This window comes from Geotrypetes seraphini, chromosome 7 (genome assembly GCF_902459505.1).
Source record: "Geotrypetes seraphini chromosome 7, aGeoSer1.1, whole genome shotgun sequence".
NCBI classification, from domain to species: Eukaryota; Metazoa; Chordata; class Amphibia; order Gymnophiona; family Dermophiidae; genus Geotrypetes; species Geotrypetes seraphini.
In genome coordinates this window covers 109391155-109499328 of record NC_047090.1, presented here as the reverse complement: position 1 = coordinate 109499328, position 108174 = coordinate 109391155, and the positions used below count along the sequence as shown (strand labels likewise).

The 108174-nt window shown below is 43.7% G+C and overlaps 1 protein-coding gene across 2 annotated transcripts; it reads left to right on the top strand.

Moving 5' to 3' along the window:
• Window positions 1–30292: 30292 nt before the first annotated feature.
• On the top strand, window positions 30293–107036 carry MAP3K9 (mitogen-activated protein kinase kinase kinase 9). Of its 2 annotated transcripts, none has more exons than XM_033953508.1 (11): window positions 30293–30704; window positions 44286–44699; window positions 69774–69954; window positions 72384–72532; window positions 74538–74713; window positions 76360–76600; window positions 83005–83127; window positions 85023–85173; window positions 87751–87863; window positions 99088–99879; window positions 106360–107036. In XM_033953508.1, the coding sequence occupies exons 2-11, from the start codon at window positions 44468–44470 to the stop codon at window positions 106806–106808; spliced, it is 2607 nt and encodes an 868-aa protein (XP_033809399.1). In that variant the 5' UTR covers window positions 30293–30704; window positions 44286–44467; the 3' UTR covers window positions 106809–107036. The 2 variants fall into 2 exon arrangements, with proteins under 2 accessions (XP_033809399.1, XP_033809398.1); XM_033953507.1 differs by having other exon boundaries at window positions 30295–31764.
• The last annotated feature ends 1138 nt before the right edge of the window (window positions 107037–108174 follow it).

Genomic DNA, 108174 nt, shown 5'->3' with positions numbered 1-108174 from the left:
TCCACATAAGCTAAGATCCCTGCCCCCTAAGATCCACAAAAGCTGTAAAACTTTGGTCTGATGTGCCATGTGGCATATACACCACATGCTATTTCAACAAGGTAGGGAAAAACTACTATGGCTTAGAGTGCAAAAGGACCTCTCTTCTTAACAAGTTTCCCCACCAGTTGGGTATTCAAATCCCAGTTACATAGTTCTCTGTTTCTCCCTGCAAGTTCATAGGTGCTGTGTAACCATGAAGTCACAGAGAAGCCTCAATCATTCAAGTTTATTTAAAATTTGATTTGATTGCAATATTGTGATCCAATGCGATTTGCAAATATAAAAAAAGGGTTTTAGTGTAAAAAAAAAGCATAAAGCATACTTTAAGACTCTGACAATACATGAAACAAGAGGGAAACAGTTTGAACTACAATGTTTAGGAGAAAAAGAGAACATATAGGGTTAGGTCCTTAGGATAGGGAATTGTTACCCATTAATTTTCTTTTAAAGGGATAATAGCTCTCTGAGGAATATTTGAGTTCAAAAGAATCCAAAAAACTCATTTGAAAGCATCCTTGAAGAGCCAGCTTTTTAAAAGTCCTTTAAATTTGTTAAGCAACTTTTCTTCCCTGATATATATTGGCAGTGAATTCCATGTTTGCAGTGCCGTAACAGAGAAGATTGTGTCCCTCCAAGAGTAAATGAATCTTAGGGAAGGGACTAAAAGGAGGGATGTCTCCTTAGATCTTAAGGATCTAGTTGGAGCATATGAAATAGGGTGTCTTTCTAAGAAAGCAGGAGTTTTGTTCATTAATGTTTTATGCATCAATAATGCTAATTTATAGATAATTCTATGGTTTATGGGTAACCAATGAGCTTTCTGTAAAAGGGGAGTAACATGATCAAATTTTTTTCTTTTTGGTTGTTATTTTTATTGTAGTGTGTTGTATTATTTGTAACCTGCATAGTTGAACTATAGGTGCAAATACCTTAACCACAAACTCACAGTGTGCCTGAATCCTCTGAGGGAAGCAAACCCGTGCAGCTAAGTAGAGAATGACACGGTGACAAAATTCATCACCATCCCCGTGGATAACCGCGGGAAATAATCCCATGTCATTTTCTAGTGTCTATTTCAACCTCATTCCTTCTACACCAGCATTCTTCAAAGCAAAGCTTGTGGGTCAGTGGTTGTGGCCATTCATACTCTGATTCTTCCCTCTCTCCTTAAAGAATGACATGAAGATGGTTTCCCGCGGTTATCCGCGGGGACGGGAACGGTGATGAATTTTGTCACCATGTCATTCTCTACAGCTAAGGATTCCAAGGACAGAAAGCAGTACTCGCAAGTAAAGCAGGTAGGAAACCTCTGGAATGAGGGTTTTGATAATTCTTCTGATGGTAATTTTATGAGGATATTGAAATGCCAGAAGAATTGTTTTTGAATTATATAGAAAGGAAACTTGAAGAGTTGAGTGATTTTGAAGAAATGGACACATAAGAAACCTGTGGCCTGTAAGAGTGTTGTTTCCAGTAAAGTGGTGCTGCCTCACCAAAATCTAGTGAACAGAAAAGTTAAGACTCAACGTGGTGGTTTTGAATAATTGCATCGAGACTGTGTGCAACCTGACCAAGTAGTGCAAGTAGGTTGCAAAGTTCTGAAAATACCATTTTTGTGTTCTGGAAGCTGGCAGAACACAGCCTGGAAAAGTTGCCTTTGAAACTTTTGTATTACTAACTAGTTTGAGATTAGTTGGGCAGGGGATCTGAAAATATCCAGATCTGATAAGGGTGGAAGAATCCCATGCTCAGGGTGGAAGTTTGTTTCACCCTGGGAAGTGCTTCAAAGGCAAAATTATAGAAGTCTGCCAGATTGTTATAATCCTTATACAGAATAAGCACGGTGAGCCAACAGGCTGATTGGCCACCCAGAAGTGTTTTTCTTGAGATTTGGATTTTTGGAAATTATTGAGTATTGAGGGAGATTTAGGTGTCACCTCAAGAAGATTTGCACTGGAATATAAAGTGATAAATAGAAAATTAACACTGAATAGTTTGTGCAGTAACATTTATTTTTGTTTGCATACTCCTCTACCTTCCATTCCTTGCCTTACCGCTTGGCTGAGGTTTGGATGACCCATGTCAGGGCTCTGGTCTAATCCAGTCCAGGCCTTACCCGGTCACAATGTGCACACATCCTTACTAGGAATTTTCATGCACATACTAACAAAGAATCTGTGGTTTTTTTTTTTGCAGAAATGCCACCCAAAAGCAGGAAGAGAAGATTCTCTTCTGCAGACCTGCGGCTCCTGGCTAAACTGGTAGCTAGGCACCAAGCCATCCTCTTCCCTGGCTCCTCAATAGCATATGATGTTGAGGAGTACCAGAGGAGGTGGGTGCGCATTTGTGAATGCTACAACAGAGAGGTGCCATATCCCAGAGAGGTAGGTTTATCTGTCCACATCTCTTTCAAAAGACTCATATTGTTCATCAGAGAGCAATGCCATATATGCTGTAACAGTCACTCATAACATCACCTCCACCTGAAACTTGGCAAATAGCCTTATTCATATTTATTGGTTACACATGCCCGTGCCAAAGGACTGAAATAAAATTTCTGCACTGCTTGAACCACACCTTCCTTACAATGAAATCAAAAGTGAAATGATCTAAAAATATTTCCAGAATATGCAGGCAAAGTGCACTCATGCATCTTTGGTCTTGTAAAACAACATTTGTGAGCTGATGTTATGAGCATGTTGTATTATCATATAGCTCCAGTTCATTCAGGATGGGTTCCATATCGGGCTTTTATTTCTATTCCTTGCAATGGACGTAAAACCTGCATTTCTGCATTGAGGGAAGTTAGACAACAGCTTTTTAGAGTTAGACATCCACAATATATTGCTACATATCTCTCTGTATATATACTATATATACTCAAATATAAACTGAGATTTTTACCACAAAAATGGGGGTGTCTGGTGTCTGTTTATATTTGGGTCAGTGCTGGCCCACACCCCAGCCGAAGCTGTGCAGGCATGAGCTGGTAGTCCAGCAGCAGCCAGTTAGTTCATTAGCTAGTGGCCCTGCAGGAGCGAAGGAAGGTCACTCCTGCGGTTCAATTCTAGACCACCAGGGACTTGACAGTTATGCAGAGGTGGTGGGAAGGAGATAAAATTGGTTTAAAGTTGGCTGGGCCAGGATATGGATGAGATTCCTCGTGTCCTGGGCCACAGGACTTTTGGCAGAGTGGGTGGAGGCCTGTAACCCATTAGGAGGGAGGGAGGGGACAGTGTAGAGAACCTGCCAGGGCATGAAGGAGGGGGATGGGTACAGAGACTGGCAGGGGGGGGGAGGAATGCAGATCCAGGGAGGGAGGGCAAACGGGGCACAGCACTGCATTTGAAAATTAACCCCCCCCCCCACACACACACACACACTTTATAAATGAGTCAACCTTTTTTCCTCCTTTTTTTGTGGGGAAAAAAGTTTGCCTCTGTGTATATATACAGTATGCTGCTACTTAATTATTTGGCAGGGAGGATAGAATGACTTGCCAACAATCACAATGAGTGGCCATGGAATTTGATCCCACAAACTCTAGGTACAGAGGCTGTAGTTTTGACACAAGGTCACTGCTCTTTTCACACATAACCACATGCTAGCCCTAGGTACAGGTCAGAGCATAGTGTAAGTGAATAGGGAAAAAGTGGATAGCGTAGCTCGTTTTAAGAAAGGTTTGGCCAAATTCCTGGAGGAAAAGTCCATAGTCTGTTGTTAAGACATGGGGGAAGCCTCTGCTTGCCCTGAATGGGTAGCATGGAATGTAAGTTGGGTTTTGACCAGGTACCAGTGACTTGGATTGACCACCATGAGAATGGGCTACTGGCCTTGATGGACCATTGGACTGACCCAGTAAGGCTGTTATGTTCCAAAATCTCCAGCCTGGAACAGGGTCACTTATCATATACGCTCTTCTGAGCAGGAACCCTCTATGAAATGTCAATCTATAGTGCTGCTTAAGCCTTTCAGTCCTACAGTAGTGGTAGTTTTTCCTGAAGGAAAAGGCCATAGTCTGTTTTTAAGACATGGGAGAAGCTTCTGCTTGCCCTGGATGGGTAGCATGGAATAAGAACATAAGAACATAAGAAGTTGCCTCCGCTGAGGCAGACCATAGGTCCATCCTGCCCAGCGGTCCGCTCCCGCGGCGGCCCATCAGGCCCATCGCCTGAGTAGTGGTCTATATCTATCTATACCCTTCAATCCCTTTTTCTTCTAGGAATCTATCCAAACTTTCTTTGAAACCATTTAATGTTTTCTTGTCTACAACAGCCTCTGGAAGCACGTTCCATGTATCCACCACCCTCTGAGTGAAAAAGAACTTCCTAGCGTTTGTTCTAAACCTGTCCCCTTTCAATTTCTCCGAGTGCCCCCTTGTACTTGTGGTGGTCCTTAATTTGAAAAATCTGTCCCTGTATGTAGCTACTCTTTGGGTTTTGCCCACCAATTCTGGTGTTGTGGCCTCAACCTTCACACACATAGACACCACACAACCAGAGTTGGGGTGACATATGTTTCAATAAAAAGGAGGACGCATTGAGATAGGAGGAGAGATTGATACATTCACGTTTTACTATACAGTACATCTATTTCTGGAGACATATGCTAACCTGACACCACATCTGCGGTAGGGAGGGAGACAGAAGCACATAGGATGCAAAGTGAGACTAAGGGGTGAAAAGTGTGTGTGTGGGAGGGGTTATGGTGGGTCAGGTCAGGGCCTGGGTGGGGTGAGGGCAGGGTGGGGTAATGTCTCTACCTTTTTTGCCCTTCATAAATATGGTAACCCTACTTATAACTATTTATAAGGAGCAAACACATAAATTCACTTAGAGCTGTAATAAGATATCTAGAAATTGCTAATGTTGTTTCCTGGCCTGCCATATGCCAGCTTGTCCCATATAGTATCAGAAGAATAGAAATGTAGCTCTTAATGAAACTTATGGCTTACTACTTCAAGACTTGGGAGAGAGGTCTCAGGTGAAGGTGCAATAGCCTTGCATTCCATCTCACTACACTGAACTAGGCCAACTGGCTGTGCATGGAGGATAATGATGGCCATGAGATCCACAACACAATCAGGTTCTCAAGATTTCCACAATGAATATGTACAAGATTAATTTGCATAGACTGCTTCCATTGTATGCAAATCAATCTCGAGCATATTCATTGTGGAAATCTTGAGAACCTGCCTACCCTTGGCCTAGGTTATTGTGAGATAAGTCATCTCTTGTGCAGTGCCTTAACAAAGACCTGGGAATAAAAGAATGATATACTGTATATATTCAAATAATGGATGATATTTTTGGGCCAAAATATAAGATGAGATTTTTGGGCCCAAAAAAGGTCCAAAAATGGGGGTCTCGTCCTATATTTGGGTCATCGCCCAGTGACCACCCGACACTCTCCCGGACTTGCTGCAGGCCTGCTATTAGACCGAGACAAGAGGGATCCTTCCTGTCCTGGCTGATAACTAACAATTTTTACCCCCTCCTGCGTACCTTTTCCCTGATGGTCCAGCGGTGTATCTTAAGCTGAGACCCTCCTGCTGATCTTGCAACCAGCGGCACACCCAGGCTGGCATGCAGGAGTGAGCTTTTCGAGCTCCCGCCTGGGCCTGCGCCACTCCTTGAAAGGCTGCCGCTGGTCCTTGCGGCAGCCATTCAGGGAGCGGTGTAGGGCCAGACGGGAGCTCGAAAAGCTCGCTCCTGCATGCCGGCCCAGGTGTGTCGCTGTCTGCTGGCCGTGAAATCGGCAGGAGGGGCTCAGCACGGGTTACACCGCTGGACCACCAGGGAAAAGGTACGCGGGGGAGGAGGGGTGTATAAAATTGTTAGTATTGGCCGGGAGATGGGAAAGATCCCTCCTGTCCCGGCCTACCACTAGACAGCTAGAGTGGGAAGAGGGTACATGGTGCAGAGCCTGGCAGGGAGGGGAGGAGGGCTGAGTGCAGAGCCTTGCAGGGGAAGAGGGCTGAGTGCAGAACCTGTCAGGGGAGGGCGTGAGGGAGGGGACACTGGGTGCAGGGCATGGCACTGGAATATTAAGTCCCCGTCTTAAATTCGAGTCAACCATTTTTCCTCCTTTTTTGGGGGAAAAATGTGGGTCTTGATTTATATTTGGATTGACTTATATTCAAGTATATACGTTTTGAGCCATGATAGGACAATGAGGAGGAATAGTATTATGCTGGTCACATTCTACATCTTTTACTTACACTTACCATGTGTGCAAAGCTAATTTCTATTCTCTGTATGGCAGCTGGAAGACCTGAAAAAGAAGGCCCGTGAACTGCGCCAGAAACAGCCCCAATTCCTTGCTGAGGCTCTTGCTGAGCTGGAGGGTGAGAGAGGTAAGGATGCAAGTATTGATAAAGTTAGAAAGTCATGGGGCCCTTCACCCCTTCAGTGCTCTGTCCAGGGTCTATGCCACGTTTTTGGGTACTTTTGCCATGGAGGAGGATGGCACACAACATTGGCTACATCACATTTGCCAATGTGGCCACATAGAAACATAGAAGATGACGGCAGAAAAGGGCTACAGCCCATCAAGTCTGCCCACTCTGCTTACCCACCCCCTTTCTATGTCCTAATGACCCAATTTCCTTATCTTTACCCTCGTAGGGATCCCACATGGGTATCCCATTTATTCTTAAAGTCTGGCACGCTGTCTGCCTCGATCACCTGCACTGGAAGCTTGTTCCAATGATCAACCACTCTCTCTGTGAAGAAATACTTTCTGGTGTCGCCATGAAATTTTCCGCCCCTGAGTTTGAGCGGGTACCCTCTTGTGGCCGAGGGTCCCTTGAGAAAGAAAATATCATCTTCCACTTCGACACGTCCTGTGAGGTACTTAAATGTTTCGATCATGTCTCCCCTCTCCCTACGTTCCTCAAGAGTGTAGAGCTGCAATTTGTTCAGTCTCTCTTCGTACGAGAGACCCTTGAGCCCCGAGATCATCCTGGTGGCCGTCCGCTGAACCGATTCAATTCTGCGCACATCTTTATTGTAATGTGGCCTCCAGAATTGCACACAGTACTCCAGATGAGGTCTCACCATGGCCCTGTACAACGGCATTATGACTTCAGGCTTTCAGCTGACGAAACTTCTATTGATACAACCCAATATCTGCCTTGCCTTAGATGAAGCCTTCTCCACTTGAATGGCAGTTTTCATGTCTGCACTGATGATTACTCCTAAATCTCGTTCTGCTGAAGTCCTAGTTAAAGTTTCTCCGTTCAAGAAGTACGTCCTGCATGGATTTCCGCTTCCGAGGTGCATGACCTTACATTTCTTAGCATTGAAGCCTAGCTGCCAGGTTGAGGACCAACTTTCCAATGTAAGCAGGTCCTGCGCCATATAATTCTGTAAACTGCATTCACTTACTATATTACATAGTTTGGCGTCATCGGCGAATAGTGTTATTTTACCTTGAAGCCCTTGAGTCAGATCCCCTATGAATATGTTGAAAAGGAGTGGACCCAGGACCGAGCCCTGCGGCACTCCACTGGTCACCTCCAATGTTTTAGAGAGGGTACCATTAACCACCACCCTCTGAAGTCTGCCACTCAGCCAATCATTGACCCATGCAGTTAGTGTCTCTCCTAACCCCATCGATTCCATCTTGCTTAGCAGCCTGCGGTGTGGGACACTGTCAAAAGCTTTACTGAAGTCCAGTACACGACGTCCAAAGACTCTCCCAAGTCCAACTTTCTTGTTACCCAGTCAAAGAAGCTGATGAGATTGGATTGGCAGGACCTACCCTTGGTGAATCCATGCTAACTGGGATTCCGAAGATTCCCTTCATTCAAGATCGTGTCCAATTTGCTTTTAATTAGTGTTTCCATGAGTTTGCACACTATTGATGTGAGACTCACCGGTCTATAATTCGCAGCCTCTGCCCTGCAACCCTTTTTATGCAGAGGAACGACATTAGCTAATTTCCAGTCTAGGGGAACTTTCCCCTTACTTAGGGAGAGATTGAATAGCTCAGCCAACGGTTTCGCCAGGACATCGCTCAATTCTCTGAGCACTCTTGGGTGCAAATTGTCTGGTCCCATGGCTTTGTTCACCTTGAGTCTTGCCAGTTCACTGTAAACTTCACCTGGTGTGAACTCAAAATTCTGAAACGGGTCTTCTGTGCTTTGTGTTGCCTTCAACTGTGGACCGTGTCCCGGTGCCTCACAGGTGAAGACTGAGCAGAAGTATTCATTCAGTAGTTCGGCTTTATCGGAATCTGCTTCCACGTAACTTCCGTCCGGTCTTCTAAGGCGTACTATCCCGCCTGTGTTCCTTTTTCTGTCACTAATATACCTGAAGAAGGATTTGTCCCCCTTTTTAATGTTTTTTGCCAGAATTTCTTCCACTCGAAGTTTTGCCTCCCTAACTGCCATTTTGACCGCTGTAGACCTGGTCCTATATTCTACTTTTGCCTCTCTTTTCTCCGTGCGCTTGTAGGAGAGAAACGCTTTTTTCTTCTCCTTAATGAGGTGCGAGATCTCCGCAGTGAACCATTGGGGTTTATTGTTTCTTTGTCATTTATTTACTGATTTTATGAAGCGGCTAGTTGCTTCATGTATGGTTGATTTCAGTGTTAACCACTTAGCTTCTACATCATCGGTCTCCGCTTGGTCCTGCAGCGTCTGATGGACGAAATCTCCCATGCGTGCGAAGTCTGTGCCCCGGAAATTGAGTTAAAATTCTATAAATGATGCCTAAAAGATCCCCGTCGTATAGATGTCCAGTAGCACAACACTGAGCGCAATTCTATTAAGCATAGATGCACAATAGAGAAGCACGCTCAGCAAATTTAAGCGCATCTATATAGTTAGGCATCCTTTACAGAATATGCCCCCGAGTTGCATGTGTACCTTTCTTGTGTGACTGTTGTGTTGGTGCTAGGGTCTCTGCAGGGGTCTCCTGTCCTTCACCCATTTTTTCTACTTGTCCCTCCATTCACATTTCCTGTTTGTCTATACTTCTCACCATCATCAGTCTTCAACATTTCTAGAGGAAACGTCCCACCCCCCTTTCACTTCAGGTCCACCATCTACCAGTACTCCTTAATAGTTTCTATAGCACTACCACACACCATTTCACATCAAAGACATAGCAGATGGTCCCCACTCCAAAGAGCTTACTATCTATACATGGAAAAAGGTGAATAAAGTAGGGCGTAGAGAGAGAATGGCAACAGACATGGGTACTTACAGGTTGCAAAGGTTAGCCTTAAGTCCAGCCTTGTGGCCTGGACTTTAATAACACCAATGTGAGGGCCTGATGTACTGATTCTGGCAGGTTGTTACAGGAATAGGGTACAGGATCTGTCCTTAACATCTCCTCAGGACCTTTCCTTTACTCAGCAGGTGCTGTGGCAGCAGCTTACTTCCAGGCCACCCCATGTTATAAGTGGCCTTTGTCCACCAAACCCTTTCTTCAGCTGAATGGCCTCCCATAAGATCATTGTGGCACACCCCAGCAAAGAAATATATATAGGCCACTTTTAACACACTGTCTGGTGAATCACAGCCAGTGGCTAATATGAAACTAGTCCCCTCTGAGGCTCACAAAAACTGTGATGTATGAATGAATGGATAGGTGTAACTTTGCTGTTCATAACTACATGTTTGAGCACAACCAAAACTTTCGTTTTACTACCTTGCCTTGAGTTGTTGTACTTCTGACAAAAAGTATGAGTAACTGCACTATAACATCACTAAGGAATATATCTGGGAGGGGGGGAAGGAAGCACATTTGGAGTGTATTCTACTGTTCAGGAGGTTCACTTGTCTGTGGATTGTGCTATATGTCAGACTATATGGTGCATAATATAGGCCAATTAAATATATATCAGGAGGAATAATTAGTTTAACTCTGTGATGAAGATCAGTAAATATTTTCAATGATCACAGCTTTTATAAACAATAAATCATGAATAATATTCTAAATGAAATGTGAAGTGCTCAGACCTTATAACCTGTGTTTTTTAGTGTAATCACCAAAACGAGGTTAACAAGGGGACCATCATAGCCTTCACAGTCCCCTAACCACCTGTAATTTGTAAAAGAAAGAAGATGTACTTATCTTAGCCAGGTGGTCGTTGGTAATGTTAATCCTCATTCAAACCAACTTAAACCATGTGACGTGACCTTGAAATTTTTCTCAGCTTGTACTGTTCAGCCTATGGTCCCAGTCCCCCCGACCTAGGTTTCGTCTCTTCGTCAGGGAGGGACATTAGTGCTAGAGAAAATGCCATAAAAACATTAAACTCCTTTATTCAGCATACTAAAAATTAAAAAACTTTCTAAATGATAACGTTAAGGTTATCATTTAGAAAGTTTTTTAATTTTTAGTATGCTGAATAAAGGAGTTTAATGTTTTTATGGCATTTTCTCTAGCACTAATGTCCCTCCCTGACGAAGAGACGAAACCTAGGTCGGGGGGACTGGGACCATAGGCTGAACAGTACAAGCTGAGAAAAATTTCAAGGTCACATCACATGGTTTAAGTTGGTTTGAATGAGGATTAACATTACCAACGACCACCTGGCTAAGATAAGTACATCTTCTTTCTTTTACAAATTACAGGTGGTTAGGGGACTGTGAAGGCTATGATGGTCCCCTTGTTAACCTCGTTTTGGTGATTACACTAAAAAACACAGGTTATAAGGTCTGAGCACTTCACATTTCATTTAGAATATTATTCATGATTTATTGTTTATAAAAGCTGTGATCATTGCATAATATAGGCCACCATATTTTGCTATAAAAAGTCATGCCAGACAAGGTGAGCTGCTCACATAGAAAGTGATCTTGGGAAGGCAATTAAGGTTGTGAGCCATATAGGGCACAATGTTTGGCATATGTGGTACACAAGCATTACAACTCCTACTACTATGTATCATTTCTAAAGTGCTGAGGAGTATGTGGAGTCTTGTGCATATAATAGAGAATGACATGGGGACAAATTTGTCCCCATCCCCGCAGGAACTCAATTTCCCCATCCCCATGAGTTTTATCGCTGCCCCTGCCCCAATCCTGTAAGCTCTGCCTTAACCACACAAGCCTCGAAGACTTATGATTTTAAAGTGTTTGAGGCTTGTGCAGATGAGGGCGGAGCTTGCAGGGATGGGGGCAGGATGGGAAAATGAGTTCCCACGGGGACGGGGAAAAATTTGTCCCCGTGTCATTCTCTAACATATAACATTGAAAAGGTGGTCCCTGCTCAGAAGAGCTTACACTGTAATTTGGACACACAGACAGGACATCTCTGATATCATATTGAAGGGTGTGATATCAAGCGAGAAGTGCAAAAAGTCTTACATAGGTCCCCTCCCCTTGAGCATGCATACAGAAAATACATTAATGGGATGAACAGATGCACAGGGTTGTGTTAGCAAACAAATCCCCTCTTTTATGAATGCATGGCAGGGGCTTTAGTTCCGGCAGGAATTCTATGAGCATCAGTGCAGTTACCGCCACTGCTGGCACTAAAACCCACGCTATGCATTAGTAAAAGAGGAGGAATGTGTCTGTCGGTGTCAGCAACACATTTGTAAGCAGGGTGTGTTGTACAAGCACTCCCATCACCAATTATGATATCTTGCAGGCTGTCTCATATATATACATTAATACCAGACACTCTACTTTTCTGTTGTGAACTTACAGCCAGCAGTAGACAGCAGCCTCAGCAAGGAGAAGCAAGTGGAGCAAAAGCAGCAGCAGGGCCTTCAACATTGGCCACCATGAAGGAGGAAGCTGCTACAGAACCCACCACCACTGTTTCAGCAGCTGCCCGCCCAGCTACTACCACCATCATTGCTGCTGTAGTGGCAGAGGCAGCAGGCAGCCCCATCTGTATTTCTGCACTCAGCCCCCCTCTACAGGAGTAGCACCCCCATGTGAAGGGGGACCGCCATCCTGCCTCTCCTGTGCAGCATGCCTCCCCTGAGGCCACTCAAGAGACCGCCTCCTCTTGGGAGACCTCAGAGGAAGACTCTGATGCTGCACGGGAGGAGGTCGGTGGGATGGAGGGCTGGTTCTCTAGGTTACAGGCCCAGATTTGTGGCCTCACGGCAACCCTCCTGGCCAAACAAGCAGAAGACCACGCTGCCCTCATGGCCCGGCAAGATGAGCACCACGCTGCCCTCATGGCTCGGCAAGATGAGCACCACGCTGCCCTTATGGCCAGCATAAATGCCCACCGCTCTGCGGTTGAGGGTCGCTTGGTGTGCCTAGAGGGTCGCCTAGTCTCAGCAGAGGGGAGGCTGCTTATGATGAATAATGCTCTAGAGCAACTCCTGGGGCACCGGGAGTTTGCTCTAGAGCGTGGTCCTATTTTTCAGCCTCTCTCTCACCGGTAATCCTAGTGAACTAGCCATGCTCCCCCTGTACATGGCAGGTGCTCCTCTTTGCAGGGGGTGTTGTTTATCCTACTCCCACCCCTCCCCTTGCCTTTCCTTTCCTCCCCTCCCCTGTTTGAAAAGTGTTTTACATTTTCTTTGGACATTTTTAAATTGTTTTATTTTGTTAATATAGTTTACTTTTTACATTTTCTAAATACAATGTGTTTTATATTATTTTCCAAGACAAAATTTATTCCTCTGAGTGCAGCTGGTTTGCACACAGTTGCTACACACAAACACTTGTCCATGTACAATAGCTTAACCACAATGCAGTCATGCGTTATTGAATATGTGGCCTGAAGAGAAAGGAGTGAGACTCTGCAAATGTCACCTACCATCTGGAAAGGCAGGTTTCCAGCTCCCTATAGATTGATCAGGGGAAAAATGCACTACAAGTATGACCTCACCCTTTAAACCCCCACCTACAAAAGGTAATAGCATCTTTAAATGGCTTCTTAAACTCCTCATTGGGTAGAATCAACTTACAATGCGAGGAATATCAGCCAAGTTGTAGAAATTAGTAAGACTATGGCCCACATTCACTAAAGTCAGCCATTGTCGCTCAAATAAATGGCCAATCAGGGACTTCCTAAGGCTCCTTCCTAAGGAAGTCCCTGATTGGCTTGGATATCTCAAGCCCCTCCCAAGGAAGGAGCCTGAGGCATCTGAGGCAATCAGGGCCTTAGGCCCCCTCCCCATGCATCACATGATGCATCAGGGAGGGCCTAAGGCACAGTGATGTCACGGAGGGGCTGGAGCAGGAGGTGTTTTGAGTACCTCCTGCTCCCAATGTCAAAGATATGAGGGAGGGGGGCCTGGAGAGGGAGGTATTTGTGGTCAGGAGAGAGTGGCCATACCTCTTGCTGTTCTTTTGGGGGTTTGGGGAGATGGTGGCTCAGGGGTTCTAGTGGAGGGTGTGTGCCTTTTTTTTGTATGGGACAGATGGTGCATGTTTTATTTGCACAGAACATCTGTTCCATTAAAAAAAAAGCCTGATAAGGTCATCCATAAAAATTGTTACATTTAATAGCTCTACACGTGGTATGGGGGGGGGGGGTTAATTGGTTTGAGTTGCAATTAGTATTGTAAAACTGATGATGGTTGCTTTATTAGACTTGGACTGGTGTTCTTAAGTTTGTGAACTTTTATGAACAATTGTGAATGGATTGTATTTCATTTATCAAGAAAAATTGTTTGAACATTAAAAAAAAGCAGAAACCCCGACAGTAGTGACAGGAGGCTGCTTCCCCTGTCACTACCGTTAGGGCTCTGCGCATGTCTCAGTTGCTCACTGAGCATTTGAGTCAATGGGTTTGCACCTCCATGTAAATCATTTGCATGCAAACTTAATAGTGCATCAATTACTGTTGGAAAATCAGACAGAGAATTGGCCAACAGCGATTGAGTCCCTATTGTTAGTGAATCTAGCCCAAGGGCCGCCACGTGAGAGGACTGCTGGGCACGATGGACCACAGGTCTGACCCAACAGCGGCAATTCTTATGTGCCTGTGTACTCAGCGATACATCAAGGGTGAGCAGCGCCCTCCCCCTTCCCCATCTCTTTTGAACTTCAGTGCATACAGTCACCTAAACTTACTGCCTGTGTCAGCTATGGGACTTTCTCTGACATCACTTCCTTCCTGCAAGTGACATCAGAGAGCATTGAAGACAACACAGGCAGTAAGTTGGTGGCTGTTTGCAAATAAGTTAAAAAGCGATGGAGGAAGGGACATGTGCACTGCTGGGGGAAGGTTTGAGAATGGGGGGCCAGAGAGGAGGAGAGGTGCCAGTAACTCGAGGAAGATGACACTTAGGGCAGACTGCCTTCCTGGGTGAGTGTGCACTTCCTTCCCTTTTATTGGCTGAAAGTTCTGTATGAGGTGATATTAAAGTGCGCGCTAACGCGTGTTAGTTACCATGTGTAGCAAGCGTTGTAAATAAACACATTAACTACACCTTTTTTGGGTCACTAAATCATGACGCGCTACTCACACGTTACTAGCACCCTCGGAGGCGTGCTAACATTCTTTCTTGCACATGCCTACGCCACGCCCCTATCTCCGCCTATGTACACGTTAGGCATTAGCGCGTGAATCAACGTGCGCTAACACATGCTTATAGCGCATAAATCTCCTAGCGCGCCTCTACACGGCCATCTACATGCACTAAGCCACACGTTAATGGCCTAACACATCTTAGGAAAAGGAGCCCATTGTGACTTGCAACCTCACTCCTGCGGTTAACTATCTCATTTTTAATAAACTTTTTATATTTTTACTACATACTCCTGGGTCATCCTTATACTGAATGTCTTCTTCCACTCTTATTTTGACATTTTTCTTTGTGGTTGCTTTTACCCCTTTGTTGGTTTTTGCGTTGTTTGATTTATTTGGGGGATTCAGGATGTCCAGGGGCCTTTCAGTAGCAATTTTTTTTATGTCTGTTGACTTGGATATGTCATTATATTTTTGCTAGCACCCCAAACAGGGGTAAATCAACCCCTTATTTGGGAAATCCTTGCTCACCACCTCTGTCATTAAGTTAGGAGATGAGTAGAGAGCCTATAAGGATGCCTATAGGATGAGGAAAAGGTCTATGTGTAAGTATGATGAAAGCGTTGCTGGGAAGTACTGAATGATGTAAGATAAGCTAGTAAATGACCTAAAGTTCTGTCAGATAGCTTTCTTCTTACCAAATCTACTTAATGACAGGAAGGCCTAGATTAGAACAAAAGGTAAGAGAGCTTGGGGTAAGGATAGCAGTTGCATGTCCCTTTGGCACCCTCTGCTGTTCACTACTGATTTTTGGAAGAGAATGTTCTGCATTCTGTTCTTATCCAAAAATTACATACAGTTTCATGCAGACTCAGGCCTTCTCAGATGACCCTGAATAATCCGGTTTCTTCCCTTGAAACTTTGAAAGCACCTAAGCATAATAAAATAACAAATCATGACCAAAGTGAGACATAATTTTAATATTTTTTCTTGTAACAAATGCTTTTCTTGCCTTCTTTGTGCAAACGGATAATTAAAAACAAATAAGTACTTTATGTTAAACCTACTTTAGATAAATATAAAAGTCTCCTTTTCATGATATTGACAGGAATAGGGGTTCAACTGATTACTCATAATTGGAAAAGCCATGATAGGATTAATTTTACTTTTTGGTGGGTAACTGTGTGTATTACTTATAAATATGAAAGGATGATGGCGGAACGTTGGGGGAATAAGTCCATTGACTAATTTTATTACATTATAATTAGGGTTATGTTTCTTTCTTTTTTTCATTAGAGTCCTTGCACATCCAGGGAGGGGAGGGGTGGGGGTGGGGGGAAATGTATTTTAAGGAGACAAATTATTTCATTATAATAGTGAAATCATATCATATGTATTATTGCTTTATTAATTAAGATAAGGGGAGAAAATGATTGTTTAGTCTATCAATTGTATAGTTAATAGTGTGATTTCATGTAGTTTGTATGACTTATCATTAGTATTGCACTATCAAAGTTTAAAAATAATAAAGAATAAAAAAAACCCCCAAACCCCAAATAAGCATCTAACTGAGGCCTCAATAGAGCTTCAGGCAAGAACCAAATGGTCCTCCTGATTTCTCTTTTTAACCCCCCACCCCTTTTCCCTCTCCTAATTGGTCCTGCATGCTCTTCTAGTCTGAGGAATAAGAAATAAAAAAAGGAATATTCCAATGTTTTATTTGTGTCAAGATTATATACATTCAGTTAAAAGATAATTTTCCAGTGCAATAGGTGTGTCATTCTGGACAAGCAGGTAATCTCCTCTTGGCCATGAGCCTTTGCAGAAAGAATCCACTCCAGATTTTTTCTATTACCCTCCTACTTCACAGACAGTTCTACTGCAGCCTACAGTTGCGGTGGGGGAGGGGGGTAACCTGTTACCATCAGCTGTTCTAATGCTGCTTTCGGGCAAAGGAGCTCAGCAGGCAGAACTGGCAGCTGCAATGTTTGGAGGGGGAGAGAGAAAGGAACATGGAAGGGTGGTGGAGGGAGAGAAAGGGGGCAGGGTGGTATTGAAGGGTTCTGAGAAGGATGGTATGGAAGGGTGGTGGAGGAAGAGAAAGGGGCTGATGGAATTGGTGTGCAGAGGAAGGGGAGAGATATAAGGGGAAGGATACTGGATGGAATTGGGTTGAAGAGAAAGAAAGGGGGCAGATGCTGATGGAATTGGGGTGCAAAGAAGGGAGAGAGACATAAGGCGGAAGGATCCTGGATGGAATTGGGTTGGAGGTAGAGAAAGGGGCAGATGCTGATGGAAGTTGGAGGAAGGGAGAGGAGAGAGTGAAATGCCCGACCATGGGGGTATGGGAGAGGGAAGGGGAGGAGATAAGAGGAGAGAGATGATAGACCATTGGAGGAGGGAAGGGAAGATGATGGATGCTACACCAATGAGGGGGAAGAAGAGATGGAAGGGGGAGGGGGAAAAAGAGATGGAAGGGAGAGGCAGACAATTTCTGGAAGAGGCACAGAAAGACAGAATATGAAAGGAAGAGAGTGACAAGAAAATGAGGAGAGCAGAAACCAGAGAAGACAAAGGTTGTTTCTGTGGTGTTGCATTGTATGCAGAGTCCAGCTTCTCGGTGGTTTTATTTAACCTTTGTATATGTATTTCTATTTTATCCCCCTTTTATAAAACTGTAGAGCATTTTTTAGCGCTGGCTATGGCTAAAAACCATACTACAGTTTTGTAAAAGGAGGAGAGGTTAGTTTGTGATTACATATTCCATACTAGGCAAAGGTGTTTTCTGTGTTCTGTTTGTATGAAAGACATGGTTTTTTGTTAGCGTTGACTAGCCTTGTTTGGTGAAATGCATTAGGCATGGTTCATGGGAGCACCTTGAATTAACCTGATTTGAATCTCCTTATTTTCTGCCAATCTTCTTTTGTTTCATGTTGGATTCTTTGGTGGACTGCTTGCCTTTTTGTTTCGCTGCAAGTTAACATACATGGAGTGGAACGTACTAGAGGAGTTACAGATTTGGTTGTTTATACATATGGGTTATAGTTGGTTGATGTAGGCAGTTGAGAGGTGTTGTAAACTTGGTTATTAATATAGACTTATATTTTGGATAGTATTACTGCTTTACAAATATTTGAACACTTTTATATATGCATGGAAAGGGTTCAGAGTTAAAGTCCTGGGTAAGTAGGTGGGAAGGGAAGGAAGGGGTTTCAGAGATGTTTGGGGGTTAAAAAAAAAAAAAAAAAAGAAATACAAGTGGAAATAAAGAAGTAAATAAAAAAACAGATAAATGAGGGCAGGACATGGGCAGGGTATGGGCGGGGCATGGGTGGGGCAGTGCAGGGCCAGGAGGGCCCACTGTACTTGGGTGCCTAGGGGCCTTCAAAGAATTAATCCTGCCCTACGAATCTGGTGCATCTTTGGACAGATGCATCTGGACCTCCTATCTCAGAATCCAGTGTGCATGGAAGATCCAGATCGCTTTGTTCTTATGGTATGGCTCTTGAACATGCAGCTTAGAGCAGAAAGGGTACTAAGAAGTGATCATTAGTCTGATGTAAGCCAAGTTTCTGTGAGGAAAAGGCAGTCTAGATTCTCGTTTTCTATCCAGTCTTTTATGTGTTCTATCTTTGGGCCTAGAGCTCTGATGTTTATGTATGCACATGTTAGTGTGGAGTAGTCTGATTGTGACTTGTTAGTCGTTTTTGGGTAGATGAGTGATCTTGGGTGAAAGTGTGGCTTGGTCTTGGGAGGATTTGTTGGTGGTCTTCCCCATGTTGGTGTGATGTTGTGGTATATGCAGGTCTGGCAGTTTATGTCTATGTCCAATGTGGTTCTCCTGGCTGGTTGATGAATTCTGTAAGTAGTTGAAATAATTGGTATTGGGGAGATGTTGTTTGCTGCCGCCTTCCACTTGGTTAGGAGCAGGATGATCAGTAAGATAGTTTGTGTTTGTTGTTGTGGTATTATGGTTTGTTATTGTGGTATTGTGGCTTCTGCCCTGTGTTCAGGGCTAACAGACCACCATTCCTGCTCTTCAGCAGGCAGAGGAAGGAGGAAGAAGGCTTCCATTTTGTTCCTCCTTCCTCAGCCCGACTCTGCAGCACAGTGACGCCGATGGGCCAGACTCCACCCACCCAGCTCACTCTTCTTCTGCCCTGTGTTTAGGGCCAACGACCACTGCCACTGATATTTAAGGCAGAGGAAGGAGGAAGCCCCCTGTCATTTCTGCCAACCTTCTTCTTCTGCCGTCACCGCTTGTGCAGGAATGACTGATCTCGGTGCTAAGTTTTGCCTTAATCTCGATGTTAGGTTCTACCTCTATCCAAGTCCTTATATGACACCAATAGCTGCTTAAGTTCTACCCTGCTTATGTCTTACCAGAAACAACTAGGTGCTGAATCTGACTTAAGTTTCTCCTCCATTCTGTCTTACCAGAAGCAATAAGATGCTAAGTCTTCTTTAAGTGTTATCTTACCAGTTTCAATGTCTTATCAGAAGTGATTGTCTTATAGGTCAATACGCTCTTACTAGTTTTCATCTGTTTTAGTTTCTAACTCCGTTCATCCTACTAGATGTAATTAGATGCAAAGCTACTAGAAGCTATCAGCTGCTAAATTTTTCCTCCGCCTACATCTTACGTCCTACCAGAAACAATTGGGTGCTAAGTTTTTCATTCTGTTTTAAGTTTTTACCTCCGCTCTGTCTCTCTAGAAGCAATAAGGTGCTAATCTTTCTTCTACTTTAAGCCACTGTGCCAAGTTCTTTATCTGTTTAAAGCCACTTTTCAGAAAGTCAGACAAGTCCTAAGATGCCTTCTATCAAATACCCAACAAGAACCTAACCTCTAATTTCAGATCCCCATGTTAAACAAACAGGTTCTGCCTTTAGTCCTCTCACTGGTTCTCCTAGATCTCACCATGAAGCCACCTTCTTGGTTTCTTCTTCTCTTACTTTGCTCACTTACCAACACTATTCACTGCCTGAAACCTCTCCCCCCAATCTACTCGACTCCACAAACGTCAATAATATTTGCCCTGGCCTCAGAATCCCCGCGCTAGTGCGCACCAGAAATCACCCCTTCATTAAAAAAAACCCCTTTAAAGCCCGTTCCTCCTGCCAACCTACCCAACCTCACCTCTGACTCTCTCACCCCAGTCCCAACACTAGATCTGCTTGCAACAAGACCCAAATATTAAAGAACCTACTTACAGACTTCAATCCTGGATTCCTGTGCATCATAGAAACATGGATTGAAAAAGACGATATATTCACGCAAAACGAACTCTGCTCCTATGGTTACCATGGTCTCTTCTCTCCCAGAATAAACCGGAAAGGAAGAGGTCTGGCACTCCTCTACAAATCATTCTTCGACGTTCAGCTCCTCGAAAAGGGTAGCTACACTTCACTAGAATATATGCTAGCTTCAATCAAGGACGAACTTCACCCCTACCCATTAGGAATCTTGTTACTATACCGGCCACCAACCCCCTGGAATAAATCCTCTGATCTCATCCTCGAGACCATAACAAGCGCCTTCCTAAAATTTCAGAGACTATTGATCATTGGTGATATTAATCTCCATCTAGACGACAACACCAGCAAAAATGCAACCGAATTCAACAATTTCCTCTCTCCTCTAGGTTTCCTTTCTCCCACATCCTCCCCAACCCACGAAGAGGGGCACACAATAGACATCATCAGCTTCCTCGACCTGACCGAACACAAAACTTCTGCCGAAGATGCTCGTTGGGAAAATGTCCCATGGTCCGATCACTTTTTAGGCTCTTTCTGCCTCCCCATTTTCATGTCCCATCTTGGATCTCCACCCCGTGCCACAAATCCTATCAACTTCTGCAAAAAAATTGTGAGCGAACTGTTCTGGTCCCAATTTCTCAACCAACTTTCCTCTTGTTCCAAGCCTGCTGACCCAGAATCCAACTGGCACAACTGGATAAATCTCTCCAAGACTACCTATTGTGCTCTTGCCCCTTTATCTACCAAATCTATCTCCTACTCCGTAAGGCCCCTTGGTATCTTGCGTACCACAGAGAACTGAAGCAGAAATGCCGAGTGCAAATGGAAAAAATCCAAATCCCCTTCAAACAGACAATCCTGGAGGGACCATATCAAGTTTTATAACTCAGTACTAAAAAAAGCAAGTAAGAACTTCTATGGTGATAAAATTTCCAGATCCAACAACCAGAGCAGCACACTGTTTAACATATGGGACACCTTAACTTCTAAAAACGTCTCCACCTTTCCCCCCTCCTCCCCATCAGCAGACAACCTAGCAAAATTCTTCAACAAAAAGATCTCTACCATAAGGAGCTCCTTCCCTCCATCAGTCTCCTACAACTCTCTGGCCCCCAACGACTCTAACCCTATCCCAGCAGACAGATCCTGGATTATTTTCGAACTCGTATCTGAACCCCAGATCTCTAAACTCTGCCTCAAACTGAAATCCTGCAAATGTACCCTGGATCCATTCCCTTCCTACCTGTATGAGAATATTCCCACGCAGGCCATCTCATCCCTCACCAGACTTATAAACTCTGCTTTACTATCGGGCCTGTTCTCCGCAGAAATGAAACATATTGCCTTGTCCCCATTACTGAAAAAAGCTGATCTTGACCCTTCCTCTCCTTCTAACTACCATCCCATAGCAAACATCCCTCTCCTGACTAAAATGCTAGAGGCCATTATTTCCACTCAACTCTCTTCCTACCTAGAGAGATTCTCCATTCTCTTACCAATACAGCTTCAGACCCAACTTCAGCACTGAATCCCTCCTGGTCTCCTTAATTTCAAAGGTGCAACAATTACACTCTCACAATAAGTTACTGTCCTATTACAATTCGATCTCTCTGCAGCTTTTGATGTCATCCACCACAATATTCTAATTCATCAACTTTCCGAGATAGGCATCGACTCCACAATCTTAGAGTGGTTCTCGAACTTCTTACGCTCCCGCTCCTACACTGTCAACACAAATGGCACCACGTCCGCTCCTTGGAAACCGACTTGTGGAATCCCGCAGGGATCACCCCTATCTCCTATTCTCTTCAACATCTACATGTCTTCCCTGAAAATCTTCCATCTATCTTCCTTTGAAACAATCTATACTTATGCTGACGACATCCTTGTCCTTCTCGAGACAGAATCGAACCTTACCAACCTCTCTGAGAACATAACAGCCTGCATAACGAAACTCCAATCCTGGTCCCTCTCTGTTCAAATGAAACTGAACGAGTCCAAAATGAAACTTCTCTGGCTCGGTCCAAAATTAGAACAGCTGCCCACCCTCTTCACACTACCCTCTAGTGCCACGCTGCAGCTTGAGTTCTCAAGCAAAGTTCTAGGCATCATCATCGACTCTTCTCTGTCCTTCAACAACCACCTCAACTCCCTGGCAAAATCATGCTTTTTCAGCCTCCACATGCTGAGGAAAGTGAGATCCTGCTTCCGCCAACAACATTTTGCCGTCCTTGTTCAATCCATCATCCTTTCCAAACTAGATTACTGTAATTCCATCTACCTAAGTCTAACTAAAAAGAGTCTTCAAAGACTTCAACTAATTCAGAACACTGCGGCCAAGTTGATCTTCGCAAAATGTAAATTTGACCATGTTTCCCCACTTTTGTCCAAACTCCACTGGCTCCCAATAATCGCCAGGGTTCACTTTAAATGTTCCTGTCTAGCTTTTAATATCCTACACGGCATCCTCCCTCCCCTAATCCCTCTATCTTGGAACTCCCCGAATCCCAACAACACCAGACCCACCCAAAAACTTAAACTATCCTTCCCCTCATTAAAAGGCATCCTCCATGCTGGAAAATTGGGACAATCTCTCTTCTTCAGAATCTCAGGGTTTTGAATCAGGTCTCCTTCCAACTATTCCACAAGCATCTGAAAACTTGTCTTTTCACAAAAACGTAATGCTCTCCTCCCCCCCCCCCCTTTACACTACCTCCAAACTCAACGTGTTTTACTTTCCTTTATTAAGCTCTTGTAAACCGTACTGAGCTCTATATTCATGGAGAGGATGCGGTATAGAAACTTAAGGTTTAATTTAGTTTAGTTTTCATTGTGAAAGATAGGCAGTAGGAGCTGTTGGGTTTGCGGTTATAGGTGATTTTCTGGGGGTTAGGGAGTTGCTTTTTCTTTTAGAGGGGTGAGGACACTAACTTGATGGCAGTTAACCGATAAGGTTGTTAGGTAAAGGGATTTTGCTTGTGGGGACAAAGGTGCGGATGTTCTGGACATGCAAAGATGGCGGGAGTGACCGAATAATAAAGTAGGCAATAGTTACTCTGTTGGCCAATATGTCTTTATGGCTAGGATTGAGCGGTTGACCATCTTCCGCTTTAGCTGGGTGAGTGTTATTTGGAGAGTCAGTAGCAGAGGAGAGCGAGATTTGGTGAATTGCTTCTCAGCCGCTTCGCAAAAGCACACGCAAAAGCACCTTAGACAGCGTGCTGAACAGCTGAGCGCCGTTTGGCACTGTGCCTTTTGAGTGGTTCGGCAGTTGTAGCGTCGGGGAGGGGCGGAATGCTCTCCCGAACCCGAGGAGATCTTCCTGACTGCTCCCAGTCTGGTGAGTGGATGAGTGGCAGGGCCAAATTAAAAAAAAAAAAAAAAAGAAACTTTAAAGAAACATTCAAACTTTCCCGCTGAGCCTTCCAACTGGCTCAGTGGTTGTAGCGTCGGGGAGGGGCTGAGAGTTCTCTCCTACATCCGAGGAGATCCTCCTGACTGCTCCCGGTCCATAAAACTAAACAAGCCAGTCTAGTACAGATTGATCCTGCACAGTCAATGCTAACAGAGAATCATGTCTTTTGTATACAAAGAACACAAAAAATACCTTTGCTCAGTATGGAATATGTAATCACAAATTAACCCACCCCCCTTTTTTTTTTTTTTTTACAGAACCGTAGCATGTTTTGTAGCACTGGCCATGGAGGTAATTGCTCCGACGCTCATAGTATTCCTATGAGCATTGGAGCTGTTACCACTGCGATCGGCGCTAAGAACCGTGCTATAGTTTTTTTTGGTTTTTAAAAAAAATATCTTTATTCATTTTGAAGCCAAAAAACAAGTGCAACATATTATACTATAATAGCACTTAAATTCAATCAAAATTGTAATCTATGACAAATATATATATCACCCCCCCCATCTTCATATTCAAAAATTGCACTCAAATTAAAGATTAAAAATATTTTCCATACCCCCTCCCACTCTCCCACCCTGGACGTGCATGATCAAGGGGCAAAACCAATAATCACTCTTTGCAATATTTTGTCAATGGCTCCCAAATATCCAGAAACTTCTTATAATGTTCTTGTTGTTGTTATAATGTACACGCTATAGTTTTGTAAAAGGGAGGTAAAATAGAAATATGTAGACAAAAGTTAAACTGAGCCATCATGCATTGCAATACCACAGAAACAGTAATGCATGTCCCCTAACATTGTGAAAAATATAAAGATAGCAGATGTAAATTTGAAAAAAACCAGAGAAATAGCAATCATCACTTTACAAATTAACAAATATTCCCCCGCCCCTTTTATGAAGCTGCATTAGGGTTTTTTATTACAGGCCACGGTAGTAAAAGCTTCAACGCTCATATGAATTCTATGAGCATTGGAACATTTACCGCCACGGCCAGCGATGAAAAACTCCCCTAACATGGATTCATAAACCCCCACCTTTTTATGAAGCTGTGTAAGCCTTTTTTATCGCCAGCCTTGGCAGTAAAAGCTTCAGAGCTCACAGAATTCCTATGTGTGTCGGAGCTAATATTGCCACGGCTTCATAAAAGGAGGCCAAAAAAGGGGGGGCAGGGAATAAAACAAAAATGAAAAATCTCATTGACCCATGTTCCCTCAACCCCTGAAAGGGGTTCTGCCACTCTTTCTAGCCAGGGGCACCCTATAAAGTTGAAAGTGGGCCCTGCCCTTACGGCCCCAGTAAAACACAGCTGCGATTCGTCATACAAAGCTCACAAGTCCTCCAAAAGTTCTAAGAAGGATGCACAAGAGCCAGATGATGGGTTTTCCCACAGAATTTATTAATAAGATGTATCAGGCTTATTTGGCAAAGAAAAAGGCGCCTTCTGCATCTCCTCAGGCATCCACACTGGCTATGGGGATCCCCGCTTCCCAGGACATGGGTATTAAGCCCAATCTCTCTGAGGTGTCCCAAGCTGTGGCACTGGAGGATAATGAGGATGACCTGGACAGGGGTAAATTAATTTGATCTCTGGTTCTTTCAAGGAGTTGAAATTGGAGATTGATCAGTTTGCTTCTGCAGAATGCTCTCTTACGAGTAACAAAAACCTGCAGTTTACCACCTTCCTTGATCATTCAGACATGGTCAAGATGCTCATGGACTTTTGAGAGGTGTCTGAGGGTCCCTTGAAATGCACGAGAACCATGCCCAGGCTCTACCCAATGGCAGATGCCTTTAACCAGCGCTTTGCTTCCCTGAAAGTCAATTCCTCGTTGGCACAGGCTAGTATGTGCACTTCTTTCCCCAGCGATGGTGGAGTAATGCTGAAGGATGCTTAGGACTGCAGAGTCGACTTTGTCTTAAAGCGCCTATTTGACTCAGCGGCTGCCAGGCTGAAGTCAGCAATGGCTGCTTCTTTTGTGGCTAGAGCTTGTCATTTGAAGCTCTGCCATGATCCTGACACTATCGTCATCCAGGATCCCGCCTTTCTGGTTTCAGGGGTAGATTACATGGCAGATGCCTTGAACAACATTTTCAAAGTGTTTAGCAAACTGTCAGCCTATTCTGTTTTTGCACCTAGGATGTTGTGGATCTGTCAGTGGTCCAGTGACTCCTCTAACGCAATCCTGAGTAGATTGCATGATATACTTTCCAATATTGGTGCCACAAGAAACAGCTGGACCCTGCCCTGTCCTTTCTTCAAGAAGATCTGGATATGGGGCTGGTAGTTTCTTTTCTGAAGTTTCAAGTAGCTGGAGTTTCCTGTTTCTGGTCCCAAGGTGCCAAATATTCTCTATCCTCTCATCTGGATGTTGTCAGATCCTTCAAGGATGCTCTGAGGCTGCAGCCCCTGGTTCACCAGCTCTGTCCATCCTGTAGCCTGAACATCATGTTGAACGAGCTCTTGAAGTTTCAGTTTGAGCCCATACAGGATACCATCCTCATGGACCTGCCTATCAAGACGGTGTTTCTGGTAGCCATCACTTTGGCGAGGCGTGTTTCTGAACTGTAAGCTTTGTCATGCAGTGAGTATCACAGAGGTCGAGGTCTCCTTGAGGACCGTTCCCTCTTTCTTACCACAGGTGGTTTTGGCATTTCATATCAACTAGGAAGTTCAACTTCCAGTTTTCCAGCCTTTGGGATCTAAGAAGAAAGACAATGTCTTAAAGGTGTTGGATGTCCCGAGGGTTATCTTGTGTGTTGACTAATCCAGCTAAGAAGGGGAGGCCCGTTTCTAAAGCCACCATTTCAAGATGGATCAGGTCAGCTATTCATCCTGCGGTAAACAGCCTCCTTTCGCTCTTCGAGTGTATTCGATGAGAGGGATTGCCTCTTCCTGGGCTGAAGCCAGGACAATCCTGCTGGATGAGATTTGCTAGGTGATGATTTGGTCATCCCATCACACGTTCACCAAATTTTATAGGGTGGATGTAGCAGCTCAGGAGGAATCCTCATTTGGAGCCTCAGTTTTGAGAGCAGGCTTATCTTTCCCACCTGGGTTTTCTGGGACTGCTTAGGTACGTCCCTTGGTTCAGCATACCATCCCTATTGCACTGTAAAAAGAGATTAGGTTATTACCTTGATAATATCTTTTCCAGTAGATAGGGATGGTATGCTGAACCCCCACCCATCATTGTTGATGCACCTGCCTGGATCTTCTGCTGCTTTAAGGCTGTGTCTCTGACCTTTCTGCCAGCTATCATAAATTGGAAGATATTATATATTGCATGTATATACAGTAGTTATTTGAGGTTTCCCCAGAGTTCCACAGTTTTTTATGGCCTTTTGATAATAAAGATTATTTGTTTCAGTCCTCTCCTTGGGCATGTTTATGAGCTATGTGTTTTTATTTATGAGCAGATCAAAATCTTGTTGGGAGGGTTTCCCCATTCTTCTCCTGTTCTCTCCTGTAGGGCTGTTGCCGACTTTAAAACTAACTGACTGGGCAGGGAGAAGGAAGAGGTGCTACAATGGACTCGCAGGAGCAAGATCCTTGGTTCAGCATACCATCCCTATCTACTGGAAAAGATATTATCTACCATCCTTCTCTACTGGAAAAGATATAATCTCTTTTTCTGCTATCTTAATCCATTGTTTATATTATATTATGCAAATAAACATGGTATTCCACAAGGTTCTGTACTGTCACCACTCCTTTTTAATATCTTTCAATCGCCCCTTTTGAGTCTCTGCCAATCAATTGGCTTCTCTGCATATGCTTATGCAGATGATATTCAACTCATGCACCCATTGAATCCTAATGATACCAATAAAATGTTAAAGATCAACCAAAAGCTAGAACAAGTAAGAGACTGCTAGATGAAAACTTGTTGGCACTAAATGTATCAAAAACCAAGGTAATGCGCCTATTACCCTTGACAACTCACAGTTAGAAATTGTCTCAATCATCAAAATCCTAGGAGTAACCTTTGACCATAAACTATCCTATCATAACCACATAGCAGTGCTGTAAAATCCTGTATTTATACGCTACGTTTGATCCGTTCATTGTCAAAATGCCTCAAAGCAAAATCATTAAAAATCTTGAACCATTCTTTAATCATTTCCAAACTTAATTACTGTAATTCCCTATTCATGGAGATCTCTCAAAAAGAAAAAAGACGACTTCAGATAATTCAAAATACAGCCGTAAAACTCATCTTCAATGCCAAAATGTTTGACCATGTATCACTCCTCCTAGAAAAAGCTCATTGGTTACCAGTTACACATACAATCTCTTACAAAATAATGCTGTTGTCTTTTAAACCACTATCAACTAAATCACCTCAATTTATTGCAAAACTACTTATTCCATATACGCCTTTTTGTTCCCAACAGTTACATACAGTCTCATCACTGAGGATAATTAGTACAAGACGTCATGAAATTTTTTCTATTATTGGCCCACAACTTTGGAATGCTCTACCGTTATACATAAGAGAGGAACAAAACTTAGGGCCTGTTTTACAAAGCCGTGCAGCAACAGCCCCAAAGCCCTTTAAATATCTATTCTATGGGCTTCGGGGCCGTTATCACGCAGCAGCCGCTAGCACAGCTTTGTAAAACAGGCCCTTAGATAGATTTAAGAGCAACCTGAAAAGTTTCCTTTTCAAGGATGCCTTCAGCTTATAATGTGCCAATTAGACATTCCTTCACGATATTCTCCCTGCTCTTATCCAGACCCTTAACAATTTGTGTTTACCTTATATGTTCCCTTTTCTATAAAGATTGTATTTCTACCCCCTTTTCCTTCAGTTCTAGTTGGTCTGATTAATGTTGCACCCTGTAAAGATGTCCTTTTAATTTTTAATAATTGGTATTTGTTTTTATTTTTTGTAACTCACTTAGTAAAATTGTGATAAGCGAATTAATCAAATTTTTAATAAAACTTGAAAAATTTGAAATAAACAGGCTTTCCAGGTCAGATAATTATCCTCTCCCCCTGGTTTTGTCCAGCGCCTCTCTAGCTGACTGTATTTACGCTTTGAGTGGACTAAGGCCCAGATGCACTAAAGAGGATTGGTAAGACCATGTGGGTCTTCTCCGATTTGATTTTTTGCCAATTCCAAAAGAGCTATTCATGCACTAAAAAGTTTGCATGCAAATGATTTGCACGGAGGTTTGTCATAATCCCCGATTCTCCCGCCTGATTCATCACTGTGAGAGCAACTCTCACACATATGCAGAGCCGGCAGAGGAAGCCCGAACAGGAGAGAGGAAGGGGAAAGCCTCCTGCCACTCCGCTGTTCGGGGCAGGAAATCTTTTTTTATCTTTTATTTTAATGCACAGATGGTGTGTGTTACACATGCACAATATCTACTCCATTAAAAAAAAAAAGTTCCCCACCCTGCAGATGACTGCCCTCCCCGATGAGAAATGATGAACGCGGCACCAGGAATCCCCCCACTCCTGTGGCAGGTGCCCCACCCCCGAACCATCCCCTATCCTCCCCCCCCAAAAAAAAGGCAGGAGGGATGCCTACTCCCCAAACCCCCCAATCCCTCTGTACCTTTTTATCAAAGATGGAAGCAGGAGGGAAGCATGGTCCCTCCACCTTCATGGCCCACCGATCCAAAATGGTGGACCTTCCCTCCTTGGTGCATCATGTAGGGCAGTGGTCTCAAACTTGTGGCCCGGGGACCACATGCTGCTCACCAGGTACTATTTTGAGGCCCTAGGTGTGTTTATCATAATCACAAAAGTAAAATAAAACAGGTTCTTAATTATATGTTTCTTTAGCTATAAATGACAATATTATTATTAAGACAACCAAAAGGAAAGATTTATAGACTATAAAGAGTTTTATCTCATGCAAAATTCTTTAATAAGATATTAACTATTTTTTTTCTGAGGCCCTCGAAGAACCTACAAATCCAAAATGTGACCCTGCAAAGGGTTTGCATTTGAGATCACTGATGTAGGGAAAGTACCCAAGGCCCTGATTGGCTCAGATGCCTGAACCAATCAGGGTCTCGGGTTCCTCACTCTGTATTCTGTGTGATGCATGGGAAGGGAACTAAAGCCGTGATTGGCTCAGACACCTTTGGCCCCTCCCCATGCATCAAACGGGGTACAGAGGGACGAGCCTGAGGCCCTGATTGGCTCAGACGCCTAAGGCCCCTCCGAAGTCTGGGGTATATACCATGATTCTCTTCTTTTGCTCACCTTTCTAATTTAATACGCATTGGGACAATCACATCCCACACATTTTTTATAGTCTTACCCCAAGACTGAAATTTTTGATCTGGCAGGTTCAAGTCTAGTAAGGTTTGAGATAACTGAAGACCAATCGCATTCCAAAAGTAATCCACATCAATGCAGTCCCTTGTAGCAACCATCCTATCCAGTCTTACTATCTGTTGAAATTCTAAGATCAATCTGATACAAAATTTGTGTAAAGTATGATCTGACCAGGGTACTATTTGGTATTTCCAATCTGCTATTACCTGCCCAGTCCTAAAATGTGCTGAGGTAATTGCATCTAAAATGTGACCTGCCAAGTAAGTACTACTCTGGTTAACAATAATCAGTCCCAGTTCATTAAATAAATGGCATAGCAAAAAAGGACATAATTATTTAAGTCTGTTTACAGATGTAAATTTTAATCCCGAACCAGTAAATCATGAAGGGAGAAGTCAGGTTATGCAGTACATATCTAGTATTAATTGGTTCTTCATAACTCTGTTGCCTGAGGTAATGGGGACTGGGGTGGGTTGTCCTCAAAGCCCTAGATGGAGAGCATGGGAGGGATATGTTAGAAAATTGAGAGGTGTCTGGGACAACGTATGAGAAAATGGGATGGATATCCTGCATATGGCAGGAAATACATGTGGGGTATATGGAGTTTTTTTTCCCTGTGGGGGACTAAGAGCTTGTTTATGGCAGGATGCAACATAAATGTGGTATATGGGTTGTGGTGAATGTCAGCTGTATCCACAACAAGGTTTAATTGTTTGTATTGTAACAAGCAAGTAAATATTGCTTGTCAGAGCAGTAAAAAAATTATGCCTGGTGAAAGATTACCCTATCTCAGCCCTTTAAAAGAGGAGTTTATTTCTGAGTGAACTACATGTCCCAGAAAGCACTAGGCTCCTTAGCTCAGAACAGAGATGCTGAGGCGGCTTAAGGGAGAGATTGAGTAGTCAGCAGGATTCCCCAGCTATTGGCAATTAGCAGAAGTGCAAGATGCTAGGGAAGAGCAGTTAAAGCCAATTGCTGCGAGGACAGAGGGGAGTAGGAAGGCTTCGGCACTCCCAAAGAGGCTAGCAGGGAGAGGTGCTTCCTGTTTAAGCCAAAGAAACCTGCAGAAGGGGAAGGTTTCCCTGAGGGTAGTTGTGCTATTGAAACGGTATGATGAGTGTTTCTCAAATGCCCGGAAAGCTGACACTGAAAGAAGGATCTGTCCCTTTAAAGGCTGGGGGAGGGGACCTTGCAACTCGGAAAGGAGACAGTCTTCCATGCCCAGACTGGACAGCTTAATATTAATAGTGTGGCTGAGATGGAAGCATGCCTCGGATGAAACAGAGGTACGGACAAATGTATTTGTAAGACTCCTCTGTTTATGAAAGAAGCATTCGGGCATTTGCAGCAGTGGGAAGCCCACAGTTGTTACAAGCTGTGGAAAAGGAGGTGGGCTGCAGGCCCCATTCCCTTAGGTGCCCGGTCAGAAGACAAGGTACTGGATACTAATCTGCATTTTGGAATGAGGACCTCTGACATACGGACTGATACACAAGCTGTCTCTAAAGAAGCCTGACTGAAAACCCCTTAAAAGAAGCCTATCGTGATCCCAGGCTTGAAAGGATAAGGGAGTCTTGGGGATGCAGGTGGACTTTATTTTCCAGGACTCCTATAAGGTGATTGGGGTTTGCCGCATGGAGGAGGTTTTCCCTTGAAGATAATAAATTAACCTGGACTCTGGTCTAAGTTTGTTGCTGTTTGTGTGACGTGAAGGAAACGGGGGGAAAACCCAGAGTGGATTAGTTTCCGGACATGAACTGAACGCCTAGAGGTTAAAACGTCTCTTCTGGAGCGGAGGGCGTTCCTAACCCTAGTGAGGGCTGCCAGGATCATTACAGTATCCATCAATTCCTAACTCCTTTTCTGTGTCTGTACTACTTCTGTATGTCTTTTGGACTCCTTAGTCCTTATCTCTTATTTATTGGTTTTTAATGGAACTAAGTGCTTTCAGAAAGAGAGAGGGCTGGCTGTTGAGACTTTGTTTAACAAAGGAGGGCTGCTTTTCACATCTGCAATATGTTCCTGTGAGATTTCAGTGGAGCCAGTCAGATCTAAAGTGCATGTTTTGTCAATATCGAAATAATTCTTTTTCCTGGAAGACTCTCTACCCAAGATGATAACAGGACTAAGTTTGAAGTGATTTTTGGAAAGATGTGCCAATATTTTAATGAGTGGAAACCTCACTAAGCATGCTTTCATGCTTTGGACCAAGCTCTGCATATATTTTGTTATGAGAGTGGAGAAAATCACAAATTCAGATTTTTGTTTCCTGCTAGGTAGACAGAATTCTAGTGCTTAGAGAAGCTGGCGACCTCAAGCAAGTCATGTCGCTCTCCGTTGCCTCAGGTAAACCCATTTTGGCAGGAAAACCCAATTCAGATAGAAAAATTAGCTGCCAGATTTGGAAACATGAGCAATTGTATGTTCAAAGTTAATTCAGCCCTATGACAGGGGATCTGGCTTCGCTTTCACAGTTCTTTGAGACTGGTTGGCCCTTAGAAACACCAAAGAGGTGGCGTGTTGAAACCATTTTAGGGAGGGAAGGCAGTTGCCACTGAACACTCAGTACATCACATTAGTCTGCATGAGGGAGGACTTGTAGGCTAAAAGAAAATCTACAGCCCGATTAGCAGTCACCCAGGTTTGGAAGTTTGCTATTATAAAACTCCAAACTTAAGGACCCCACCCATTCATCCACTGAGAATCTGTTGTTCATGCACAGCTCCAGGGTTTTCTTACTAAAACTCATGCTCTACATCTGAACCAAACAGGCCAATCATAGCCCTGAACAGCCCTAAGAAGCACCACAACTTACTTAAATACATCAGCATCTGGACCAGTCAAAACCAGTTTTTCTCCTCTACTTAGATTTACCAGCCACCTTTGATGTGATCGCATAGAAGACCTGAATGACCAAATTGCAAGAACTCGAATTAGAGATACTAGCCCTGATAGTCAGACTACAGGAAGCAGCCCGGCTATCTCCTGCAGTCTGTGGTAATCCTGAATATTCAATACAGGAGCTGTATCCAGCCACTGGCATGGAATATTCAGGTCAAAGTTCACCAATATTTAGTGGCTAGCTGGCTAAGGCAAAACAGTGAAAGATAGACCTGCTTAAAAAGCAGGTCTTTCTAGCCGCTAGCCTTAGCCAGTCAGCTGCTGAATATTGGTGGTGACTAGCTATAGCCAATCTAGTAAGCTGGATATTCAGCAGAAGATAGCTGGCTATCTCCCACTGAATATCGACAGGTAGCATGCTGTATGATGTTGAGATGACCAGAAGCTGCTCCCAGCTGGCTAAGTATTGCTGAATATCGGGGGGGGGGGGGGGGGGGGGGGGGGACGACTATCTTTACATGGTTCTCATCCTAACTTTCCCTATCATAGGTATATAGTGCTTGTCCAATATGTTTACGACATACACTCATATCCAATTCATTAATTAAATATCTTCATGGCATGCATAGTTGAGACAGAAAGACAACAACAGAGAGACCCAGTTCTTCCTCTGTGTCTGAAAAGAAATGTGATTCTGTAGGAGTATCTCTTGTAGGAATCCAAATGCTCTGTAGTAGTTCCCTTGTGAACTCTGACCAGGGTTGGAAACAAAAACCAGGGGAAATCCAGGCTTGGCAAGATTATCCTCATTAAAGAATTCCAGATTGGTGCAAAAAAACTTTGTTTAGGCATCCACCATTATTTTAGTTTGAGCAGGCAATATTTGAAAAATAACAGAGCTTTGTCCTATAGTTCAGGTTAAATGCACCAGGGCCGATTAGGACACCAGCCTTGCTGCAGGGGGTTCCAAGGGGACTATTCTGGTAGGCATTCCTCCCCTTAGCCTGTAACTTTGCCTTCTTGGTCATATTGTAATCAATTTGAGTACCTATGCAGAATTATATGAGGCAGTCCTTACCACTGATAATCTTGTAACAGTTCAGGGCAGTGCTCTTTTCAAAATCTGTATCCTATAGGAAGTGACTGGCAGGCAACTGAACCTTTGCAAAGGTTACACCTGACAGAATTCTGCACAAAATTTGCAAATTCTACAAGCTTATTTTCATTAAATTATACTAGAGAAAACAGAGAGCCAGAATCTCTCACCTCTGCCCCTCAGCCAGAATCTCTCTCACCCTATCCTCTTTAGCCAACATCTTTCTCACCCCCGTCCCTGCCCCCCCCCCCGCCAACATCTTTCACTTTCTTCCCATTGTCCCCAATCCAGCATTCCTGTCCACTACCCCTGCTATGCTGAGTCTAGTTAATGGCAACCTACTGCCAGCTGTGTAGGCTTCCCTCTACCGCGGTTCCACTGAAAAAGAAGAAGTGACATCGAGTGTGGGACTGCAGTAGAGAGCAGCCTACAGAGCCCACATAAGCTGTCCAAAGATGTTGCTGGCAGCAATTTGGGCTGCTGCGAGGGATTACCAACCCACTACCAAAATCTGCATAGACCTCAGCTATTTCCCCCAGCCAGCATCTTTTACACTCCCCATTGTCCCAAATCCAACATTCCTGTCCACTACCTCTGTGGAAGCAATTCCAGTTAGTGGCAACCTGCTGACGGCTCTGCAGGCTTCCGTCTACCACGGTCCCACCGAATAAAGAGGAAATGACATCATCGAGGGTGGGACCTCGGTAGAGGGAAGCCTGCAGAGCCCACACAGGCTGCCCGAAGATGTTGCTGGCAGTGATTGGGGCTGCAGTGATGGAATGCCTGACACTAAAATCTGCGCAGACCTTGGGTAATTCTGCACAAATTCTGCATTGCGCAGTAGCACAGAATTCCACCAGGAATAAGGGAAGAAAAGAAAGAATTAACTCACTGTCAAATAAACAGGAGACACTAGCAAGAATTAGAAGATTAAAGAGAGAAGAGACCTGAGATTGGAACCAATACAATTAAAAAAAAATAGAATGATGAGACAACCAAGGTAGAAAAATAATTTCATTTTCTATTTATTGATTAGATTTGTCAGGTTTTGGAATATTTATTTATTTAAAAAACTTCTAGCCCACTTAAATCCTAGCAGGTTGCAAAATCACATACACAAAATACAGATAACATACACAATACATAATAAAACAGTAATATATTACTTATACATTTTCCTCCAAACTTTAAACAAAAGTGAACATCTGTCACCCTTCAATAACTCCCCCCCTTTTTTTTACATATGAGTGTCGGAGCTGTTGCCGCCATGGCCGATGCTGAAAACAGCGCTGCAGTTTTGTAAAAAAAAAAAAAGGGAGAGGGTCAAGTTCACTAATCGCATGATTATAAAACTGCACCAAAGGCTGAACCCCCAACCTAGATGCAGGAAACGGCTTCAAGAATAACAAGGTTTTCAAGAACTTTTTAAATTGTTGTAAGTTAGTTGTCATCCTTAACTGCCCTGTCAACTTATTCCATAGTTTCAAACCAGCCACAGAGACAGCTTTCGCTCTTGTGTCGGTATATTTTACTTTCTGTAAACCATCTAATGAAAGGTACGTTGCTACCTCAGACCTCAAGGAGTGCTGTGGATGATAAGTGTCATGTTTTGTGACAGATACCAAGGTATCCCCAAATGGATAATGGACTGGCCAACCAGACATGGCAACAGTCTAGGTTGGCCCTTATCCTGCCCTAACCACTCTCCCAAAACGCCCCTTTCAGCTGTGGGCACACAGCAGGATTCAAAGGCCTAAAAAGTCGTTGCATACATCTAAAAAGCCATTTTGATTATCAGCCCTTGGACAACTTGTCAAGTGCCGACTTGGATGGGTTTTTAGACTTATCTCAGTTTTGATTATGAGGCCCATAGGTTTTAACCTACTCACAAGATGTAAAGAGGTCCCAACTATTATTAATACTTGTTCCTTCATTGATAGAGTGGAGTAGAGCAAAACTCCCAAAATCTTAATCTTCTATTTAACAAGAATTTTCCAAGGCGGTTTCATTCAAATTCTCCCTTTCCAGTATTGGTTTACAGTTGCAATTTTTAATAATTCAGGCATTTTAGTAGTACTCAAAGATTTATTAACAATAGTCATCAAATAATGTATTATCCTACCACTCATCTTATTTATTTATTCATTTATTTAGCCCGTCCTCCCAAAAGAGCCCAGAACGGGTTACATTATCAAAGATAAGGAGTAAGGAGCAAGGATCAACCATCGAACGAGTAGGACGCAAATTATCCAGCAAGATCAATATGTGATCTTCTTTCACCCTATCAAATTCAGACCAATGCAATAGCACCATATTAGATTTGTCACCTTCAGAAGGTACGACACTTGGACATATTCCCTGCAGGGCGTCAGCCTTAGTAATTAAATACTGCAAAACATTCTAAGCAACTGGTCCTAATTTATTTGTCCAATCAACTGGACCTTTAATCAAAAATTGTATAGTTTCAAAGAGCTCTCTTGGTCCATTTATAGCCTGTTTCACTAGATCACTATAGAATCTGTCCCTTTCCATCTCACAAAATATTTGATACGTAATCACAATGGATAATTATCACAATCATCCACATCCTTGGTCTTCCTTCAGATACCTCAGTTCTCTTCTCAAAATCGGTTCAGTTAGCCATTCACAATATTTCACTTTTGAATTGACCTCAACTATTTTTGATGTAGCAAGCTCATCCAAACATTTTTCTAAAGTTGAATACCGCTCATTCATTATCTCTTCTACATCATCCTTTTCCTCCAGCTGATATGCAGCTGCCAGAGCTGGTATTAGACATGGATGGAGTTTGGTGTACTACCAAGCTGAGCCTTTTTTCAGGTTCAGGCAGATTTGGGGCTCCCTAGTTGCACACATCTGCTAACACTATCTCTAACATCAGCTATCTTTTTATTTTGCATGGCACAAAAGGAAATGCATCTTTTTCTATTTCTCTGGTGTTGTGCTACATGCAGGATCTGGTTTCTTGGGATTTCTGCTTAATTTCTGTCTACATGTTTCTACTGTATTTTCTAGTTTGTAATCAGTTATTTTTTATTTGGTATCTGTATTATGTGTGCTTGTCCAAGATCAAATACTCTATTATTAAGATGTAAATTTTCTGTTTAGCTAACTGTAGTAATTTGGTTTACTCAGTTTTCTCCAATAGATTACTGAAGTTCTGTGGTCCACTGAAATATTTAAGTCGCCGCCTTGTTATGGTAGGGTATGTTTTTGGGGAAGTTAGTGCTGGCATGATTGTTTTCCCCTAGATCCTGAATGACTAAACTAAACTAAACTAAAACTTAAGTTTGTATACCGCATCATCTCCACGGAAGTAGAGCTCGACACGGTTTACAGGAATTACTAAAGAAAGGAACTCCAATGGGAGGAAGGAGGGCTTGGTAAAAAGGAAGGAAGGATGGGGACTAAGTAGAGTGGAGAGGGAGGGAGTGGTTACATTTTAGAGAAAAGCCAAGTTTTCAAATGTTTTCTGAAATGTTGGAGTGAGGGCGAACTTCGAAGAGGGGCAGATAAGCTGTTCCATAGCTCGGTGATCCTGAAGAGGAGGGATGTTCCAAGTCTTCCTGTATGGGAGATGCCCTTCAAAGAGGGGAATGACAGTATGAGTTTTTGAGTGGATCTGGTAGAGTTAGGATTCGGGGAGAGCCAAGATAGTGGAAACAGGGGAAGAAGGATGCTGTGTAGAGACTTGAAGGCTAGGCAGGTGCATTTGTAGTGAACCCTGAGGAGCACTGGGAGCCAGTGAAGCTTAGACAGAAGCGGGGAGACGTGGTCGAATTTGCTTTTTGCGAAGATTAATTTAGCCGCGGTGTTCTGAATCCGCTGAAGCCTGAGAAGACTTTTCTTTGTTAGGCTTAAGTAAATGGAGTTGCAGTAGTCCAGTCTAGAAAGAATAATGGATTGAACGAGGATAGCAAAGTGTTGTTGGTGGAAGCAGGATCTGACTTTCCTTAGCATGTGAAGGTTGAAAAAGCATTTTTTTACTAAGGAGTTAAGGTGATCGTTGAAGGACAGTGTAGAGTCGATGATGATTCCCAGAACTTTGCTTGAGTGCTCAAGCTGCAGTTTGGTGCCAGAGGATAATGGGATGACGGTGGGCAGCTGATCCAATTTTGGGCCTAGCCAGAGTAGTTTAGTTTTGGTTTCATTAAGTTTCATTTGAATGGTGAGAGCCCAGGATTGGAGATTCATTATACAAGAGGAGATGTTGTCAGAGAGGTTGGTGAGGTTGGGATCAGTCTCAAGGAGGACAAGGATGTCGTCGGCGTAAGTGTAAAGTGTCTCAGAGGGGGATAGTTGGAGGAGTTTCAGGGAAGACATATAAACATTGAAAAGAATCGGGGATAGAGGTGAACCCTGAGGAACTCCACAAATCGGTTTCCAAGGGGAAGATGAGGTACCGTTCATGTTAACGAAGTAGGAGCACGAACGTAGGAACTTCGAGAACCAGTCTAAGACTGTGGAGTGTATGCCAATTTCCGAAAGTTGGAGGATAAGAATGTCATGATGGACAATGTCGAAGGCTGCAGAAAGATCAAATTGAAGAAGGACAGCGAACTTGTTGCAAGAGTGAAGATGTTGGACTTTAGAAATTAAAGAGGCCAGAAGGGATTCAGTGCTAAAGTTGGGTCTGAAGCCATGTTGGTAGGGTAGAAGAATGGAAAATCTCTCAAGATAGGATGAGAGTTGGGTAGCTATGATGGACTCCAGCATCTTGGTCAGAAGAGGAATGTTAGCTATTGGGCGGTAGCTGGACGGTGTGGAGGGGTTTAGATCAGCTTTTTTCAGTAGGGGGGATAATGCAATGTGTCCCATTTCTACAGAAAAAAGGCCTGAGAGTAGGGCGGAATTTATAAGTTTGGTGAGAGATGAGATGGCTTGTGTGGAAATATTTTCGTATAAGTAGGAGGGGAAGGGATCCAAGGTACAGTTGCAGGATTTTAATTTGAGGCAGAGTTTGGAAACTTGGGAGTCGGAGGCGGGATCGAAGGCGGTCCAGGATCTATCGGCTGGGATATGGTTGGCTTCGGATGGATTAGTGTTGGAGGCGGCGAGCACCAGAGAGTTGTAGGAGGGTGTTGGAGGGAAGGAGCATCTTAAGGTGGTGACTTTCTCATTGAAAAATTTAGCTAGTTCATCGGCAGATGGGGAGGAGGGGGGTGTGGCGGGATCGTGTTTGGAGGATATGGAACGCCAAATGTTGAACAGTGTATTGCTTTGGTTGTTGGATCTGGAGATTTTGTTGCCGTAGTAGTTCTTCCTTGATTTTTTTAATTCAGTGTTGTAGAATTTAATATTCACCCTCCAGGTCTGTCTGTCGGAGGGGGATTTAGATTTTTTCCATTTGCGTTCCAGTATTCGACATTTTTGTTTTAGTTGTCTGTGGTATGGAAGGTACCAGGGGGCCTTGCGGGGGTAGGAGACAGTTTTGGTGGATAGAGGAGCAAGGGAGTGGTAGGTGGTTTCCGAGAGGGTGATCCAATTAAGCCAGTTGGATTCAGGGCTTGGAGGATTGGGAGTGGTGGAAAGTAGGTTGAGGAGTTTGTTCCAGAACAGGTCGCTCGCAATTTTTTTGCGGAAGGTAATGGGATTGGGGAGCGCGGTGGTGGTTCGAGGTGGGACATGAAAATGGGGAGGCAGAAAGCCCCTAGGAAGTGGTTGGACCAGGGACAGGTTCCCAGCGAGTGTCGTCAACCGAAGTTTTGTAGTCGGTGAGGTCGAGGAAGCTGATGATGTCTAAAGTATGCCCCTTTTCATGGGTTGGGGAGAGAGCCAGGGGTGGGAATCCTAAAGAGGTGAGGAAGTTGTTGAGATCAATAGCATACTTGTTGGTGGTGTCGTTTATGTGAAGATTAATATCTCCAATGATTAGTAGTCTTTGAAATTTAAGGAAGGCGTTGGTGATAGTCTCAAGGACGAGGTCAGAGGATTTGTTCCAGGGGGATGGTGGACGATATAAAAGCAGGATACCCAGTGGGTGAGGATGGAGTTCGTCATTGACGGAGGTTAACATGTATTCTAGGGAGGCATGGCTACCCTTTTCTAAAAGTTGGACGTCGAAGAATGATTTGTGGAGGAGTGCCAGGCCACCACCTTTACGATTAATTCTGGGGGAGAAGAGGCCTTGGTAACCGTGGGAACAGAGTTCGTTTTGAGAGATTAGGTCGTCTTTTGTGATCCATGATTCAGTGATGAATAGGAATCCGGGATTGAGATCTTCGAGAAGGTCCTTCAGAATTTGGGTTTTGTTGCAAGCAGATCTGGCATTGCAGTAGAGAGACGGGACTGGGGTGAGAGAGTCTGAGGCGTGGTTGGGAGGTATGGCAGGGGAGATGGGCTTTAAGGAGGCGTGATTGATTCTTCGGGGGATTTTTTGGGGGGGATGACTTCTGGTGCGCAAAAGCGTGTGGATTATGGCACCAGGGCAGGTGGGATTGACAATAGTGGGGTTCAGTGAGTTAGGAGGGGGAGGTTTCAGGCAGAAGGAGATATTGGAGGATGAGCAGAGAAGGAGGAGAAGGATCCATGGGTGTGGTTTCATGGTGGGGTTTGGTAGAGCCTTGTTGGGCAGAGCCGGACAATTGAGGAGAATTAAAACAATTAAATATAATCTGGTGAATCTGGTGAACAGTTGAATAAAATATGGAGGTCTTTAACACACTTAAAAACAGGAGGAGGGATCGGTGGTCTTAAGCAGGACTTAAACAATAGAATAGCAGAGCAATTATACAGTTGAATAGAAACTGAAGAACTTTGGCAATTTTAACACTAACTAGAATCTAGAGGGTCTTAGTCGGACTCAAAAACAGTTAAGTAGGAATTGTCGGGATGGAGCTTGTCAATGAAGTCAGGATTGGTGGTTGAAACGGCAAGAACCTAGCCGGGCAGAGGAAGTAGGGACAGGATGGAGAGAGGCTTCCTCCTTTCTCTGTCTGAAAGAGACGCAGGGGATAAGAAAAACCCTGACAGCAGGGGGAGCGGAGATGCCGGGGTTTCGGGGGCGGAGCAGGGCTCCCACGCGGCCCGAGATCGCCGGTTCAGCAAAGGCAGCTCCCGGTGGCAGAGGAGCTGCTTTTAAGAGGAGAGCAGAGTCGCTGGGGTTTCAGGGGCGGAGCAGGGCTCCCACGCGGCCCGAGATTGCCGGTTCAGCAAAGGCAGCTCCCGGTGGCAGAGGAGCTGCTTTTAAGAGGAGAGCAGAGTCGCTGGGGTTTCGGGGGCGGAGTAGGGCTCCCACGCGGCCCGAGATCGCCGGTTCAGCATAGGCAGCTCCCGGTGGCAGAGGAGCTGCTTTTAAGAGGAGAGCAGAGTTGCTGGGGTTTCGGGGGTGGAGCAGGGCTCCCACGCGGCCCGAGATCGCCAGTTCAGCAAAGGCAGCTCCCGGTGGCAGAGGAGCTGCTTTTAAGAGGAGAGCAGAGTTGCTGGGGTTTCGGGGGCGGAGCAGGGCTCCCACGCGGCCCGAGATCGCCGGTTCAGCAAAGGCAGCTCCCGGTGGCAGAGGAGCTGCTTTTAAGAGGAGAGCAGAGTCGCTGGGGTTTCGGGGGCGGAGCAGGGCTCCCACGCGGCCCGAGATCGCCGGTTCAGCAAAGGCAGCTCCCGGTGGCAGAGGAGCTGCTTTTAAGAGGATAGCAGAGTCGCTGGGGTTTCGGGGGTGGAGCAGGGCTCCCACGCGGCCCGAGATCGCCGGTTCAGCAAAGGCATTTTGTAGAGTCATATTACTTCTTAATATTGATGCCTGATACTGAAGGATTTATGTTGCTGTTAGTGAGATTACATTAGAATCGGAAATGTTTTTGCATGGTGAGTTTTATAGGGAAATGCTTTAGCTATGTTCTGTATTCATTTTGGGGTGGGGGTGGGGAGGGCCGGAGTGGTCTGTGGATTCTGAATTTATTTGTTTTTAATACCATATAGAGCAAGCATATAGGATTTGGGAGAAAGTGGTTGAATAGATACTGAAGAATACAATTTTTTGTACTCCCCCTCTCTGCCTGAATCCTGTATTTCTGCACTAAGCTGCATTTATTTTTTAGGGCAGGGTAGGGGATAGAATGGGGGATGGGGTTAGGGATAGAGCACAGGTATGACAGGTGTGTGTGTGTGGGGGGGGTTGTCTTTCAAAACATTGGATACCTTAAGCAACCTGAATACCGAAAAGCAGCAGGAAGCAGCATTTCCCTTATAGCTTTATGTTAACTCCGGTGTCAGGTCAAAAGCGCGCCGGGACTGTCGGCGCGCACCTTTGTCTTTCGCGGGGTTGTCTATGAACCGTTAACTCCACCTTCTTCTCCCACCTCAGCGTTACAGCTACAATTTCTCCACAGGTCAATGAGGGAAGAAAGAGGTTAAGTCATCGTTGTCTTGGAAGTAGGAGGCGAATGGCCCTTCTAAGCTTAATGTCTTATTTTAGTCTGGTTAGGTGTGATGGAAAGAGGAGTGTTTATGGAGCAAGAGTGGAATGAGAGAAAGGAGGCAATGGGGCACAAAGAGGTGAGTGCAGGTTTGAGTTGGTTCTTGGAATGGTTAAAGAAAAGGAATGTGAACAATAAAGAGGTACAGAGGGGATGGGTTAGGAGGTTCAGAATTTAGAGTGGCAAGAGAGGGGAAAAGAAATGGGTTAGGGCTGGGGCAAGATGGAAAAAAGGGAGGTGGGGTAAAAGAAGGGGTGTTGGGCTGAATGAGGGAAATTCAGGGCACAAGGAGGGAAAAGTAAAGGGATAAGGGTAGAGGAGAGTATAGGGTGCGGGTAAGATAGAAAGAAGGAGATATGGCAACAGGAGGGGAGGAGAAAGTAGAAGGGATGAGAGGATGTGAAAATAGAGGAGGTAAGTAGTTAGCAGGAGAATGTGTGTGAAGGAATGGGAGACAAGGTCAAGGGGAAGTGCAAGAGATAAAAGAGGGAGAGGAATAAGCTGTTGGGTACAGTTTACATCAGAAAAGAGGATTGGGAAGTAATACGGGTGGTGTTTTGTTGGGGTCACTGAGTCCCACTATCTCCAATGGTGATGGGAACTCTTATTTTGGGGCTACCAAGCCCCTCTTTGTGTTCTTGTTGAAATGCCAGGATTGCTAGTAGGAAGTACTATATAGAGGCTGCTGAGTACCTCTTGTTTTTGTGATAATGGAAAAGTACTGCATAGGGGTGCCAAGCCCTTCTTATTGTTTGGCATGTTCATTGAATCTCCTGTTGTACATGTCACCACAAGCCACTGATTACTTGACCATTCTCTTTGTTTTACGCAGCAGATAGGAGGAGTGATAAAGAAATCCTTTTATAAGCTCAGGTTAATTCATGCCATCAAATTATTACACCCACCGGCCTTGAATATTTTAGTTCTTTCATTGGTTATTAGTCAATTAGGCTATTGCAACACTCTTTACAACAGATTTATGTAAATTTTGAAATTAATACAAAATATCAGCATTCAATTAATTGTAGGCACAAGAAAATACAACCATGTAAACCCTGTCTTGAAAGCTGCCCATTGGATGCCATTAAATCATTGTATTAGGTACAAAACCTTTAAAGTTCTCCATACCTGTGATCCACTCACTCTCTTGCACCTCTCCCTTATTATTGTCCATGCTGTCTCCGATCATCCCAGCAGAATTGTTTCCTAACTCCTTTATTTAGGGAGATTGTTCATGATCATACGAGATATTCTATATTTTTGGTCCAAAGCCCGGAATATTGGAGCATGATACTTCATCACCTAAGATTATAAACTTCTCAACTACAGTTTTAAAATGAATCTTAAGACATCTCTCTTTACTGATGCATTTGTGTAGACTGATATTCTGTTTTCCCTTCATTGGTGCTGGTCTGAAAGATATAGCTAACCCTAATGTATTAATCCTTCCCCTCTAGTCTATCAAATATTGTAGTTCACTCCCAATTACCCTTGTTATTCTGTCTTGTCTTAATTGCCTTGCTCTAGTCTACCACACTTTGAGGGGCATTTTCAAAACATGCGTCTAAGTCCAATTTAGAGGTATGGCACTAGACGTCCAAAGTCAAAAGGCAAACCACCATATGTCTAGAAATATATATATATATATATATTTTAAATCCTCTATCTGGATGTCCAGGCCATTGGGACACCCAAACCATCAGGACATCTATCTTTATATCACATTTTCAAACAAAATTTCATCCAATTCCCAAACGCCCAGAACAAGGCCATTTGGACATGGAAGGGACTAGTCCTGTAATGGACTGGCCACCCAGAAATGGCAACAGAGCAGTGGGGCACCTTAGAGGGCACTGCTGTGAATTTCACATAAAGGGTGCCAGATAAATATCTCACCAGAAGACTATTATAGGTTATGGTGAACCCCGCAAAACACCCCCCAAACCCACTATACCCACCTGTCTACAACCTCAATAGCCCTTATAGCTACAGGTAGCACCTATATGGCAGTAGAGTAAGGTTTTGGGGGCAAACATTTTCCACCATAAATGTAGGGGCTTATAGGCCTGGGTCCCCCTCTCTATGGTTCACTAGCCCAGAACAGAGAAAATCACTAGCCCACCCACCAAGCTACTTAAGACACCTGTGTGCAGCTCTACTGGGCTTCCCCATACCAGATGCTGCTGTTTTAGAGACAGGTTTGTACCTTTTCGTTCAAATTTTTGTGTGGTGGAAGGGGGGCAGTGAGCACGGAGGGGGGTGGTTCTTACCTTGATACATGCAGTAAAATCTGGTAACCCTATGATAAAGGAATAGGGTATGTTATGTATAATACCAATCTAATATATGCTGCAAATTTTTAAGTTAAATCTGAAAATTATCACAAGTGCAAAATGATTCTGTTAAAGTATTTGTGACATATTAGGCAGCCCTATCAGAAACAATCTTTAATTTAATTTTTTTGTTTGTTTGTTTCTTTTCCCATCTGACTATTTCAGTGATAGAAATAGATTTCACAGAGCTGACTCTGGAAGAAATTATTGGCATTGGAGGCTTTGGAAAGGTCTATCGTGCTACCTGGAGAGGAGATGAGGTGGCTGTGAAGGCAGTCCGACATGATCCTGAGGAAGACATTGGTCAAACCATAGAGAATGTCAGGCAAGAGGCCAAAGTGTTTGCCATGCTGAGGCATCCAAACATCATTGCCCTGAGGGGGGTATGCCTCAAGGAACCTAACCTGTGCTTGATCATGGAGTTTGCCCGTGGAGGAACTTTGAATGGGGTACTTTATGGAAAGCATATTCCCCCAGATATATTGGTGAACTGGGCTGTGCAGATTGCCAAGGGAATGCATTACTTACACGATGAAGTGGTAGTGCCAGTCATCCATCGTGATCTGAAGTCCAGCAATAGTAAGTACCAAATGAGAACTAAAAGTAAATAAAAATCCTTTTATTTTTAGTTATTTAGGTAAGAGGTTTTTGGACAGTCTCAATGTAATGATGTTTTCTAGTACGACATATCCATTATTCCTGAAACTTCAGGTAGTCGACCCCCTTCTCACGAGAATTCTTGTAGAGAGCCTCATTAGCATTCTTTTGCTCCGCCTCCCATCTCTCTGGACTGTCCTCTAATTCCTACAAGCGAGATGGTAGGAGACTGTCTTTTCTGCTCGTGTTTATTTTTCTTTTAAATTCAATTTTTGCTTACCGTTTTGGAGGCTTTTTGGTGCTGCAGAGGATCCCTGACTTAGGACATCTTTAGCTATGAGAGAGTGCAGACTCTCTGGTCAGAGGTCTGCATCCAAGGGGCAGACTGCCTTGCAGTGCACCCACTTGGATAGCCTGCACTAACAGTCCAGGAACTCAGGGACCGGTCTCTTGGGAGCAAGGCTCGCCCAAAGTTCTGTCTGCATTGGGCTTGAGCGCAGGCCGTATGGTTCCGTGGCAGTTTTTCCAAGATCAGATCAGACTGTATTTCTTCCCCTTGACTGTGCACACGAAGTTCTGGTGGTGGTTGAGGTCTCCAGCCGGTCTTTGGGCCCAAGAGGCAGTCGGAAGAGACAAGCAGTCCAGATTCCAGGCTTGAGGCAGGAGTTCTCCCCTTAAGCTGTCTGCAGCTTCAGCACTTGCAGCTCCCAGCATACAGCCTGGCATAGTGAGTAACAGGCCGACAGCATGAAAAAAACAAAATTGGTGTAAGTGTGTTTAAAAACAGATATTTTGGGGGTTCTGGGGTTAGAGTCAAGGTCTCCCACCTCTAAAAATACCAAAATTTCTAGTTTTTGGAACCCCAGTATATCTCCCCTGGGCCGTTTGTGGTGCTAAAATCGCTACTACGGCAGGCATTTTAAATTTCCCAGTTTGAAAATAAAAGCCTCTATCTGTCTGAAAACGCCTCCAATTTTGCTTAAAAACAGGTGTGCTGGACTCCTCAGACCAGGATACTTTGGAGTCATGCCAGATTTGCACTGGATGGCCGTTTGAGGATTGTCTATGTCCCACGTGCCATGGGACCTGTGAGGGGGGCGGTAGCTGCTGGCTTAGCCTCCTCTAGTCTCTTGAGGGGTTTTAGTGCTCAGATGATGCAAGGGCCAGGAAAAGAGTTCAGGTTCGAGCCAGAGAGCAAGTGCTTCCCTGGCAAAGTGTAGCCATTCTGCTGCTGCAAAACCCCAGAAAGGAGCTCATGAGCGTCTGTAGGGGCCATCTGGATGACCTGAACAGAGGTTTCCCCTTGAATTCATTAATATTATGTTTGAAGCTTACATGATTAATAAGGGTCGCATGGAACCCTTAGAGATTGTGGCCAAGCTGGCGCCGGGATCCCCCCTCCCCCGAAGAGCGCAATTCCTCAGCAACAATGCTGTGTACAAGATGATGAGCACCAGTCTGAGGAAGAGTGGGACAAAAAGGGATCTATATCAATGCCTTTACTGTCCCAGTCAGGGTCCTCTGTAGCACCAGATGTGGCTTCATCTCTAGGTGGGCTGGATCCAGATTTGGTGGAGGCCTTTGATCTCGGAGAGGACCCGACTCTGCACATGCAGTTTAAGCCCTTAGTGCTAGTGCTGCCCGATTCACAATTCAAATCGGTTCACCGATTCACTTCGGGTGAATTGATTCGAATCGATTCAAAACAAAAAAAATCGGCTTCCCGATTTGGCTGACCCTCCCCCCTTGCCCCCTAAAGCAGGAGCGGCAGCACTGCTCTTGCTGGCCAGCCACTGCCGCACCTGCTTTAGAGGGCGAGGGAGGAGGGTCAGTCGGGAAGTGCTGCTGTTGGCTTCCCCCCCTGGCGTCCGGCTTCTTCCCTCTGGCCTCCCCGCACCGTTTACCGTTGAGCAGCCTGCAGATAAGATCGTGGTGCTAGCGATCTTTGCACTGCTTCTGAGCTGTTTCCTCCGTCGCGATCCTGCCTCTGATGTCAGAGGAGGGGCGGGACCGCGGCAGAAGAAACAACTCCGAAGCAGTGCAAAAATCGCTAGCACCGTAATCTTATCTGCAGGCTGCTCCTCAATGGTAAATGGTGCGGGGAGGCCAGGGGGGAAGCCGGACACCAGTGGGAGGCCAGGGGGAACACGCAGGCCTTCTGGGGGGGGGGACAGGCAGGCAGGCAGGCCTTCGGGGGAGATGCAGGCCTTCACGGGGGAGGGACAAGGAGGCCTTCAGTGGGGACAGGCAGATCTTCAGGGCTGGGATGCAGACCTTTAAGGGGGGGGACAAGCCTTTAGGGGTGGGGTGCAGGCCTTCAGGGGGGGACAGACCTTCAGGAGAGGGGGGCCCTGATGTAGAAGTACACGGAGGGATGGAAGCGGGGTTCAAAGAGACGTGCATATGCTGGACTTTGGGGGGGGGGAAGAAATAATGGGTCTGAAAATAGAGGAGAAGGAGAGAGATGATGGATAATGGGATTTAGGGAGATAAGGAACAGAAAGGGAGAGAAGTTGGACACAAGGGATGGTGTGGAGGGGGGGAATAGAGATACTGGATAGGAGGGTAGTTGGGAAAAGAAAGGGAGAGATGGTGGACCCTGGGGTAGTGGGGAAGGAGGAAGAGATGCTGGATGAAAGGGTAGTTAAGAAAAGGTGGATCTATGGAGGGAGACGAAAAAAAGGAAAAATGCCAGACCTCCTGGGGAGGGAAGGGAAATGGAAGGGGAGGACAGAGATGGCAGATGGATGCTTAGCATGGAGAAAGAAGGAGACCCTGGCAAGCAAGTTATCAGAAGACAACCAGAACCTGGGACCAACAAAATTTGAATAATGATCAGACAAAAAAAGGTAGAAAAACTAATTATATTTTCTGTTTTGTGATTACAATATGTCAGATTTGAAATGTGTATCTTGCCAGAGCTGGTGTTAGACCACAAACATGAGCTAGGATTTAACAGAGAGAGGAAAAGTCTTTTTTGTTTGTTTATTTTGTTTACACCACAGCGCCAGTATGGTTAGGAGAAGACAAAGGGGGCGAAGAGGCTATAAAATAAACCCACTATGCAGGGCCGGATTTAGATGAAAAGAGGCCCTAGGCTATTCCACTTATGAGGCCCTTTCACCTCCCATTTTTAAGTTTGTAAATTACATGAGAGATAATAAAATACATCATTACTGTGATATATATCAATATGTTAAATGAAAATGTTGTTATTGGTACTAACCTTTATAAAAAATGTGACACGGATAATGAATAAAAAAAAGTCGAGAACACTTATTTGGACATTTATTCTCAGCACCATATATAGTACTTGTAACAATAACTAATCAAACATAACACACAACATTGCCCCTTCCTATGTCCATAGTGCCCCCAGTGCGTCCTTCCTCACCTCACCCCCCTCCGATGCCCGCCTGCCTCCCATCCTCCTTCCACTGAAACCCCCCACCCCACCCCCCCCACTTCGATGCCAGTCTGGGCCGCCCTGTCCTGACGGATCCACGTTTTGCCTCTCTTCCCGCGGGGCTGGGTTTTGCCCAACTGTTTCCGGACTGACGTCTTTCCCTCCCCGATCCTAATTCCAGGGCGAGAAAAAGAAAGGGAGAAGCCGAATCGGCGCCCCTTTGCGGCCGGAGCCGGTTCTGATCCCGAAGCATAACATAGAAACATAGAAACATAGAAATAGATGGCAGATAAGGGCCACGGCCCATCAAGTCTGCCCACTCCAATGACCCTCCCTATCTATCTTTGCGGATAGATCCCACATGTCTGTCCCATCTGGCCTTAAAATCTGGCACGCTGCTGGCCTCAATAACCTGAAGTGGAAGACTATTCCAGCGATCAACCACCCTTTTAGTGAAGAAGAACTTCCTAGTGTCACCGTGCAATTTCCCGCCCCTGATTTTCCACTGATGCCCCCTTGTTGCCGCGGGACCCTTGAAACAGAAGATATCTTCTTCCACCTCGATGAGGCCCGTGAGATACTTGAATGTCTCGATCATATCTCCCCTCTCTCTCTGTTCCTCGAGTGAGTAGAGTTGCAGCTTCCCTAACCGCTCCTCGTATGGGAGCTCCTTGAGTCCCGAGACCATCCTGGTGGCAATTCTCTGTACCGATTCCAGTCTCAGCACATCCTTGCTGTAATGCGGCCTCCAGAATTGCACACAGTACTCCAGGTGCGGTCTCACCATGGATCTATACAGTGGCATAATGACTTCAGGTTTACGGCTGACGAAACTCCTGCATATGCAACCTATGATTTGCCTTGCTTTGGATGAAACTTGCTCCACTTGATTTGCAGACTTCATGTCTTCCCTGACAATCACCCCTAAGTCTCTTTCTGCTTCAGTTCTTGTCAGGATCTCGCCTTTCAGGATGTAAATCCTTCATGGATTTTGGCTTCCCAGGTGCATGACTTTGCATTTTTTGGCATTGAAACTGAGTTGCCAGGACCTAAACCAGCGCTCCAGTAGAAGTAGGTCATGCATCATATCGTCTGCCATTGAATTTTTGTCTGTTGTGCTTTTGCTCACTACATTGCTTAGTTTGGCATCATCGGCGAATAATGTTATTCTACCTCGGAGCCCTTCTGTCAAGTCTCTTATATAGATGTTGAACAGTGTTTTAGTGTTCACTGTTTTGAGAATAGTGTAATTTTAATTTTGCTAACAATTTGAATGTAGGCCCCTCTTGATCTTGAGGCCCTAGACTGAAGCCTAGTTAGCTTATAGGAAAATCCGGCCCTGCCACCAGGATGTTTGAAAAAAAAAACCAAAACCAAACAAAAAACACCCAATTGGGCAGGAAAATTGAATCGAAAAACTAATTCAATAGGCTGAATCGAATCAAATTTTTTTTTTCCTGAATCAGGCAACACTACTTGGTGCTTTTGGAGGTGATCATGGAATCCCTCCAGGAATTAAAGATAGAGAGACTGCAATCCTCTGCTACACAGTGCTCACTTATGAGCACAAACCTTGTTTTCCCTCTCAAAACATTATAAAGATACTAATAGACCATTGAGAGGTCCTAGAAGGGCTCCTTCGGGTAGCCAAAGCTATGGCAAAACTATCCGATGGTTGCTGAATTTACCCAGCTCTTTGTTCCACCGAAAATGAATTCCCTGGTGACGCAGGTTACCAAGTAAGGAGGTGTGGTATCAAAGGATGCCTAAGACTACAGGCTGGACTTTGTTCATAAGAGAATCTTTGAAGCCGCTGCCTCAGGTTTAAAAACAGCTGCAGCGGCTTCTTTTGTCGCCTGGGCTTGCCACTCCAAGTTGCGTTGGAGTGACAAGGAGGGATCACCAGTTTCTAATGTCTGGAGTAGATTATGTAGCTGATGTTCTGTATTATCTGTTCAGCGTTGTGAGCTAAATGTCTGCTTATTCCATTTCTACCCACAGGATTTTATGGATCAAACAGTAGTTGGGGGATTCCTCCTCAAAGGTGACCTTGAGTAAATTATCCTTTAAAGGACAGTTACTCTTTGGGAAAGGTCTGGATGATCTTAGGGCCAGTGTGCAGGATCACAAGCCAAAGTCTGTACCAGACAGCAGATCCCTAGGGGTTGAGGGTGCAGTATTTTTTTGAACATTCAGAAGATATATTCGATATATTAAAGGGAAGCAACCGGCAAGGGAGGAAGTGGGACCGTTGGACGATGGAGACATAAAAGGAGCGATAAGGGGGGAAAAGGAGGTGGCTGACAGACTAAACATGTTCTTCTCGTCAGTCTTCACAAGCGAGGACACATCCAATATACTGGAATCCGAAGAAATCTTTAACGGAGACTCAGAAGAAAAACTATTGACATTAGAGGTAAGCCTCCAAAATGTCCTCTGACAGATAGACAGATTGAAAACCGACAAATCCCCGGGCTCGGACGGGATCCACCCAAGGGTATTAAAGGAACTGAAAGCCAAAATAGCGGAAATACTCCAGAAAGTTTGCAACCTGTCCTTGAAAACAGGGGTGATCCCGGAGGATTGGAAAATAGCAAATGTCACACCTATCTTCAAAAAGGGATCGAGAGGTGATCCAGGAAACTATAGACTGGTGAGTTTGACTTAAGTGTCGGGCAAGATGGTAGAAGCACTGATAAAAGACAGTATCTGTGAGCATATTGAAAGGAATAAGCTGATGAAAACGAGCCAACATGGCTTCTGCAAAGGAAGATCATGCCAAATGAACTTACTACACTTCTTTGAAGGGATAAATAGCCAGATGGACAAAGGGGACCCCCATAGACATCATATATCTCGACTTCCAAAAAGCCTTTGACAAGGTACCTCATGAGTGGCTACTTGGGAAACTGTGGAACCACGGGGTGGAAGGGGACGTACATAGATGGGTTAAACACTGGTTGGCAGACAGAAAACAGAGGGTTGCAGTGAAGGGCCACTACTCGGGCTGGAGAAGGGTAACGAGCGGTGTCCCACAGGAGTCTATACTCGGACCGCTGCTGTTCAATGTATTTATAAATGACCTGGAAGCAGGGACAAAGTGCGAAGTTATAAAGTTTGCAGACGACACAAAACTCTGTAGCAGGGTTAAAACTATAGGGGAATGTGAAGAACTGCAAAGAGACCTGACAACATTGGAGGAGTGGGCAAATAAATGCAGATGAACTTCAATATAGAGAAATGCAAGGTCATGCATATAAGGAAAAAGAAGCCGATGTTCAGCTACAAAATGGGGGAGTTTGTACTGGGGGAAAGTAACCTTGAAAAGGACTTGGGAGTGTTGGTGGATACAACAATGAACCAACGGCGCAATGCGCAGTGGCCTCAAAGAAAGCAAACAGAATGTTGGGTATTATCAAGAAGGGTATTACAACAAGACCGTTGTTGTTTTTTCTCAGTTTTTCCAATTCTGAATTGTGTATAAGGGAGACTTTTTAAGATTCAATTTTTGTAAAGCAGTAGGTTTCACTGTTTTCTTTTATGTGAAGAGGCAATGTTCCTAGAGATCATTTTGGGCTTCTAGCATTTCTGTTTGAAGGACTCAAGGCCAGATTCTCTAATATCGCTAGTAAAATCCATTGGGTTTCTGTAGTGCCGGCAACTGATGTTGAAACAATTTTGCATGCAATTGAATTTCACGGAGATCCGCCATATCGCATCTGATCATGCGCAAAGCCAGAAGCCTGAGCAGCTGAGTGACAGGGGATGCCCCAAAGCAGCCTCCTACTGCTCAGCTGTTTGAGACAGGAAGACTATCTTTTCTTCTTTTTTTTTTGTGCATAGATGTGCATGTATTATACACACATAATAATCTGTCCCTATTTAAAAAAAAAGGTCATGCCAGCTTCCCCCGATGACGGCCCCTGAGCAAAAAAAAAAAAAAAAAAATTGGTTAAGGACTTAGGAGATTCAGAGACTCAGCGACTACCCAAGGACAAATCTAGAGGATCCTTTTGATCCTCCCAAATAAATCAGAAAACATTAGAAGAAATAGGTCTGGGAAGGCTTCTTCTTTTCAAAGATTGCATTTTCAACAGAAACAGTCCTTTCATTTGGATAAGAGGGCTTCAGTCCTGCCTTCTAGATTCTCCCCAGATTCTTTCTCCTTCCAATGATGAGGTTCTGGTCCACTCTTTGCATGCCACCATCAGAAGTAGTCTCTCAACTTTGATCCACTCCTTGTAAAAGTTTATGTCAGTTCTGATATCCAATCACAGGATTTATTTTTCTTGGAATCCCTGTTCAATGCCTTACAAAATCAAAGGATGGTACTGTCCACTCTGGAAAGTTTTCTGTTCCCTTGCAGCAGAGGTGGTGCTTAAGAAAGGAGGCTCCTTTTCCCTGGTGGTCAGCCTCAAGTAGGTAAACAAGTCTCTGAGGGTCCCTCCTATCTGTGCCCTTCTCTTCAACTACCAACTCCAGACTCTGTCCCTTCTACCTTGCTGTGCCATATGCTGGAACAAGCTGCCTGAATCCCTATGGCAGGCTTAGTCTCTGGCAGTGTTCAAGGCCCAGTTTAAAGCCCACCTCTTCGAGAGTGCTTTCAACTCTAACTCCACACACCTTGGATTCTGCATCCCCAACCCTATATGTCATGTCTGTCCAATTTAGATTGTAAGCTCTTCCGAGCAGGGACCATCTATAAATGTCAACTTTTACAGCACTGCATACGCCTTTCAGTGCTATATAAGTGATTAGTAGTAGTAGTAGTCAGACTTTTCCTCATAGAAAACTTGCACTCTGTAATAGCGGTGGTAATTCTGGGAGAATTCCTTACTTCACTGGATCTCAAAGAAACCTACTTTCATATTCCCATTTGGCCAGCTCACCAGTGATTCTTATGATTTGCAGTGCTCAGACAGCATTTGCATTTTCAATTGGTCTAGCTACGGCTGCATGGACTTTCTCCAAAGCCATGATAGTTGTGGAAGGAGGATATCAATGTGCATCCCTATCTGGACAACTGGCTTATCAGGGTCACTTCCCATGTGATAGATCTTCAGTCCCTGAGTTGAGTGATCAATTTTTCTGAGAGTCAATAACATCCCTCCCAGATGTTGGCATATCTGGGGATTTAGTTCTGGGCTAAAGAAGGACCAAATTTCAAGATCAGCTTTGTCTCTTGCTTCAGCTTTCCAGTCCTCACTATGTACAAGTCCTGGAGTCCATGGCAGCAACCCTAGATGTGAGTCCATGGGCCAGGGCTTGCATGTGCCCCCATCAGCACTCTCCCACTGTTTGTCTGGTTTGGACATTGCAGTCAAAGCTCAGCATGTCATGGTGGCTTCAGACTAAGACTCTACAGAAAGGAAATCCATTGACACAAACCTAATGGAAGGTGGTGTTCATGGGTGTAAGCCTAAAGGGTTGGGGAGCACATTGCCTCCATCATCAAGGCAGAAGTTCCCTGGTCCATAAATTTCCTGGAACTCATGGCAGCCTGAAGAACCTTACAGGCATTTCAGTCCCTTCTATAAGGTAATTTGATCAAGAATCTGTTGGACAGTGTCATGGCAGCAGTGTACATAGACAAGGTGGCACTTGAAAAGCTCACCTGGTAGCAGAAGCTCAGCTGTTGTTTCAATAGCCAGAGAATTATGTTCTCACAGTTTCAGTGGCTTACATAGCAGGGTACCCAAATGTTTTAAGTGGATTTTTTTAGTTGTCATTCCCTTGACCCAGGAGAATAGGAGCTGTCAGCCAAGGTCTTCCAGATGAATACACAAAGATGAGGGATGTCAGCAATCTGAAGGTACCATGCTTTTTCACAAGAAGAGTTCGATTCTAAGGGGATCAATGCCTTACTTCTAGCCATGGCCGCAGACGAAGTTACTGTACGTCTTTTCCCCCTTGCCAATGATAGGGAGGTTGACTCATCAAATTTTGGTTCATTTGGGCAAGGTCATTCTAATAGCTCTAAATTGGCCCAAATGTCATTATGTACTGTAGATCTCATTCAACTCATTCAACTCCTTCCAGACTTTCTCTTTCAGGGAACTATACCTATGGAGGATCATCTAGTTTGGTTTTACGGCTTCACTCTTAAGAGGTTGAGTTTGATGAGTAAGAGTTATTCTGATGTGTTTACTACTACTCTCCTTCATGCTAGGAAGCATTCAGCTTTATCTGCTTATGCAAGGATTTAGAGCAGTGGTTCTCAACCTGTGGGTCGTGACCCCTTTGGGGGTCGAACAACCCTTTCACAGGGGTCGCCTAAGACCATCGGAAAACACATATTTCCGATGGTCTTAGGCAGTGTTCTTCAACCGCCGGTCCATGAACTGGTGCCGGTCCGCACGGCTGGCACGTCCATTGGGCCCCGGACAGCATTCTTCAGCTGCCGGTCCATGGTGCGATCAACACAACGTTTTCGGGCTGGCTCCCTGAGTGCTGCAGTGCACAAAGCCATGAGAAAAGGCTCCTACGCGCGGCCTGTGCGTGAATCAGAAGCTTTCTCTCAGAGGGAAGGCTTCCAGATGAGGCGTGGGATGCGCGCAAGGAGCCGCTGCCCACAGCTTTGTGCAATGCAGCACTCAGGGAGCCGGCCTGAAGACGCTGCATTGATCGCACAGTGGATCGGCCCAAAGAAAACACCAGGGGGGGGAGGGGCAGGCCAGAAGGCAAGGCACATGGAGGGAGAGAGACAACAATGGTAGGGGAAATGCTTTTATTTTTTTTATTTAGTGATTGATTTGTCTGTTCAGGAAGAAATGCATTTGTTTCTTTTCCTCTGGAGTTGTACTGCTTGCAGAGTCTTGCATCTTAGGGTTTGTTTGTAAATATTAGTACTTTTAGTTTTTGGTCCTGCATTTGCATGGGGCTATCTGTTTTCTGGTAGGAATGAATGTTAAAAAACATACAGTGTGCTTTGTGTATTTTAATTTTGTGGTTAACCATTATGTGTTGTTAATACAATTATATTGTGTGCATATATGAAAAATGAATGGAAAAAAATGGTATTACAAATATGGGGGCGGGGTCTGGGTGGAGATTGAGTGGAGATGGGCATGACTTAGCCCAGTGTTCTTCAACTGCCGGTCCGCGGACTGATGCCAGTCCACAAAATAATTATTTTATTTCCGCCAGTCCATAGGTGTCAAAGGGTTGAAGAACACTGATCTTAGGAACCGAGACACCGCTCCTCTATCCATCTCGAGGTGGGTCCGCCCACATGCAGATATGCCCACATACATTTATTTGTAATTAGAAATAAATCCCGGGAACTACAGGCCGGTGAGCCTGACTTCAATTATAGGGAAGATGGTGGAAGCTATGATCAAGGATGGCATTTGCGAGCACATCGAGAGGAATGGCCTACTGAGAACAAGCCAGCACGGATTCTGTAAGGGAAGGTCGTGCATAACGAACCTTCTGCACTTCTTTGAGGGAATAAGCAGTCGGGTGGACAATGGGGAACCCATAGACATCATTTACCTCGATTTTCAAAAGGCTTTCGACAAGGTGCCACATGAAAGGCTGCTTAGGAAGCTGTGGAACCACGGGGTGGGAGGGGATGTGCACAGATGGATCAAGCACTGGTTGTCAGGTAGACTGCAGAGGGTCAGAGTGAAGGGCCAATATTCTGACTGGCGGGGAGTCACAAGCGGTGTGCCACAGGGATCAGTGCTGGGGCCGTTACTCTTCAACATATTTATCAATGACCTGGAAAAGGAGGCAAAGTGCGAGGTTATAAAATTTGCAGACGATACCAAACTGTGCGGCAGAGTTAGGTCCAGGGAGGAGTGTGAGGACCTGCAAAGGGACCTGGACAAGCTGGAAGACTGGGCAAACAAATGGCAAATGCGCTTTAACTTGGAAAAATGCAAGGTCATGCATATAGGGAAAAAGAACCCGTTGTTCAACTACAAATTGGGGGGGGGGGCATTGTTGGGAGACAGCAGACTTGAGAGAGACTTGGGTGTGCTGGTGGATGCATCACTGAAGCCATCTGCACAGTGCGCAGCAGCCTCGAAAAAAGCCAACAGGATGCTGCATCATAAAGAGGGGCATAACAACCAGGACGCGGGAAGTCATCATGCCATTGTATCGAGCGATGGTGCGTCCACATCTGGAATACTGCATTCAGTATTGGTCGCCGCACCTCAAGAAGGACATGGCGGTACTTGAGAGAGTCCAAAGGAGAGCAATGAAACTGGTAAAAGGGCTGGAACACTGCCCATACGCCGAGAGGTTGGATAGGCTGGGGCTCTTCTCTCTGGGAAAAAGGAGGCTCAGGGGAGATATGATAGAGACTTTCAAGATCATGAGGGGCATAGAGAGGGTGGATAGGGACAGATTCTTCAGACTGAAGGGGACAACAAGTACGAGGGGGCATTCGGAGAAACTGAAGGGAGATAGGTTCAAGACAAATGCAAGGAAGTTTTTTTTCTCCCAAAGGGTCGTGGACACTTGGAATGCGCTACCGGAGGAAGTGATCAGGCAGAGTACGGTACAGGGATTCAAACAGGGATTGGACGGATTCCTGAGGGATAAAGGGATCGTGGGATACTGAGGGAGGAGCTGGGATGTAACACAAGTATAGAAAGCTAACCAAGTAATAAGTATAGAAACCCAACCAGGTCGTGCATTTGCAAGACAAGAGGGTTAGGACTTCGATGGGAAGATAGGACTTCAATGAGAAACCAAGGTGGCAAGGGAGCCCCTTCTGGTGATTCAGACAGGTCGTGACCTGTTTGGGCCGCCGTGGGAGCGGACTGCCGGGCAGGATGGACCTATGGTCTGACCCGGCGGAGGCACTGCTTATGTTCTTATGTTCTTATATTTCACAATATATAATTACATATTGTTTTGTGATTAATCACTATGCTTTAATTATGCTCAATTTGTAACAATGAAAATACATCCTGCATATCAGATATTTACATTACGATTCATAACAGTAGCAAAATTACAGTTATGAAGTAGCAACAAAAATAATTTTATGGTTGGGGGTCACCACAGCATGAGGAACTGTATTAAAGGGTTGCGGCATTAGGAAGGTTGAGAACCACTGATTTAGAGGGTGTTTGAAGCTTGGTATTCAGATCAATCTCTCTCTTCTTTTCAGTCTTCTTCCTCAGATTTTGGCCTTTTTTACAGGAGGGTGTGTTGTTATAAAGGGCCTAGCATATAACAAGAGTTCAAGTGACAGCCTTGGCTCATTTTTAAGGATGTTTTAGAGGAATTGCCACTTGAGGTGACATCAAGGAAATATTTCTGGAGATACTCAGGTCAACAGGTCAGAACAAGCAGTAGAGAGAACATCTCATCTCCAAAGATAAGACCTCCGACTGAATAGTATAAAGGAGGTGTCTCTGGAGATCTTGAAACACAGAAACATGATGGCAGATAAAGGCGCTGAATTCTGCATGTAGTGTGTCAGAGGGAAAGTCTGCCACTGAAAAGGATCGCCCACGCCCCACTTCCATATCAAATATTTGTTCTCTTCCACCCCCATCCCTCACCCCCCTTGTACATTCCATGTTGGTCTTAGAAAGCAGCAGCAAAGTCTACAGCCTGCCTGCTTTAGAGGCTCCCTCTAACCTGCCCATTCCCCCCTTTTTCTGCAGGGGCGGAATGGGTCAGAGGGAGCCTCCAGGGCAGGCATCCTGTAAATATTTCTGTGCTGCCATTCACAGAAGAAAGTGTTTATGAACAATTTGCAAAACCAAACATGGATGAAGCCACCCCTTCACCTTGTGAATTTGTGGAAATGTCTGAAATTTTGTAAGGAGCTGTCCAAGGTTCTGAAATAAGGTTGCTGTTTGTTCTCCCACGGGAACTCATTTTCCCGTCCTGGCAAGTTCTTTTCCTGTCCCTGCCCTATTTCTGAAAGCTATGTCCTCATCTGCACAAGCCTCAAACACTTTAAAATCATAAGTGTTTGAGGCTTGTACGGTTAAGGCAGAGCTTACAAGAATGAGATAGTGACAGGGACAACAACAAAACTCACGGGGATGGGATGGAGAAATTGAGTTCCTGCGGGGATGGGAGAAAAATGTGTCCCCGTGCCATTCTCTAGTGTTGGGGGTTTGCTAGATTACATATTAGTGGGACAAGGGCCTTCATGAGAAAGTAGAGGGAATGTATATTAGCCATCTTCAGTTGTTAGAACTACCCATTTGTTGTACTTTATCTAAACTGGTGCTAATGTTAATTTGGCTTCTACTGTTGTAAAAGTTGATGGCTTAAAATATTTAAAAAACTAAAAACAAAACTGCAGGAAAATGTATAAGGTGCAGGAATTTATTCAATAAAAGTCATAAAAACAGATATAAACAGCATACATAAAATAAATATATCCAAACACTGGTTCTTGTTTTCATGTATACTGGGTCCGGTATACATGAAAACAAGAACCAGTGTTTGGATATATTTATTTTATGTATGCTGTTTATATCTGTTTTTATGACTTTTTTTGAATAAATTCCTGCATCTTGTACATTTTCCTGCAGTTTTGTTTTTGTTTTTTTGCTTCGTATCTTCACTGTAGTTCCTGTTTGGTTTTTTTGCTTTGACTTAAAATATTTACACACATTCACAAAATTTAAAGGTGTCGTATGAGTTAATGTTGTGAAAACTAAAATTGAAAACATTGCTGCCTTTATGTGTTTGAAAGCTGCTAAGTTATGAGAGAAAATTCATTTTTTGACCAATGTGTGGGAGAGGGAAGAGGGATAAATTTCTACTCTTATGTAATGATTTGTACGCAGAAGGAAATAGGATGAAATAAACTTCTGTCTCTTTATAAATAAGTGGGGGTGGGGAAGGATCACACTTGTGTTTGTGTCTTATCTTGGAGAGGAGAAAAAGTGGGTAAGTTTGAATGAAAAAAAGTTCCCAAACTTTCTGTTGGAAAGATTAAAAAAAATGAAATAGTGTGATAATATAAGCAAGCAATTAGATATTGCATCCTCTGAAATCAGTTGATAGTATTGTGTGTTTATAGCACCGGGTGCCATTGTCCTGAGACAATAGGTAATACTGTGGTTTTTCCTTCCACATGGATACACTAGTGGGCTCACTGAGGAAAGCTTGCAGCTGTTCACAGATCAAATGTCTTACTAACAATATGCAGTGTAACATTTTCACAGGATAGTGAAGGCTGAATCTTGCCCCTAGTGACTTCAGTTGATTTGCATTACCAGACATTGTTTCTGACAGGCTGTTTATAGCTTTAGCTAAATCTGGTACGAAAAGTATTTTCTTCCTATTATAAGATACATTTTTGTTACATCTGGCCACTGAGGATTTGCAACATGTACAAATTGAAATTTCAAGGCTATCACCCAAAGGATAGACTCGTGGAGGGATGAGATGGCATTTTATGTACCCTTTCGATTTCCAGGTCTTTATGGAACATGATATCTAGACTCAGTTTTTCTAAGAAGAAAATCATATTGGGGCCTTTCATGCCCTCTAAGGCCTAAAATTTTCCAAATTGCTATAACAATTCCTGTTTGTGAGGTCTTCCGTTTCTCTTTCATTCCATTCAGCCTTGGTTACCGTAATTTTGTTTGCATGTGGCTAGAAAGATCATTTCCCCTCTTTGCAAATGCTGCTGAAAGTTGGTAAGCAAGGCATTGAGCTTCATTAGCTCTGATTTAATTTTGCAGGTTTTTTAAAGTAAGTCTTAATTACTTCTTCAGTACTTTGACCTCTGCATTTAGGGAATCAGTGTCTGTGAGACCTGTTTTCTTACCCATCATTTTCTCTGGCTTTAGGGAGAATAATGATTGGATGTTTTAATGTCCGATGCATTTGAAATGGTGATTCATTTTTGTTAGGCTTTGTGTGTACCATCCTCTTTGCCAAGTTAAGGAAGTAAAGACTTAAAGTAACTGAAAGGATGCTAAGATATCAAAGCTCATCATTGGGGGAAATCAGGAGCTACCTTAATCTAGGTCCATGCAGTGCAGCAGCTGCACCCCTCCATCTTTGCTTTCCTCCCTGTGGTTCAGCATTTCAGCAGTATGATTGCTATCGGAAAGAGGTGAGCTATAGAAAGGAGGAGTAACCACAATTATAGGCAAATTTCAAATTTATGTCTACCAGCAAAACTGGTGGAGAAAATTGCGCTTCACGAGTTAACTGATTTCATTGAAAAGATGAATGTGATTCATCCCAGACAATCTGGTTTCTAATCTGGAAAGGGCATAGCGCAGACACGATTTTGACTTCAGTCCTCAGTAGTGATATATGGGAAACTTTGGATAAAGGTCAGTTAGTACTAGCAGTTTCTCTGGATCTAACGACAGCTTTTAATCATGTAGATCAGTGTTTTTCAACCTTTTTACACCTGTGGACTGGCAGAAATAAAATAATTATTCTGTGGACCGGAAAACTACTAGGACTAAAATTTTAAAACCCCGCTTCCACCCCATCTCCGCGAGCTCGGTCACCTCAGTAACTATAGGAAAATAGACAAATATAGTGCAAAATATAGACAGCAGATATAAATTCTCAAAACTGACACGTTTTGATCACTAAATTGAAAATAAAATCATTTTTCCTACCTTTGCTGTCTGATGATTTCATGAGTCTCTGGTTGCGTTTCCTTCTGTCTGTGTATCCTTTCTTTCTTTCTGCACTCAGGCCCAACAATTGTCCCTTTCTATTCCCTCCCTCTTTCCTTCCTATGTCCTTAGTGTCCCGGTGCCTCCTTCCCATGTCATTAGTGCCCCGGTGCCTCCTTCCCATGTCCTTAGTGCCCCCGGTGCCTCCTTCCCATGTCTTTAGTGCCCCCAGTGCCTCCTTCCATTGTCCTTAGTGCCCCTTCCTGTATTTAGTGCCCCCAGAGCCTCCTTCATATCTCTTTAGTGCCCCCAGTGCCTCCTTCCCATGTCCTTAGTGGCCCTACTTGTATTTAGTGCCCCCAGTGCCTCCTTCATATCTCTTTAGTGCCCGCAGTGTCTCCTTCCTATGTAACTCTCACTACCTTCCACACTTTGTCCCACCCCCACCCCCGAAGCCAGCCTGCCTGCCTGTCTACCTCTTTCCCTACCTCCCTGGCCAAAGCCAGCCTGCTTGCCTGCCTACCTCCTTCCCTCCCTGCCCCACAAAAAAAAAAAAGCTTCCCTCCTTCCTTTCCCCTGCTTTTACTACCCTGCCGCTGCTGCTAAAGCCAACAGGAAGTCTTCTTTCCGGAGAGGACATTCTGGGCCAGCGAGGCATCAATTGGCTGGCCCAGAACGTCCTCTCAAACGTCAGAATTGACGTTGGAAAGAAGGCTTCCTGTCAGCTTTAGCAGCAGTGGCAGGGCGGTAAGAGAAGGGGACCCGGAGAAAGGAAGGTGAGAGGGACAGGAAATGATCGCCTGTCCCATTGTCCCCAAGCACAGCTTCGGGATGCTGTCCTGATTTGAAGCTGTGTGTGGGAATAACGGGACAGGAGGTCTGAAAACGGATCTATGGTTACTTTAATCTTGCCGGCCCTGTGCGGACCGGCAGAAATTTCCTGTGGACCGGCGGTTGAAGAACTGTGATGTAGATCACCATTTATTATTACAAAGACTGCAGACTTTCAGAGTCAATGGAGTTGCTTTATTATGATTCAAATCCTTTTTGATAGGTAAGACCATCAAGAGTCGGATATCTCACAATAGAAACCAATGATTTTTGGAGTCCGTCAGGGCTCTGCATTGTCTCCTTTATTGTGTAACATCTTAAGTCCCCTTATAGCATTGATCCAGGAACATGGTCTAAAGGCTCCTTTTACAAAGCCGCATTAGCAGCTTTATCACACGCACCTTTTTAGCGCATGCTAACCCCTGTGCTAGCTGAAAAACTACCGCCTGCTCAAGAGGAGGCACTAGTGGCTAGCGTGGCCAGCAAATTAGCGCGCGCTATTACACACATTAAACTGCTAATGCGGCTTCGTAAAAAGAGCCCTAAATGTCTATTGTTTTGCAGATTATATTTTTGCCATTAGCTCAAATATCACCCATTTCTTTGGACTTATTGGTACTCCAAACAGGACGTGGATAGAAACCTATAAATTAGTTCTAAATGCATCCAAGGCTCTAGTTTGGTGGTTTAAAGGTACAAAGTAATGTCCTACATTAGCTCCTGTACTGGATGGAAGGCATCTTCAATTGATTCTTTGTTTTAAATGCCTAGGAATTATCCTTTAGTCCAAATACCAGTGTATATCAAAAGTATATTATCAACCCTCTCAAAATAGAGTATCGTGAAACAGAAGTAACAAGGTTGATATAGTTAGAATACAAAGGTCTTAACCGTAATACCTCAGCCCCACCACTCCACCGCTATGTAAAATCTCTAAAGCAGGAAGATATTGTGGTGCTTCATCATTGGTAATTCGGTATAAATCGCCGTAAGTGTATTCATATAGAAATATTTTATGTTTTTGTTGTGTTTTTTTCAATAAATAAGCTATATAAAAGTGTATAGGTGTATATATTTAACTTCTACACACAGCCGAACCTGGGAGCCTGACCCGACATGTTTCACACAATACGTGCTGTTTCAAGCACTGCTCTCAGATTTAAGAATCAGGTAAATGCAAGAAACGATTTTACATTTTGAGACGGGTTAAAAAAAAAAGTTCTTTAAACAGAAGGCATTACAAACTTCATTGTATGCTTTGTTCATCTCACAAGTTGATTATGGAAATGTGGTCTACTTAGGTTCGCCATATACTCTCTCTAAAAGATTACAAACCTTAGAAAACGCAGGTATTAGGCTATTGGGAAATTTGATCATGTTACTCCTTTGAACAAAAAGTATCATTGGCTTCCTCTGCCCATTAGAAGTAAATTTAAATCACTCTGTTTTTCTCACAAGGCTCTTTGGAATCAAGAACCAGCTTATTTGAACAGATGGATGATTCTGTATACACCTTCCAGATGTCTTAAGATCCCTCCAAGACTTTTGATTAGCATCAGCTCACTTCAAAATGGCTCATTGGGCCATTACTTGAGAGAGAGCATTTTTCTGACTTGTTGTGACTGGAATAATCTCCCAAAATAAATTAGGTCAGAAATTAACTACAAAAATATTCCAAATTTTGTTGAAAACACATTATTTTAGGCAGACCTTAGAGGATTGAACATGATGGTTAAATATGATTTAGGCATACTGATTTTCTTTTAGGTTGAATATCTATGGGTGTCTTGCTTTTATGTAAATCTTATACGAAAGTGTGGGTTAGGCTTTCCTGTCTAATTATTGGAGGTTTTTTTCAAACAAATATAATATGTGTTTGTTGTAAACCACCCTAATCCAATGAGGTTGAGCTGTAAGTACATATATGTGTATGTGTATATATGTATATGTATATGTGTATGTGTATGTGTATGTGTGTGTATATATATATATATATATATATATATATATATATATATATATATATATATATTTAAAGACTGATATTAAACTTTGGAAATTTAAAAATAAAATCTATAATAATAAAACCCTAGAGCGCACATGCGCTCTTGAAAATTCGTGATTCCTGGCGCCGTGAGGTATGCTTCTGTGGCAGTATTCTATTTCACACCTCACGGCGCTTACAGGGGCTGGAGGCGCGCGACTGTGCTCTCTCCAAACCTCCCGGCTCCAGCGGCGTAGGCAGCACCAGTGGCAGCAACTGAGTGGTGGACAGCAGACCCGCTCCGGCCGTTGACCCTCCACAAACCTCCCGGCTCCAGTGGCGTAGGCAGCACTATAAACACGCTGCTTCGTGCCCTTCTTCTGCTGATTTCCTCTGCCGCGTCTCTGATGACATCATCGGAGACAGATGCAGGAGAGGAAATCGGCAGTAGAAGGCCGCGAAGCAGCGTATTTAAAGTGCTGCCTACACGGCTGGAGCCCGGAGGTTTGTCGGCGGTGGGAGGGTCAGGAGCAGGTCAGATCGAGCAGGACAACAGCAGTAAAAGAAGGGGGAGGGGCCGAACGGAGCAGGGAAGGGTAAGGGAAGAGAGGGGAAAGGAGGGTGGGGGAAAATGCTGCTACTGCTACACAGGGACTTGGAGGGGAAGGGAAATACCGCTGCTGCTTCTGCACAGGAAAGGGGGGGATAGGAGGGAAATGCTGTTGCTGCTGCATAGGGAAGTGGGATGGAAATGCTGCTCCACAGGGAAATGGGGAAAAATGACAGAAAGACAGCGGGAGGGAGGGAGACAGAAAGAAAGAAAGGGGCAGGGAGAGGGACAGAAAGACAGACAGACAGAGAAAGGGGGCCAGAGAGAGAGAGTCAGCAAGAGAGGGAAAGGGGGCTGCTTTGGGGGGAGGGGTGTGCTTGGGGCAAACAGCTTTGCTCTGGGGGGGAAGACAGAAGGGGCCATGGAGAGATAGGGAGAGGGAAAGGGGGCTGCTTTGGGGGGAGGTGTGCTGGGGACAGACACTTTGCTCTGGGGGGGAAAACAGAAGAGGGCCATGGAGAGACATTTGGGGGGAGGTGTGTGCTGGGGGCAGACAGAAGGATACAGACAGCGGCCAAGGAGAGAGAGATAAAGAAACACAGACAGACACATCTATTCTAGCACCCGTTAATGTAATGGACTTAAAGACTAGTTCTAAATAAAAGTATAGGCAAGTGTGGATATTTTGTCACATTACTGTAGCCAGTAAAATGTCATTAAGGGGTCTTTTTTAAGGGAGATCAAGTAGACTGAAAATTGGCCTCTTGTGGGATAACTTTTCATGATGGTCATAGTGCTTGAAGCACATTTTCTTTGTAACCCAGCCTAAGGCTCTGCAGTATTTTCCTCATTTGAAAATTCAGCAGTGAATGCAATCACAAATGTACCTGCAGGGTTAAAAAGTGTACATTCCATGCTGCTCAGTATGTGAAAGGAAAGTGAAAATACTTGTGTATATCTTGCTGATTAGCCCAAGCCCCACCCTTTCGCCCTGTGGGAGAAAGAATGTATTCTATGGACAATGCAAAGTATGTATTCTATGGACAATAATAATAATAATAATTTATTGTTTATATACCGCCAAAGCCAAGGTAGTTCGAGGCGGTTTACAATAAAGAAGAGCTGGACATACAGCGAAAAAAACAATGAAGTCTTTGAGCACAATACAATACAATGTAATATAGAAGGCTGGACATACAGCGAGGAAAAATCTAATCTAATCTAAACCTTAGGTTTGTATACCGCATCATCTCTACATTCGTAAAGCTCGACACAAAACAAAAGACACGCAGTCTTTGAGTACATGACTGTTTGTACATAGTACGGTAACATTGTAGGGACGGGTTTACAATAAGAGTAAGTCAAAAGGAAGAGAAGGTCGTACAGTGTGGGGTAAGCAGTGAAGGCTTTGGGAATTCTTGGTCAATAGGAAGTAGATCGAGGCGATTTGCAAAGAATGGAATGTCATACAGTGTGGGATAAGCAGTGAAGACTTTAGGAATTCTTGGTCACAAATCGGTTGAACAGTTTGGGGATATGTTATGTGAAATAGTGTTTCTGTAGGTAAATATTAATTTAGTCATATAAATTCCTTTGAATTTTCCCTCTAAATAAACAATTTATAAAAATTATATTATAGCTTTCTTGGTCCGGGAGTCAAATTTTTAAAATTCCTTAACTGAGAACCTCCTGAAGGTGATCTATATTTAGAAATTCAGTTGTGTTTCTCTTTTTCTGTAGATGTAGCTTAAATGCTTGCATAAGCTGAGTTCTGCAGTAAGTCCCAACCAGTCCTTCTTAAGTGGCTGATCAGCACTTATGCTCCACAATACAACAATGTACATCTCTAGTCAGTCAAATTCAGGCAAGGAATTTTACAGGCAAGCTGATAATTGGTAGGCAAATTAAGATTTTGGAGCAGGGTATGAAATCCCCTTTCCAAGTAGGGGAGGGAGGGAGAAGAGCTGACAAGGAGAAAAAGTTGATCAGTGCTGCCTTTTTAAAACTGAATTTGGCAGCTTTGGTATCTGTAGTGTTTGTGAAAGCAAGTGACTGTGCAGTGTAACCAACCAACTTCATTCTGCTGTCTTTCCCTTGAGAGAGATTCACACCCATCGCATTGGTACACGGAGTTCTGCAATTGAACACTGGAACTGTTCTTAAGCAATAAAATTCTTGTTTTAACTCTCTTCATTCTTCGGGCTGTGGACAGGGTAAAGTTCTGTCACAAGCCAGCAGAGGGAGCCTGAGCAATTGTTATGTAAAGCTCATTTGCATAAGATCTTGCAAAGGCTGCTGGGAGCTGTCCATTTATCCTGTTGAGTTAGGGTGCTGAAAAGGAGAGCTCCATCACAGTGAGCTGGGAAGAACAGAAGCTCCCTTGGGAGCCAAGCAACCCTCGAGGGGAGGAATGCTGGCTTAGAGAATGACACGGTGGATGTATTAAATCACTTTCCTTACAAATATATGTGAGGGTTTTTTTATTGGACACATTTTTTAAAACATTCAAGAAGATTTTATGTGCAAACACAAAATCATATAGTGGAAACTTCCATTACATGCGAACAAGGAGCAATACAACTTTCACTGGTTAAGAACTATGCCACCTGTCATATAAAAATGAAAAACCACTAGACATATTATAAAATTCATCCATTTTATACATATATTTGTCATAACCTTTTTCTGTATTGTACTCATAACCAATAAAAACCTGATCATAACATTCACAGCTAAGCATTATGTGAGAGAAAAAGACTTGCAGACATTTACAAGTTTTTCCCAGTTTATCTCCAAACAATTATGGATATACAGGATATAAGTTGTGGCAGGGCTGGAATCTGTCGACTGAGCAGGAGGCCCAACTTCACACAATCCAGTGCTCCCTGGAGGACCGCAGGGTAATGGCCCAATAATAGTTCAATAAAATTTATTTCTAATTTCCAATTCAGTGGCTTGGCTTCCAAGCAATTCAGGCAAATCCTTACTTCAGGTAGCTACCTCAAATGACTCGGTCCATAGATGAGAAACATATCAAAAGGTTCATCAGGTTAATAAAACACTCTGTCAGAGTACCTACATTCTTTATATAGTCCAGCTGCTTTATTTAGCTCTGTTCTTGCAGCACACTGTCCATGGAACTCCCTGTTCCTTCTCACATGGTGCCAGGGTTGGCCACGCAGCTGCCCTGCCCTCCCTCTTTTCCTTCTTCAGAGCTTCAAAAGCTGTTAAGCACTAATTAGGCACTTAGGGCTAGATTCACAAAGCAATCCAATCGTGTACCGATTGGTTTGCGACCCTTTTGTGACCCGATTTCCCTCTGGCCCGATTCACTAACCTCTCCTGCAATCTGCTTCTGATCCGCGTATGCAGATAAGGAGAATGGCATGCAAAGTAGGCAGGGACCCGATTCACAAAACAAATTTGGGATACCGATTGGACTGGTTGATCAAGAGAAGAAGCGACTGCTGGGGACCAGTCGCACACGTCTCTGCCGACTCTCCTGCTCCATTGCTGCCCTGTACTCTGTCCCGATCTTCTAGCCATGCCTGATCTTAGCTGTCAGTCTCGGGGGATTTTTTTTCTGCAAGTAACAAAATGGAAGCTTGTCCAGTCCCGATCTTCCAGCCCTGCTTTCTCCCCCATGTCTGCTCTGCTCCGAGCCCTGGATCTCTGCCACCTTCCCTGCAGTGTGAACCTGCAGATTTAAAACAGGGCTGCAATGCAGCATGCAGCCCCGCTTTAAACCTGCGGGCTCACACTGCAGGGAAGGCGGCAGAGAGCAGGGAATGATCAGTTGACAGTGTCAGCAAAAGGGAAGAGGCTGCCGCCGCCAGGGATCGCCCTTCCCTGGGAGAGCAGGAGAGTCGGGGCCCGAAAACCCAGCAACAAAAAAAAAATGGACAAAAAAACGCATGCACAGACCATCTGCAGGGAAAGCAGATGGTCTGCACATGTGTCAGGATCACACACTAGCGATCCATGTGGGCAGAAGGAGGTGTTCTACCGATTGCCCTCATTTCAATATTTGGCTGTTGTGAATTGGTTGGGCCTGCTGGAATTGGCCCTGGATGCGACCCGGAAGTCAGGTTAGTCCTTAGTCCAGGAAGTTCTCTCCTAACCTTCCAAACCACACACACCCCACTGACCTGTTTCTAAACCAGGGTCTGTGGTAAGGGGAACTGTTTCACTTACTATGATTCTGATGGTCCTGAATCCCTCCCGAATTCCCACTAGTATGTGTTTCCAGAATGTCTAGGCTTTGGGTTTATTCATGGGTTTTAATCCCCTTACATATTAATGGATACAAGATTGTAAACCAACAATCTGGTTTTTTGCTGTCAGGTAGTAGTTTCATCACATTTAGCATATGCAGATTATCCCAGTAAATGAATAATCACAGGCAATTCAACATTTATGGCTGGATCTGTGGTGTGAGTGCTGACTTCTGGAAATTGAATTCTGATAGTCGCACAAGTAAGGGTCTCTAAAATATTCTGTCTTAAATGCCCTCGGCTTTATTAAATTCTTGCAGCTGGTACATGACCTCATAAGGAAGTACTTCAGCCAGATTTCACTATGGGGCTCATTTCCAAAAAGAAAAATGTCCAAAAAATGGCATAAAGTGACATTTGGATGTTTTGTTTGCTAAAACATCCAAATTTTTATCTTCAAAGCACATTTTTTTTAGATGGCTTTCATTTCCTATGCTGTTTGTTGGCAGTGCATCTAAATCTCAAGGGGCCATGTTGGGGGCAGGATTAAGGCTGACATATGATTTGGACATTTTTCTGCAATAATGGAACACTGCAGAAAATGTCCAGAGCAAAACTTGGACGTTTGAGGCTGCACTTGTTTCAGTAATGTATAAGTGCCAAAAAGAAGGCCAAACTGACTAGATGACCACTGGAGGCATGAATGCATGGTCCACCTTACTCCCTCAGTTGATTACTGACCATCTCCCATCCCATCCCCCCTCCCCCAAGAGGTGAATGAAACAATACATAGCCTGTATGACAGCTTCAAATGTTATGGCAAGTCCTATTAGAGCAACAAGCAGGTCTCTGGGGTAGCCTAGTGGTCAGTACAGTAGACTGTAGAGAAGGGGACCCATGCCCCTATCCTACTTTAACTATAAACTTGAGGTAGAAAGTATAAGCCCACAAAAATCTACTCAGAATCTACTGTACTAACATATAGGTGACACCTGCAGACATAAGCTTTATTGGGGTAGTATGCAGTTGGGTACAGTAGGCTTTGGGTGAGTTTTAGATGGTTATAGTGAGTGGTTGAGTTTAAGAGGGTTATCGTGAGATGTGTACCTGGGACCTTTTATGTGAAGTTCATTGTAGTGCCTCTAGGGGGGGTCCCACTGCTCTGCTGGGTTGTCTGTGTGGCCAGTCTGCTAAGAATGCATTGCTGGCCCCTCCTACATCCTAATGGTTGGTGTTTGTACATTTTTCATTTGGACTTTTTTTTGAAAATGGTTCAAAAGGATATACGCATCGGGGTCAAACATATCTAGGAAATGAAAATGGTCATTTTCTCTACTGGATTTTTGGACATTTTTCCTAAAATGTCCAAAATCAGATTTATCAGATTATATTGAAAATGCCCCTCTATGACTTGCACTTGTATCCTTTGTAGTAGGATCTTAATAGATACATTTTAGTCTAATTTTCCATTTTTTTGTCTTTTTCCTCCATTTTAGTATTGATACTTGAAAAGGTAGAGAATGGGGTCTTGAGCAACAAGATCTTGAAAATAACAGATTTTGGTTTGGCAAGGGAATGGCACAGAACCACTAAAATGAGTGCAGCGGGAACATATGCTTGGATGGCACCTGAGGTCATTCGCTCCTCTGTGTTTTCAAAAGGCAGCGATGTGTGGAGGTATTGATTAGCTTTATTTCTGAACATGTTTTAAAGTAAGTATACAATGTTTATTTTGGTACTAATTGATATCCCTAAACGTAGGTGTCTTCAATTCATAATCTGTGATTGTATGATCCAGTGACTATACAAGATCCCTCTTCCCATGCATTCTGTTATGCATGTGCACAAAAATAATTATGCAGCTTAACCCCACTGTAATAGAAACATAGAAAATAATAGAATAAACATTTCCGATATGCTGGAAATGGATCACTTCCATGAATAATCATGGGACATGAATAATCTTAGCACTGTAAAATTGCATGATTTTTATAAATATAAAAGAATTAACAGGACACACCTTCTAATAAACATGATTAGCATTTAAAACATGCAAGACAAATAAAATCAAGTGTTGGTATAAATATTGAGGGCTGCCATCTTTGTGCTAGTGGTAGTAATGAGTGGAATAGCCATGGGAGCTTAGGTTCATCAAATCTTAGTCTTGGCATTTCATTAACAATCTGTCATATTGAACAATAAAAACAGTTGAGGAGAAAATTATTGTCCCCTTCTGGATAAGTTCAGCTTCCCAGTGTTGTCACAAAATCATTATGTGATTGAGGAAACTGAGATGAACTAGCTTGCTCATTTGGGAATCAAATTTGGATTCATGAATATATAGCACTGCCACTGAACCAATAGTTGGGCATCAAAAGATTCATTTATTGTCCATCAGCCCAGTCTAGACATATTAGATTGTGATCGTGCCAGGTCAGATATGGAAAATACTTAAGAGTACCTTAAGAACATAAGAACATAAGTAGTGCCTCTGCTGGGTCAGACCACAGGTCCATCACGCCCAGCAGTCCGCTCCCGCGGTGTCTGAATCACCCCTTGGTTTCTCATCGAAGTCCTATCTTCCCATCAAATTCTTGACCCTTTGTCCCTGCACCCCTTTCAGTACCCTACGATCCCTTTGTCCCTCAGGAATCTGTCCAATCCCTGTTTGAATCCATGTACTGTATTCTGCCTGATCACTTCCTCCGGGAGTGCATTCCATGTGTCCACGACCCTTTGGGTGAAGAAAAACTTCCTTGCATTTGTCTTGAACCTATCCCCCTTCAGTTTCTCCGAGTGCCCCCTCGTACCCGTTGTCCCTCTCAGTCTGAAGAACCTGTCCCTATCCACCCTCTCTATGCCTCTCAGGATTTTGAAGGTCTCTATCATATCTCCCCTGAGCCTCCTCTTTTCCAGAGAGAAGAGACCCAGCTTATCCAGCCTCTCAGCGTATGGGCAGTTTTCTAGCCCTCTTACCAGCTTCGTTGCTCTTCTTTGGACTCTCTCAAGCACCGCCATGTCCTTCTTGAGGTGCGGCGACCAATACTGAACGCAGTATTCCAGATGCGGGCGCACCATCGCCCGATATAGTGGCATGATGACTTCCCGCGTCCTGGTTGTGATACCCTTCTTTATGATGCCCAGCATCCTGTTGGCTTTTTTCGCCGCTGTTGCACACTGTGCGGATGGCTTCATTGATGCATCCACTAGCACACCCAAGTCTCTCTCAAGTCCGCTGTCTCCCAGCAGTGCCCCCCCATTTTGTAGTTGAACAACGGGTTCTTATTTCCTATATGCATGACCTTGCATTTCTCAACGTTAAAGCGCATTTGCCATTTGTTTGCCCAGTCTTCCAGCTTGTCCAGGTCCCTTTGCAGGTCCTCACACTCCTCCCTGGTCCTAACTCTTCCGCAGAGTTTGGTATCGTCCGCAAATTTTATAACCTCGCATTTTGCCTCTGTTTCCAGGTCATTGATAAATATGTTGAAGAGTAGCGGCCCCAGCACCGATCCCTGTGGCACACCGCTCGTGACTCCCCGCCAGTCAGAATATTGGCCCTTCACTCCGACCCTTTGCAGTCTACCTGACAGCCAGTGCTTGATCCATCTGTGTACATCCCCGCCCACCCCGTGGTTCCACAGCTTCTTAAGCAGCCTTTCATGTGGCACCTTATCAAAAGCCTTTTGAAAATCGAGGTAAATGATGTCCATGGGTTCCCCTTTGTCCACCTGACTGCTTATTCCCTCAAAGAAGTACAGTAGGTTCGTAAGGCATGACCTTCCCTTACAGAATCCGTGCTGGCTTGTTCGCAGTAAGTCATTTTTCTCGATGTGTTCGCAAATGTTGTCCTTGATCATCGCTTCCACCATCTTCCCTATAACTGAAGTCAGGCTCACCGGCCTGTAGTACCTTACTATTCATTGTATTGTAAATCGCTTTGGGTGAAAAGGCAATTAATAAATCCTAAATAAATAATATTAATATAGGTTGTACCAGCAGATGGAGACAGAAAGCAAACGTTTGTCTGACTACCTGCTCAGTTGGGAAAGGTTTCTGAGTGCATATAGCTGTACCTAGGTCCTGTGATTTTTCTCCTTTTTTGATAGTTATGGTGTGCTGCTCTGGGAATTGTTGACTGGGGAGGTGCCATTTCGAGGAATAGATGGTCTTGCAGTAGCCTATGGCGTGGCCATGAACAAACTAGCCTTGCCCATTCCTTCCACCTGTCCAGAACCTTTTGCCAAACTCATGGATGGTAAGATTTTACAATATCTTCAATGAAACCAGGGGTGAAGCCAGACACCCAATTTATGAGTGGGCAAGATACAACCCCCCCCCAGCATCTTTCTCTCCCCTCCCCACCAGGTGATCAGTGTGTCTCAATTCCACTCCCCCAACCCCCAGTAACTTTTAAAGCTTTCAGTTCTTCACTGGCCCAGAGCAGTGGCTTATACCTGCTGCTCATGCTGGCTCCAAGCCTTCCATCTGACTTTGTCCCGCCTATGCAGAAACAGGAAGTTGCATCAGAGGGAAGGCTTGGGGCTGGCACATGCAGTGTATATAAATCGCTGCTTGAGGTTGACGTAAGTAGTGGGTATGAGTTGCTGCTCACTGCCAATGAAGAACTGAAGGCTTTAAAGGGGGGGGGGTTGTTTATTTATCCCCCGCCCTATCTAGGGTGAGTTTACAGCTTTACATACAAAATAATGCATTACATTTAATATACAAATCACATCAACACACAGATATTACTATAGAACAAATTGCACACTTAACATACAAAATATAAAATTACATATAATATACAAGTCGCTTCAATGATGAACATCATTATAATCAATAAAACAGACCAGATCATGGAATACATCAGGATATAAAATTACATATAACATACAATTCGCCTCAACGACGAACATCATTATAACTAGTAAAACAGACCAGACCATGGAATACATCAATGACCAGCACTCAACAGTCACCACTCCTCCTCCCTCAACCAGTCTCAGACCCTATATCTCATCTGACAGAACAAATGTATTTTCAGTACTTTCTTAAAGTTCTGTAGATTCTGCTGTTGACAAATATATTCTGGAAGGTTGTTCCATTCCCTGGGGCTGATGCAATGGAAAACACTATTCCTGGATGATGAAAGCCTCAAATCCCGCACAGATGGGACAGACAGATCAAAATGATCAGTTGACTGAAGCATTTGAGATGACTCACATGGCAAGATACTCCAGACCAGGTGTTTGGGAGCCAACTTCTGTAGGCAGATGAAGACATTTACCAGTAACTTGTAACGTATCCTGTTCCTTAACCTTACCAGTACAACCTTATAAAGTATTCCATCACATGCTCACATCTTCCCAATTTAAAACAGAGATCGTACCACCAAATTCTGGGCCACCTGTAGCGCACACAAAACTGACTCTGGTTCTCCCAAGAACACCAGACTACAATAAGCAAAAACAGATAATACCATCGACTGCAACACTATCCTAAACAAAGGAGCCGCCAGATAAGGCCTAAGTCCATTCATTAACCGAAGATGGAAATACACCTTGCTAACAGCACCTATCCTCTCAGGGTAAGTCCTGAGTCCACAAGCACGCCGAGATACTTCACCTCCCGTCTCAAAACCACTCTCTCCCCCAATAACTCAACTGCCTCCGGGACATTAGCGCCCAGAGTTTGGGGGAGTGGAGTTGAAAGCCTGCAGAGGATGGGAGGGAAAGATTCCAGGACTCTAAAGGTGGAGGGATTTGGGAATCGGGAATCCCTGCTGATTACATGTGGTGCCGCTGCTGGTTGGGCCTGTGCCTACCTGATCCCACACGTGGCTATGCCACTGAATGAAACGTACAAAAGAATCATGTGTATTTAAGCTGGTATTATAAACTGTAAAGAAACAGAATGAAAAAGTGGTCTGGCTTTGGAGGAGACAGGATATTTGCCATGCTTCACACATTAATTAATAGTATGATTACATCTGAAAAAATCCAGTGAAATATATGATTTTGTTAAGTGCTTTATTAATGCAGTTGGAACATGAACTGACCTTGTCAAAATTTTGCATATTAGCTCTTGATGTACGCCATCATAGTACTTTCCCCCCTTAGAAAGAAAAGGTAAAATTAAGTTAAAATAGGTTAGAAGAACATTTAAAATGTGTTTATTCATAGTGACTTTATTTTGCACCATTGTGAAATGGTTTCTGTTACTACTATAAAACAAAAAATGTGGTTATTTTTTTTTCTCAGCTTGCTGGAATCCAGACCCACATTCTCGACCATCCTTTGTTAATATCCTGGATCAGCTAACCAGAATAGAGGAATCTGGCTTCTTTGACATGCCTCAAGATTCTTTCCAATCACTGCAGGAAGACTGGAAGCATGAAATACAGGAGATGTTTGACCAACTCAGGGCCAAAGAAAAGGTATCCCAAATACAGTAAATTTTAAAATTAATTGTCAAAGTGAAGGAAGTTGTGATGTAACAGGTAAAAAAAAAATCTAGGGTTCTTCTTCTATCAAACAATGTCAACCAGGCGCTGGCCACTCCCCTTCTGCTATCCAATACTGCTGTTCAATCACCTCCCTCTCAAAATATTTGATGTTACTTTAGGTTATAGGCTTACTTTCTAATAATAAATCTCTTTGGTCGTCCAATGATGCATCTTCAAACTATGTAAAATTAGCTCACTCAAACCACTTCTTTATCCATCTGCCTTTAACATGTTGATTAATTCCCTGGTAATTAGCCAATTAGACTATTGCAATTCCATTTATCAGGGTATTAGTGGAATGGAGGAGTGGCCTAGTGGTTGGAGCAGCTGCCTCAGCACCCTGATGTTGTGAGTTCAATTCCCACTGCAGCTCTTTGTGACTCTGGGCAAATCACTTAACACCTCATTGCCCCAGGTACATAATAAGTAACTGTCAAAAATATGTACACTGCTTTGATTACCCATTAGCTGTAAAGAACTACAATTAATTCAAAACACTTCCATAAAACTAATAGTTGGGCAAAGAAATAAGATCATGTTACCCCGCTGTTAGTCTGCTCACTGGCTTCCAATAATACACAGAATTACCTATAAGATACTATTGTTTATATATAAAACCCACAAAATTCGATCCCCTAATTACCATCTTGAACCCTCTGATCTCTACAACAAAACTTACTTGTTATACTTATTTTATTTATTTAAAACATTTATATCCCATATATGCAAAGAACTATGCGGGTTACATAAAAACATTCATAAAAGTTACATAAATAGGCAAAAAAACCCACATTCCCCAATACAATCTATTCTCCATCACACAAATTAAGAAAGAATAAAACAATTCGACATCTTTAAGTCTGAGAAGGCTATTTGAAAAATAATAGGCTTTAAAATTCATGTGAAAAGATATGAAGGACAAGATCTGTCGAACAGTGTGGGAGAGTATTCCATAATTGCGAACCTACCACACTAAAGAAACGGGAACGATTCTTAACCTTTGTTATCAATTGTATCAAGGACGAGATCTGTCGAACAGTGTGGGAGAGTATTCCATAATTGCGAACCTACCACACTAAAGATACGGGAAATTGTATCAACGGAAAGACTAATAAGTGCTGTGATTGAGATCTTATGATACGAGGAAGTTCATATAATGTCAGCAAAGAGGCTACTACTTTTGGTAAAATTTGACATATGCTTTCATCTTAAATTGGATTCTCCAAAACAACTGTCAGACAGATCACTCATGAATCCACCCATAGTAGCATCTTTTCGGTCACTGTCCCCTCCCTGTGGAATGTACTTCCACTCATCTTAGATTAGAGTTATCTCTAGATAGATTTAAAACCAAACTTAAAACCTTCCTCTTTAAAGATGCCCTTGAACATAAAATCAATAAGGATATTTGAAAAAAAAAAGATGCCCTTTGAAGTATGAACTTCTCATTTCCTTACCTTCCTTGATCCTTCCCTCTCTTTTACCTAGGGGATGGATAGGATGGCCCTGTGTTGCCATTTCCTACTTTGAAGTAAAGTAGTGACTTTATTCTGCACTGTTTCATTATTCCAATTCAGGAGCTATGCACATGGGAGGAAGAATTGTCTCGAGCTGCATTGGAACAAAAGAACCACGAGGAACTGCTGCGGCAGCGTGAACAGGAGCTAGCAGAGCGGGAGATAGACGTTCTGGAAAGGGAGTTCAACATCATCATTCACCAGCTGTGTGAAGAGAAGCCCAAGGTAAAAAAGCATAAGGGCAGGTTCAAGAAGAGTCGACTCAAGCTGAAGAACGGCAGTCAAATCAGTCTTCCTTCAGGTTAGTAATATATTCTCTCTGTTTTTGCTGAATAATCTTAGGTCTGACCCTAGAGAGGTGTGGCACCTGGAACAATTCAGCCAGAGTGAGCCCCCATCCTCCACCAGAAGATTGAGTGGGTTCAGTGTCTTTCCACCAAAGGTGTGAGAAGAGTGTGTGTGTGAGTGAGGGATGGGGGCTGTACCTCATCCTGGCACTATTGAGACCATAGACACTCCTAAATGTCAGCAATGGGTAAGGGGCAGTTGTGATTCAGCTCTATGTTCCTTAAGGCAGGTGTGAGAGAGTCTATAGGACATTGCCCTTCCCCTTAAGGATTCTTTTGCACAGTGTCAGAACCACCTTAAGATCCATAGTCCCACCCAGGAAGTGGCATAGGAGGGATGGAGCTAGAAGAGCAGGAACTAAGAAGTATAAAAGCTAGGTGCTCAGCCAGGTTGAGGAAGCCCAGAAGGAATTATTGATGCCCCATGGCACAGTCCTCTACCCATATGTATGAATTGCCACTGCAAGTTAGGTAGGCCAAGTCTCACTTGGAACCTTGAAGATTTTGTGTTTTGACCCGAGTACTTGAGGAACCAGGCCAGGGCCAAATAGTGTGCTACTGTGCTGAGAGACAGTAAGATATCTAGTGGCACTGCAGGCCACCTGAGGATATTGTATTATGGACTAGTTTTATGTTGCCTTTTTCTTCTGCCTGTGATTGGAACTGGGCCCCTGACCTCTATCTTTAGTAAATGTTATTTTTCTTTGTCTACAATCAATATGTGGCTCTCTCTGTCTTGGACTCCAGTCCCTGTCCTGATTCACATTACCCCAGCAGGCCTTAACAGATTTTCATTAAATCTAGGAACAAGCCCAAAACTTAAGAGCCAGCAATGGAGACCTCCTCTTGCTTTTCATTTCCCACACTTCCAGCATTGTCCCCAATGAGGTTTGTGTGTGTGTTGGGGGGGGGGGAGAGGAGGAATCTTTTCCGAAATTAGCAGTATCTCTTTAAGAAATGTACTAACACTCTTTTCCTGTGTTTGTGGACAAAGAGATTTAATACATCAGTTTCTTAAGTTTCAATTAAATACCACTCTTCCCTAAGCACAACCAGTAATGCCTGTGAGCTCTTTCTTCAATATCCAGACCCTAGAGGAGTCTAAGCTTAAATAAACATTTTTAAAACAATTTTTCTTTTCCAGAAACTTTAGCTTCCCCAAAAAATATCTTAGAGGACAATATAGTTGTTTTCTTTTCTTACAGGGTGGTCTCCTTTTACAGGGTTCTTCTTAGAAGTATGACAGACTCTACAAAAATCTCACTGGTCTTCAGTAATAGTTTTCCCATTAATCAAACTCATTCAGCTTCTTCTCTAAACCCCTAGACACTCTCAGGAACTCATTTAGTTTTAAAAACCGTTTTTCAAATGACATGAAAATTGCTCCAAAATAGTTCCGATTTACAACAAAAGCTTTCGCATACCAAGCTTACACCAAAACTGTTCCAATCCAACAGTTTTAATAATAATAATAATAACAGCTTATATACCGTAATACCGTGAAGTTCTATGCGGTTTACAAAGATTAAGCAAAGGTACAAATCGATTGACTTTAAGAGGGGAGGAAGAAAGAGGGTTAATAGGACAGGAAATCATCCACATCGGTTTCAACATCAAGCCAAACAAACTCACAGAGCTTGATGGACCTTCCGTCTGTCCCAGTATGGCAATTCGTATGTTCTTAAAGAGGATGCCAGGTGAGCTCTGCTGGAAGCAGGTCTTTCTAGAAATGGTTAATATACCAAATTAAATCCAAAATATTTCCCCTGGACACATACTCACTTCACTACCAATATCAGGGCAAGCAGTGGCTTCCCCTATGTCTGTCTCAATAGCAGACTATGGATGTTTTCCTCCAGGAACTTGTCCAAACCTTTTAAACCCATCTACGCTAACTGCTTTTACCACATCTTCTGAATGCGTTCTAGAGCTCTGAGTGAAAAATTTCCTTCTATTGGTTTTAAAAGTATTTTTCTGTAACTGAGTGTCCCCTAGTCTTGTCATTTTTGATGGAGTAAAAAATCAATTCACTTGTACCCGTTCTATATCTCTATGATGCTGCATGATGCAACAAATTTTACTGCATTGGAGAGATGATGATTCACCTATATTAACTTGAACTGAGCAAGGGTGGTTTTAATATCCTTTTATTTAATGGCTAAACTATGGATTCGAACTTGTCTATTTTTGTATTAGGTCTGTTTTCAGAAACAATCTGTACAATATTCAGAACTTTGTTGCAGTTGTGGTGATGTCGTCATGACCACTCTGGGTGGTATTTTGTTACTTTCTTTTGAATTCTTACACTTGAATGCATGTTGCTTCTATGGGAGAGAGAATGTGATGCTCTATTTTAAATAATGTGAACCAGTGGTCCTCATTTTTCTTCTCTGACGTAGCCTTTACGTCAAAAACGTTTGCTTGTCAGGATAGCAGGACACTACTTGCACATCCGTATGCAAATGGAAGAAGTCTATAAATATGAATAGACTGGATAATTAGAATGTGTGGCACTAAACAAACAAACATATATTAAAAATCTGAGGTCTGATGGAATGGACATCTGTAGAAGCACCACAAAGCATCTCTTCACCTCGTTTATTAAAAAGCAAGAATCTGCCTGTGGCTTGCAAAGCCCTGGAATGGATTCTAATAGAAATCAATTTAAATGTCATATTAAATTTTTTAAAATAAAGCTCTAACTTCCTTAAAGTGTGATCAGTGGCATAATGGGGGCAGTCCACCCTGGGCGCCAACTTGGTGTGTGAGCAGGCATCTGTTCTCTTGGGCCCCCTCCTCCCCCCACTGCCATGCATGCGTGCTGCTTCCCTTCCCCAGTACCTCTGTAATGTTTCTGGCACAAGCAGAAACTCCCCCCCCAAAACCAGCTGTCGTGCCAGTGTCGACTCTTCCTCTGATGTCACATCCTGGACCCACGTCTAGGAAGTGACATCAGAGGAAGAGCCGATGCTGACGCGACAGCAGGTTGGGGGTTGCTGCTCATGCCAGGAACGTTACAGAGGTACTGAGAAGGGAAGCAGCGCGTGCAAGGCAGGAGGGGGTGGGGAAGGCAGAGGAGAGGGGCACCACTGCCCCGGGAGCCTCTCATCCTTGTACGCCACTGTTTGTGATCATGGAAATAGGTTGTAAAACTCATTGCTATCTTATTCCATAACACTGAAGCGCAGCCGAGCAAAGTGTGTCATTTGGTTAGAAGCATCTGCATAGGTTAGTACTTCAGGGAGTGTCTTTAGGAGAACCTAACTGTCAAGTAAGTGCATAGGGCCAAGCAAATCTGCTGAAAGTCTATGTCCAGTATTATGGATGCTTTTAAACCCAAGGGACTCTAGTTTAAACTCTCTGCCCTAGTAGCACCCAATGTTAGGGTTGCCAGATTTTACATTCGTAAAAGCCAGACTCCCCAGGCATGCCCATACCCCGCCCCATTATACCCCAGTCCTACCCCTAATCCTGTCCTAGCCCCACCCCTGCTGCTTGCTCTGGTCAGGCAGGAGCGCATGCGCTGATGCAACACGATGCCACATGCATGCGCGGATGCCCTCTTTCCCGACACAATTTTGTGGGAAGCTTTTCAAAACTCGGACAAAGAAAAGCCATCTGAACCCCCGGATATGTTCTCAAAAGGAGGACATATCTGGGGCAATCCGGATGTCTAGTAACCCTAACCAATGTAGTTCTTTCTGTTGTGGAGTCGCATGATCTGATGTTTTCCCTCCAGACCAATATTGCTACCATATTCTACCATAATTACTATCATTTAATTAAGCCTGGTCTTTGGCAGGCTGTGGTACGAGTTGCATTAACCAATACAGATTAAACCCAGAGAGTGTAAGAGTTTCCCAAGTGCAGTCTTAGCTGTTGCAGTGCCATAAATGAAGGTTTCACAACATGTGAAATCTACTGGCTCCATGGTAGTTTGACCATCTAATCATACCTCAAGAGATGTCGCCACTGGTTTTTGCTGTAGGGCCATAAAGATCATTTATTTCTACTGATCTAGAACAGCTCACTTTTGTTTGGGTTTGGCATTGTTATGTTGTAATCTGAAGTGGGAGGTGATGCTACATGCTGGAATTAAGATTCAAACCTGCACTTAGTTGATTGCTAGACAACCATTCAGCTTAGAGGGGAACAGTACTCCCCAAATAATTCTTTTGCATGGTCAAAGATTGAAACCATGCAAGTGCAGTACCTTTATTTCTCTGTCCAACAAACAGCATAAGAGTAGCATGGTAAGTTCCAAGTACCTAATTTTATTTTATTGTAACCCGCTGGGCTCCTGGGTAGGACGGGCTGTAAAAATGAACAAATAAATAAATAACACATTATAAGCTGCCAACACGTCCAGCATTACCAGATCTTATTTTCTGTTACTTAAATTTAATCTGTCAAAGCTAAAAATATGCTGTTTTGGTTCCATGATTGGATTGGAGACCTGATTTGTGGAAGTGAAGCACCTTTTTTTTCAACATAATCTTTAGTTTTGCAAAATGGCACAGTCTGTAATAGTGTTCTTTAACACAAGACCCGGGGGCCAATGACTACCTGCAGAGACTTCTGAGGTGGCCCCTCATTATCTCCTCTCTACCTAGGCTAAGGATGGAAAGAGGAAAGTGGGTAGGGGAAGAGCTGCATGCTTAGTGTTACCAGACTTATGTTGGAAAAATCCGGACATGTGGCCCTGCCCCGTTCCAAAGCAGCCCTGCCCCCACAAAGCCTCATTTCTTCTTCCCTGACATCCGGGCTGCCTCTGGAGGGCCTTGAGCATGCACGAATGTGTGTGACATCATCTGTGCATGCTCGGAGGCCCTCCAGATGTGGCTGGAGCTCATCAGGGTTCTAAAACACCCAGGCAAAATGCCAGGTTTTGGAAAGTTTGTCAGGGTACCCAGACAGTTCTCTAAAAAGAGGACATGTTTGAGTTTTCCCAGACATCTGGTAACCCTATGCATGCTTGAAGGACAAGGTATTTCTCAGTAGACCATAGAGTATGTATTTAGAAATGCTCACAACCTTGAGAATATTCCTTCAGTGAAGTTTGTAGGTGGGCTGGTAGGGGTAGATGTCATTGACATGCACTGGTCAGTAGTGTCATAGTCCCACATGGGAAAATACATATTTGGCAACTTTTTTCTTCAGCTTATTAGAATCCAAAGTGATCTCAGCTTAAAACTTAATGAAGACCACTGGTCTATAAGGTTGTCCAAAAAGTGGTAATGTTGATTGGGTAACAGTTATTCCGGAAGCAAAGATCTTTGGCTCCAACCTTCAGGATAGTTTGTCCTGGGAGCAGCAGGGCATCTTTTTGATTGGTTTGTATGGCCTCTTCAATCTTCAGTCCTGCTCCCGAATTTTTTTTAATATTGGTGGGATCAAGATCCCAGTGACGCATCACATTCCACACTGCCTTTTGGGTTGCACAGTAGCTTCCTTTTACAGTTACAAACAATAAGCCTTGAACCAAGGATGATGTTTATAGCTAACCATAAAATCACGGTTAATCCACAGTCGTTTTTAGCTCGCTGGCGCGCTGAATGCTCTGCACTGCTCCCAACGCTCATAGGAACTCTGAGTGTCGGGAGCAGCGCAGATCATTCAGCTCGCTGGCCTGCGCTAAAAACTACTATTGCGGTTTTGTAAAAAAGGGCGGGTGGGATAGTGAGAGGGAAATGCGTCCAAGATGCATGTAGATCTCATGTTAGCTAAAAAAAATCCGACCCAATTAGTATTTTTGTACTTCACTAAGAATCCTTGTCACTGGGGGCAAAGGTGACATCTTTTGTGCCCAAGCTCAGCAAAATGCCAAGATAAATTGGGAATTGATCTAACAGTTTTCCTATGATGGGTAGATTTGCTATTGCTTCACCTGGGCCAGAAAATTATTTGTTGGAACTCTATTAGCTGTATCCCCAAAGGGTACATTTTACCCTGAGCCTTATGCTTACTCTAATTAAAAATCTCAACTTGTCAGCATAGCTCACTGCTCAGTTTCCAAGAGCAATAGCCATCTTGCCTCCTCTGGCCACTTTTTATTTTAATTAAGTTAAATTATAGTAGCAGTATACACTGCTTGAGTGAATTTCTTGATAAAGGCCTCAGTAAAATAGTCATATTGGAAATAGAGATGGTGGTGAGAATGAGACAGATATTTTGGCCATCTTGATAAGGGTATGTGGTCCCTTCCAGTAAAAGAGGCTGAACATAGGAAAACCTATGCTATATTCCCTTGATGTTCTGTTAAGAGAAGCTCCAAATATTAAGGAATTTAAATTAACAAAGTCATTGCCCTTTACTTTTTCCATCCAGGTTGTTAAAGGCAAATTTTATGTCTTTGCAGATTTTAAGCATAAGTTCACTGTGCAAGCCTCACCTACCATGGACAGAAGGAAAAACTTGATTGGTTACCGATCCAGCCCACCTGCAAGTCCTACTGTCATTCCACGGCTAAGGGCAATACAGTGTAAGCCACATGATTAGATTAAAATAAAACAAAATTGTGATGGTACTATAGCTTCAGGTTGATAGGATGATTGAAACACAACATTCGCCTTTAACAAATGTAGTATAATGCTAGCAGGAGAGCTGGAAGGAACTAGAGAAGTGAGCATTGACTTTCTAACCTGGTCTTGCATCTATAATAATAAAATGGTAAGCGCACATGCGCACTCTAAAGCCGTTTTCCCTGATCCATCGTGATGTGGCCACAAGAGTGCGCATGCGCGCTTACCACGCATCGGGCTTACCACCGCCGCACCATGAAGCAACATTGTGCAGGGTTCTCACTCAGTCCTCAAGATATACCCAAGTCAGATTGGGCTTATGCTCAAGCCGCCGCCACGGCTCCTCTCTGCACCCAGGCCCCACAGCCCTGCCCACTTGACGGCCCAATGGTATCAGCGCCCGCCCCGTGGTTTTTAGTCACCGTCGACGCGTTGCGTGCTCTGGTCGGCATTCGCCCCGCCCCCACAAAGAGACTGTGACTGAGACTGCAGCGACTGTGAAGCGTTCCGGGCACCTGGTAGCGGGGATGGCTGGGCTTACCTCCTCAAAGGGGGGGGGGTGGCGCCACCTCCCACTCACCCACGGTTTCCCTTGAGCGAGCATCTCCTGAAGCTCTTCGTTCCGCGTGGGAATTCCAGGTGTCCCTGATCAATGGCTGTGTCCAGCGCGAGCCTTTAACCGCTGCGGCCAGCGCGGGAGAGGCACGAGCGCAGCCCCGCCCACTCCAGCACCGCGAGGGACCTTCCGCTCTTCTGCTCGCGCTGCGTGAGGTGATGGACGGTGTGGCTTTCGCTGAAAGTGGACCAGGTAACTGGAACGCGAATGGGGGGGATGGTCTCTCGATGCCTGATCCACGGTGGGGCCCTCGGGCTGGGCCAGAGACCTTTCAAGGATGCCATTTCTTCTGGGTTGCTGCATTGGCTCTGGCTCAGGGTACAAAGGACTCGGGGATCTGATTGTTTTTTTTTTAATTTTTATTACATTAGCAATAATGACAAGTTAAACACACAGGGCTTGCTTTTCCAAGAAAAAAATAAGACCGAAGGCATCAGATCAAAAGGAAAATACATGAATGAAATACAAGTTCTTCCAGCAGACCACAATAAACGTAAGGGAGGAGAATAAAAAAAGATGAGCGGGGGGTCTGATTATTTTTTTTTTTGTTGTTGTTGTTCTTATATATTTGTAAACAGTTGTTTTATTGTAAATTACCTTGAAACTATGGTGGAAGACAGTATATTAAATTATCATATCCCACAGAAAACTTAATTGGGGTCTACACAAGGCCAGGCATAAGGTGCTACTCATGGACCCAGCACCTGGAAAGCTGTCACTCCTTGGCTACTGTACAGGAAAGTGGTGAGGGGGAGATAAATGCTGCATAGGGGGCAGGAAGAGAGACAGATAGAAAGAAAGACAAATAGTAGGAGGGAGGGAGACAGAAAGAAAAGAAGAAAGACACAAGGGCAGGGAGAGAGACAGAAAGAAAGAAAGACAGACAGACAGACAAATATTCTAGCACCCGTTAATGTAACGGGCTTAAAGACTAGTAAAATAACAAATTACTCCTAATCTAGGGATGTTGCAAGAGAAAAGCGGCTTGCCATTTTTTTATAAATGAGGGGGAATTTTCATTAGATTTGTACTGGAAAATAATGCACCCCTTGTTTTCAGCTAGGTCTTGGAGGCTCAGGGAGATAAGTGACTTTCCTGGCATCAGAGCGTCACTAGGAAAGATGAGCTAGATACTCATACCTTATACTTCTCCTTGAATTGTACAATAATACATTTAAAAGTCAATTTTTTTCTCTTGAGAATTAAAGGTACTTTTGTAATAGATGGCCTCTTCTACAGTGACCCCAGATAAGAGCAACAAAGCATGTGGCTGCAACTTGGTCCTACAGAGGGATGAAGGAGAAGAAGAAGAGAGGAGAGAAGACAAGAAAGGTCGTATCTGTAGCCCAAATTCTTTCTATCAAAAGGAGTTAACCTCAGTAGAAGATAGGTGAGAGTGCAAAAAACTACCTAGGTTGCAAATGATCTATGACTGAGCATTCAAATCTTGACGTGTTTATTCATGAATCTACATATTGAATGCATACAGCTGGAAGTAGAGCACATCTGTAGTTAAATGTATTGATTAATCAGATTAATAAATCTTTAACCTTACATTCAAATAAAAGGTAATTTAAACAGCTCTTCAACAAGAATCAAAGTATACAAATAAAGACATAAGCACATGCAAAATAACAGCAAAAATATAGACAAAGGCTGTTAAACATAAAATTGCTGATACGGTGAGAGTGGTGAAGAAAAGCTAAAGTGGCTAGGGCTGTTCAGCCTGGAGAAGAGATGGCTCGGGGAAGATATGACAGAAGACTATAAAATACTGAGTGGAGTGGAACAGGTAGATGTGAATCGCTTGTTTACTCTTTCCAAACATACTAGGACTAGGGAGCATGTAATGAAGCTACTAAGTAATAGATTTAAAACAAACCAGAGAAAATATTTCTTCAGTCAACATGTAATTAAACTCTGGAATGTTGTGAAAGCAGTTAGCTTAGCAGGGTTTTAAAAGGTTCAGATAATTTCCTAAAAGAAAAGTCCATAAGCTTACAATCTAATTATGACAGACAGGCAGGACAAAAGGGTGAATCTATATGCATTGCACAGGTAGAAGGGGAATGATGAGGCAGATAGGGTGGGGGGACTATGGAGGCAATGAGGCCTGAGTTGGAAAAGTCATATTATAAACCTAGTGACTGTCATCAAAACAGACAGTGAGTGATTGGACATTCAGGCATAAGAGATCTGAAGAAATAAGCAACTTAGGGCTTCTTCTATCAAACTGTGCTGAATGGCCCTATGAGCGTCGGTGAACAGCGCGGGCTATTCAGCACGGCTCTCTGGGCTAAAAACTGCTAGTGCAGTTTGATAGAAGAGGCCCTTAATATTTTCTATATACATTTGACCCCAAAGAAGAGCTTAAGTGGGAGGAGTTGGAGAATCCTGACTTAAATGGGAGGGAGAACACTACAAAAGGGATGTGAGGAACAGAAGTAGGGCTTTTGGTTATCCAGATCTTCCACCAGAGCCCAAGTACTGAGGGAGACTCCTGGGTGTGTTGACAGCCTATGGGGTGAAAGTCAGAGGGGGTTTGCCAACAGAACAGACTTTGGAGTGTTTTAGCTTGGTGGGAAGATAGCATGGTCCCGGGCTGTGGAGTGAGGGTAGGACCTGGAACAGCTCACCAAGAGAAAAAAAAGAATAGGGACCCTGTACCTGAGGGCTTGTTGCCAGGAGAGGACAGAAACTACACTATGTGGATACCCATCTCTGTGGGTAAATACAGGTATAAGTGACTCTACTTATCACAGAGCCTGGTGGAGTGTTTCTGCTTGGCAGTTAGATAGCATGTTTCTGGGTTGAGGGAAGAGGGTGAAACCCAGAGTAGCTCACCACAAGTACTGAAGGAAATGTAAGAAGAGAATAAGAAATGCTATGATGGAATATCTGAATTGACATTTACTATGAGAACTGTGAAAAGTGTCTGTACTCTGAAAGGCCTAGATATAAATAGTTGAAAGTTGAAACTGCTTTCACGATTTCCAGTAAAGTTCAAGTTATCAGTTTTCTATCAGTCTTGGCTTGATTTCTTCCAATTAGATTTGGAGTGACTTGAACCATAGGGGAAAAATCCTTCAGCCTACTGGAGTGAAGTCTGACCCCGGCCTATGCCTAGCTTAAGCTCAGACTTTCATTTGTATGCCCTGGTCAAGGATACCTGACTCAAAGAGCTAGCTGGTGCCCCGAGACTGTGTGAATGAGACCAAGGTTGCATACAAATTGCTGGTAACCTTGAAAAAGGGTAAAAAGAGGGAACAGACATAAGTCAGATAGCATTAGTGAAAGAATGGAGCCTTGAGGACTCCACAGATTAATGGCATAGCAGCAGGTGATGGGGAGTTCCTTTTGGATAGAAAAGACCTAAATCACCTAATAACTGACCCTTCAAGGCCTGAGTAGGAAAAAATCATATATAAACCTAGCATCATTTTGTTCACTGTTGCAATCAATGTCATCACTGTGCTATAACAAATTCCAAAACCTGATATATAAGTAAAGCGAACATATTTTTAAAAATAATCTATTAGTTATAAAACTAATTTCATAATGATTTTTGACCAAATAACAAGTTAGAAATCAGTCTGTAGTTTTCAGGAACAGAAGAATTGCCTTCCAGCAAGTAGAACTATTAAAATAAGGCAGTGTCCCAACTCCTTCCCTCTTTCCTTAGATATTGTATATGTTTCTATTTATCAAAAGGACTAATTGCTTAAATTTTAGGAGTCAAGTAAGCCAGGGAGGCTAAAATATCTGCACTTTATATAGCACATGTATTGTTTCACTGGTATGCATTACTAATTTCAAAACGCTTAGTGGATATGAGAGGTCTTTTAAACTCTGAAATGTGTAAGAAAGCATCCAAGAGCTCCAGTGGTCAGCCAGAATATTTTTGGTTATGGACTACATCTGAAAAGCATGTTTCTTTCTGATATTTCTTTTACCTTCCTTTCTTTAGCCTTAATTCGTTAATTGATGGATACAAGCAGTGGTCACCCATTGTTCCGAATTTAGAGAAGGTCCAGAAAACATCTCCTATCATGCTAGGGTTTACCAGCTTGACTAAAATGGGTAAGAGCAGATTACACATTATTTTGCAAGTACATTTAAAGGATCTAGTCACACAATTTTGGGAGATAAGATGCTAAATTGGCCCCTTTAAAATTATAGGGGTGCAGGGCTGGATTATCCAATAGGTCAACTAGGCACGTGCCTAGGGCCTGAAATAGTCAGGGGGGCCCGCTGAAGGATGACTTATCATGCCATTGTTTTTTTTCAGACGGCAACGGGCCCCCTCTCTTTCCTCCCTGCATGGCAAAGGGCCCCCACCCTACAACAGCAACGGGCCCCCACCCGACGACAACAACGTTGGCCTCTCCCCGGCATCGACAGACGGCAATGCAGCCAACGCAGCTCCAAGAAGGTACCACGATGAGCCGGTCCATCCCCCTCCAACATCACTTACTTCTTCTGGCAGATGCAGTCATCACGGGACCTTCTTCGAGCTGGGTTGACTGCATTGCCATCTGTCGATGCTGGGAGGAGGGCTGTCGTTGTTGTTGATGGGTGGGGGCCCATTGCTGTGGGGTGGGGCCGGCGTTGTCATCATCGGGTGGGGGCCCGTTGCCATGCAGGGAGGGAAGGGGGGGCCTATTGCCGTCTGAAAAAAAATGGCTGCGTTGCTGTTTATGCTGACAATTGGCTACATTGGTTTATGTGGATGTCGGGGGGGCGGTGTTGTCATCATCATCGATGAAGGGTAGAGGCCCGTTGCCATGGGGGGGGGCGTTGCCGTTGCTGTGTGGAAAGGGTGGTGGAGGGAGAGAAAGGGGGTATATGCTGATGGAATTGGTGTGTAGAGAAATGGGGAAGACATAAGGGGGAAGGATACTGGATGGATTTAGGTCAGAGGGAAAGAAAGGGGGCTAATGTTGATGGAATTGATGTGCAGAGATAGGGGAAAACAAGGAGGAAGGATACTGGATGGATTTAGGTCTGAGGGAAAGAAAGGGGGAAGATGCTGATGGAAGTGGGGGGAAGAGAGAGAAGAGAGTGAAATGCCAGACCATGGGGTGTGGGTGTGGGAGAGGGAAGGGAAGATGAGGAGAGAGATGCCAGATCATTGGAGGATGGAATGGAAGAAGATGGATGCCAGACCAATGGGGTGAAGGGAAAGATGGAAGGGGAGGCATACAGTTTCTGGAAGTGGCATAGGACAGGGTAGTTGGGAAGAGAAACGGAGAGATGATGGACCCTGGGGTGGTGGGGAAGGAGGGAGAGATGCTGGATGAAAGGGTAGTTGAGAAAAGGACAGCTGGTGGATCTGGGGATGGTGGGGTCCATTGCCGAAGCTGCAGATATGGACACGAAAAAAAGGAAAGATGCCAGACCTCCAAGGGAGGGAAGGGAAACGGAAGGGGAGAACAGAGATGGAAGATGGATGGTTAGCACGGAGAAAGAAGAAAACGACAGGAGACCCTGGCAAGCGAGTTATCAGAAGACAACCAGAGCTTGGGACCAACAAAAGGTAGAAAAAATAATTTTATTTTCTGTTTTGTGATTACAATATTTAATTTGTTTACACCACAGAGCCGGTGTGGGTTGGAGATGTTGTAACCCTATATGTCTGCTAAGACTAAGCCTTAGTCACTTAAGGGTCCTTTTATTAAGGTGCACATTTAGCGTACGCAAAATCAGTTAGCGTACCTTAATAAAAGGACCCCTAAGTATCTTAATTAAAAATTTGGCCTGCGACTTAGCCTTTTTTTCAGATTTCGACCCCTTATGTGATTGAGTTTGACACCCCTGATGTAGAGTGAGGCAGTTAGGCAATGTAAAACTTGGTTATTACTATAGACTTATATTTTGAATAGTATTACTGCTTTACAATATAGTAACATAGTAACATAGTAGATGACGGCAGATAAAGACCCGAATGGTCCATCCAGTCTGCCCAACCTGATTCAATTTAAATTTTTTTATTTTTTTATTTTTTTATTTTTTCTTCTTAGCTATTTCTGGGCGAGAATCCAAAGCTTTACCCGGTACTGTGCTTGAGTTCCAACTGCCAAAATCTCTGTTAAGACTTACTCCAGCCCATCTACACCCTCCCAGCCATTGAAGCCCTCCCCAGCCCATCCTCCACCAAACGGCCATATACAGACACAGACCGTGCAAGTCTGCCCAGTAACTGGCCTAGTATATTTGAACGCTTTTATATACGTATTGAAAGGGTTCAGAGTTAATGTTCTGGGTAAGTAGGTGGGAAGGGAAGGAAGGGGGATTTGTTCAGAGATGTTTGGGGGTTGCATAGAAGAAAAACTGCACTGGTATGCTAATCTTTGTTTGTTTTGAATTTAAAAAAAAAAAGAAATATAAGTGGAAATAAAAAAGTAAATAAGAAAACAGATAAATGGGGGCGGGGCATGGGCAGGGAAGGCCAGGCCCAGGGGGGCCCAGTGTACTTGTGTGCCTAGGGGCCCTCGAAGAATTAATCCTGTCCTGTAGGGGTGGGAAACTGAGTGGTATTTGGTTGGAGGGGCAATGTTCTGATTTTCAGAACTGCTAACAGGTGCCTAAACTGAACAAGAGAGAGAGCAATGTAGATCTAGCCAGTGACCTCTTGCTCTCTCTCGCATGTGGCACTCAATAAAAGCAAGAATCACACACTGCCACCCCCTCCCTCACCTCAGATTCCCTTGCTATCCTTAGTGACAATTAATTAAAACAGGAACTCTTCTCCCCCTGTTGATGGTTCTTCTAGGTCACATGGCCTCTACAGTTCACGTGACTCCTTTTGCCAGGCTTCACCTAAGGATTCATCAATGGATGCTGGCTACTCAGTGGTCGCAGGCTCTCAATCCGCTTTCCCAGCATATTACAGTAACTTCTTCTCTTCAGCAATCTCTTCAGTGGTGGATGCTCTCTTCCAATCTATCCAGAGGTTTGCTGTTCCAAACACCTCCCCACCAGAAGGTTCTAACGACAGATTCGTCAACCTACGCTTGGGGAGCTCATCTAGATGGTCTCCGAACTCAAAGTCACAGGTCCACCACAGATCGTTGCCATCACATAAATCTGTTGGAACTCAGCGATTTTCAGTACTCTCAAGGCTTTTCAGCATCTTCTTCAAGATCAAGTCATTCTCATTCGTCAAGTGGCCATGTACTACGTGAACAAGCAGGGAGGAACAGGATTTCTTCTCCTTTGCCAGGAAGCTCAGAAAATTTGGAATTGGGTAATCCCTCACAACATTTTTCTCAAAGCTGTCTATATTCAACAAGAGAAAAATTCACTGGCAGTCGCATTCTACAACCACACAAATGGATGCTCAGTTCACCAACTCTTCATCAAATTTTTTCTCAGTGAAGACCTTTTTGTGTCTCCCCACAACAACAAGCTGCCCCAGTTCTGTTCCAGACTCTTCTTTCCTCACCATCTGGAGGCAAATGCTTTTCTACTAGACTGGACAGACAGGTTCCTCTAAGCGTTCCCTTCTTTTCCACTTATTCTCAAGACACTTGTCAAACTCAAACAGGAACATGCCACCATGATTCTGATAGCTCCTCGGTGGCCCAGACAACCATGGTTCTCCCTTCTTCTTCAACTCAGCATCAGGGAGCCGCTTCTACTGCCAATCTTTCTGTCTCTGCTTACACAGAGTCACGGTTCTCTTATTCATCCCAACCTGCAGTCTCTACACCTGACAGCCTGGTATCTCTCGGGATAACTTCACACTTTCAGTTTTCACAATCTGTAAGAGACATTTTGGATTCTTCCAGAAAACCAACTACCAGACAATGTTACACTCAAAAATGTACTTGGTTTTCTGCTTGGTGCGATTTTCATCACCAGGAGCCTCAGTCTACCTCCTTGTCTTTGATTCTGGACTATTTATTCCATTTATCCCAATCTGAGCTCAAATCCATTTGAGTCCATCTCAGTGCAATTTCTGATGTTCATCAACCATTAGATGACAAACCTCTCTCTATTCACCCTGTGGTTTCCAGATTTATGAAAGGACTTTTCAATCTCAAACTGCCTCTCAAACCACCTACAGTAGTTTAGGATCTCAATGTGGTGCTTGCTCATCTAATGAAGCCTCCATTTGAACCAATGTCTATGGCTCATCTTAAATATCTCACTTGGAAAGTAGTTTTCCTCATTTCTCTCACGTCTGCTTGCATAGTTAGTGAACTGCAAGCTTTAGTAGTGGATCCACCATTTACAGTATTCCATCATGACAAGGTGGTACTCCGCACCCATCCAAAATTCTTACCCACAGTTGTTACAGAATTTCATCTCAATCAATCGATTGTTCTCCCAGTGTCCTTTCCTAAGCCTCATTCTCATCCTGGAGAAACAGCTCTTCATACTGGACTGCAAGTGTGTTTTGGCCTACTATTTGCAAAGAACTAAATCACATAGATCTTCTCCAGAACTTTTTGACTCCTTTCATCCTAACAAGTTTTGTTATGCTCAGGCTGGGCTGCAACTGGATGGTCGAGTCACAGCCCATAAAGTTCAAGCTAAGGCAGCTTGAGTAGCTTTCCTTGGATCTACCCCTATTGATGAAATATGCAAAACTGCCACTTGGTCCTCGGTTCATACCTTCACTTCTCATATTGTCTGGAATCCTATTGCAGATAGGATGGCCGTTTCGGCCAAACTGTATTACAAAATTTATTTTCCTAAATGCCAACACTCCCACCATCCCATTCTGGTTAGCTTGGAGACCAAACACATGTAAGAAAATGCTGCCTGCTTGTCCTGGGAAAAGAGCGTTCATCCTCTACAAACTATCAGGGAAGCGAGAATCCAAGGAAGACTATCTGGCCAAGTCAAAAGTGGTCAAAACGGCAGTCAGGGAGGCCAAACTCCGAATGGAGGAGAACCTTGCTAAGAACATCAAGAAGAGCGATAAATCATTCTTCTGGTATATTAGTGACAGAAAAAGAAACACAGATGGGATAGTACGCCTTAGGAAACCCGATGGGAACTATGTAGAATCGGACTCTGAGAAAGCCAAACTTTTAAATGAATACTTCTGCTCGGTCTTCACTTGCGAGGCGCCGGGATCCGGCCCTCAGCTGCCGACGAGGGAAAACTCATAAGACCCGTTTTGAAATTTTGAGTTTACGTCCAGCAGTGTCTACAAGGAGCTGTCAAGACTCAAGGTGAACAAAGCTATGGGACCGGACAAACTACACCCCAGGGTGCTCAGGGAGTTGAGTGATGTCCTGGCGGAACTGTTATCCGCGCTCTTCAATCTTTCCCTAAGTACAGGAAGAGTCCCGTTGGATTGGAAAATGGCTAACATCATTACACTCCACAAAAAGGGATGCAGGATGGAGGCTGAGAATTATAGACCGGTGAGTCTCACATCGATAGTGAGTAAACTTATGGAAACACTATTCAAACGCCAATTGGATACGATCCTGAACGAGGAGAATCTACGAAATCCCCATCAACATGGTTTTACGAAGGGAAGGTCTTGCCAATCAAATCTGATCAGCTTCTTTGACTGAGTAACAAGAAAGCTGGATATAGGGGAGTCCCTGGACGTCGTGTACTTGGACTTCAGCAAAGCGTTTGACAGCGTCCCACACTGCAGGTTATTGAGAAAGATGGGTTCGATGGGACTGGGTGAAACATTAACCGCATGGGTTAGGGACTGGCTTAGAGGTAAACTTCAGAGGGTAGTGGTAAACGGTACCCTCTCCGATACGACGGAGGTGATCAGCAGAGGGCTGCAGGGCTTGGTCTTGGGCCCGATCTTATTTAACATCTTCGTAAGAGACTTGGCTGAGGGGCTTCGAGGTAAAATTACATTATTCGCCGATGATGCCAAACTATGCAACATAGTAGGCAACCGCACAACAGATGAAAGCACAGTACCCAACAAAAGCTCAATGCCCGACAGTATGACGCAGGACCTACTCCTGCTGGAGCATTAGTCAAAGACTTGGCAACTAAGTTTCAATGCCAAAAAATGCAAGGTCATGCACCTTGGCGACTTACACCCTAAATGGTGAGATTCTAGCAAGGACTGTAGCAGAACGTGACTTGGGGGCGATTATTAGCGAAGACATGAAGACTGCCAATCAAGTGGAGAAAGCTTCATCCAGGGCTAGACAAATCATGGGCTATATCCATAGAAGTTTCGTCAGCCGTAAGCCCGAAGTCATAATGCCATTGTACAGATCCATGGTGAGACCCCATCTGGAATACTGTGTACAATTCTGGAGGCCGCATTATCAAAAAGATGTGCGGAGAGTTGAGTCGGTTCAGCGAATGGCCACCAGGATGGTTTCAGGACTCAAGGATCTCCCATATGATGAACGACTGGGTAAGTTGCAGCTGTACTCACTCGAGGAACGCAGAGAGAGGGGAGACATGATCGAAACGTTCAAATATGTCATGGACCGTATCGAGGTGGAAGAGGATCTCTTTTTCCTTAAAGGACCCATGGCAACAAAAGGGTATCCGTTGAAAATCAGGGGTGGGAAATTTCATGGCGACACCAGAAAATATTTCTTCACCGAAAGGGTGGTTGACCGCTGGAATAATCTTCCACAACAGGTAATTGAGGCCAGCAGCGTGTCAGATTTTAAGAAAAGATGGGATTGGCATGTGGGATCTCTTCATGGAGGTAGTTAGGGGGGTGGGCCATTAATGTGGGCAGACTAGATGGGCCATGGCCCTTTTCTGCCGTCATTTTCTATGTTTCTATATTTCTAAGCACAGTTACTTACAGTAACAGGTGTTATCTAGGATAGTAGGCAGATATTCTCACAACCACCCTGCTCCCCTGGTTGGCTTCTTAGCTGGCTATCTGAACTGAGGAGACGCATGCCCTACGTTGGGCAGGAAGGAACTCGCACATGCGCAGTGTGGTCAGCCGCAAACTTTCTAAAATTCTTAAAGTTCACGTACACTTTGGTAGCTGTCTGTACTGGGGCTCCGTGGATAACATCACCCACATTTGAGAACATCTGCCTGCTATCCCTGGATAACACCTGTTACGGTAAGTAACTGCTTTCCGGTTCAGGTAGATCTCTTACATCTTCTTCTGTATAGACCGAAGCAAAGAATTCAGTCTTTCTGCTATGACCTTATCCTCTCTGAGCGCCCCTTTTGCTCCTTGATCATCCAACGGTTCCACAGATTTCCTCACAGGTTTTCTGCTTCTGATGTACCTAAAAAAATTGTTATGAGTTTTTGTCTCTTTCTCTTCATATTCTTTCTTAGCTGTCTTTATTAATGCTTTGCATCTAACTTGCCAGTGCTTGTGTTTCTTCTTATTTTCTTCATTCGGATCCTTTTTCCATTCTTTAAAGGATGTTTTTTGGTTCTAATAGCCTCTTTCACGTCACCTTTTAACCACGCCAGCTCTCGTTTTCTCTTTTTTCCACCTTTGCTGATACTGTAGGCCGGGGCTCAACAGCGCTCTCAGTGGTTACCGACAAAAGTACACTAGCGTCTGACCCGGACTGGAGTCACCTTGCAGGTTTTCCACAAAACTTAATCAAAAAACTCAAACACAGTGGTTAGAATGGTGAAAATGCAAATTTTACTGGTCCAAAATAAAAGTCAAAGATGGCATACAGTTCAAAGTAATCAACAAATGTTCAAACTGGAAACAAAATAAGGCCAGAGGAAAACTCTGCCAGCCTTCAGGATTTGTATTCCTTAAGAAACAGTTCTAACTGTGATTTACTCTCTCACAGAGCAGCTTTACACTATCGCTTTCTTTTCTCCCAAATCTGCTCCTCAGCAGAACTCAGGTAAGTTCATAGCATTCAAAACAGTTCCCAGAGATATTCCTGTTCTCTCTAATCTCTAGACAAACACCTACAAAAATAAAGCCTCCAGCCTGAAACTGTAGCAGGGCTGAGTAAAGAGGAGTCCACTAAGTTTGCCTTCAAAAGCACACAAGACAGCTTTCAAACTTCCCACCCAGTTGTTGGCAAACTTCTCCCCACTCACTCTTAGCTTCAAACAATTGTCCAGTACAGAAAAGACTTTGTCAGTGACTAGGAGCAGGCAAAGAACCTAGCCACAAAATAAGAAAAAAAAAACCAAACCAACATAGTGATTCAGCTCAGGCTTAGAAACAGGAGCTGCCAATCTTCTTGGCTTTCCTTGCAGCTTTATCACATACACACTGGCTCAGGCTGCAAATGGTGGTGTGGACCCCAGCTTCTTCCACACTCAGGTCTAAGGTATTGCCCTAGCTTGCCAGACATGCCTTACTTGGGAAAAGCCTCTTGACTTCCTCTCACCATCTCCACCAAGAGCAAACTACTGACTTTTAAAGGGAAGAGGCCACACCCTGCTCTAACTGAGCCTGATCTCCCCTGGGCTCCTCTCTGGCTCCCCCAGTGGGCATTAATGAAAACACAGGGACCAAGGCAGGCACAGAGCCTGACTGGTCACAATACGTGGAATACATCTGGTCTGGGCTTCCACGGTGGTATTTTTAAATAACATCCATGTCTGGTTTATAGTCCTAACCTTTGCAACTGATGCTTTTTAGCTTCTTTTTAACCATTTTCCTCATTTTATCATAGTTGCCCTTTTGAAAATTAAAATTCCCCTACAGTAGATTTCTTTTACGATGTTACTCCCAGTATCAGCTCAAATTTAATCACGTTATGATCACTGTTTCCCAGCGGACCCAACACAGTTAACTCCTGTACAATGTCTTGCATTCCACTAAGGACCAAATCTAAAATAGCACCCCCTCTTGTTGGGTCCCAGACCAGTTGCTCCAAGAAGCAGTCATTTATAACATCTAGAATTTTGCATCCCTAACACTCCCCGATGTAACATTTAACCAGTCAATGTTGGGGTAATTGAAATTACAAACAAAATTAGAGGTAGGATAAAGTTAACGGAGAAAACCTCCTGCAATACAGAGGGGGTTAGTGTATGTGGTCTGGGGTCCCTGCAAGTTGATGTACGTGGGATAGACTTCTCGCAAGCTGAGGAAAACACTTTTAGAGCATTGTTCCTGTTTAAACACTCGCAGGATGGAAGAACCATTGGTCGGGCATTATCTACAGTCACAGCACACCTTTAATGCTCTAAGATGTTTGATTTTGGAGAGAGTAGCAGAATCACCACACCATGGAGATTGGTGGCACTGTCTGCGGTAGAAGGATATATGAACTGCAATATGTTCATCCAGGGAGGTTTAAATGCTCATATTGAATGAGTGGCATTTTTTTGAAGAAGTTTTTATTTCTCTGAGAAAATCTTTAGAAAAAGTTTTTGAAATTGTTTCCACATGGCAAAGGAAAGCTCCTATTGGCTGAGTGAGTTGAGAGTGGGCAGAGCTGTTACCGTGGATCGTATTTCCGCTTGGTGGAGAATAGATCTCAGTGCCGCTCTGAAGCCACGTTTGCTGCTTTTTTTGGCTTTTTTTGTATTTTGCTTTTGTTTTGGGGTTGTGCTGTCTGATATCTGAGTGGATTATGGCAGGAGATTCCTGAAGAAGCTGGTAGGCGAAACGGGGATGACCCAGTTGGATCTCTGCTGATTGCTTGGACTAACAGATCTTTGGCAGTTGGAAACGCTGCCGAAGTTACAGTGTGTGGGAAAGTACTGATGACAGGCCAAATTCAAAAGCAAACTAAGTGTTCAATTTTTGATGCTGGCTTTATGAAAGATAAGTCTAAATTCTAGCGCTAGGTTGGAGACCTTAAAAGAAAAAGCAGTTTGAAAAATATTTCTAACTGGGAGGATTTTTGGACAGCCATATGAAGCTTAACTGACACCTTTTTTTCTCTCATTTTTGCTATCCAATGATAGCAGTGTAAGGGTTTTTGCCTTATCCTTCAGATGAATTTTGGATAAGTTAATAAATCCAAGTGGTAATTGAAATCACCCATTATTATACTGTTGCCCATTTCTCCAGCTTTCCTAATCTCTGAAAACATTTCTTCATCTGTCTGCTCATTTTGTCCTAGGGGACGGTAGTATAATCCTACCTTTGTATTCCTTTCCTGCACACATGGAATTTCTATCCATAAGAATTCCACACTGCTATCTATGTCATGCAGAATGTTTATTTTATTTGATTCAATTCCCTCTTTAACATATAGCGCAACCCTCCTCCAATTTGATCTACTCTATTCTTGCGATATAATTTGTAACCCAGTGTCCCATTGATTGTCCTCCTTCCACCAGGTCTCCGAGATGCCTATTATATCTGTTTGATCATTCAGTGCTATATACTCTAAACTAAACTAAACTAAACTAAGCCTTAGGTTTATATACCGCATCTTGTATTTGTATACAGATATTTCAAGTTGTGTTTTTTCCTTGCAACTACAGGCTACTGAGAGGGCTGGGAAAATTTGAGTCTTTTAATCTGTCTTCCTCTTAAACCCTCCTGGATTTCTTTCACCATTATTGGAACCTCTCTACTGGGACTCCCTAAATATCCTGTTTCAATAGTATCCTCCAAGGATACCTTACACAGAACCATCCACTCCTGGGCGACTGTCAGCTTTCCCCCACATCTCAGTTTCAAAGCTGCTCTATCTCCTTTTTAAACATTAGCGCCAGCAGCCTGGTTCCATCCCGGTTAAGTTGGAGTCCGTCCTTTTGGAACAAACTCCTCCTTTCCCAGAAGGTTGCCCAGTTCCTAACAAATCTAAATCCCTCATCCCTGCACCATCGTCTCAACCATGCATTGCGACTTCGGAGCTCTACTTGCCTCTTGGGTCCTGCGCGTGGAACTGGGAGCATTTCTGAAAATGCAACCCTGAAGGATCTGGATTTCAGCTTTCTACCTAAGAGCCTAAATTTGGCTTCCAGAACCTCCCTCCCACATTTTCCTATGCCATTGGTACCTACATATACCAAGACAGCTGGCTCCTCCCCAGCACTATCTAAAATCCTTACTTTCAAGACAGACTGAAGACAGTTATTAGAACAGTTATTGGTAGCATAACTGTGTAGTTCTATAATTTTAGTAACGTGTTAGTAGCAGTTAGCACTTTTAGCAGCGACACATGTAGTTCTTGGTAGTCGCAGTGGACATTTGTTTTAGGAAGGGGATGTGAGGATTTTACATATCAGTAAAAGGGGTGTGCGAACCAAAAATGTTAAGAACTCCTGCTCTAGGATAACCCTCAGCACCCCATAGACAAAATCCAATGTAAATTGTGCCAATTATATTCAGGATAAGTCATTGGTTCATCCCCTGCAGTTAAGGTAGATGATAAGGATTTACATTTGAGACTAGGATTATGCAACTATTGATTTTTAGTTTTGTTTTATGTAGAGAATGAAAATGGTGATGTGTTAAACCAGGAGGAAGGCAAAGAGCATGACTCACTTGCAGCCAACCAATCCTACCTCTGTATACCATTCTATAAAGGAGGTGATGGGGATGGTCCCAGCAGTGATGCTAGTGAAGACCCCACCCCTGTGAACTCGGCTATGAGCACCCCACAGCATACTCCCACCAATAGTCTCAAACGCAGCTTCCACTATAAGAAATGTTCAGTGGTCCTTCTGGGGTGCGGCACCCTGTTAGCCACAGTGGCTTTGGGCTTTGACCTGCTGGAGGCAGGGAAATATCATCTTCTCCAAGATGGGCTAGAACAAAAAGAAGAAAAGAAAAAAAAAGAAGGCATCTTTCAGCGCAGTGGGCGCCCACGCAGAAGCATCAGCCCACCTTCAAGAAAACTATTCACGAAACAGGAGTCTACTCTGCTTTCAGGGGAGCCAGCAACTTCCCTGACACTCTTGTCCCTGTCTTCCATTTCTGAATGTAATTCCACCAGGTCTTTGCTGCGCTCAGACAGTGATGAAATTATGGTGTATGAGAGGCCTGTCTCTCCAGTAATAGTTAAGGATCCGGTGTCATTTGTTACTAACCCATTAGTCAACTTTTATATTGAGAGTTTCAAGAAAGATCCCAATCAGTCCTTGACTCCTACACATGTGACTGTACCTTCCAGGCCCCCACTTGGACACAGTAGGACTCCTTCTGATGGAGCTATCCAGTTGGTTACTCTGTTTGCAAATGGGAGTTCTTCCAGGAACTGTGCAACAAATGCATCAGGAGCAAGTAAGTGTTACAGTGCCTCATTAATTCAGTTGAATAAAAAGTCATATCATTGGGAGGAGTTTTGCATGGGGATTTGTAGGAAAAATATTTTACACAACATAATCAGCTATTTTAAATCTGTGCTTGCAGAGTATAACTAAATGTTTAGCTATGTTGAGAGTAGGTGCTTCTAAAAGTGTTTTAGGTCAGGATAATGAAAAACCCCCAAGAAAAACCAAGAAATTGGTTAGGATAATAGCATAATAATAATAATAATAATAGATTATATACTGCAATACCGTGAAGTTCTATGCGGTTTACAGAAGATTAAGCAAAGGTAACAAATTGAATTGACTTTAAGAGGGGAGGAAGAAAGAGAATTAATAGGACAGGAAATTCATTGTTGAGGAGAGAGAGATCAAAAGGACAAGTTAATCGCTATAGAGGGGAGAGAGAAGAGAGGATCAGTTGTCTAGATGCTTTAGGAGCAAGTGTGTTTTTAGACGTTTCCTAAATTCCCCATAAGTAGTGGGCGAAAGCAATTGTTCTAAGTCTTTACCCCATGATGCTGCTTGGTGTGAGAGAAGGTGTTCATGGTGTTTTTTCAGTTTACAACCTCAAACTGGGGGGGGAAACGAAATTGGAATGTGAGCTTCTCTTGTGTCTGTTGGCTGAGAAGAAGAAAAGGTCAGTTATGTATTTAGGGGCAAGTCCGTGTAGTGCTTTAAAGCAGAAGCAGGCAAATTTAAACTTTACTCACGCCGCCATTGGCAGCCAATGCAGCTGCCGGTAGTAGGGTGTCACGTGGTCAAACTTCTTCAGCAGTCTGACTGCTGCATTTTGCATCAATTGTAAACGTTGCATATTCTTTTGGGAAATTGCTAAATAAGCGATGTTACAGTAGTCAAGTAGACTTAGTACGAGGAATTGGACTAGGGTTCTGAATGCCGATGTATCGAAATAAGCTTTAATGGATCTGAGTTTCCAGAGAGTAAAGAATCCCTTTCTGATTAAGGAGTCTACCTGGTCTTTCATGGTTAGGCATTGATTCAAAGTTACACCTAGTATCTTAATGGTGGGCTGGATAGGGTAACTAAGTTTATTGATACATAGTGGTGATTTGGTGTCAAGCGGATGTGGCGAAGCAACGAAGAAAGTTGTTTTTTCTGAATTAAGTTTGAGCCTAAAGTTAGTCATCCAGTGCTCCATCACATTTATGGCTTCTGAAGCTTTGGGAATAGTTTCGGAGACAGAATTAGCGAATGGCTTGATAATCGTAAAGTCATCTGCATAACTAAATAGTTTTATTCCCAGCTGGGTTAGCTGCGTGCCCAGTGAGGACATATAGACGTTGAAGAGCAATGGAGATAGTGGAGATCCTTGTGGCACACCGGATGGATTGCTCCAGGTGTTTGAAAGCTCATAATTAAAACGTACCTGATAAGTGCGGGATATCAGGAAGCCACGGAACCAGTTCAGCACCTCATCCCTGATACCAATGGCGGCTAGGCATTGCAGCAGTTTCTCGTGGTCTACTAGATCAAAGGCAGAACTCATATCGAATTGCATAACCAGGGCATTAAGGCCCTTACTAAACAGTAGGCGCAGATTGTCTAAGATAGCCGCAATTACTGTCTCAGTACTGAATAACGGTCTAAAACCGGATTGAGTTTCATGTAGGAGAGAGAACTGATCAAGATAATCCATCAGTTGGATGTGTACCAATCCCTCCATAATTTTTACAATAAACGGAATGGATGCTACCGGTCTGTAGTTGGATATTAGGGCTGAAGATTCTTTTCGATTTTTTAGAATTGGAGTTATTATTATGTGACCATTATTAGAGAGAAACTTCCCAGTTTTTAGGTTGTGAGCCAAGTATTGCATCAGCGATAGTTTAAATTCTAAAGGTGCTGCTTTCATGATTTCTGGGGGGCATGAGTCCAGAACGTAATAGGATTTAGAGTATTTGTTATATAGTCGGGTGTAATTATTCCACTCTAAATCTTGAAAGGAGCTCCAGATCATGTCTGCCGGTATATCATTTCCGTGGGTGAGAGCTATTTGATGATCACTAGGGTCGTTAGTTGAACAATGGATTCTAAGGTTTTTAATTTTTGAATCGAAGTACAGTGCTAAGTCATTTGCAGAGGGTAACTTAGTGTTGTGTGTGGATGTGGTGTAGCGAGCGGTGTCGAATAAATTTGTGATCAGGTTGAATAGCTCTTTTGTATTGATTCCTTGTGAGCCATTACAAGATGAGTTGATTTTAATTGAGTAGAATGCTTTACGTTTGTCTTTTATCATTTGTTTGTAGATTTTTATGTTAGCTCTCCATTTGTTACGGTCTGCTAGTTCTCCTGTTTTTTTCCAAGTTCTTTAGGGGTAATCTTATAATAGTACCTGGATGTCATTGTTTCAATACACTTTAGTCTTGCTGGTAGTATATAACAAATTATTCAGATACAAAAAATGATTATTACACACACAAAAGCCATCATAAAATTACCCCATTAAGGGTGTGCATAAAAGTATGTGCGTTGGCAAAACAGCGCAAACTTTTACAAGACACAAGTAGGTGTGGTCATGGGCAGACCAAGGGCATAGTCACAAAGTACATATATTATACATAAAATACGCTAACTTGTTTACATCAGTTCTCATTTTGACATTTAACTTGGACAGACAGACATGACATATAGGGTTGGGGATGCAGAGCCAAAGGTGAGAGGAGTTAGGAGTCGAAAGCACTCTCAAAGAATTGGGCTTTTAATTGGGCCTTGAACACTGTCACAGATGGAGCCCTCCGTAGGGATTCGGGCAGCTTGTTCCAAGCACATGGCGCAGCAAGGCAGAAGGGACGGAGTCTGGAGTTGGCAGTTGAAGAGAAGGGCACAGATAGGAGGGACTTACCAGCTGAGCGGAGCGGTGTCAGGTCAAAAGCGCGCCGGGACAAAGGCGCGCCCAGACAATTGAGTGCAGCGCCAATCTAAATTACTGTTTTTAGTGCTCCGACGGGGGGGGCGTGGGGGGGAACCCTCCCACTTTACTTAATAGACATCGCGCCGCGTTGTGGGGTGTGTGGGGGGTTGTAACCCCCCACATTTTACTGAAAACTTTACTTTTTCCCTGTTTTTAGGGAAAAAGTTCAGTTTACAGTAAAATGTGGAGGGTTACAATCCCCGAAACCCCCCATAACGCCAGCGTGATGTCTATTAAGTAAACTGGGGGGGGTTCCCCAACAAAACCCCCCATCGGAGCATCTAAAAACTGTAATTTAGAGCAGCGCGGTGGTGCGCGCTTTTGTCTTTCGCGCCATTGTCTATGAACCGAGCGGAGCTCACGGTGGAGATCATAGGGGGAGATAAGTAAAGATAGTGAGGGGCAGCTGAGTGAGCGCATTTGTAGGTCAGTAAGAGGAGTCTGAATTGTAGTCTCAAACGGATGGGAAGCCAATGAAGTGACTTTAGGAGACGAGTAACCTCTCAATGTAGCTGGCCTGTTGTAAAATTACCCCTGCATGCTAAATTTAGCATCAACTTTCCTAGTGAAAACCTGCTCAAAGAAGCAGTTGCATGTGTGTATTTTATACCCATGGCTAGGGTTGCCCTGCCTAGTTACATCCATTCCCGCCTTAATCCTGCCCCAAGCCCCCCCTTGCCCCCCCCCCCCCGGCTGCCTGTCGGGCAGGGAGGAAGTCCGCGCGTGCATGGGCACTACGTGATGAGGGCCGCACATGCGCAGACTTCTTCCCTGCCCAACAGAGCTTTTCAAAACCCGGACAAAGCGCCGAGTTTTGAAAAGCCGTCCGGACCCCCGGACATGTCCTCAAAAGGTGGACCTGTCCGGGGAAATCCGGACATCTGGTAACCCTTCCTATGGCAAGTATTGAAAATTTGCCTACACTTTGTTTGAAAATTGATGTGAAGCCTGCAGGTAAGAAGCATATATATAGTCTTCATTCCAGTTTTTTAAAAAATGACCTCAGGAAGAAATTTTCAAAGCTATTTATCTGGTTCAATAACAACTAACCCAGGTAAATTGGCTGTCTGAAAACTGATCTTAATCTGCACGTATTTTTTTGTCAGGCACATTTGACCTGAATGAAGGCTGCTCCTTCCTGGGTGTATTCCTGCAAGTTTGGAAAACACACAGATTAGCGTTTCAAATATATAAGCATTGTTTCCAGGTAAAATCTACCTGCAGAAAAAGCAGGTCTAGGATCCATGGGTCCTTCTCGTTTTTTTCTAAAAATAATGCAAAAAGTACAAGACAACCATAGGTTACAAACAGTGGCATAGCAAGGGTGAGAGTTGCCTGAGCTGTGAATCCCCCTTACTCCCTCCCTTACCTAAAGCACAGAAATTAAGTAGGTAAACTACACATATGCACTGTGGTTGCTTAGTCTGGTTTCAATTAGAGCAATGCCCATGATTTTTGTTTCTGGTTTTAAGCAGGAAAGCACTGATTTGGAAAAGATCCCTCTGTTTTAAGAACCCTATACTTACTACTACTGCTGCTACTACTACTATTAATTATTTCTAGAGTGCTACCAGATGTACACAGCTGTACAGAGTCACAAAGGAGACGGTCCCTGCTCAAATGAGCTTACAATTAGAGAATGACATGGTGGCTGTTACCTGCGGCTAGTCGCGGGTAGCCGCGGATAACCCACCAAAACGGTGAGGGGAGAAAAAGTGCTCACTGTGGGTACGGGGACAAGGCCACCGTGGAGCGGTGAATGGCCTTGTCCCCGCAGTTAAGAGAAGGAACGCGCGCAGTCACCAATCACGCGCGGCCCTCCTCCCTACCTACCCGAATCTATCTATCCTCCCTTCCTCCCTCCCCCTTACCTTCACAGTGCGTTTTGAGTAACGTTCACAAAGCTGTCGGAGCCTGCAAGCAGTAGCGTGGGTGTGGGGCAGAAGCTACTCCTCTGATGCAACTTCCGGGGATGGGGCGGAGACAGTGGGGGTGGTGACGGTGACAAATTTTTTCCCCATGTCATTCTTCATTTACAATCTAAACAATCAAGACAGACAGGATGCCAGGAGGGGAGGGGTTACAGTTAGAAGGGATGGTTAAGCTGTTGGCTAGGGTAGTGAATAGAGGGGAGAGGGGTTGTGAGTTGAAGGCTGTCTCAAAAAGGTGTGTTTTCAACCTACTTTTGAACAAGGAAAGGGAAGGGTCGTGGCAGAAGGACTCTGGTAGTTTATTCCAGGCATACGGGTCAGCGAGCTGAAAGGAATGAAGTCTGGAATTGGAAGCGGAGGAGAAGGGTACAGATAAAAGCAATTTGTATGAGGAATGGAGTTCTCAGAGAGGTGAATTAAAAAGAGAATAGAGTAGAGATACTGAGGGGCTAGGACCGACCCGTTATCAGATAAGTAAAAAGTTCAATAAGGAAAACAATGGTAACCCCTTAAAAAACAAAACAAAAGGAACCAACAAAAACTGCAAATAAAATGCGAAAAAACAAGAAAACCAGAACTGCAGTAGAATGTACAAGGTGCAGGAATTTAATTAAAAAATGGTATACTATTATCTTTTTCATTTTCTCATCACATCCTTTCGTCTTGCATCCACCATTTGGTCTTATATTTTAAGTTATTTACAGTATTACTCAAGCACATTTCACACCAGTCTATGATACCATTTTTTGTAAGACCCCTGAGGAAGAAGTTGACCGTGTTGGGTCCAGTCCACATGAATACTAGGACCAGTTTTTGGACTTATTATATTTATTTGATGTATGTTCTACATACTTTTATTATTTTTTATTAAATTCCTACACCTTGTACATTCTACTGAAGTTCTGCTTTTGTTTTGTGCAACCCCTTAAAAAATGCATGGAAAACATACTTTATGCATAAAGAACAGGCATAGGATATCTGTATTTAAAATATTGTTTTTAAAAACTAATCAGCAACAAAATAAAATGAAAAAAAGAAGTTATAGGGCAAATGCGGTTTTTTGCCTGTCAAAAGGCAGGGAAAGCAGGAAAGGACAGCTGGAGTGCTGACGGGTGAAGAAAATCACTCGCGGTTTGCTCCGACTGCCTCTTCCTGTAGTAAAGTCGGGCTATACCAATCAGGAGCTGCTTTGAGACGCAGCTCCTGATTGGTGTAGCCCACCTTTACTACAGGAAGAGGCAGTCGGAGCAGTACGCGAACCGTGAATTTTCTAGGGAATACTGTATAGCATGTGAAGTAGGACAACAGAAAGAGAAGCCATGAGGTTCGTAATGATGATGCAGTGACAGCACTGGGGGGTGGGTGTCTGCCAGATGGTCAGATTAGTGGAGGGTTCAGATAATGAATACCTTACTGTACATTTAAACCTTCACCTTTGGGGTTCATCATCTGTTCTTGTTTCCTCCAACACACATCATCACAAAAAGTCACTATAATGATTTCTCATCAAATCAATCTCAATATTTTAATCCTATCTCGCTACCAAACCTTTTCAAGAAAAAAATGTATTGTTCCTCTCTTTTAAAAGGTGGCCAAAAGACTTCTAGTCTTAGTCCTGTTTGTGATCCAAGTGAAGTTCCTCGCCTGCCAGATCCAAATCTCATCTTTCCTTCAACACCAAGACGCTGGAATATGCAACAGACCTCTACACTGGAAAGGCCTAAAACCCTGGAGTTTGTATCTAGGCCACGCCCTTTCTCCAGTAGGCAACGAGTAGACTCCTGGTGGTTTGGGTCACCCAGTAGGAATCGGGGAGAGTTCTCTAACAGCTCAAGCATTGAAACCCCAAGCAACCTGGACTCCTGTGTGGCCAGCAGCAGCAGCACTGTAGAGGAAAGGCTTCCTGTTTGTGAGCAGACACCATTAGAAATGGATGTAGAGGGGCAAAACCAGAACTGTGTTTTTCCACTATGCAGAACTGAACCAAAAACATGCAAAGCTGCAGCTTTTGAAATCAAGCAAGAGTTTTGGCCTTAGTATGAAATGTATTCTTGGAACAGGCAACAACATAAAAATGTAATACCTAGATTCAAGACTACTAAAATTCTTGCACTGTTAATGCACTTTACAATACAGGCAGCCCCTGGGTTAATAACGAGTTACGTTTTTAAAGCTGTTGTTAAGTTGGATTTATATGTAACTCAGAACTTGTAGATTTTAAGATTCTTGCTGCTTACCTCTGCTCCCAGCAGATAAAAGAGCCAACTGTCCCTACCAGTGTGCCCTCTAAGGTACAGCATGTACAACCACACACTGTTCTTAATGTGGCTGTGCATCATTCCTGAATTTGCTACAGGAGAAGTGTAGGAGTCTATGCCACTGGAAATACTGCTCAGTGAAATCAAATGAAGCCTCAACTACGTTCTTAAGTACAAGTTGTACTTAAGTCGGGCGTCTGCAACTCGGGGACTGCCTGTATCTGTGTCGGATATAGAAGGATGTTACTCAGATAGGTCATACAGTGAAGCTGTTGACTGCCTGTCAACTGGATAAAAACTGGCTGATTTAAAGCTGTTACTTTAGCTGCTGTTTTAATTTTATTTTAATTTCTGGAAGTCGTCCTCATTTGTGAGTTAAAACCTCATGAGGAGGCACCAAAAATATCAGTGTTTAAGTATATTTTAAACCATGCGAATGTCTGAAATCTCGAATGTTTGTGGTAACAGATTTCTGGTGTTAGGAGATTAGACATAACTAGAATAACTGTATCACAAAAGTTTACTGACATTAACAGAATTTTGTTTTCTTTTGTGAGGGGATTGTGTCTTCCATTTGTATGCATTCAGGATACAAAAAAATGTGATGAGTGGAGTCTGTGGCTCTTGTCTTTCAATTTCATTTGCTATATTTCAGCATTCAGTATAAAGGGACTGTGTTATAAATAAGAGTTTTGAATGATATGTATGCTATTGGACTAAGGCATCCTGTTCACTATTCTCTGGTCCCCATACAGAGTAGATAATTACAAATATTGCTTACATTGGACAACTCAGAAGTTAAGTTGGATGGTGCATACAAACTCATCAATGTATTATGGAAAGTATTTGCAACTCTGAACTGCATGTTTGACATTCTACTATTGTATACAACACAAGTAATCTATGTAATACTAGTTTGCATGGAGACAAAATGAGTACATCTTATTATAAGCTTTCCTCAGGGGAATTAAGCAAATTGGGCTTTTCTAGACTTGTCTTGCATATCATGCTCCATAAAAACAAGTATTCAACTTTTTTGCACCAAAGTTAAAAACAGTTTACCTACTATAATTCTTTTGATGATAGCCATCAGGGCCACTTTTAGTTGGAGAGAGGTAGGGGAATATACCATACCATATCATTTC

Bases quoted from the DNA above. Each gene is read 5' to 3' on its own strand.
- MAP3K9 (XM_033953507.1), top strand. From the start codon at position 31,743: ATGTCGCTCTCCGTTGCCTCAG. The intron at 83,128-85,022 runs GTAAGCCACATG...CCTCTTCTACAG, and splicing joins ACGGCTAAGGGCAATACAGT to TGACCCCAGATAAGAGCAAC. The intron at 85,174-87,750 runs GTGAGAGTGCAA...TCCTTTCTTTAG, and splicing joins TTAACCTCAGTAGAAGATAG to CCTTAATTCGTTAATTGATG.